This window comes from Cygnus atratus, chromosome 2 (assembly GCF_013377495.2).
Source record: "Cygnus atratus isolate AKBS03 ecotype Queensland, Australia chromosome 2, CAtr_DNAZoo_HiC_assembly, whole genome shotgun sequence".
NCBI lineage: Eukaryota > Metazoa > Chordata > Aves > Anseriformes > Anatidae > Cygnus > Cygnus atratus.
The window spans coordinates 63,501,120-63,623,015 of NC_066363.1; the positions used below are offsets into that span (position 1 = coordinate 63,501,120).

Here is a 121,896-nt window from a genome sequence, read left to right on the forward strand (position 1 = left end):
GGCTCCTTTCTAAGAGCTATGTGGAAGGTGAGAGTAGACAGTGAAGCCCAATATCAAGAAAAAGGTTATTCCATAAACATATCTTGGGCTCAAGGGTGGATGTCCCAAAAGGATGAGAATGCCAGTGGTAAAAATGTTCAGAAATGTATTTCTTCAAACAAAAGCCTTTTTGCCAGCCCTAGACAGGAGCTGCTTGCATTAGGCAAGTCGTTTCACTTCACCATAAATCAGTTTTCCACATGGAAAACCTACCTTGCTGAGTTTCACACCCCCTGGTGTGGATGGAAAGCTGCACAGAAGTCATCTGTGACCTGAGAGCAGGTAAGCAGCTGGGGCTGTCCCGAGTTGGGACTTCATGGGGAAGCAGGCTGGCTGGGCCTGCAAATGTTGCTGCAGAATAGTCTCAGGAATATTGATTTAAAGAAAAACAAAGGAGCAAGCCTTCTACAGTGAGAGCATGATTTCATCTGCTGTAGCCTCCCCAAATTTTGGTACTGCAAGTAGGTATTTATGAATGTAGGTCTTTACAAACTGCTCTAAATACTTTTTGAAGAGGTTTACAAATCTGTTTAGCTTCCAAAATGTTTTATTTTATGGTTTCTACAGTGGTCCCTTAATCTACAATGGAAGCATGTTCTAGGTAGGAGACAGATGATGACACGGGGATAAAATGACCTTTCCTTCTCATTCAAAGAGGTAACATGCACACAGCATGGATTATTATGGTTTTATTAGAGAGTTTCTCTTTCCCTTCTTGGCTTCTAATTTCATGATCATTTTTATCTGGTTTGTTTCATAGGCTGAGTACCATTTTCCCCTGCATTTTTTCCTCCCTGTTTACTTTTTATCACTCTGCACACAGAAATGCATGAATCTGAGCTGAACTTTCCAATTCATCGTATCTGAAGGGATTTGAAATTAGGTCAGACAAGTTCAGATATCCCTACAGGATAATCCTGCTGCTGTGCAACATTGCTGGACATACTGCAGATGCTACAGGTTCCTATTGGAGATGATTCACGTTTGTAGGGCTGAAAAGAGAAGTGGGGATGTACTAAATGGATAGAGTCCAAGTATGGGAAAATCAGCAGCAATCCTGCTGCTGCTGGGGGGTGTTCACTGTAGTTATTCACTTTCTGGGAAGGACACTATGCTGGACTTCCCTGCTTTTGTTGCAGGGAAAATGTTTTGTTGCAGTAAATCTGGAAACAACATTGCTGTAGCAAGGTGCTCAGCTGGGTCTCAGTGGTTGTCACCCCCCTGCATGCCAAGGTTGTTCAGAAAGTCACCAGTGACAGGTGGGGAAAAAGCAGCTCTCCCTGCTTCAAAGGCACAGGCTGCTGCCATCAGAGCCAGCTTCTCTTCTTCATGCAGGTCCTCTCTGCTTGTCACCAAGCATGAAGGAAAATCTGCGAACGAAGTCAACTCGAGCAGTTTCAGAACATGAAGAATGATGTCCTTCACCGCGGCCAAGGCAGGGCTCAGTGCGAAGAGATGAACAGCACTGACTCCATAAAGTCAAGGACGTTTGCCCCTCTTGTTCCTTTGCAAGATAAGCTATTCCCAGTTTTGATGCTGGATATTAACTCCTCCTGGAAATGCAGTGTCACAGAGCAATTGCAATATGCTAACAAGGTCCAGCACTTCCCTTGTGTAGTGTGTGCAAGGAAAAACGTGTGGCTCTGAGGAGAGCTTCATTGCATGAGAAGCAGCGCAAACACGCACAGTGCGATAAGACACTGGTGGGAACAGCCAGTGCCCTTGATGTTAGGTGCAGATGTACAGAGACAGGGCTGAGCCCATCTCAGAGGTCCTGGTAGTTTCCAAATATTCTTTTAAAAAGGCATTTCCATCCCCATTTGGATATTCCTCTGGTCCAGCCAGCCCAAGCCAAACCAAAGGCTTGTTCCTCTTCCTCTCTTGGTTACTCTGCCTCTTTCACCCCAGACCTCGTGGTGGGGCTGGTAACACCGCTTGCAAGGACATGGGCTACCAGCTTATAACAGCAATGTGAGTTAAAAATAGCCCCCAGAAAAGCCTCAGGAGAGAGGGAGGCTAACAGAAGATTTGGCACTGAAATGGATTACTGCAAATGAGTACTCGGTCACTCTTGGGTGCTCAAGAGACCTCCCGGTCTTTTTTTTCCATCACTTTGCTCCTTTCCTCCTCCTCTTCTTCCCCCACCTCTTGGGATTTGGAGTGTTTATGGGAGTTAAAGCAAGTTGCCACTTGGCAATCCAGAAAGCCTCAACCAGCAACCCAAATGTCTCTTATTCTGCTCCAGGACATGCTGGTGAGGTCAGAGAAAGTTTCCTCCTCTTGCGCCGTTCCCAAAACATCCCAGCTTCTCTGAGAAAGGCCATGCTGATGACCGAGATAAATGCATGGAAGTTTTGAGAAACTCGAGCAGAGTTCACAGCTCCTTGAGTGCAGTTAGTCATGGTGAAGCCAGAGCTGTTTTCCCCACCGGTCCTGCCTCTCTGCCTCTTCCTATTGCCACTTCACCAGTGGCTGCCCTTTGCAGGTTCAGCCTCAGCACTCTGCAGGTGTGGTGGCATCAGACATGCATGGAGAAGGTCACTGAAGCTAGAGGTAATTTAAGTGACATGGACTTGAGCATGGAGACTTCGGTGCAGACGAAGGGATGTGGCTGCTGTTTGGTTGAAAAAGTGGGGAAATAATTTAAAAAAAAAAAAAAAAGGAAATACGTATGGAAAATTGTCAGTTTCTGTCCTTGCTGCAGAAGAAGCGCAACTCCATGCTGTTCCTCTGCTGAGGTGTAAGTGGGAGTAGAGGTGTCAGCAGGAGGAATATACAGCTCTCTCCCAAGTAAGGAGAACTCCTTGAGCTCTGAAATGAAGATCTGGGTCCAACAGCAGGAGGATTCATCATTTTAGCTTTAAAATTAAGTGAAGCTACAATTTGAAAAGTGTTCAGTCCAAAGTATCCTGGCTGAGGAAATTGTGTCACCAAGCTGACACTGAAACTTGTTTTTTTAAACAGTAGGAGCTATACTAAAATCCCCCCTTCCTTCATGACTGGGTTTTTTACCTGAGTCTAGTAGCAGAATCAAGTTGTTGTTTTTTTTTTTCCCAACCCAAATCAGGATAGTTTGAGGAGACAGCCTCAGTATTTGAGTGCTGGGTGCCCAGCAGAGGTGCAGCACACCCTACTGTGCTCTGCTCACTTCCAGCTCACCACGGAGCATCTCATGGAGGTCTCTCCCTCAAGCTGCTGCCTACTGGGGCTGCCTTCACCACCTGCAGGGCCTTGTGGTATGCACTAAGGGGAAGGCTGGGACACTGTGGAGAATCCAAAGTGGAGAGGAGATCCCTGGATGTGCTGCTCTGGTTGTACCCCTGGTCACAGCAAAGTCACGAAGACAGCGGGTTGCTTTCAGACACTGTGCATCTGCTGGGCAGCCCTGGTTATCTGCTTGGCTTGCCCAGTGAGTCCACTCAAGCCCCAAGCAGCAGGAAGCTGGTCTTTTTCAGAAACTCCAAACTTATGTGAATATTTCGGGCCATTTCTACCTCTGATGGGAATGCTCTTACACCTGGGATGTACATTTCTGTCTCCTACTTCCACTGCTATAGTAAAGAGCATCAAAAGCTGGTGTGTAGTTCAAAGCATTTGCTTTGATACAGTCTTGAGTATTCAGAGATGTGGGTATTAAAGCATCCTAGTTTTCAATAACAGGTCACACCATGTTTGCAGATTTTATTAACTTGAATAAAAAAGACAAATTTCATTTAGCTTTCACCAAGTACCCACCATGAAAAATGTCAGCTGATCTGGGTTTCAAAAAAAAAACAACTGTGAAAAAGAAAGGAAGATAAGTATTTTTAACTCTGATTCAATGCACAGCAGTAAGCCCCCCAAGATGTGTATATTAACAAGGAGGGGGAGTGATGCAGAGGCAGGGATGAATACCCTTGGAGAAAGAAGAAAAAAAAAAAAAAAAAAAAAAAGAGGAACTTCATAAGCTATTATTGCTGTTGCTGTCTTCTTATCTTGAACTGAGTACAAGAAACAATTGAATTACAGTGAAATAATTACTGGGCTAATGAGGGCAGACAGGCAATTGCAATATTCCCAGAGTTTTCTTCCTTCCCTTTCCTGAAAATACTTAAAATAATTGGTAAACAAAGTGGGTTATTTATAAACACAGGCAGACTACACAGCCCCAAACAGTACAGCTAAGCACTGAGAATGGAAACAATTATTTGCCTGGGATTTGGAGTTATTTAAAGGAGAAGCTTCCCTTCAGCAAAAGGTGCTGTGTGCCATGGGAGCTCGCTTTGCAGCTTGCCGTTCAACACCCCAGCTGCTTTAAGGATCTACCTGGCGACGCTGAGCATACAGTTTTCACCCCTAATGAGGTGTTTAGTGGCTGTCAGACAGGAGCACCTCAGAAATTTGTTTTCCTTCCAGGGGCTAACTATCACATCAGAAGGGAAAGGGCAGCTACCAGCCTTGACATTTCACTGGTCCCCATTAGGGCTGGGAGAATTATCATCGCCGTGTTTACTGCAGGGCCAGGAGCTCTCCTGGTGCCAGCAACACAAAGCGATTTTTTTTTTTCTCATTTGCGTTGTAGCAGCCCCTATTATTCCTAGTCAGGGCTAAACACAGCAGGATGGATGACAGAGGAGTCATCTCTGCTCAGAAAAACTCTCAAGGCAATCTCAGCCAGATGAGGAGCTCCCCCTGAAAGCCAGCTCATAGGTGCTATGGGAAAGCATCTAACGGGATGCTAGCTCCTCGCTGGCTTTTTTTTTTAGGCATCAGGTTTTCTAACTCAGCACAGGCCATCCCTAATCAGTGTGGTTTTTAAGCCTCAGCTGTCAGCTGCTTGTGAGCAGTTTCTGAGAGCAAAGCAACGAACAGTTTGCAAAGGCTTTTTCAGCACAGACTGGGAGGAGGTAAATAGCCCATTTTGTTTTGGTTGTCTCGTGTCCATGTAGGTGCTGCTTTGCTGAGACACAGACCGGTGTGCCAAGTAGCAGAGTGTGTAGCCCTCTGTGGCCACAGAGCTCTAGTTTAACCTCCCTGCCAGAGCTGCCTGTTGGGTGAAATGAGGTTGCATGTCATTGATTTCCATGACGAGGGCAATGCAAGAAGTCAATCTGTCTCGAGGACGGGAAGCCCTATAAAAAAACAACTATTAGAGCACGCTGATAATGCTGAAATACAGAGAACTTCTTGTTCTTTCGGGGTATTGGTTGGCTCAGTAAAGATAAGCTGTGTGGTGTATTGTATATGTTCTCCTCTTATAGATGACTGTATCCCATCATGCTGATATCTGATAATCCATGTGCTCTGAAAGTGTGTGGCTGTGTATGGTCAGGTGTGCAGGTGGGACTGTAAAAGGGAATATGGAAAAGACAGCTGTGTAGGGCAGGAGCTTATCCAAAAAGTGAATATTTAGACCAGAAATCTCTTCCTCCCCCGCTCCCCTCCCCGTCTCCACATTGCCCATGCCTTCTGTTTAGAACTGGGTTCTGGGAAACTGCCAGCATGGAGCACCACTACAGTCCTTGGCTCTGACTCTGCACCAGCCTTACAGTGAGGCAGCTTTAGTGGGATTGGTATTGGCTTAACAGGAAGAAAAACATGGTGTCCTGGTTTCCCCAGGTTAGGTGGGCTTTCTCCATGCCGTGTTGCTTGGCAGAAGCCTGTCTTTCATCCTCTCCTACACCAAAGTCTCTAGCTCTGCAAAGATAACATCACAATAAAGGCTTGTCATACCTATTGTCCAATTATGTCAGTCTGTAAAAACAGCTCCGAGTGAACAAAAATAGCTTTGACAGAATGAATTATAGTGTTCTGTTTTATGACTAATTTCAGTGCCTTGGTGAGATAACATAGATACTGTCACAGTTAAGACTATATGACACCTTAGTTAACTGAGATTAAGCTAGGAGTCAGGGTTATCTTAGTGCTTTGTCTGTATGTGCTTTTGAAATGGACTTTGCCAAGTGCCTTTCCTGCCCTACAGTTTCAGCTAGGAAGAGATTTAACATTTTCACATTTTCCCTGCCCTGTCACAGCCAATTATCTATTTATTTTAATCCGTCCCCTCATAGCTACAGCACAGACTACCTCTGCCAGAAGACGGTGCCCATAACTGCTGCATGCTTGTCATAATGCACATAGGTGCAAGAAGATGACTTCTAGCAAAAAAAAATGCCAACACCTAAGCGTGCATGTATGATCACTAAGTCAGCAAAACCAATGAGACTAAACTCACAGCAAAATAAGCAGCTGCTTGAAAGAACTGTTGCATGGAGAGTGATGTCCTACCTCATGAAAGGTCTTCCTGTTTATTTGGCTGCACTACGTGATCTCGAGTGCCTTCGTGGATGGTGGTAGGGAAGGGGAGGCTGCTGTACGGAGGGCCCCTCTGTGTTGTGGCAAAAATAACGGCTCCCACTGAAGCAGACCAAAGTTCTCCTCATTTGGACTATTCCCCCTCACACTCTGCAGTATGGCTATATATGAACAGCATGCTGCATGGACGTAGCTGAAGCTGTTGGTATTCACTTGGTTGCTTGGGTCCCCTTAGTTATGGGGTTATAGGGTGAAGACTTCCAGGGGGGGTATTCCTATTTTAATTGCCTCTGCATTACTCAGTTGTACTCTGTCATTTATCACACAGCAGGAGACAGTTATCCAGAGCCTGTGCTTCGTTCTGTTGCAAGTCACCTCATCTAAAATTAAACTCCAAAATAAAATAAATATTATCCTATTTGTTAAGGATCAAATACATAATAGGGGTTTTAGCTGAAGAGTTAGATGCTACAATTCACTCTGACATAGTCAAGGATAAAAATGGATAAGAAGAAGCCATTTCATAGCTAAGCTTTTTATCTGAGAAGCCTTATGGTATATAGCTTTATCTTATTAATATTTTAATCTAAGTGTCAGGTGCCCTAGATTTCACAGTCCAGAAGTAAAAATGTTACAAGCAATGATTCAAATGTGATACATGCTCATGCCAAAAGACGTTGCAGTACAGTAATATTTTGTTTTCATGTCCGTACAGAAATTCCAGAAATTTATGGATATTGCTTTAGGAAACCGGGGAGCTGGCAGGAGTCGTTGGTGAAGGAGGAAAATATTTTCTTTGATGCATGCAGAATAATGCAGTGTCTGGATGATGTATCTCAAAACAAATGCTTCTCAACATTTTCTTTCGTCTGGCTTGACTTTATAGGATTGTCTGCATGTAGCATATGCAGTGGAGTAGTTCCAGGGGTAAGGGGAAAGCCTGAGACACGTCAAGCTCTGATTTCAGGCATTTAACTTTTCAGTTGTAAAAAAGAAGTTAATGGCACCTCCAGCTGCAACAAAGATGCCACGAAGACTTCTGTAATGTTCCTGAGGTGCCTGGATTAGAAAGAATGCGTGGTGGTGGTGGGAACCCCAGCAATCCCTCATTGTTAGTTTTTTTGCTTCTCAGCCCAGCTCCTTTGAAAAGCGTAACAGAGCAAGTACCTCTGAGCATTTGGTTTGGTAACCTAGGATCATCAGAAGTTTTTAGAGAAAGACCTTCACTGGTATTTTCCCAAAGGATTTGCTCCCTGCATGTCCTATTCTGGAAGTGCATGAGGCATATGTAGTAGGCGTGAACCTTGCTGTTAAGAGAAAGAAGAGGAGATGAAATACTTTCTGTGAAGCTATAGTAACCTGCCTCATTTGCCTTGGTCCTCTGGACACTGCCCTGCTCATCCCAGTCTGCGAGAGGTCCTTTCTGGGGCTTTCTGTTCAGTGAAAATACTCATCAAACCCACACAGTCCTTAGCCCCACTCAGAAAAACACTTATTCTCAGATCTTCCAGGCACTTTAGTTTCCTTAATATCCATTACTGTCAAATAATTTCTTAAGTGAAGAGACCAAAACGTTGAAATCTCTCCAGCACAGAAATGCTGAGACACCTCTGCACCATTCCAGTTCTTCCTACACCTAGAGTCTTACTACAGAGGCAATAGGCTGGGCACAGAAGTGAAGAGACAAAGCTCTCAGTGTTTAGTGTCTTCATTAAAAATGAATATTGTTATGAATTTGCGAATATTCTCTTCTATGTGCAAGTTCATTTTGCTATGAAGTGCCAAGTTCTCAGCAATGTGATACTGCTGGAGTAGCATTTCCCAAGGAACACAAAAACACATGCTTTTACTGGATCTTCTAGGACTGCATTGATTTCTGGTGTCTTGTAGGCTGTACCTGGTACAGCTTATACTTTGTAGATATTCCCACTCAGATTTGAGAGGATAATAATAATTAGGAAAAAATCCTCAAGAGAATCCTTGCAGAAGACTCCATCTGGCCTTTTTAAACCACAGTTTTTCTCTACAGTTGCTGGTTAGAGTAATTTCATGATTAAAAAAGCTACAGCATAAGACTTCTTCCATTAGCAGGGACTGTAAATGTATACAGCTCCTTTATTCTCTCAGCTGGAAGTGCAGGCTGTTACGTCTGGTCTCTTCTCAGCCTGATGGATCACCGGTCTCCTGAAGGTACAAGTTTCTGAGCCATGTAGTTCAAAGAACACAGTCACTGAGCATGCTCAGCTTCTCTCAAGTCACTCCAAGTCGTGCAGGCATGGCGATGGTTGCTACAGCAGCTCGAGTGCATCTCCTCCCCACAGGCGGATGCTAAGGGCAAGCAGAGCATGTCTGACAGCCCTGAGCCCTCAGAAGAGCGTGGTCTGTTTTACTTCCATTGCAATTCACATTATCAAATAACATTCTGGGAAACAAAATTAATTGGAAAGAGTAGTTAAATTTGATTAGCTTCAAATTGTTTAGAAAGCTGATGGTGGGGGCATTTAAGATGGAACACGCTAATTTTTTGTTTACAGCATGGCAAGAAAAGTGGAGATGGTTCTTCATCAGGAATCCAAATCAGGCGTTTAAACTTGCGTGCTTCAGATCTGTCTCTCTTCCGAGTTCTTTTTTTTCCCCCCCCAGCCTTTTCCTGACATTTTAAAGCGTTAAATGTTAATGCAATTAAATGCTAATTCAACTTCAGCCTCTAACAAATACAGCGTGCATTTTTCATATTCAGAAAGCCTCACAGAAGTGTGGGAGTTTACTTCCTTTCCTTCGGTTTCCTCAAGTTTTGGAACCTCTATGTCCAAAAGTGATGCCAGGAACCAGTACATATGTCCCCAGCCTGTGATGTGACCATGAAAATGCAGAAAAGCATAGCTATGGAAAAAACTGTAGGCATTTTAAACCTGAAAACCTGGCCAGAATGATGTATTGTATTGCGGGGCTATCTTATTAACACAATTAGTCATAATCCTATTATTTAATATAGATGTTACCAACTATAATAGCTACAAGCTAGGAAGAACTGACAGTTTCATCCAGTATGGAGCAGAATCTTAATATGACCAGTATTTGATGTTTCTTCTTCTGAGGGATGGCAGATCCTTTTTACTGTGGGAGATGGAGATCTATTTGTATTAAGTCTTCTGTACTGGGCTGTGCTTTCAAATGGAGAAAGGGTCTGCCTCCTGAAGGCAAGGCAATTGTCACTTTCTGTGTTGATGCAGTATGTCATCCAATGACTATGAACCCATCATGGTATCTGTATTTTGCCCTTAAAACAAATAAGCGAAGGTAAAATCTTCCTGTTGTCAATGATATTTCTTATGAAATAGTTGACTGAACTAAAATCCTACTATAATTGTTTGGATTCCTAAGCACACACATCCCTTCCCATAGTAATTGTAACAATAAGTACAAAGCAAAACAAAAACACACCCAAACAAACAAAAAACACCTCAAACTTTTTGCTAAGGAAACATTGTTTCAACTTTCTGTAATTAAAGCCTGCTCTTTGCATTAGGAAATCAAATTCCATTTACAAGACAAATAATTGAGTTCTCTTTACTTCCATTGTTCTGATGTGATCAAACTTCTCCCTATTTGGCAAAATAAAAAAAGCCATTTGTTTTTTCTCTCTTAAAATTAACCCGATGTATCTTGCGGAGTGACAGCAGAATATAAACTCTGTGATTGTTGCTGTCAGAAGGATGAGGTTCTTTTCTCAGGAAAAACAAAACAAAACAAACTCTCCTTGACTGGGGAGTCTCTCTGCTGGACCATCTCCAACAAGCTTTGACAGAAGACTTTCAGATTTATTTGTACAGTGTTAACAGACCGTTATCTCAATTTCTGAAGAACGAGAAAAAAACAAAAACAAAAAAACAACACTGATTATGTGAGAGCAAATGGATGAGGATTGTTTGTTTGCTTTTGTTTATTTGTTTTATCCATATCTTCTTTAACTATCAAAAATATCATTCAGCTAGTATAGATGAAGCTAGTTCATCAGCTTAAATTGGGATGGTTATCCCCAAGGATCTGCCAAGAATGGAAATGAGAGTACCAGTTCCACACCACCCAACCCTCTATTCACCTCTTCTCCTTTCCATAGCGGTGCTGTCTACATCTCACCAAGCTCTACCACAGCTTCTGTCTACCAAGACAACAAGTCCCAGACCACTGTCTTCTACAAAACTCCCTTTATGTTAGAAGGGAGATCACACAGTGTAATACCCTAGTTACAGTAAAGGTGTAGTTCAATTACATGAGGTGGCTCATGACCATCTACGGTTGGGCTTTAAAGATCTCCACAGGTAGATTTCTGAGCTTCTCCGGACTCCTACCCCAAGGCTGCACCACTCTCATGGGGATATCTGTGTGTGTGGGGGGTGAAGATTGCTCAGAATTTTCTGCTGAAATGGAATGCATTTAAAGAGGTTATTAATAACTCTTATTAATAATAATAAGTAGGCCACAGGAGTAGCACAGTGAGGAAGGACAGAACCACACCAGTGATCTGGCAGAGACTTATGAGCAGAGCGGAGAAGAGGAGATAAAACTGACCCAACTGCAAGGGGACTGGGGTGCTGAGAGAAGCCCTTGTGACATCTGATGCTTTCTCTCCCTCACCCGTTTCAGCCCGTTCTGTTGATTTGCTGCCACTGATAGCTCCAAGATATAAGGAGCTGTAAAGAGCACAGTCATAAAGAGTAGGAGTGTATACCAAGTGGAAGGCAAGTAGGTGGCACAGAAGGTGGGAAGCAAAGAAAACTGCTGGGTAACTTGGTCCTGGATCTTAATTGCTTCTCAGTGGGCCTGGTTAGGAGCCACTTGTGACACCATCATACACATAAGAGAGTTGTTAAGTGAAGACACGGGCAGCTTAGAAGACAGCACGGAGAGAGATGGATATCTTCTCTGTAGGCAGCCCTTGAGCTTTATCCAATGATATGTGAATATTAAATATCTGGCCCTACAAAGTGACACAGTAAAGTGAGGTGAACCCCTTTTCAGCTGGTTCTTCATCTGTTCCTTTTAACAGCTTATATTAGTCAAATACTAGAGATTTCCAAGACTTTTTGTGGAAAAAAAATCCTTAAAAGATGCCTTAGGGTTTTCTGAACAGTGAGTTTGGAACAATTGTTTGACAGTTGTCACAAATGTCTGACACTTTTAGCTAGAAGGTCTTTTCTAATACAGTAAATTTTGTTCAGATATTCCCCTAAGTTTCTTTTAAAAGTTTAATTCAACATTTTAAATCAAGATTACAGTTGACTTCTTATTAAATGTTCCAGTTCTAGAAAGTGAAACTACTTGACATGATCTTGCTGAACATTTTAATTAAAAACGTGCTTTATAGGATGTAACAGGAACTTCCTAGAGAATGGCAGACACCCCTATTTTGGTCTTTATATAAATTGCTGTTGTTGTTTTGTTGTTGTTTAGTTCTTTACTTTTGTTTGTTTGTTGTTCTTTCACTTGATTTAAGGTAGGATCAATTCTTGGCCTGATTTTTTGCTTCCATGCACAAAGCCTGGTCTCCTGAGAATCTCTAACTCTTCCTGAAGTCCAAAGGGAAAAATGCACCTGGCACTGCTGAGGTGCTTGCAGACACCTTGGGGAACTTGTCTGTGAGCGGCCACCTAGGTCTTAATATCCTTTAGTAGCTGGTGCAATGTTTCTACTGGGCAGTGCGCCCCAAATTACTCCTGTCAGGGCCTACTCGTGGGAAAACCAGATGAAATTCAAAGCTTAAGAAAGGGGAAACTACAGCGCCTTCACTGATCTGAGGGATCTTTTCTAACACTGTTTCTTTCATCATTTGTTCTTGTGATACAGAGTCATCATTGTGCCTTAAACAATCACCAGCTTAAATCCAAACTGAATTGGAAAATTTGTGTGACCTTATCTAAAAGTGGTGAGGACAAAAGCATACAGATGGGGCAAAATTCCTTCCCTATTTCTTTTCAATCTACCGCAAAGCCAGCAAGAACCATTGAGTGTTTGTCTTTGGCAGAATTAGCCCTTTGAAAGCCAGATGGTATCAGGATCAATTGATGTGAATGCCATTTACTGTTCCTGCCAACTGCTAGCGTACATGGCTGCCTATCTCAAACACACCCTGTGAAGGCCATGTGCTGATACCCTTCCTCAGGTTGGGCAATCCTCTGCTCTCCAGCTAGGCATACTGATGCTAGAGAAAGCTGGATTCAGTGAGGGCAGTGCAGATGGCAGATCTTCATACACAGCATGCAATAACAGGCCTGGGTCCAAAGACCTCCCAGAGCTGGGCCAGAAGCCATTAGAAATATGCAGACCTCTATTGACAGATAATCTCCAAAACAGTTAGAGACTATACTGGGTTGTCTTTTCACCTGGCTATCTAAAATCATACTGTCCTATGCTATTAGGAGTAATGCCGGCAAACAGTGATGTGCAATGGAAAAAGCTGAAGGAAAAAAAAAATCAGTCACCCCATTCCTGTGCAGCACAAAGGCTGTACTGCACCTAACAATAACTGTTTGCTTAGTTTGAGTAGCTCATATCTGACAGTTTGAGAGGTAAAACTCATCCAGCTACAGTGGACAGCTTGATGACTGCCTGGTAGTGCTGGATGTCATGCAGGCCAAGGGAATCGGTGTATCCAGAAGAGGCTCCTGAAGCCCCAGGCATGAAGGTCACTATGCACTCAGCCTTATATCAGCATGTAGAGTGAATTCACATCCAGTTTGGGATGGCAATATAGTATATAGGTATATATACTGAAGGAGCAGTATTTGTCTTCCCAGATGTGTTTGGTTGCCAAAGCATCATGTGCCTGTACATGTACACAAGAAACACAGTCAGAGTCAGCAACTGGCACCCTTGGGACGGAGCCTTAGTCAGCATAAGCACAGTCATTCGCCCAACCATTCCTCTGAGCTTATTATCCTCACTGAGTGTCCCATCTTCTTTCTGTCATGCTGGTGACATGTCAGCATCCCCTGAGGTTACTTGGAAGGTGACAGGGTAGGGACACATGGCACCTTGCAGCACCAGGAGACATGAAAGTCTCCTGAATCATGGGAGGAGCACCCCGTGTCCCATAATTGCCTGCCACTGCTAGGTTAAAGGCAGACATGCTCCATGACTAATAGGGGAGGAATGTGGCTCACCTACCAGGTGGCAAGGGTGTGTGACATGGCTCTGTGCAGGGTGAAATCTGAATTAATCAACTGCCTGCTTTGGGACATTTGGGGGAAACATTTAAAGCTGATTTCTTATTATTAGAGAGATTCTCTTTAAAGCAGGAGGTTCTGGGAGCTGTTCTGAACCACAGCAAAGTCTGAAAAATCCATCAAAGGAAAAACCTACATCCTACAATGTTCAGAGCAATGTTTGTGTAGAAAGTACATCTATCTAATGTCTGCTGTGTTGTTTTTATGTTGTCATGCAAAAAAATATACCAGGTGAAAAGGAATGAATATGCTGCAGAGCATGGGGAGCTCATGTTGCTGACATAATACAAAAGCTTGTGTAAATGGCAACAGCTATTTTTTTTCTCATGACTCTTCAAACTTTGGAAAAGCCTGTCTCAAACAGGTAATACTTGGCTAGAAAAAGGATTGGAGCTCTGGGTGTGACCTCACTGATAAAGTCATGCACTGCAAAAAGAACACTGTAACACCCTATGTAATTTAAGCCCATATTTAGTCAGCAAACTCCTCACCTCAGGCTATGTTCATCAAGTTTTACTCGTGTTCAACAGTACTTCACAGTCCCTGTGATTTCAATTAGGCTGTTTACCAGAGTATATATTACTCGGCATCAGCAATGACCAGCAACTAGGCTTAAAATAGTAAAATCTTCAGGGCTGTGGGATTTGTTTTGGACGAGCCATTTGTTTTTTGTGAGTTGTACAATATCTGGCAGTTAGTAATTCATCAATTCTTTGGTATGATGGCTCTAAGCATCATGTTTTTGACTGTAATTATGTCATCACATAGCTATCTTCCTAATCATGTCATCAGGATTAATGAGATCAGCTAGAAACAGCCTTTGTTCTCTACCCAGTAGGATACACTGATGATTCCTGTTTATACTGTGAGCCTTTCCTGACCCATCTGTGACTCAGTTATTCCTCAGTTTGCATGGATGCTGTGGTTTTTTCTTCCCTAGGTCTCTGCCAAAGCTCATCTTATCAGTTCTGGAACATCCCTCTGATCTGTGAAGACTACTTGGAAACTTGACCCCACCTGCCAAAATCCTTGCAGGCCCTCCAGCTCGGTGCCACCTACAAACTTTGTAAGTATACTTTCATCCCCTATCATCAATCTGCTGCTTCTCTCCAGTCCCTCAAGCCAGTTGCCCTGACAAAGAAAAAAGTGAGCTTGGTAAAGCCATGCTGATTTTATTTTTTTGATCACCTAACATACTTACAATGATTATTTGTGCCAGGATCTTTCCAGGGGTCAAAGTTAGGTTTAATAGGGACTTCATTTTCTGTTTTAAATAGATCAGTGCTGTTCAGCTCCAGGTGCTTAAGGACTTGCCTGTCCTTCAGTGGTTCAGTACTGCTCAAACTAGCTCCACAGGTGCTCTGCTGTCAATTCCACCAGCTGACGATGATCTGAGTACACCTGTCTCATCTAAGTAGCCATCCTATACGGCCTGATTCTAGAGGAAGACCTCTTTATGGTTTTGCTTTCCTACCTCCTCTATGTTTTCGTTTGAACAAGCCTGACTTTCAGATGGACAACTATGCCAGTTAATTCTACCAAGAGCACAGGGCCACCTGCTCAGCTAAATCAGCAGGCATTGTTTTGAATCATTCTGGGCATCCTTCCTCTGCCTTTGTCCTATGGGAATTAGATTAAACCTTCCCAGAAGATGTAATGATTATGCAGCTAGGTGTCACTTGTCTGGGAGGTTCCCCAGAGAAGTTCAAAGTCTACTGGGAGTGGCTGAGGTCATGAAACCATTTTAATTGTTGGTGCAGAACTTGAAATGTGCGAGACTTTCTTAAGAGAGATTTTCTCAAGAGAGCAGTGCAGAGAACAAAAAAGATTTTAATGTAAGCAAGATGCTATGTTTATGTGAAAAGTCCTAAACAAAATATTTCATATTAATTTCATAAATGAATGAACTGATCCTGAACAGAGCTATGGATTTATACTGGAGCTCTATTCTCTATAGATCTCATCTGAGACTCGGGCTGAAGGAAAAAATGATTCTAGTTTGTTTTTTTTTTTTTTTTTTTTTTTTTTTCTTAACAAACAGAAATTTACACATGAAGAGACAGAGACAGGAAACAAATGAGTCTTAGCACAAGCAAACAACACGCAGACCTTACTGCTCCTTACATATAAGGAAAATTACGGGTCCAAGTTTTGTTTCTGTGAATAATTTCAGGATCTAAAGAACAACTAGTCATGTGAAAGAGAAGTAGAGACTGAGTGGTTTTTATACCAAAAAACAAACAAACAAACAACAACAACAAACCATACAAAAATAAATAACCCAAATAGCAGAAGTTACATGTAATATAAAAGGCTGAGCAGACTTGTATTGGCTAATTTAATAGCTGCAGAACTGCTTTCTGCTAAAAAGCTGCTTGTATGAAATAACTAACTAGTGTTCATGAATCTCTTTGAAAAGTCAAAAGTAAGCATGAAATGTATTTTGTTAACCATTTTTTATTTTTTTTAACAAGAAAACTGATGATGATGTTTTAATTCTTCATTTAGTAGAAGGTAATAAAGTACCTACAAGTAAGGTATAAATGATACAATGCAAAATAATAATTTCTTCAGTGAAATAACAAAATGGTTAGGAGGTAGGCTTCAATATTTATCTTTATTTCTGGTATTAAAGATGCTTAACTCTTGAGATGCCTAAAATCTTGTTGCCCACTTTTTTTTTTTTCATGAAAATCCGCTGGACACTTGCTTCTGGGTGGAACCACTGAAGTCTTGCCCAGGTGACTACTGAGACGCCTTGATCACAAGTCACAAATCCTGTCTCTGTCCCCTTCCAGAATCACAAAATGGTGATTTATGGGAATTTTTACAAGAGATCTGCCATACTGGGCCTCAGAGAAAACATTAGCTGTGACACGGGTCCACTGTAAGCCATGTCTCTAGTCTGGGAAGTTCAGGAGGTGCCACCACCACTGGAGGCCTGCTTCTGTAGACATGGCCTTGGTGTCTGCCTGGGGTGAAGGAAGGCCTGTATTTTCAAATTCCTTTCTGGCTCTGTGACCCCAGGGATACCTGAGTAATTAACAGTGCCACCTCAGATGTGGGGGATGAAAATGAAATTCCCCCGCTGTCTAAGGAAAATGAAAATCGTATCCCAAGCCCTGTAGGAGAACGTCCTCTCTGATGTGGCTTGCTCTCACTTCCCTCCAGGGTGAGCTGTTCCACCATGCACTAATGAAAGAGCATAGTGCGCCAGTGGTTAGGATCTCCTGTGGGAGGGAGAGATGGGGGTTTCAGACCCAACAGCAACCAAACGGAAGGCCTAACTGAGGCATGAAGATGAGTCACTTCTGCTCGCCCTTCTGAGGTAGCATTTCTCTGTAGGATGTGACACCCGTAACTTGGCAACCCAGCGCCCATGACATCACTTAATCTTTTTGCAACCAGTTTGGCAGCCATATAAAATGTCTTACAGGAAAACGAGCTCACACCACAGACATTGGATTGCTAAGAAAATAACATTCATGTGATTGTGTTCCCTGATAGTCTGCGTGTCACTCCCTCCCCAAGGATTTTATTAGCATGTGGGCTAATTTCAGGCAAATTTGACAGAGAGGCTAAATGTCTCAAAAATGCCAAGTTCCTACAAATGCCACAAAATGAATGGCCAAATAGTACAGAGACATCCGAATCAATGACACTGCTGAGAGACTGATGTATATTCAATGTTATTACTATACCTCAGAAAATCAACAGAGGAAAGAGCCATCAGAAATCAGACTTCACAAGTTCCACTGCTCATGAAATTGCTAACTTGTACTTGTTATCACTTGTCTTAATAAAAAATCCGTCTGTTTTCTGCCTCGGGCCTCTGTTACAAGTGTTACTGAAGATGCACTCTCAGAAGAAAACAATTATTTTAATAAGTCCTTTTAATAAAAATACAAATATTGCAATTATTCAGTTTCCTGTTCAAGTCCTTGCCCGTTAAGAGCCCAGTGCAGAAGGTCTAAGAACATGCTCTCTGGGTGACTTCCTGAGAGCACGTTACAATTCCTCCTCCCCTGCAGGCAAAAGGACTCTTTTCATGGGTTTGGATGGAGCCCAGGCCCTGTGATCTCCACCCACTGAGTGGGGCTGTGGCATTTTAAAGAATTCCAGTAGAGGAGTCTGCAGCAGGAACGATCCCATTGCAAGTGCTCTTCCTCCTGGGCACCTTTTCTTCGCAAGAGAAGGAAACCTGTTAAAAAGGGTGACACATGCAAGCAACTTATACCTGGAACAGCCCGGTAACAGCCATCCTCATGTTATTCTCCTTTGGGGTCTGTGATGCATGACCGCTCCGCTGTGCCAAGCCCCTGACTCCCAAAGGCTGTGTGAGCAAGAGCTGGAAAAGACATTGCTATCACATGGCGGGCTGGTAGGAGTCGCAGCTGCGGCCTGAAGACTGAAGTCAAACTTTGTGGTATTCTCTTGAGCAACACCTCCTGGCTCCTTCTGTCCTTCATGAAACAGCTTATTGGTTCAGAGTCTCTGCAACATAGATGATGCATCTTGGAAAATATGAAGATAGATTTTAAGGCCATCTTAAAATCTTGAGAAGTTAAGCCTCAAAAATGTAGTGCCCTCCAGGCTGACTCTTTGCATGACTTCAGTCAAAAGACATTGCTCAGCAGCACCTGCATCAGCAATATCTTCATCCACTCCATCGTTCTGGGTTTAGGCAATTCCATATCCTTCTTAAACATTTAATTTGAAGGTGTTGGAGAAATTCCTTCTCATCGATAAGTTTAGTTCGTTTTCTTCTTTCCTCTTTGAACAACTCCTACTGGGGAATAACTCCAGAGCCAGCAAGCAGATGACACTGCCCTACCCCTGGGTTTCCCACGTGGCTGGCTGCCTGTCCCTATGCCACTCCGCTGCCCAGGAACCTTCCACCCCTGGGCTAGCTGCTTGGGGGGACAGGGTGTGAGCAGTTCTGCCTCAGAAGCAGCTAGGAGGGCTCTAGGCAGTGGCAGAGTGAGCCCAAGCTCAACAAATGGCTGTTGGGCAGTGATAAAATAGTTACTTCCTCACTGCCCACTTTGCTGTGCTTTATACTGATATACGAAAGTGCTACGTGGGATGGGCGATGGCTGCTAGTGAGGGCCTTCTGAGGGGGTCCTTCCCTGTCCTCTCACTGTGGAAGCCCACCTGGCCCTTCAAGGTGCTCCTCAGCTTCACATCCTCACCATGGCAAAACTTCATTTTGCCTGCGCTGAGAAGTTTTTAAGCCAGCCTTGGTGGGCAGCCAGCTGCTTGGTCGGCAACAAGCTGCAGATCCTGAGGAATAAGCCACCCACAGCATCTTGGAGCCCTATAACCTGTTTGGGCTGACAGAGGTCCAGGAAACCCAGAGTTGTGGCCTCTTGCCACATGAGGTGGTGAGCAGCCCAGGGTAGGGTCCCTGCCAGCCGCTGTGTACCTGCAGACCGTGATCAATCATTGAGCTTGTGATTGGGTTGAAGATAAACCGTAATATCTACTCTCGTTTCACAAGAGCTATTTTCTGTTGCCTGCACGGGCTGTCAGTAATTTTTGCCATTGTTTTTTCAATCATTTACTGGCCACACCTTGTTGTTAGCTCTCTCATGGTAATGGATTGCCTAACACTGATATCAAGACAGTAAATTCTTTTTTTTAAAAAAAAAACCTTTTAAAATAGAGACCAAAGCTGTACATTTTCACATCTTTTGGCACTTTTCTGAGAATACCACGATGTGTCATAAGTTGACTCAGAGCTCAGTAAACTCCCTGCAACTCTCCTTTTCATAGTCTTGCCAAAAAGAACCAGGGTAAAGGGCTAATGGAGTGATATCCTCCCTACTCACTGTTGCATCCCCGTCAGTATAGGTTAGGTGATGGGACACCCACTGCATAACCCTGAGCTCTGCATCCTCATCCACACTGCAGCTGTGTCCAGCCTTGCATATTATCTTCATGCTGCAGACTCAAAAAGTGTTGAGTAGTTGCTGACAATAGAAAATGCTGGACAGGAGTGACGCCTGTCATCTTCTTTCTGGAGATGCTCCTGCCTTCTGTCTGAAATGCAGAAAAGCTGGCGCTGCCTGCAGTCATAGGGGCACACCTCAAATGGATTTTGGTGCTTTTCAGCTTCAAAACTTATGTAATGAGCCTGAATCAATTCTAAGCAACCTATGGTAGAAAGCAGAAGAGTATGTTCTCCATTGAGATAACAGCTTCTGGAGCTATTACAGTAATAATATTGCCTCGCAAAGAATACTCAGATGAGTGGTTAATTGTTTCCAGCTCTGTGCTAGTATCATCCCAGCAGAATTAGGCCCAGCATGACTTCTGCTGCACTGGCCACTGTTACCGCAGTGCACAGAGCACTTTCCAGTAGACATGGAAGCATTTAATCACCTAAGCGAGCACTTTCACCGCTCCAGCAGTCAGCAAAGAGCCAGTGTCCTAATGCAGCAAGTACCCATTCCAGTAATGATAATTTGCTAACTCTATTGCTTGGGCAGAGAGAAGAGAAACGTGCGATCTGCAGCAGAATATCTAGTGCAAATGTCACAGCAGCAGTGCCCATGTGCAAGCTAAAAGCCTAGTGCAGCCTGCACTCCCTAATTCTCATCACATTCCCCTTCCCTTTAATCAAGAAGCTACACAAATTCAGCTTTTTATTTCAGGTGAACCCAAATAATTTCCATTAACTTACCATGGAAAATGCATATATAAGCCACTATTGCAAGCTGATTTTTTTTTGTGAGAGGGCTAGTCCAGATCCTTGATGTTGAAAATGCTCACGCACCATGTTCTGGCTGGATAAATGAAACGTATGTGAACTGTCAGCACTGGGGTGTGTAGCTGGCATCTGCAAGCATATGTTGCTCCTTCTTTCAATTTTCCTCCCCCTTCCTTGCAATTACACCCACCGATTATATTTAGGATTCATTGACATTGCAGTCACTTCTGTGTGGGCATGGTCGAGCTGGTTTGGAGTGAGCTCATTTGGCTCCAGATAGTACTGCAGCCAGCCCAGCATGGGACTCAGTGCAACAGAAGCCAGGTAAACACCTCAGTGGCTTTACCTACACGACACCGACTGCAGTGGGCTGCTGCAGCTTTTGGGACACAAATGAGATTCTTTAAAACCAGCTGAGGCGCACAGACGATAAGCAGCAAGGATTTCAGGGCAGGACAGCGGTGCTCTGTGCCAGGGGAGGGCTAGGTGCACGGCAGACCAGGGCTGAGGCAGATATGCTAACTTATTGAGGAGCAGTCTGCAGGGCGTTTCAGCCTGGGGATCACTGTCCCGATGGCTCGAGCTGTGCCCCCAGTCTGAACCACCACCACTAAGATGCGCAGACTTCACCCAAGTGCGTGAAAGCGCAGTGAAGCAAACCAAAACCTGTGGAGGTAACTAACTAACTCCTGCCCCTCCAGCTGCGGAGGGGAGAGCCCCAGGAGCTCCGGGACTGGGCCTGAGACCTCATGGGGTGCCCCTGGAGGTGGCGAGGTGCACGGACCGGACTCGGAGACGTCCCAGGGTGACCAGGCCCGCTCAGGATCCGCCTGTCTCACCTCCTCCGCCCGGGAAGGCGGTGATGGAGGTGGTGACGGTGCCAGGCCCCGCCTCGGCCGGCCGAGGGGCGGGCGCTGTCGCCGAGCTCCTAGTACCGCCGGCGGGGCCGGGGAGCGGCAGGAGCCGCCGGGGGCTGCGGAGGAGCCGCGGGGCTGGGGCGGGCGCGGAGGCGGGGGCAGCTCGGCCGCCTCTCCCCGCTGTCCGGTGGACAGAGAGCGGGCGGCTGGTGGACCCCGAGGAGGAGGAGGAGGAAGGGTGTGGGAGCCCTCTGTGTTTGCTGACCAAGTGTTTTGGGGTCTGTCCCCCACCATCCAGGCACCCGTGGGGTCCATGAGGACCGGGCTCGCAGCCCCCCTCGGCTTCGGCAGCTCGGCGGTGTGGTGGTGGCGGTGAGATGGGGGGCAACCTGGGCTGCCACCGCTCCATCCCCCGTGACCCCGGCGACCTGTGCCACAGCCGCAAGTTCAGCGCGGCATGCAACTTCAGCAACATCCTCGTCAACCAGGAGAGGCTCAACATCAACACGGCCACAGAGGAGGAGCTGATGACCCTGCCGGGGGTCACCCGGGTGGTGGCCCAGAACATCGTGGAGTACCGGGAGTACATCGGCGGCTTCAAGAAGGTGGAGGACTTGGCGCTGGTCAGCGGGGTCGGGGCGGCCAAGCTGGAGCAGGTGAAGTTTGAGATCTGCGTGAGCAGCAAGGGCAGCTCGGCGCAGCACTCACCCAGCTCCCTGCGGAAGGACCCAGCCTCGGAGCACCACCTGTCCGCCACCAAGATCAACATCAACACCGCCACGCCGGCGCAGCTCATGAGCATCCGTGGCATCACGGAGAAGATTGCCAACAGCATCGTGGACTACCGGAAGGAACACGGGCCCTTCAAAAGTATTGAGGACCTGGTGAGGATGAACTGTATCAATTCCTCCTTCCTAGACAAAATCAGGCATCAGATTTTTGCAGAGAGGTCCCGGCCCCCTTCGACAAACACCAATGGTGGCCTCAACTTCACGGCCAAGCCTCATCCCAGCCCCACTTCTTTGAGCCTCCAGAGTGAGGATTTGGATTTTCCCCCTGGGGGCCCAACTCAGATCATCTCCACTCGCCCATCGGTGGAGATGTTCGGGGGGCTGAGGGATGGCAGACCCGTGCTGAGGGTGGCCACCTGGAACCTGCAGAGCTGCTCCGTTGAGAAGGCCAACAACCCGGGCGTGCGGGAGGTTGTGTGCATGACGCTGCTGGAGAACAGGTAAGAGGCAGTGCTTATCCAGTAGTCCCAGCTTCCCGTGGGATTGTAGGTCAATGCCTTTGGGTTTTTAAGCAGTGCAATGTCCCATTGTGATCCTAGTACCTTGCATGCCTTGTTTCTTCCTGGGATTATTAAATGTTTCCTGCTTCTTGTGGTGGATTTCTGATTGAGTCCTAATGCTGGGGCTGTAGTCACTGTCCCATGGTAGAGCAACCATAGTCCTTGGAAGGTGATAGACCACCTGAGGATGTGCATGGGTATTTATGCTCATCAGTATGGGAAAGACTGAGCTGTTATGGTTGGTCACAGTGGGCCTGTTAAGACTTGTTACTGTGGTTGAGGATGGGTTCTTCATCAAGGCGCGAGCCTTTTGAACAAGTTACAGGCTTGTCTTCCCTACCGGAAGCCAGGAGGGAATACCAGGAGAAGGGCTGCTCTGTGTATACCCCGTTTCTCAGAGTGTTTTCCTGAGCATCTTAGTGCCACTTTGGGAGGCTGGATACAGAGCTGCTTTTGCCTTTCTCAGAGACTTGCAGCAGTTATGTTCTCATTGCCAAGCTGAGACCTTCCAGCGTTTCTTCTCTAGAAAGTTTTGTTTGGGTGGTGACCTCCTTAACCTCAGTGTTGGGGCTGTAGTCTGCCCTCCCTTGGACCCATTCTTCATTAGGGGGAGGAAATCAAAAGACTTTAGAGCACACTCAGGATGTTTTGGGCAGTGTAATGAGCGTGGAATGCCGCAGCTTGTCTCATGAGGATGAGACAGGTCATTAATGAGCAGTCATCAGGTGTTTGCTAATCTGGGGGCACTGCTCATCCACAAGGTGTGGGGCAATTGCCTGGGCTGCCCCCGTGCCAGGCTGGTGCAACCCACTGCATCTTCCCTCTGCCCTGGCGGCAGGGCATCTGCTGGGGAGAGCTGTGCTGCTGACACTTGCTCCGGGCAGCCAGCCATCCCCGATTTCACTGGGTTTATGGGCATGGAGCAAGATCTGTTTGTGGTGTGGTCAGTGGCTGGGCTGACCTTTGCTACCAAAGGGGGATAGTGCTTCGCCTGTTCATGGTTGAGAAGCCAAGAGCAATTTTTGTAAAGTAGGTACATAGCAGAGCTGAGGGTATCTCTCTGCCAAAATACTTCATTGCTATACTCTCTGCTTTCTACAGAATTGTAAGAATGCAATGAGGGTTTTGCAGTAACTTTTGCCCTCTCCTTTCCATGTGTTAAATCTGTCCCAGTGTGTCTGGTGTTTAGTTTATGGCACTGGGAAACTTTGCTCTCTGTCTTCTGTTCAAACTCCTAGCTGGAAATTAGTACAGACTGGTGACTCTCAGACTACTAAAGAAGGGATATGGTGGGGAAAGGAAATGCTGACAAACTGTTATCCTTGGGAGTGCCGAGAGCCCCGTCGTTCTCTGGTACTGTCCTGTCGTGCTGCGTAACAGCGGTTGTCAGTGTGGTGGCAGAGGTCAGGCACGCTAGAAGGACAGCAACAGTGTTTTGGCATCCTGTGTCGTGGTACAGTGTTCCCGGGCAGGGACACCTCTGCGCTGTTTTCCTCCTGCACTGCTGCATGCTGTTTGGGTGCCTGATGCTCCAACGCAGGAAGCATCTATCACCCTCCAGCCACGACTGCTCGATAGACAAAATAGAGATGATAGCCCAGCTAGGATTATTAGATCCCAGTTCTGAAAGAGAAGTGGCTTTGGGGATTTCTGTTTCTTTGTTCATCTTAGGGCCTTGTCTGGTAAAGTGTTAACTGCCTGTCACTTCTGCATCTTCAGCATTGGTGGGGCACCCAAAACAATCCACCTGTTAAAAAGGATAAGCAAAGAAAGTGACATATAAAATAAGCCTGCATGTGCATGCAGAGCATGATCATAACTGTTTTGCTTCTGCTTTTTTTTAGCCTGCATGGTACTTTTTATCCAACTTAACCCAGCAGGTATGCGGGTGTACTGGAGGGTGTGAATGGTCTCTCTGAAACTTTGAAATTTTAAAGGAGCCTGCTACAAGGAGTTTTTTCATGTTGTTCCATTTAATTGCACAAATACCATCAATCACACGGGGAGAGCATGGGGCAATTGTTCTCTGTACTTGACCACACTTGTGATAAGTTGGAAAGAAATGAGTGAGTGATGTGCATACACAGACAGGCCTGTGAAAGCTTCCTGGGAAAGTAAATGTGGGAACAGAGAAGTCGACGCAATGCAGGAATAAAAGTATATGTTGGGAAAAGTCTTACTCAGCACCTCAGGGAGCAGCAGGAAGGAATTGCCTCTTGCGCGTGCTGTGTAGCTGTAGTCCATGCAGCTTTGTAGCTGTAAAAAAAACTTTGCAGAGCTCAGAAGCTGCCTGTGTGTGTGAAGTCCATGGTCTGCCTCCCTGCCCCAGCTTCCTGGACCCTGGAAACTGATAAAAATGACTTGCAGACTAATCTTTGCCCAGGTGAATCAACTTCTGTTGATAATCAGCAGGAGAAACTAATCTTTTGCTTCTTCAGTCAAAAAAACATCGTTGCACAGGGCTTACCAGTGCTTCAGCCTACCAAAATAAGTGCGGTGCGGAAGGTGTGTGCTTAAGGAGCTCAGTGGATGGCCTATGCTTGGTCCTAGCTGGAAACTTGAGCAGCAAAGCTTTTTTTGGTGGATCTGAAGGCTATTTAGCCTGACAGCTTAGCTTGTGGGAGCATCTGCCTGGCAGCCTTGCTAATGCACTTTGTGCACCGCCGTCTGCATGTAAATAAGCGTGCTGCTGCGTGCTCGTACCGTGCGGTCCTGTGTGGTCTCAGGGACTGGAGGGTTGCTTTGTGGCAGAATGTGTGACAGCCTGCCTCCCATAGCTTTCTAAATCCAGGATAAATGTAGAGCATGTCAAGAAGACTGTTTTAAAAACATAAAGGAGCAGCAAAGAATCTTAATCTGGGCTGGAGATCTCTGTCTGGGGACTTTCACGCCAGTTGAAAAGCTGGTTTTAGTGCTTCTTTCTTATTTGTGGCTTTTTTTTCCCTCCTGTCTGGTTCACCTCAAATAGCTTTGAGACCCCTTGGGCTTGTTCTTTCAGGCATTAGCAAGGGGTGAAATTGCTGCTCATTTCCAGGTGAGGCCAGAAGATGAGGCTTTCTTCAAGCCCTGGGCAGCCTTTGCACTGGGAGAGCAGTGTTGCAGGAAGGGAAAAGGACAATGCCTTCATTTGTTTTTATTTTATTTAAGGAAAAAAAAAAGGCAAGAAAAGGTCAAACTTCACACAGAGTAATCTGCTGTAGGAGGGAAAATATACTCCACACACTCCCCAAAGTGCTAAATTTCTTAAGAATAGCAGCAAAAGGAATGTATACCAAATAAGTGCGTATGACTGCTACTGCTAAGCTATTTTGAAATCCACCACTGCGGTACGAAAATAGAGAAATACAGCAAGGTCCTCAGCCTCTTTCTTATATTACAAGGATCTATGTTTATGACTGTGTTTGGAGTGGCGGAACGAGGTATTTTCATTCAGAGGACTAGAGAGTAATTTTAGAAGCGATTAACATGGTGAACGTGGAGGCGAGCATGACCCTTAATTGGATTAAAGTATCAAACGTGGGTGAATTTGCCCAAACCCGTGGCATTTCTTGCAGACGTGGTACAGCAAACGTGGGATTTGTTTAAGGCAGGACAGAGCTGGCATTCCTTGCAGGCTGCAGGTCACCTCTTCCAGCTGCCATCTGCTCTCGAGGCTGGGGAGAAGTCATCAACAGTTTATTTGCACCTCAAAAAAAAAAAGTAGCATTAGTTTGGCATGGCAAGTTCAGATTAAATGCATCGAGCTTCTTCCTGGGGAGGATTTGCAGCCCCAGTGGAGATGTTTCCTCTGACCAGGGTCAACAGAAGAACACGAAGGTTGTCCCCTACCTGAGGGAAGGGAACACTTTCCACTCTTCATCCATACCTGCATGAAACCTGTCCCTCCTGGCCATAAACTGAGCTCATGACTGCTGTGGTACCCCGTGACTGCTCTCTCTGGCTGGGATGTGCTGCGTGACTGCAGCAAGAAGCATGACACAGGTGCATGTAGTGCCAACTGATACACAGAGCACCCTAGGGATGCATCTTCTAGTTTAATTGCTTGCTTGAAAGTTTGCTTGTAGCTGAGGGCAGCAATTAGCTGTGCATGTTCCCCAGCACATTTTGTGGGGGAGGCTTTCCAACTGGTGGAAGTTGTACTTCACAGTACCGAGCGGTAACTTTCTGAAGATATCTTTTTTTTTTTTTCCTTGTAATGACACTTTGCAATTGAGTAAATGGAAATTGACAGTCTGAAAGCCAGAACCCTCACTCTCTCAAAAAATAAATAATATTAATTTTAAAAAAGCATGTGGAGGGAAGATGATGAGGCACCAGGCACTAGGGTTGGGGCTCACATTCCATGGACCATGGCTCCGGCTCCTTCCAGATGTCAAGTGAGTCAGGTTGGTCTTTCCCTCTGCTGCTTGCTAAGCTCAGCTCGTTGGTGCAGTTAGCCCTTCCTGATACAAAACGTGTGTGTAATAAAGCCTTAACACCTGTTGCACAAACTGCTGTAGAGCAACAAACACAGGTGCTATTGTAAGGCTTGTACTTCGCTGTGATTTCTCTTTCATCTTGGCATGGTTTCTCTGTTGGTTCATGTCTGTTACCTTTTCCAACATGCCAGCCCCTTTTCCCCCAGCACTGTGACCCGTTAGCTGTCTTCAGCTGGGTCTGATGGCAGTGGAGAAGTCCCTAAGGTAAGAATTTGGTATGCTGTCCCTCACTTTCCTTTGCTCAGAGACCTGTGTCAGGGCACTTGCTGCAGGAAGGTGAAGCTCGGCCCCAATCTGCCTCCCAAGAGGCAGCGGGCAGACAGGCATTCCCATTGTAATGCTTGGATTCAACACCTCTTCCCAAACGAGCTGAGAGGATAGCCTGGGAGAGCCCACAGGGACCAAGGACGAGGAGAAAGTGGCTGCTTCTGCAATGTGAAACCTTCTTGTGGGACAGGCACAGTGCATGGCGTGGCAGGGCTGGGGAGGCAGCTTTTCTTGCCAGGAGGCAGTCCTCCAGCTCAGTGCCCAGGTGAGCAGTCACCCCAAGAGCATCCTCTCATCGTCTTCAGAGCAAAAGGAGGTGGAGAGATGCTTGTCCATCGCTCCTCTGTGTTCAGTAGGGTGAGGTTTTTGTTTTCATGTCACATCTCTGAGCCTGGACTGAGGGATGGTGCAATGATTATGGGAGGCAATTGTTTATTTCTCGTGCTGGGTGCCTTGTTTAGGAAGGATGAGGTGGTGGACCTCCAACACCTGCCTGCCGGTTCGTGGTTGTGTTTCCCAGCAGAATGATGGAAAGGGAACATATCCCCCACACAGACAGTGTCTAGTAGTAGTAGCAGTAGTTCTTGCACGCTTCGGAGGCTCGGCACCAGGCTGCATTTGTCATTTCTCTCCTGTCGCCTCCACTCTCGGCAACCCAGCAGAGCCCTGAGGTGTTTCTGCTCTGCGTCTCTTTTTGTGTCTGTTTGGTTTTTCTCCATCGGAGTAATGCTGTGCTGGGGCCCTGCCAAGAATAATTCCCCTGCAATAAAAGAGCAGGAAAGAGGCCTGGCTCAAGTAACTCGACTGTGCTAATAAGTCTTAAACTGCGAAAGAACAAATGCACCCTCCCCTCCTTATGTAATGTGTAGGAAATCCTGCCTTCTGCGACTTCAGGAAAAAACTTGAGAATAAAGGGGTTTTCTAGATGGTATCTTCTGGGGGTACTTTGCAAAGAGGTTTCTTTATGAACGCTACAAGTAGAGATGCATGTCAAGCCGTTAAATTGCATCTTACGGTACCTCTGAGGACAAAAATCGGGGTGGCAGAAGAACCATTGGGTTTGTGTGGGTTTTGTTGTTGTTGTTTTGTTTTTTTTTTTTTTGTCCTCCAACCTTGTGACCTTTGCAGGGACTTTCTCTTTTAAAGGGTGATCAGGGCATCTGGCTTACTTTCATGTGTAACTGAGTGTATTCCTTGAACATCTGAGCAACTGTCCCTAACCAGCCATTTTTACCTGTGTGCCACCTTTAAAGATGAGAATGTGTCTGGAGGAGCGGTGTAGTTAAAGGTCAGCTTATCCATGGAAAACCTATTTTCCCCTGACTTTTATTCTAATCTTACCCTGCCACTGCTGTTTGTACCACAAAGCCTGACTGAAATGGAACGGATCAGCGAGGAAAGCATTTGTTATATACGTATAAAATTTCCAGCGTGTGGACTTGATACATCTGGCAGCACTTAATGTCTGCATAGTTTCAATCCACGCCTTCAGGGCTATTCTACATGTTTGTTTCACGTCACTGGATCCAAGTTGCAGATTGCAGGTATTCTGGTAAATCGGAGCTGCCAAATTACTTCTGCAGACTCTGCAGGATTTGCTATATCCTACACAGCAAATATCGAACGGATCAGTCAACTCGTGGTAATAGGTAGGTGAAGTTAGTAACCAATATTTTATTGCCTGCTTCAGGGACCACAAGGCTATAACCTCATCCTGCTCGGCTTCTCAGAAAAGTTATGCTGCCCGAGTATAGAAAGCAGAGTAGGTATCTACGTGTAGAGCTGCATCCTGTAAGAAGAAATCTTTAACGCTCTGTGATTCTTCTGTGGTTTTGGAGCTCACAGTACAGCCCTGGGAGCAGTAGTCTTGTAGCTGCAGTTTAAGAAGAGCAACAGGAGCACTCCTGAAGGCAAAAGATGCTGGTGCTGCTGTCCTAACCAGGAAAGGATGGGGGCAAGCCAAGCCAAGGGGCTACAAACATGGGAATTGAATACCCCAAATTCCTGACATCATGCAAGTGGAAACTCAGTCAGCCCTGCTTAACTAGGGGAAAACACTGTCTCTGCAGCCAGGTGCTGGCCTGGCTTGCTGCTAATGCTGTGATCTCCAGCTGTGCTAAGCAGGGACGTTTCGTAAAGGCTGAATTTACAGATTCAGCTGCACCCTTCTTGCTGCCGGAGCTCGGCTCAGCGTGGCTGTTGCCGTTGCATTGGTAGGAGAGCCCTACTGCTCCAGCCTGTCATTAGCATTCCCTGAAGTCACTGGGAGCCCTGCCCAAATAACAATTTCCAGGCTTGGCCAGATGAGCAGAGAGAAGTTGATAGGACACAGATTATAGCGTGCATATAACTTATTTTTAAACGGCTTTGTTCTTCGTAGCAGTGCAGGTGTAAGCTGACATATGGAGGCACAGTGGCCTCACGAAATAATTACAACAGGCTGCAGTAATTTCTCAATGCTATTATATGGTGGGGCAATGGAGACAAGAACTATGGCATGTTATTAATAACGGTGGTTAAAAATAGGAACACAATTACTTCCTCATTTCCAGATCTTTTTTTCATTTTTATTTTTTTTTACAAGGGGGGGACTTTGCCAGCTAGGATTCAAAGCAAGCTCTGATTCACTGGAGAATAATGCTGCTGGCAAAGGAGTGTCTGAGCGCTCAAAAGCTTTGGCAAGGTGCAGGTGAGACCTCCCAAGCAGCTCCTCTCCCGTGCCAGAGGTGAGGATGCGCTTTCCCTCTGTCCAGGGCTTGTCTTTGCCTCCCTCCCCTCACGTGGGCAGCACGTCCACTCCATGGTCACGTCGGGTGCTGCTTTCAAGCACGACAAGTATTTTAGAGCAGCTGGGAAGATCAGCCCTGCTGACCTCATTTCCATCCTCATGTTGGGGAGGTTTTATAGGCAGGAGCCAGGCTTCAGCCCTGCACTGTTATTTTCAGTGCTGCTGGTAAAATTAATAGAGGCTGGTAATTAAGAGGTTACTGGAGAAAAATGGTTACCCTGATTGTGCCCCCTGCATGGGCAGATGTTCCAGAAGTTGAACAGCGCATAAATAATAAGAAAAAATAATTCATATGGAAAAATACATTTGAGATCATATTGTCGTAGATGCTAGTGTTGGCCAGGAATACTGTGGTTATTAAACACGCTCTGTCTGCAGCAGGATGAGTCCAGCAGGCAGTCCCCAGTGATCTATATGTTGAGTTATTATTTTCCCTCAAGTACTGCATTTCTGCATGGACCATGCTCCAGGGCTTGTTGATTCATTGCAGTGACTGTCTACATGGGACAACGCAGGGCTGTTCGGAGACACCCAGCTTTATTCTGAACAATTCAGGTGAGTTTCAGACCAGGCATTGTGCTGCATTTTTCCAGTGCTCCAGCTGAGCTAATTAACCTTGTTTCTGTCCATGGCTCTCTCCCCCAGGAGCTGGGTTGTGAGACAGCTGGGCTGTTTGCAGCATCCCAGCCAGCTCATGTGGAGCAGGTTTGGGTTCCTCTAGCTAATGCTGGCATACTCACATCTGGTTTGTGAGGGCATCTTGGTGCTCTGCGGGCTGTCTGTCTGCCCCATGTCCGTGTGGGACTGTGAGGCAGTGCAATAACGCCCCCCTACTCTTTTTGGAGTAAGTCCCACCAGACAAAGCTATTCCTGGGAGCAATTCATGCCTTAGATTTATATGGATGAGGAGGAAGAGAAGGAATTGGGAAGTTTCCTTCAGCTTACCTTTTCCCTTTCTTTTAAGTGCTTCAGGTGAAGTTGTCTAGCTGCTGTATGGATTTAGCTACAGCAGCTGTCCAAATTGCTCACATCTGAGCTAATTTTTAATGGGTTAGTGAACAGCTAATTGATCAACAAGGATTTTGCTTTGTGGTGTGGTGGCAGGCTTCCTGCCCTAAATCCCTTGTGCTTGCAATACGCTGTTAGTCACGCAAAAAATGATGTGCCCTTTTTTCGCCTAACAAGGGGAAAAGAGCATGAACCTCTCCTGGATACAACGCAAAGACGCTGTTGCTTTTGTTTTGGGAGTTCTCCTTCGGCTCCTTTTTATTTATAGCTGAGTTTTTTCCACTTCTCCCTTGCTGGTCTGTCCATTGTGCGCTTATGGTCACAACGAGCGTGTGCTGTCCCACTCCGATGGCCTTTTCTCCAGCGTTGCTCATGGCGCTTGCAGGTCAATGACCTCTCTGAGGTTTGGCTGGTGTAAATGTTAGCCAGCTTTCTGCTCAACTGGAAGTGGCCTGCTGGTGCATACACAGCAGATGCTAATTTAGGGCTCCTGTTTGGTCTCTTTGTGTGTTCTCTTTAAGCAAATAAGACCAAGTTCATCTCTAGCTTAATGCCACTTAATCACAGAACGCTGTGCCAGAAGCGGTTCTAATTTGGTGCTGAAAAATTAACTGCAAAATATTCAGGTCTGTTGCTTTTTAATGCATATGAAGGAAGTTCCATGGTCACAGTGCATAAAGTGACTGCCTTGTTCCTCCTTTCTCCTTGTAAGCAGACAGAAATGTGGAAAAGTGTGAATCCCTACAGGGGGGATATCTTTAGCTGGGAACAACCCCTACCATCTGATTCAGAACCGCTTGCCTCATAAACAAGGTAGTGATTTTTCCGGTGGTAACGCCATCTTCAGCTGGTGTAAGCAGATGTGGCGCATCCACTGCAGGAAGGGATGGGGTCCACCAGCACAAGGGCCACCTTAGTGATGCCTCTGAGTTATTCTCCTCTTGTGGTGTGCATGAGTGGCGTTGGTAAGGCGCACGCCAGCACCACGCCACGTGGAAGAGGAAGTCTGCTGCACTGGCCCAAGATCCCCACCGCTTATAAAACGTCACAGCTGCTGTTGAATTAAGAGTGAAAATAAATGTCATTGGAGAACAGGAAAATGCTGCCGCAGCACCTGACTGGGCTTTGCAACCTTTATACGGGCAAGCTGGAGTTTAGCTATGATTTTGGCAGCAACAGTAGTGCAGTTTGGGGCTTTCTGTCTATCCATATCTTCCTGCTGTTCCTTTGTACTACTCTTTCCCTTATCTCTCCCTGTGTTTACATTCCTGGTTCATAATCGATGCAGACCGAACTACGAGCACTGCCAACTGTCCTCTGCACTGGCCTCCCTAAGGAAAACATGGTGTTGAGCAATGAGCAGGATGGCATCACACCTTTGTTTTCTGCTGCAGAACGGGATGAGGGAGGTTTGAACCCAAAAACTGGGGGCTGGGGTTGTACCTGAGGCAAGAATCCAGCTAGTGGAAATTTGGGGGTTGCTTCCAACATATCACACAGGGATCTGTTGAAAAAGATTGTCCTTTGGTTACCAAAAAAATAATTAAAAAAATCTAAATTTCTTGCTCTTAATCACTTCCAATTTCTGTGTTGGAAATATTAACACAGAAAAGGAAATCGTGGCTTAAGGGACGATACAGAAGTTCTGAGGCTGAACAGTCCTCAGTCAACAGCTCATGGATTTAATAGATATTTGTGCAACTTCTATACAGAGCTGTTGGCCATAAACATGCTGGAAAAACTACCTATAGATAAAGGTTGTACTGCACAAGCAAAAGCCCTATCAAAGCATGTGATATTTCCCATTTCTTTTTTAAACCAAGAGCACTTGGACTTTGCTGTGGTTTGTGTCACTTCATCTTCTGCTGCAAGGAGCTTCCAGTCCCATTTTGACTTTTTTTTTTTTTTCTGCTTGGAGTAAAGCTGATTTTGTGAGCTCTGAAGTGCACATCTGTGCACCAGTTTAGGCAAAATGCAAGTGAAAGTCAGAAGATATACAGTAATCTGTCCATTGATTGTCAAGTTGAAAGGAAACTGCCTCTATCTTTGATCTGACCCCTCACACTTGCTCTTCTAGCCTGGATGTGCCCCCCTCCTTCTTCATCCTCTCTCCAGTCCTACTGAACTAAAGCCTTTTTGCTGGCTTCACTTGGCTTTTAAATTGTCTTGCCACACCTTTAGTGCTTCCAGTTAGCCCAAATATGTTTTGATCAAGCCTTTGCTTTCAAGCCACTAGGCTTGAATTGTGTTATCTCCCACCTGCTTGCGAGGCCAAGAACTCAGTTTCCTTTGATCATTCTTGATATTTCCTCAAAATCATTCTAACACTGTCTTCTGTTCCAAGATGTGCTGCAGCATTTCTTTCTCCTCTTCTGAAGCCTCTTGGCAGGCAGTTTGAAAATCAGTGTCTTTTAAGATATTTCAAGTTTTAGGCAAAACCTGCTTGAAAACTGTGGCCTTTATTTTGGAGGGTGTTGCAAAATTCTGGCAAACAGAGGAGGCTCCTGTACCGTTGCTTCGAAGGAAGGAAGTAGTTATGTTTTTGATTTCCGTTCCTCAGATGGGATTAAACTTCCTCAGATGGGACTTTTAACTTCCAGACATGTTGGACATGGAATTATTTTTAACTTGCAAGAGTGATTGTCTAAAAGGAATTTGTATGTACGTTCGGAGCTGAGCAGCACAACCACCCAGAACTATTTTGCTGCCTTCAGTTGAGCCTTTCTGGTTTTGCTAAGCTGCAGTGCCACTTCACAATTGGTGTTTCATATGCATCTTGTCTTACTAAAGATAGTGCCTGGAGACATCAACTCTGGGAGGAAAGACTGATGAATTTGTATCAGAAAGATCTTTTTGTCTAAAAGTTCTTCAAAACAGAGTGCTATTAAGCATGTCTCTTAAACATAGAAAGTACTGAAGGAATATCAGCTCTGTCATGGTGGTGTCATTCATCTTCAGTGTGTATATGTGGCTTGATTTGGCTAAATCCTGGTATTTGTAGGAATATGTCTGAAGTTGTCCATACAAAACTCCTTATGGCCTGGCTTTAAAAATACTTAATGGTGCATTTTAGGGTATTGTTTGGAGTCTATAGCCAGAGCAGCACTAAGTGCAAGTACTGTCCTAGTTGGTATATAAGTGTGTTTTCCATTGGGAACATAAGTATGATCTGAAAACTTTTCTGCAGGAGACTTGACAAGTGTCTACATTGTTATTCCGTTGTTGGTTTTTTGTTTTCCCCAGGGATTTTTTTCCCTAATTTTCAGATCTTCCCAGGGTCATTGTATCCTAAAGACTTGATCAAATGTTGTCCATAAACTTTGCACACTATATTTACTGCAAGGCAATTTCACAGTGCCTGGGAACAAAGGTCTTGCAATAGCTTGAATCCATTGTCCCAAGAAAGCACAGAGGTTGTTGCTACCATTTTCATTACCGCTGGTGCTTGGTTCAAGTTGTACCTCCCAGGTGGTAACTTGGGACTGGTAGAAATCACTGAGACTGGTAGACTTGGGACTCCTTGTTCAGCAAACCCAGTTGCTTCCCTCCTCCTGTGGCAGGCTGCTCTGCCTTGTTATGGCGTGGGGACGGAGGGCGATGCTTGGCCATGCACCAGCACAGGCAGCTTGGGAAGCACGGGCATGTAGAGTTCTCCCACTGCAAAAATAATTGATGCTAAAGGAGAATTGTTGAACCTTTCCTCCATTTAGTGCCACCTGAACTCCAGCAGGGAAACAAATTGAACTTGGAAAATGCTGCTTAATGACACGTCTGCATACAGTTTCCTTATTCCCTGTTTCCACCCTCCTGTCTGCTGGAGCCCATCAAACACTTGCGCGTTTCCCTGACACCCTATTTTAACATACCCTTTTCAATACTGTCTCTTTGTCTTATGAGTGTGCTGAATGGCAGTCTCAATATTTTAGTACTGTGTTATTGCCTATAGGTGTTAAATCATGAGTTTGGTTGTTTTTATAGGTTGATTTTATTGCATAACTTTAGGAGGCAGTCACGTTAACAAAACCAGTATAAATCACACCTCTTCAAATAACCTGAAATGCTTTCTGTGGAGCAATGATTAGTTTATCCTCAGAATAATCAAGAAATGGGAATGAGAATAGTGTTGTAAAAGGGCTGTAATTTCCACTTCATGTACTTTGTAGACCAGCAGGTGCATAAGTACCATTGAGGAAAAAACACCAGAGCCCTGTTTGTATTACTTTAAGCCCAATATCGATCCAGGAAAACAGTCACCAGGGCTCAGAGTGCGATGTTCTCACTTATGCTCACTAGGGGTGCCTTATGTTACCTCCTTTGCCACTTCCTCACCGTTTTTTGGGGGTTATCACCTGTTCAGGCTGGAGAAGAAAGCGTACTGCAGCACACCGGGGTGGAGGAAGGCATGAAGTCGCAGCAGCTGGCAGAACATCGGGGTGAAACCATAGGGAACATATTGGTAGCTATCCACACGACTCCGATTCACGTCATGCATGTAGCATGCTAAGAGCTACTTTATTGGCCTTGGAGCTCTCTCCATAACATGGGAAGCCTGTGTAAAGCTGCATGAGGTGTAATTTTGCACTGCTGGGCTGAGCCCAACCCAGTTCATGAAGCACTATATCTTCCCATCATCGCTTTCTGAAGTATGATTGTACTTCAGTTTTAATATCTGGGGAGCTCCTCTTCTGGCCAAGCAGGCTTTCTCATTCCCACAGAAGATTTGTGTTTCTAAGTCTATTTTGTATTGAAGCCTCTGACCTAAATAAGGTTAAGAAGCTGGACAACACAATTAACTCTGAATGCCAGAGAGAACAAAAGGAGAGGAAGAAAAAAAAAAAAACACGCTGAGCTTGAGCCACTGTTCTCTGCATTCAAAGGCACTGTCTGTGTGCAGTGCTCTTGTGTCCTTATGCTTTAAAGGCCATTCTTATGTCCAGACATCCCCAAGCCTGGCACGCAGGGGTACTCTTTGACTGGGAAGCTTTCAGAACTTCTTCCTGTGTGTCATTGTGCAGTTTGAAGCTGGGACTGCTTCCAGCTTGCTGAAGACACTCCGCCATTGTTTCCCCCTAATCCCCTCCTCCTTGCAGAATATGGTATTTATGGAGGATAGCATGTTCTCTTGTTTGCTTTCTGTGCAGAAACACAAGCAGCAGTTCATGGGAATAACGTAACCCTGAATTACCGATGAGCCAAGGCAGAGGGCAGTTGTATGGCGTGATGGTGGTACGAGTGGTTGGCTCCATGGATTTCTCCAAGTGATGCTTAGCTACCAGGGCTGCCTCTGGGCAGGGCTCAGTGTCTCTGCTCGCTGGCCGACCATCAAGAAGCACAAACTTTTGGCACTGTGGGCCTTATGGTTTTCAGCACGAAGAAACAGTGCTTCTCTCTTGACCCTGCTTGCAGTCATTTGGGGGATTTGCTGCTGGTTTGCTATTTCTTTGTGTGCAGGTAGCCAGGGGAAATAAAAGCAGGTTAATAGAACAGGGAGGGGAGGACTTTCCACTGAACCAGCCTTTTTTCTTCCCAAACCCGAGTACAATGAGAAAACAAAATGCTGGGCAAAAAATATATTTCTATATGTGCGTGTCTTTACAAGGGCATCTTTTAGCACAGAAATTTAGCCTTGGAAGCTTGGATTACATTATTTATAATCCCGTGATGTTGTGATAGTTGTATTATTGATCTCAAGTGGCATTGAGATTAACCTGACTGGTATCAGGAGTGAAAGTTGCTGCTCCAGAAGATTTTGTACAGTTCTTGAAGCATTTGAGAGCCTAAGGAGACAAAGCAGATAAAGGATGAAAAGCAAATCTATCCCAGTTAGGTTATTTCCCCTTTTCCTGCCTTCAGAGTCAGAGCTTCTTCCAGTACACCAGGCTGTACTTCTGTTCCCTTTCATTCACCTTCTGATATTATTTATTATGTGTGGGCATGTGCAGTGCCCACACTTGACTTGATGTGAGGAGAGACGAAGCTGGAGTGGGATGTAGTCTGAGGTGCATGGAGGTGTGATGGAGGAGCTCACACACACAGTTCAGCAGTTTGTCCATTCTTCAGGGTGTCTCCTCCGAATTACTGGAACCTGTGAACAGTTTTAATCATGAATACCGGCCAGCTCCACCCTAAGTTGATGGCATATAGATATAGAAGTCACCTCTACAGGACTGGGCCCTAACCTTCAGTCATTGCCAGTTCTGAAAGTTCAAAAACAATGAAGATAGCCCATAAAAATAAAAATAATAACAGGATTAATTGGAGCTACATCTACCAACTGTGCGGCCAGTTGTGATCCAGAGACTGAAACCTCTTGCAGCTACGCCTGGTGGAAGGGAAAGAGCTGCTGTCTGCTCAGAGAAGGCTGAAAGGGGGCAGGATGTTTCACAGCCAGGTCCGACGTCCAGTGAAGCTGACACAGGAGCCGTCTGCCCTGAGCTGTGTGGCGTGTGTGCTGACTTGGCTGCAAGGCCCTGGCAGACAGAGGTGTGCTGCTGCACCCCCTCCGGTTAACCCACATCCCTTTTGCCTTTCACATCCTGTAGACAAGATGGGTGTTCCCCTTCTTGAAACTGCCTTTTGAACACTGCTGTGTTTTGGGATGGGGGTGGGGAGAGAGGGAAGCCAAAGCCAGACACCCCTGCAGGTGGGTTGCATGCCACGTGAGAGGTTTCCTCAGGGCTGAGCTGGCATTGAGGTTGATGGCAGCAGTGTTGACCAACTCTTCACTGCAGTGTATTCCTGACAGGGGGCTGATCCCAGTCGAGCGTTGGCTCACCCCATGAGGTTACCAAACTCCTCTTCACACTGCCTCTGTGCCTGTCATCCCTGCTTACTCATCGCAGGAGGCTGACACCCCAGCTCTGCCTCCCTCGCTGTGTGGTGAGGCAACGCAGGTTTATCTGACTGCTTTGGGTGCAAGGAAGAAGTCCGCCGGTGCTGTGTACACACCTGGAGAGCAGCCCTTGCCTTTCATAAACCTGCAGCTGAACCCAAATAGCCCAGGTTTCTTTGCTAGGCAGGAGGCAAGCAGTTGCTGGTGGCTGTTTGCCTGCTCGGCCCACGGGCTCTGCCCTTCTTCAGCCATTGGGTAGGCAGGATGTAGCCATAGGCAGTGATAGGATGAGGAGTCCTATCTAAAGGGGGTTTTAAGCTGAAAGAGGGTAGATTTAGATCAGACATTAGGAAGAAATCCTTTGCTGTGAGGGTGGTGTGGCACTGGGACAGATTGCCCAGAGAAGCTGTGGATACCCCATCCCTGGAGGCGTTCAAGGCCAGGCTGGATGGGACCTTGGCCAACCTGATCTAGTGGGTGGCATCCCTGCCTATGGCGGGGGGTTGGAGTTAGATGATCTTTAAGGTCCCTTCCAACCCGAGCTGTTCTGTGATTCTTCCACTGCTCTTTGGGGCTGTGGGAAAGAGGAATGTGTCCCCAGCCCTCTGTAGAGGAAAGGGAAGCACCCGTGTTGAGGATGTGCTCCTGTGATAACCCATCCTAGTTTTCCATGCACTGCTTTATGTGTCCATCTCAGCTGTTAAACCGTGCTTCAGAGCTAAGAGTAAAGTTTGTGCCTGACACATTTTTGCTCTTCTCCGAACAGCAAAAGGAAAGTTTGAAATGCTCCTTTTGGCTCCCTTCTTACACTTTGCTTTTCTGGGAAAGCTGTTCTTAACATTTTTCTGTGTGATTGCATCTTGAGCTGTTACGTGCATTGTCATCTCCTCTTGTCTATCTGAAAGAGGAAGGGATGATGACTGTCTTTTCTCTTTGTAGCCTTCTTTCACATAGCCTTCTTCTTCCTGTGTCACTACATGCTCATTTTCTTGAGCTCCTTTCCCAGAGGATGGTGTCAATTCAAGATGACCTTATTCAGAGTGAGATGCCGAATTGCAATCTTGTCCTCAGCTTTTTCCTTCAGTGAACTACTCCTGAATGATGAAATTTTTGCATTTTTTCCTTTTTTTTTTTTTTTTTTTTTCTTCTTCTTCTTCCCCTTCAGGCTCGGCGACTTGGCTGGTCTTTCCCCGAGTACTGGGGTTCAAGGCACAGGGGAAGGGACGATATTTTTTTTTTATTTCACGTACATAGACCATAGCAGAGTTAACATTTGAATAATTTTTTTTTGTTTAAACTATTGAAAGACAGCAAACATCCAAGGGGCCACAGCCAGGTCTGTTGTATGACAGAGTTGTTGCCATATTCTCTAAGGACCATCCCCTTGGGCCTGCCATCTCCTTCCTCCTCCTCCTCCTCCTCTCACAACATGAGCCGTTGCACTTGGTCCATGTCAGGATATTGCAGCCACCACCAAGTCCCAGGCCCTGCTGGCACTATGCTCGAAGAGCAGCCAGCCTGGCATGGAGACAGCACCCCCACAAAATGCTACTCCATGGACTCTCTAACAGCAGAATAAGGCATGGAGGTTTTCCTTCTCTTTGGATGTTCTGGCCACCAAGACTGTAAAACAAAAGACATCCCGTTGGAGAAATTAACGTGTTGCTGTGTCTTGAAGCTTCAGTACCTTTATATATGCTACACAGCTGCATAAAAATTCTTTGTTTTGTCAAAGTAAATGGTGAAGGGAATTGGTAATTGGCTCATGAATGAAAATGAGTTTGGAGGTAGAAAGCCTTGAATTTAGTCATGGAAGAATAAATAGGAAAACAAATGAAATTACCTTTTTGATGCAGACGGGCTGTGCAGAAATGCAATAATTATCCCTATTAGAAGTCCAATAAACTCTATTAACCTTTCTTACACTGCTAAGACTTGTGTAATGCCAGGCACTTTATTTTCCTCTCGTACTTCCACTAATACAGAGGTTGTGTGATGACAGCTGCTTTTCTCTTTTCTCTTTAAAGCTGAAAAGACATGGTTTTTGTTGGTGGGGTTCTTTTTTCTGCCTAACCAAGGGAGATAAGAGAACTTCCTCTTATTAGATCCTGTGGCAATGCAATCCCAACCACATAATATCCGACTGAACGCTGAGACGTGCCTTTGGCAATTTTTATTTTTATTAGAGAGACAGCATTTCTCTTCTTTGAACATGAATCCTAGTAACCCCAAAGATGTCTGGCTGGATCCTTGCCGGCAGGGGGTTACTTCAGTTCAGTGAGTTCACTCTGCTCAGGGTTCACAGCAGCCTGGATCCAAAGCACCTGAAGCATTTGTGATATGCAGCGTGAGCGAGGCACAGAAGATGGCAAGAATCATGTGTGCAGCAAAGTCTTCTTTTTGTGGCCTTCTGAGAGGCTTTAATTTTATTTTATTTTTAAAAACAAACAAACAGAAAAACAACACCTCACAGCCTTTCAAAATTAGGAGGATTTGGGGTTTTGCTTTGAAGTTCACTTGTGTCTGCTCTAGAAGAAAACCTTTAGTGACAGAGCTGCCAGCACAGTCACAGCTATTGTCCCTTGTTACACACCTGGTGAAGCAGATATGACAAGTGCTGCTTGCTTTAGAGCTTAAACCGTCCACAAACCGGCCGGTGAGAGCAAATTCCCCCATAGGCACAGTCCTCTGTAATTCATGCAGTGGTCATTTTTACAGATTTTTGTAGTAGCTGTTTATGTGGCTATGCCCTGCTTATGTACGGAGAAAGCATGCTGTATGAATTTGAGCCCCAATGGCAGTTCGTAGGTGTCCGTGTTTCACCATAGGTGCCTAATGAAATGAATGTTGATTGCAGTCCTCCCAGCCTGTGTGATTCCTTAGGTGCTCTGCTTTGGGTTTTGTTTTATGCTGTTTTTAATTTTTTTTTTTTTATTTTTAAATAGCGCGTGACCTTTTAAGACTAAGCTGTAGCTGTTCGGTGTTTGGGGATTCATTTGACACACTTTAAGAAAGAGGCAGCCTAAAACTGCTGCTGCCTGCCTGAGCCTTTCTGAGAGGGAGACCATGGTTTTTGCTAGTGCTTTCCCATGCTTCTAACCTAGCACTGGTCAACCATGTGCTGAATGTCAGCCAAACCTGTCCAATGAAATGAAACTGGTTCTGCTAGACTTATTCTGAAAAGTAACTACCAGCAATGGCTAGGTCTTCAAAGGAAACTTAAGTTTAGCTCTATGTCTCATGTAGTTTTAAGTTTTGAGTTTCACGTGCCCCATTTTTGAGTAGTGCCAAAGATGCATTAGGTTTCTGTTCGTTTGACATCCCCTGATTCCTCCACCTTAAAAACTCCTTACAAACCAGCATTTGCCCGAAATCATAGCCAGAGTTATAGCTAGGAAATATTTGTCCAAACTAAAAAAAAAAAACAAAAAAGGGGGGGGGGGGTAGGGGAGCACAGAGGCTATTAAAAAATCAAACCAATGACCCAAGTAGCAAAGAGTAAATGCTGAAGTAATGGATATTGCATTAAAGCTTTCCTTAAATCTGAAGTAGGAGTCATTTGCACTGTATAATTAGCGCTTACATAATGTATATACTTTCATATGCTGTGAAATGTCTAAACAAAACATTAAAAATTGAAGTGGTCTAAAAGGAGAAGGGGATGGCTTGGGTTTGTAGCCTCTCTGGATCTGTCCCATCTCCGTCTCTTCTCTGATGTGATGTTGGACAAGTGTCTTCACTTCTCTGCAGCTTCAGGCATATTCTCAGCATTGCTTAAGAAACACGTGTTTCTGAGATCCTCCCTATAGCTGTTTGTTCCTCTTTATCAGTGCCCAGTGCTGATCCAGGTTAATCTGGGAGCTGCCTGTCTGTGAAGTAAATTGGCTTCACTTAAACAGCTGCTGAACGTGGCTTACTGATTGGGAGTGGTGACTGCTTAACCCATTTTATCTGCAGTTGTAAGAGAAAGTCAGACTGTGCTCTGGCCACCCAGCCATACTTGCTGGGGGCCGTGCTGCTTGCCACCTTGGTGAAGCACGTGGAGATGCACAGGTCGCAGCGTGTAAAGGCTCCAACTTGAAAACACCCCATCAGGAAAGCTGCTCGGTGGAAGGGAAGGGACCTGGGGACAGGTCTGCCACATTATGTTCTCTGGTGCCTGGTCCAGCACATGCAAATGCCCCTTTTGGGGGGTCAGGGCTGTGCCACGCGGCTCTTCCAGGAGGGCAGACGTGACCATAGAGTGGGGAATGGGATGCCTGGCGGTGCTGAGAGGTTGTGTTGTGTTGCTAAGTGGCTCTGCTGTACTCCGTCAAGGCCTGGCCACACCACCCATTTCCTTGCACGGTGCGATAGCTTATCAGATTGGATCGCTTGGAGACTGACACTGCGGTGTGTTAAGCTTTTTTTATTGCTGTGACAAATACAGCAATTGTATTTGTCTTAAAAAAAGTGGGGAGGTCATGATTGATGCCCTTGAACTAGCGTAAATTGTACTAAAAACTACATGTGGTCCTGGTTTCATAGCTGTTCTATCCTCACGGGGTCCCCAGATTGATGACAGTCCGTCTGAGGTATGGTGGAGAACCACCACTGTGATGACCCAGAAGAAACCGTGAGCTGCCTTGCTCCCGTGCACAGTCCTCAACTCCAGGAAAGCAGTTACTACGTGTCCCATTGTACACGCCTTTTATGCAGTCGTTGACTGAAGGATGGTTAATCTGCTTTTGTGACAGCACCCATTATTGCTAGCAACATAAGCTGGTTAGGTACCCATATGACACTCCTAATTTGAAACTTGTTATTCCACATATAAATATTCCACAACTTAACACTTTCAATGATACCCTCCATGAGATCAACTTCAGATTTTACTTTCAGGTCATTTTTTTTTTCAGGTCATTTTAGTGAGACTCTTCCACTGATGAGGTTCATGCTGGTCTCAAAGTCATGAGATACTAGAACAAAAAAGATTACCGTGATAAGTGAATGTAAAATTACTCAACTGTACTATTTTCTACGTGCATATTAGAATAAGGGAAAAACTTTCAGCTGTGCTTGCTTCAAGGGAATTCTTAATATGGCACATTAATAAGCCCATGCCAGAAAATGCCTTACTGCTCAGGAGCTCAGGAGAAGCTGAAATAAATGCTTAGGCAACCCCCTTGTTCCTCGGGTGTGACGTGACTGTGGTTTCCTGGTGGGTGACACATCCCCTCGGTAGCATTTGCTAGTGAAAAGTTTCACATGGGAAATCTTCCATGGAGAGCAACTTCAGTCTGAACAGCAGCTCACTGACCAGGAAGCTTGGGAGCCACCAGATGGGAAGGGTATATGGACAATGGTGACATCCCCTTATGTGAGATGGGGATGGAGCAGGGGGAAGTGGAAAAGCTGCTTGGCTTCTTTACTGTGTGTCTCAATGTCCTTTGAAGAGACTGGCACAGGTCATTGTCAGGGGGAAAAAGTATATTACTTGACTCATCTGTCTAGTCAGATAAAGCTATTCCTATGTCACTAAAGACTGTTATTGTACTATGTATTTACTATGCAGGGTAATTGTCCTTTATAATGAGTAATACATTTTTATGCTGTATAACAGTGTGTAGTTCAGGGGAGTGGCTACAGTGGCAGATGGTAACCCTTCAATCCAGAAGATCCTGGAGAAACATGACTGGGACAACAGAAGCCTTATGAAGCTCAACAAGAAACCCATATCCCAGCACTGTGGGTGAAATAGTCCCTTGCTTTATTACAAGCGAGCAGTTGGCTTCCTCACTCAGAAACTGGTGAAACACTGGAAGAGGTTATCTCAAGGCCGTAGTGTCTCACATTTTTGGAGGTTCTCAAGACTCAACTGGGTGAGGCCACAGCTGACCTCAGGACAGTTCCTCGTGATAGTCGTGACTTTGAGGGGCTTGCTGCCTCAGATGGCCCCTTCTGACCAATGTTTCTGTGTTTGTGGTACTATTGGAGACAGAAATTCAGGATTTGGTTGATGGAAGATTCTTCTCTGCACTACACACAGTTTCCAGGAATTTTCTAGGGTGCAGTAGGGAAAAGTGAATGGTAGTACTCTGTGAAATAGGCCGTAACATGCTCTGCTATACATTTGTTGCGTGCTTTCTTTTTGAGTGTTGAGTGGTTTGTCCCTTCTGCTTAGTATAGCTCTGCTGGAAAATCCTGCTAGCAAACCGAGCAGATGCTTCGTGGAAGAAAGCAGTTGTCTGGGAGAGTACCGAGTCAGCCATTTGCCTGACTTTGAGAGCTGAGGAAGGATTACATTCTCGCCAGGGTTAGAGTTACAGATATGTGATGCATCCCCTGGGGGGTTAAAACCTTTCTGTGTTACTCTGATACTCAGAGCAAAGGCTATGTGAGGCTGTGGCTTTTGGCTAACCTGAGGCTTGAGCCCCTGTCGCTCTTCAGAGCCATCGTTACAGGGAAAATAACCGGACTGATAGAAAGCCCGACTGGATTGCCATTTGGGTAAACATTATAAATGGCACTCCCAATGCCCCATAGGCTCCTTTCTCCACTTCGTTGCAGTATCATGCCATGTTGTAGATGAAGCTGGTAGGATACTTTTGTAATTAATTCTTGGCTTTTAGCTTCTCACCTTTTTGTGGCAGTTGGTTTTCTTATCTCATTTGTGCTTTCTATGGGCTCTTGCAGATGTAACCTCAGCATCATCTGATGGTTATTTTCTGACTACAACAGCCTTAGCTTTTCTGGTGACCGTAGTGTGTAGCTTCTGTGGAAGCAAAACTCAGGATGATTTGATACCAACTCCAGTTGTGAGTTGTCTAATTTAGTTGTCTTCAATGGCATGTCTGGATGTCAAAGGCTTGGCTGCCTGCAAAACAGAGGAGTGCTGTCTTTGCTGGTATGGGAAACTCTTTTTTTTTTTTTTTTGTTGCCTTTGCTCCCTCTGCCTGCTTCTTTTGACAGTTTCTAATTTCTTTACTTCACATTTCGGAATGTGCAGTTGACCTCAGTTTTAGGAGGATGCATGCCTGTTCGTATGCCTTCAAAACTTGGGTACAAATTGTTCTTTTTTTTTTTTTTTTAAGGAAAGTGGGCTAGCCAAACGACAGTTTTGAGGAAGTCTTGTCTATCGCGTCCCTTTTTCCACCATATGGTATAGATGCTATAAGAAGAACAACCCAGTTGTCAGCAGTCGATCCTGCCACCATCCGTGTTTGTTGTGCCAGAGATAGATGTGCTGACTGACACGCTGAGCTCCATTGAAGTGGAAACTTTATATTGTTAGGCTAGGCCTGCACCAGAGCCTTTCACCAGGGCAAGAATGCAGGAGTGTTATTCTGTCAGGAGACATGGTACATTCGCAGTTATTTGTCTTAATCATACCCGATACAGGCTGTGGATGAGACCTTACTGGTCAGGCCTGTGGGTGGTGACTGTGCTGGAAACAGAAGGAATGGAGTTATCTGAGACTGAGAAATACTTCCATTTGTATTTGTGCTTCTTTCTTGCTTTAAATGTCTGTTTTTGATGCTGGTGTTAGTAAACTGCCACGATGATCTTCAGGCATGTACATGCCTGCATATGTGTATGTATATTTTTAGAGTACCTCCTGACCGCTTAAGCAAACACTTTATGATTGCTAATTCCCGTGCTTTACTGTTCATTTCCTTAATATCACTGAAGAAGTCAAAATGGCTTCTGGTGCAGTATGCAGGTTTTTGGAAGGATGGTGAAAAAAATACAGGGGTTGAGGAAAGTCTGTGGGTGCTGGAGGCCTGCCTCATGCTCTTGCAGGGCACTGTAGCATCAAAGTCATGTTGTGAGCTCCCCAAGCTCCACACTATAAAGTCCTTTGGGCTTTTAGCCATACAGTGGGAAATCCTTAAGACATACAGTCTGTCTGCTAATGCATTTTCTGCTTTATTCTCTACCTGCTGTAATGACACACTTTATTTTATCCCTTCTCTGGAAATGTCTTTGAATTTGTAAGACAACAGAAACTGCTCATGAAAAAGCTGTAGAGAAAAATACACTTGACTGAAGCGTTGCTCTTGATTTCTCTAGTGCTTCTTTCCCCTCATCACAGTGCCTCTCCTCAGCAACTTCATAGCATTTCTCTGAGCACCTCCTGTGTATGTGCTCCTGTTTTAATCCCCAGTGTTCAGCCTTTCCACCGCTTAACCAATTCTAGTTTGGTGTAAAGTATTCTGAATAAAATGCTCATATGAAATGCACAATTGTTGTGGAGCTCTGCCAGCCTCTTAAAAGTAGGAGCCAACTTTTAAGGGTCAATGTCTTTGTTAAGAGCATATTACAAAAGACTTTGAAGTTCTATATTCAGATTCAGCCAGGAAGCTTCAATACTCTTCGTGTAAGGCCACGCTGAACTTTACAGGCACTCGGATACCACCAGCTGATTCTGGGTCACATACCACCAACCGCACGTTGTTCTGGGGCCCCCATTTAACAAGATGATCTGGCTTCCAGTGGGTGCCTTTGTAAGGTCTTTAAATGGGCATACATATACACGTATGAGAAGGTAATATTGCCTTAAGTTTCAGAGAGTGAATAAGGAGGCAATAGAGACTTTAACATAAGAGGTTGATAGCGTATGTTTCACATACCTTCTGGAGTAAGGAAGGCAAATTCTTTCAAAACACATTTTATTGCTTCCCAGGTTTAACTCCCTTTTGCAGAGACACAAAGGTAAATTCTTCAAATAGAGTCCCTGTTAATTGTTTTGCATCCCAAGCCCCCCACATTTATTGGTAGCTTTATTCTTCGTGGCAGAACGGTAGCATATTGTTACGCCCTCTCCCAAAGATGCCAGTTTGGTTTAATTAAGGACTAGTCAGTTTTTCCACTGCTGCAGGAAGGTGGGATTAGATTGGAAAAGGTGCCGTTTCTGGAATGAAGAGGCCCTACCCAAGCAGGGAATGATTCAGAAGATCCAGAAAAAGAGCCAAATGCCAGACACCACTTACACTATAATATAATGCCTATATTTGGAAGCTCTAAGTCACCTCTGATTTTATGAGTTTCTAATTTTTGTTTTAAATCTTGGTCTCCTCCCTTGTTGGACAGATTTGAATAATTCAGTGCAAGTTAAATAACTTGCCCATGTCCAATTTTAATGACTCAGAAGAAATCAATGTTGCCACAAACACAACATTCTTTGTAAGCCTGTCTTCCTGCAGAGTTACAAGGAAACAGACTTGCTTTGAAATGTTTTTTAAAAATAGTAATAATCCTAAAACTGTGAACATCGTACAAAGCATTTTCTGTAGTATCAAAACGACTGGATATAAGGCAAACCACTTTGAAGGGAGACATTATTATTCTTAGCTAAATATAGTGAGAAATGCAATATGGAAGAGGAAGAACACATTTTACCACAATACAAATGAAACTAAAAGCCACCCTCTCCCTTTTCTTAATATGGAAAACTTTTTTTGGTTTACTGTTCACCAGAAGCAAGTTGAAACAGAGGGGTTGAAATAACGTGTGTATTTTTCATGAGTAAATATGACTGTCATCAGATTGTTTTTCTGACTTGCAGTAGTATTCCCTTGTGCTGCCTGAATTACCATGTAGTCAAGTCCTTGGCACAGGAGTAATGCGTGAAGGAGTAGGTGGAAGTGGTGACAGAGAAGCCTCCTGGATTGCCCACCCTGAGTTTTGAATGATTTTGGAAGTTAATCTGCATTGCCAGTGTCTGCACCTGGTCCCTGCTAGAAGATACATGGTGACAAGATTGCTGTGTTCAGTATAATTTAATATATGTATTTGATTTGCTTGCTCTTTATTCACTAGGCTACTACTCTATAATCACTGAATTACTGGCAGTCTGAGGCCTTCCATGGTTTGATCTCATGTGTTTGGGAGTTTGGGGGTTGTTTTCAACTGCCTGATCTATTTTAAACTCTCTTTTAGAATTAAAAAAAAATCAACAAGTAATGAGTTAGAACAGATTGATCCTTTTGAGCCATTTGTCTAATTAACCTTTGCGTCTCAGGAATCAGGTTTGGTTCTGTTCAATGAAGTGCAATGTATCTCAGCCCTTAATAACCAACATCTCTTCCAAGGACTTTGGAAACCTTCCATAACGCTTACTTTTATTACTGCTACCACTATCCTGGCATTGCATCAGCTTGCGGAGAAAGAGTTGGGGAAGAATAGGAAAAAATAAGACGACAGCAGAAGAAAAGTCTGTAGGATGGCCTCTAACTTAGCAAACAAAGAGTTTCTGGAAAGTGCAGTTAGCTCTGGGCTCATGTCTTCAGTACTCCACACCCTGAGTTGAGGTAGGATAGCAAATGTGTGAACATAATGAAAGTAGAGTACTTCTGTCCATATGTCTGCTGCATGCACCCAAAAGGATGCTCCTTCTGTAACTTCCGCAGGTTTAAAAGTTTAAGGGAATCTTCAGAAAGAGAGATTTTACGCAAGTGGAAATGAATTGATGATGTCCAGTCTCATTCCCTCTTTTCCGGAAAAGGAAAGAATAATGTCTGAGATGTAATCCTTTATCTGGAGGAGAAGGTAAACAGGATCTTCCCTGCTGCTCTTAATCCCCTCTACAACAGAGAAGCCTATGATTTTCGTTGAGCATCAGTGTCTCACAATTCAGAAGATACCTTTTCTGGATAGAAGGACAAGAAAAAAATGATATTACTATGGACATTATTATCTTTAAAGTCACAGAGAACTCAGGATTTTTGATCAGCTCCCCTCTTAATTTTGTGGTGAATCTCACCTTTATTGTAACAGCACACTATACTACAAGGCGTAGTAATGGATTTTCTGCCAACAATTTGTTATCACTGGAAATAGAGACAGACCTCTGGGTGCACAAGCTCTTCTTCTGTAGCTTGGATCATGATCCAGCCATTCTGCCTTGGTGCTAATGGATCTGGAGCCTCTTACCCTCCCTGTAAGGCAGGACCTGCTCTCTTACTGACATAAGAAATGCCTGTGGCAGCACAGATTTTGTCCCTTCAGAGAGAGCTTGGAATGGGCATTCCCTAGAGGAGGTAAAGAAGACTTGCAAGTCTCATTTTCCATCTTAAACTTCCGGAAGCTTCTGTGTAAACATCAGGAAGCACTTCTTTAATGTGCAGGTGACAGAGCACTGGCACAGGCTGCCCAGAGAGGTTGTGGAGTCTCCTCTTTGGACATCTTCGAAAGCCACCTAGACATGATCATGGGCAACATGCAAGGAGAGAGCTGCATGCAAGAGAGGATTGAGGGCACCATGGGACCCAGGGAATCGCTGGGAAAAAAAAAAAAGGAAAAAAAAAGCACTAAACTACTTACTTTTTCTCCAGTCTGTTGCTGCTTCTCAAATGCCACTGTTTCACCCTTTAATGCTCAGTACTAAGCATCCATAATTCATGTTTTCCCCCTTTTAGTTCCATTACAGTTTCCTTTCTCTCTGTAACAAATACTCCAGCCACTCACGCAACGTAACAGGATTCGCGAATGCAAACATCGGGGGAGCAGCATTTGTCCAGCAGGCATTAGGCTGGCAATTTGCCTGATGGATTTCAACTTCTCTGCTCCTTCCATTTACTCCTGGTTGTATTCCCAGCTGCGGAGCCTTGATGTGCTTTTTGATTTTAAACCTTTGTGCAGGCAAATCAATGGTGACCAGGCATCGAAGAACAGCTGCTTTCATCCAAAATAAGAAACTGCGAGAGAGTACCCCTGAATAGATGGATGTGTATGTGTATGTATATATAGGGGTGTGTGTACACATGTATATCTATAAAAGAAAATGTGGCTCGCAGGTTTTATCCTAATTTCTCCTTACTGTAGAAATACTTCTTCCTGAGACTCTTCCAAGTCGTTTTGTTGTGCCATTACCTGGTGGCTAGTCTCCAAGCAATATGGCATGGTACTCCCATCCAGGGCTGTCGGTGTATTTCACGAGCTCTCTGGTGGCTTCCAGTAGCCATTAGACATGGCAGCAGGCACAAATTTTCCCTCCATTTAAGGAGTGATTGAGAAGACACAGATAATTTTAGTGGAAAAGGAGAAACTGATTTTATTTCCCTGTCAGACTTCATATGGGTAGATGGAGGAAGTTTATGAGGATCAAAGTCGTTAAGCGTGCTTTTTTTCTTTCTTCTGCCTGCTGCCTGCCTGTTGGTGCTGTTGTGTTTTTTTGTTTGTTTGTTTGTGTGTCACTTTTTGGCTGTTATCTCTCCCCACCGTTACCAAAGAAGCATGCAGTCATTGCCTCTGCTTCTGTCTGTATTTAAAACAATTAAAACCCATCACGGTCTCTAGCATTGCACTGTCAGCAGCTGGCTGCAGCGGGGTTGTGCTTCCCTCTCATGACCGTCGCAGTAAACTCATAATTGCAGCAGCCCCTTCCACAGCCCATAAGCACCACCACCCTCCTCATTATTCACCCTGTCATCTGGCGAGCACCAAAGGAAGTGCTGGGGCTGCAGGCTGGCCTGGATGGAGATGAGTCAGAGCATGCTGTTTTGGCAGGGACCTGGGGACTCAAGTCAAGCCCTGGGACCACAGCTGTGAGTGGGTGGCTGATGGGGAGCGCTTCAGTAGTCAGCTCCCTCCAGGTACCAAGGGCTGTTAGCACAGCTGAGCTGTGTTTTTTTCATTCTATTTTTTATTTTTTGACTCTCATGTGCGTCTCTTACCCCAGGACTGATTTATGAGTAAGGTCAGTTTGTGTACATATGCAAAAGCAATTTTAGCATACAGATTTGGTGATGGGGGCCGGGAGGGGTGTCTTGGACAATTCATTTGCATTAACCCCAATGTGAGTCTGTCATCAAGCACTTCATTACAAGCATTTATTCTGGGTGCTTAAAAAGAATTGATTCTAGGATATGTAAATCACCCATAAAACTTCTCCATGGACCATGGTTGTGGGATCTAATCTTAGGAACAAACAGGAAAATTTTATGGGAGGGAGGAGGGAATGATTTAATAATGCTTAAAATAATTGTTTGTGCTCGAGTGGTTTTTGCATAGGCTATTTATAATACTGTCTGTGATTCTAGATGAAGTGGGATTTGGTACAGCTGTATGCTGAAGAAGGAGCCAGAGAACTAAGAGAAGTCATATAGCGTTTCTTGATGATGTTAGCTTTATTCAGGCTTATGGTCTGATATGGAGCATGAGGTTTTTGGAAAACCTCGGGCCCCAAGCAAAGGTTTATAAGCTTGCAAAGCAAATTGAGATCAGTTCTCAGTTCATGTTGCTGCCAAATGAGAAACCCGGCTCGGTGAGTGGGCTGGTGCTGAAAGCAGAAATGACTGCAGAGGATCATTACTCGTCCTGAGCTGTGTGCTCTAATGGACCCACAAGCGGGAGGGAGGCAACCAGTGCTGGCTGGCCAGGGAGCTCTGCTGCTCCGAGCTGGTTATGGAGGCTGGCTGCTGAAACAGAAAAGCAAAGCAGTAACAGATCTGGCTGTGCTGGCATGCCTGGAGACTCACTGTGCACTTACTGTTTGCAGGATAATGCGGCATGGGGAGCTCAGGTGCAGGCTCCGGCAGTGCCACCCTTCTGGTGGTGACTTGCTGCTTTACCTTCACAGTACCTAGTTGTTTCTGCAGGATGCTGTGATGTGTTAAACACTTCAAGGACTCTGCGATCACACAACTTGCTCTTCCTCACTCCCTCCTCTTTCCCTTTCTCCTGAAATCACCAGGCTCTGCACTGAATGGGGACCTCACCTCCAGAGTGTGGTCGGCTCAGCAGGTGCATGTCACTGTGCTCATGCCAAGAGCAAGTGGGACTTGGGGGCAGTGGGAGGTGAAGAGCTCAAACTGGGAGGTGAAGGGCTGTGCAAATATGTGATGATGGCTCATGGTGAACAGCAATGCCCCAACCAGCAAGGAACCTGTCAGCAAGTTTGCAGTAGTGCTAAGGATTGCTAAGAAGGCTTTAATTATTCCTGCAGTGAGGTACGTGGGATTAGAGAGAGAAACCCAGTGCTACTTGTTTTGAAGTTGAATACTTTTAGGGAAGGATTGCAACTCTGCCCTGAGGAGTAGAAATGCTCTGTAGCTATAGGCATTCACTCAGCACTATGACTAATCTTCTGGAAGCCTGAAGGAATTCCCTTAGAGAGAAAATGCTGTGTGTCACCCGCGGCCAAATAGAAAAAAGAAGTCACGTGTTTCCTTGACAGCACATCATGTTTGCATATTTTTACTGCTGTAGGAGAGTTCTTCATCCTGATTGCTGCATGCTTTCAAGTATCTTGAGTGTGCCGGGGTGCAAGGATATTAATTTCAGTAGCTTTTTAAAATAGATTGTGGAAAGTAATTGAGTCAGTAAGTACTTTTAATACAGATTCGTATACAACCAGGGACTCTTTCATCATGTCGGTATGGTTACTTGCAGTACAGCTTTGTTAACAGTGTACTTGAAAGCTGGTGGGTTAGAGCGGGTATCCAAAAGGTTTCTTCAGGAAATACATTTTTCTACAACTTCATTTATGAGTTAGTGTTCACATACCGCAGGTGAGGCTGAAAGAAATGACAACAGGGTATGTAAACAGAGCACATAAACGTAGCATTGTACAGACAGCTCTGGCTTCAGCATCATCCTTCAGTACCTGTCTTCGCATTTCTGTGTTATCATTTGTCCCCCAGGTGCTAAGTAGCTGTTTTCCCTTGTACTCTGAAATCTTCTGCAAACGCATAAGCCACAAACAGTGCATGTGGGTGTGTGCTGCTTTCACTATGTGTAGGATAAAAATAATAGCTGAAATAAGCAGCCTGATTTTTTTTTTCCAAAGCGTGAAACCCCCAAAGCAGCAGCTTTAAAAGAAGCTGCATTTCTCAGCCAACATTGCATGAAGTAGCACATACAATTGCTTGGAGTCACTGGAAGAGAGAGCAGTAAATAAGTGGCTGTCAAGAGCAATTTTCCAGGCAGTGAACTGTAACCCAGGGGCAGAGGCAGCATCGGTGCCGGTGCTTCAAGGAAACAAGTGTCTTGTGGCTGGCTGTATGAAGGTGACACCTGAGTGGAAAACAGTGAGGACCCTTAGGAAAATATGGGGAAAACATTGATCTCTGTAAGTTTAGAACAGTAGAGGAAAGTCTTTTTCTCAGCAGGAGTCAAGCGCACAGGCCACGAAAACCGTTCTTGCAAATCGTGTAACAGTGTTTAATTCAGATTTGATTCTGGCCCTGTATATCCAGTATCTCTGCAGGATATAAATGTTTTGTGGGGGTCTCTTCACCTCTGAGCAGGAGGACAGCATCCCTGTAAATACAATGAGGTAAAGTGAAAAGGATTCATGCTCCCTTCTTTATCACTTGTTTTTCTGTAACTCAGTATACTTTGTTTTAAATAAAAGCATGCCAGCTGAAGGAATTCTTGTGGGGTTTTATTGCTGTAAATGGCAATGAGGATAGGTGTGTACAATAAGATGATGATCTCAAATGAAAACAGTGTTTGTATTTTGGCAGTCTGCTTCATCTTTCTTCTGCAGCTATTGAGTGTCGGATAATTAATGTTGGTAAAATAGATTGGTAAATTGGTAGAAGCATCAGCAATCTCAATGGATATTTTCTACCTTTTGATGATGAAGTGTTCAAAGTCTCATGCAACTGCTGGCTTCAAAAGGAAAACACAAAAGTAATTTGCATAATTAAAAAGACACTGTTGTACAGCTTGTGAAAGGGAATGGCAAAATGTTAGCTTTCACTACGCGTGTAGGGGCTTGAAGCAGTCTTTGCAGCAGACTTCGCCTTGTGTCGGCTTTGTGCTTTCCCTGAGCCCCTTTCCGTCCTGCTGGCATGTGTATGTGCAGCATAGGGTGTTCTCCATGCCGTGACAGATCGTGTGCACCTTGCTACTGTGGCAGTTCTACTTCAGTGGAGTACCTTTTCTTCCTGATTGTCCCTTTGTTTTCTGAACCATCTCTAACACTCCTTGTCTTAGCAATAATAGGCTCTACAGACTGGGAATGCACAGCCAGGGGCTATTCATAATTCATTGGATGTAGGCTTTTTATGATGCTTTTGAAGACATCTGAAAACTGGAAGTACATTAAAGTGAAAGCACATGCGTGTTTACAGTTTTAGGCTGTGAATACTTGTAATGGAAAGCATTGTAATACAGTAGAAGGACACGACCAAAGCTATGTTTTGCTGACTGCCGTTACAGGATGGACATACATAATTAATTTACCAGAATATTGGTGGATGTTCGAGAATTATTCAACATTGCTCTGAGGTTTGGAACGGCTGATAAAACTTCTTGTAGTACATGGCAAAGTAAATCCTTTGACAGACTGCTACATCAGCTACGCACACAGTATTGAATAGGAGCTTTTTACTGTCCTGTGTCTGTCTAGAGTCGTGAGAGTAATTTAAACAATATTTGTATGCATCATTTGACTCTTCCACTGCAACACAAATGTTTGTGTATCTCTGAGTAAAGGAAGTTATCCTCAGGACTATAAGTATAATATGCTAAGCGACAGGTTTTAAGACAGAGTAACGGAGGTCATTACCTAAGTCATGCATCTGTTGGTGGGAAAAAAAATGTTGTTTTGTAATGGAAAAGACTGAAGTGGCAAGTTCAGCATGGAATGGATTTAAAAGTCTACAGTGACTGAAAAAGAATGGGTAATGTCCAATAGGCCCTCCTCCTGCTGTGCTCTTATGTTTTAGTTAAATGTAATTGGTAGTAGCCTGAACATCTCTAGAGTTTCATCTGCTTTCAGGCTCCTACCCATCCTGGGAGTCTTTCAGCTTGGTGGGGATGCAATAAAATCTCTTCCTGAAATTCCTTAGCCTGGAAAGGATTGGGCTTTTGCAGTAACTGGGGACACGTGCAATAACTGAAGTTGAAGAAGAGTGGGTAATTTATGATTACTCATTAAACCGATCATGAAAGTGTAGAAGTGGAACAAGGTTCTTCTACATAACCTTGATTTAGAAGTGATTTTGCCTGAGTTAACTGTCTTACAGGGCAAAATCCTACTTGGGTAACTCTGAGTCTTGTTGAAAGGAATGCAATTCAGTGAGCAGAGTTTAGCCTATAGAGAAATGATTCAGTAGATGAAGAAATTTGGGTTTGCTTAGCAAGTGGCTTTACAAGGACAATGATTATTGATTACTGTCTATTCACCCTACTTTCAGTTACGCATGTTTCCCTCCTATCTCCATCAAATTTCTTTAGCTGGGATGCCTTAGGTACAGTACCTCATCTATAATACAGTAAATTCCCTGGAATGACTATTGTGAGACTCATGGAAACCTGTTGATACTGAAGAACAGAGCTGACTAAAAATGATAGAAATGTTTAGATTCTTTCCCTGTGCTCATCATTCAGAAGATCCTTCAGTATTAATTTGGGGTATTAAAAATGTAATGATTAATGCAGGCTCTCTGTAAAGTGAATTCAGATATGCTCGTAAAGCGGAAAGCAGAAAATCTTTTTGGAACAGCTAAATCAAAGCAAAGTAATACTGTTTCTCTCTTTCTTTAGTTTATTATATCCTGAGGTTTTTTTTTATCTATACTTCTATAAACTTCTTTGAGGTGAGAAAATAAGAAGAGAACTTCAGTTCTGCTCTTACTTGTGTTTCTGTAATGCTTGCAATGGTGTGATTCATTCTTTTTTTCTCTTGTGTGTTTTTTTCTTGCAGTATCAAGCTTTTGGCTGTGCAGGAGCTGGTCGATAGAGAAGCACTGGAAAAGGTATTTAAAAATATATGTAATACAGCAGTAATAATTCACTGGAGCTCATGAAGTCATCTGTGTTAGCAGGGCTTCTTAACTTCGTGGAATTTCATGGGGTACCTCTTTCTAGCTGCATAGGACATGAAGTCAGCGGGGCAACATTTTGTCGAAGTTGACTGCATGCTTTTGGTGTTTTCTGATTTTAAAATGGACTTGGAATAAGCAATGCCTCTAGTCTGCCCATATAGGATTTCCCGAAATTAATCCTTGCTAACAGCTTGGAGAGGTAGGTGATTTGAACTGACAAGAATGAATGTCTGAAGAAGGAAGAGCGTCTCAGGAGCCACGTTTGAACACAGAGAATGGAAGAAGGTGCCTTGGAAAAGAAATGTGGTTTAACTTAGTGATAAAGGATCAGAGCAGCTGGCTGCTCAATGTGCTCAGTGTCAGCCCTAATGACACCAGCTGAGTGCATGATGTGTCAGTCTGAGCTTTCCTCATGTCTGCACCAGGGAGCTGCTTTATGCTTGGGTATTTAAGGAGGTGAGGGACCTGCCATCCATCAGCCCTCTTAGGGATAACAGAAATTGCAAACAGCAAGCGCTCAGTGCATCGAGGAGGAGCCATATTGAGCTTTTCATTGGCTTTGGGCAACTTTGATTTTGGTAGAAGGAGCTGGATTTTGTTAAAAGGTAGTGACAGAGGGCTAGGAAGGTGATACTGTGGCTTTTTACATGTGAAGAAGACAAGGTTCATAAACACTCCTTTTGCAAAATAGGTTAATTATAGTTGTTTGCAGTAGTCAGCTTCTCTGATATCTCATACCCTATAAATTTCTCACCTTTTGTCAGGCGTGAACCTCCCTTTGGCCCAAGGCCTCCTAAAACAAGGCTTGGCCAGAGAGTGACGTCAGCCTGGTGGGAATTGCTGTTTTTGCCATTGTTTGTAGCTTTGCAGGAAGCTCTTCAGAAAAGCTCTGCATCAGAAAAATGATCATTCTAAATTGAGCTCTCTGAATATTTGATACCTACTTTCATACAATGCCAAGCTTAAAGAAATTAAAAAGCCTGTTTAGCCCTCTGGAAAACAACAGTGTGGAATTATGTAAGTTCAAAGAAATTGGCTGTCTTTATTTGTTAAATAAAGGAGGAAAAAAAGTAGGCTAGAAGAAAATTCCTTGTCCTGCCTGCTTCCAAAATCAGGCTTGAAAATACGTGCTGAATTTTGTATTCATAAATCATTAATCTGTATTGTATTGCAGGAATACAGAATATTATTAAATAATATTGTAATATTCATTACAAGATTGATCTTCTGTATTTTCAAGGGAAAAAATCTTTAAGCTATCTATGGACGTAATAACCTAAATCTGTTTTTCCTGTACAACACTTTCTAGACTAACATATTTCCTTGACTACAGTTATATATGATGGTTTCAAAATTTTGTAACTTGTTTATTTCTAAAATTCAGTACTCAGCTTTGAAAGTGATTTTACATATTTTTGATACTCGCATGAAAACTCAAAATGAGTAAAAACACATTGATGAATAACAGTGTCTCCTGAAAAGACTTATGGGCTCACGTAAGTGTTTGTACTGCAGAGTAGCTCCATTAAATCAAATCACAGTGAAGTGCATGTGTAGCAAGTGTCCTCAGGGTCTTGAGACAGCATAAGAAAATGATCTGGCACTGCAAAACACAGTTTGTTGTTATCTGTTTGCAATGTTATTATGGGCTGGGAGGGGAGGCACGTGAAGCAGCAGGCTGTTGAAGCTCCGGCAGCTTGCAAGCAGTCTGGGAGCTGCTACTGAACTGCTGGGGTCTGAAGAAGGTGGCAGCCCCACCCCCCCCAGGTATTTTGCAGGAGGCTTTGTGCTCTTAGTGGGGTGCTGCAGTCGAGTTCAAAAGTGGTATATCTGTTATTTATGGAAAAAAAATCAATTATGTTATACATAGTCTTATATAGTTCATTATCTTCATATGTTTTTCCCACATTGGCCACTGAAAATTATCTCACCGTGAGAAGTTTTGTGTTATGGAAATACTGTTTGTTTAATTTTCAAAGTCCTGATGTATGTCAGGGCAAATTTGGCCAAGTGGTCCCTTAAGCCAAAGATCTACCATGATTTGTTGCATTTACATCCAGAGTTGACAAGACAGAAGGGATGATTGACAGGGTTTAATTATAGATCCTGGCTCTCAACAAAGTTGTCTGAGCCTTGGTGCCGCTCATTGGGTGTTTGTTTCTCTGGGGTGCTGCTGGCACCTGTATGCACCCCAGCATCCCATTAATGCAAACAGGAAAATAATCAATGGACTCAGTGAAATGGAACCAGGTCACACAACAAGAACAAGTCATCTTTACTTGGAGAAAATTCTGGGTCGAAGACAGGCTTGTTTGTGTTTATTTTGGCCGTATTCTGTCAGACCATTCCAGCAGGTACCTTGCATGGCATGGGCGAGGATGTTTGCTTCCTAACCCAGCTCACCCTGGCTGTCACAGGACAGTGTTGCTGATGTGCTGGCATTCCTCTGCTTCAGAAGTGCCGCTGCTGCCAGGGGCAGCTACAAACGCAGGCGGTGAGATGCCAAGTGATGGCTCACCTCTGTGACAGCCTCATTCCCAGTAGGGTTCAAGGCCACCCAGGCTTCAGAGAAAAATGTTTTGAGTACACAGGTGTGCTGGCAATTGTAGAAGCATGTAGAAGATCCCGTAAGAAGCATCATTTCCTCTTCTAGGAGCACAGCTCTGGGAGAGACCTCCAGGGTCACTATTGCTCCAAGGTGTTTTTGAATGCTTTACCCAGTCTAATTTTGTGAAGTCCTTAATTGCAGATGAAGAACTCCAGAGTACTTGGCAAGTGTTAATTGCATTTATTTGGCAAAGGGGAAAAATAAATTTCCTGAGAAACATGCTGTTTTTATAGTTAAAAAATAAATCTGTTTAGGTAATTAACAAGTTGATCTGCTTAGCCAGGTGACATTTCACATCGGTTTCTGTTCTAGTGTTTAAATCTGTCATGCCTTTCCCTATGCAACAAGTATGCCAAAACAATGCTGTCACTGGTGCTTGATACCAGCAGAATGTGTAGGGAGAGTTGTCCTCAGAATACTTCTGTCTTTGTTTTGCTGCAGATGTGGTATGTTCTCTTAACAATAAGAGCAAACACACCACTGACAAAAATGTGGGGCCACGTTCTCAGCTGTAGTAAATTAGTTCACTTTTGCTAAATTTCAGCGGAGATACTTCAGTTTGTGTTAGGTGTTCCTCCAACCTGTATGTTTAAAAGGAAGTGGTGAAGGTGTTCTCTCTCTACACTTGAGGTGGAGTGCTCTGTACTTCTGCATATTTTGTGTGTCCACTGCAGGGAACGTTTACTTCATTCTTTAGTTTGTGATAAACCATCCCAGCACACCATGTATATATATGGTCTGCACAGGAGACTTGAAGGTGAACAGAAACCTCCACAGTATTTATTTCAGTAAAAGCAAAACTTAAAGCAGATGCAGAGTTGGAGACCAAACTGAAACTGGTAGCGATGCTTCCATTTAACTGCAGTCAGCCTTGGATCTGTACTGCCAAGTCCAGGTAGATGACATTGGTCGGTCTCCCCTTGTTGACTGATGCAGTCACTCCATCACAGAAGGCCACTAGCTTGGTCAGGCATGATTTGCCCTTAGTGAAGCTGTGCTGGCTGTCTTGGATCACCTCCTTGTTGTGCATGTGCCTTGACATTGTTTCCAGGAGGATCTGTTTCATGATCTTCCCAGGCACAGAGGTGAGGCTCACTGGTCTGTAGTTCCCCAGGTCTTCCTTTCTACCCTTTTTAAAACTGTGAGTGATGTTTCCCTTTTTCTAGTCATTGGGGACTTTGCCTGACTGCCATGATTTTTCAAATATGATGGAGAGTGGCTTGGCAACTACATCAGCCAGTTCCCTCAGGACCCTGGGATGCATGGCATCAGGACCCATAGACTTGTAGCTGTTCAGTTTCATCAGGTGGTCTTGAACCTGCTCTTCACTTACAGTGGGTGGGACTTTGCACCCCAGCCCCCATCTACAGGTTCAGGGAAATGAGAGGTGTGGGAAGCCTGGCTAGCAGTGAAGACCGAGGCAAAGAAGTTGTCGAGTACCTCAGCCTTCTCCATGTCTGTCACTACCAGTTCTGCCTTCTCATCCATCAGAGGATCTTCCATCAGAGGATCATCCATCAGAAGATCATCCATCAGAGGATCTTCCATCAGAGGATCACCCATCAGAGGATCACTCTCCTTGCTCTTTCTTTTCTGAGCAATGTATCTACAGAATCCCTTCTTGTTATTCTTTGCACCCCTTGCCAAGCTCAGTTCCATCCATGCCTTGGCTTTCCTGATCCCATCTCTGCACATCTTCCCAGGCCACATGTCCCTGCTTCCACTGCCTGTGCATTTCCTTCTTGTGCGTCAGTTTGCTCAGCAGGTCCTTGTACAGCCATCCCGGTTTCCTGCCTTCCCTTCTTGATTTCTTACACATGAGGATTGAGAGCTCTTGCACTCTAAGTACCCTTAAAGAGTTGCCAGTTCTGACCAGTTCCTCTGTCCCTAAGGACAGTGTCCCAGGAATTATTTAAATGACTGGAATTTCACTCTTCTAAAGTTCATAGTCCTGACTTCACTCTTTGCTGGGCCCATATTTCTTAAGATCACAAACTCAGCCATGGTGTGGTCACTGCAGCCCAGGCTGCCTCCAGTCTCAGCCTCGTTAACGAGTTGGTCTGTGTTGGGGAGCACCAGGCCCAGCAATGCTTCTCCTCTGGTTGGTTTGCCACAAACCTGGGCCTTGAGGTTACCCTTAGTGTACCACAGGAGTCTCCTGGGTTGCTTGTGGCCTGCTGTGCTGCTCTCCCAGCAGATGTCCAGGGGTCAAGGTCCCCATCAGGATGAGAGCCTGCGAGCGTGACGCTTCTTGTAGCTGAAGCAGGAAGGCCTCAGCAACAGGCTCCTCTCGGCCAGGCAGCCTGTAGCAGACCCAATCCTCTGGTGGTCTGGCCTTAACTTTTACCCACAAGCTCTCATCCTGTCCGTGGCTGTTTCTCAGAGGCAGCTCTTCGCAATCTATCCGTGTCTTAACACAGAGGGCAACACCCCCGCCCTTTCTTCCCTGCCTATCTCTTCTGTAAAGCTTGTGGCCCCCGATTCAAGTGTTCCAGCTGTGTGATTTGTCCCACCACATTTCCATGATAGCATTTAGATCATAGTTTTCTAATTGCACTGTGGCTTCCAACTCCTTCTGCTTGTTTTCCTGCGTGCATTGGTGTATAAGTGCTGTGTGCACTTCAGCTGGGCTATCGGTCGCATCACCAAAATGCCTTTGAGTGGTGAACACAGTGAGTACTGTTGTCCACTTTTACGGGATAAGACCCAAGAGATCAGGGCAAAAAGGAGAATTTGTTTCTTTCCAGTTGCATCACTCTAACAGCGGCATTTCAGCTACTGTGAAAAATGAGTTTATAAAACACTACAGCATTCCCTGATGTTGCATTTGCCTTTCTACGCAGCACATTGAGAATTTTAACTAGAAATTTAGAAATTTGCTTTTGTTTTCTTGATCCAGTGTACTGTTTCCTCCAGATATTATCTGAACATAAAAAGTATGACGTCAGTTGAGGTTCCAGAATTTCCAGTATGAAATGCATCTGCTGGAGGTTTTTATTTATCTTTTGTCTGCTTTTGAGTAGATTGAGCCAGATCAGTGTTTAATCGTGATTAAACCCATTGTAATCTCTGTTCTTTATAAAATCCCTCTCAGAGCAGGGCGGGTTGTTTATTTGTGAAAGGTTATCCCTAGGAGCTTTGTGGTGTTCAGAAGAGAGGTCCTGTTTTCCATTTGCATGGGTAAGCATAGGCACATGGCTTCTTGCTTGCATGGATATAAATATTTTTGTGTGCACTTGCTAGGGCAGTTGGAATGGCACTATAATGTGCCTTGACATGGAGCAGCTGGTCACCCAAGGACATTTATCTGGCCCATCACCGTGGTAAATGCACTGAGTGGCTGGTCGTGCAGTAAATGCTGCCCTTGCAGGCAAACGTTATGCCTTGGGTTCTGGCCTGCGCAAACCTGGGAGCTTCCACTGAAGTCTCCTATAGGAGACTTGCCACTGACTCACTCAGGACCTTTGTTCAGTCTCTTCCAGCCCTTTTGCTGCCTCATTTTTCTGTTCCCCATTCCTAGAGAGGAGAGGTGGAGCCAAGCCTCCCTGCGTACCCTTTGTCTAATTCAACTTCATGATTCATCAGCTGGGGTTGGTACTCCTGCCCTGTTCCGTTGGAGCCACTGAGGAAGCAGTGATTGACTGCTCCCAGTAAGAGGAGATTATTCCAACAGAGAGCCAAATTGTCTGGCTGAGTTTATTTTAATTCTTTTCTCGCATTATTCTCTATTACTTACCCTCTTTTCTCCAACATCCTTCCTATGGTTCCCTCTATCTCTGTCTTTCCTTTCTCTTGCTTCTTTATCTGAGTGCAGGTAGTACCCAAGGGCGCAGTCTTTTACTTACCCCTCATCCCCTGTGTCCAGAAATCTCAGGGTAAAGGGAAGTAACCTGTTATTGTACCTATGCCATTGAACCATTTTCAGCTGGTTAGAGCCAGAAGCCATGGATTTTGTTGGAATGATTCTTGGGGAGGTCGTAAGCCCCACCCAGACTTCATATGGGTATAAATGAAATGTGTTCTGCAGCATAGGAAGCACAGGCTCAAACCTACTTATATCGCTGGTTTATTTGATCTTGGTTGGATTTTTTTCTCTAGTTGCATTTCCCATCTTTTTTCTCATGAAACAATGCTGTACACATCACTGGGAGCCATGGAGAGCACGGGTTGCTCTTAAAATGTCATTTAGGAGTGGCACTGTTACTGTCCCCCAAAGCGTGGCTGTGTGTCTCTAGGAACTAGTGGTATGGAGATTGCTCATTATATTAATTGGCTTTTGTTATTATTGTTGTTGTTTTTTTGTTTGTTTGCGGTATCTAATTCTGTCCCTGGACAGAAGCTAAACTTATCCATTAGTAAAATCATTCTCTGTACTTCCAGACCAAGGAGAAACAAAAAATGTGTACTTACAAACGCTAGCATGTGTTTAACTTCAGTTTGTGGGTGGTAGAAGTAATGTGAAGAGTCCTTAATCTGTTGATTTTTCCTGTCTTTCTTCTATAAGATGGTAGAAGACAAAGCCAGTTCATAGAACAGGACCAGTTTTGAGCAGTCAGCAGTTTTGAGGAAAGTTCTTTTTGTCTGCGTTTTTTTTTCCCTACTTTTTAATACATTGACATGGCACCAAAAGTTTTGTAATATCAGCCTAAATCATTTTTTGTTTATTTATGTGGATTAAGTAATTCATTTGCTCCCTACAGGGAGCCAGAGTGCATTGCATCTGTTTGAGCATAGCTTTGGTCAGGGTTTGAGGGCAGTCTCCTGGACTCAGTTGAAGAGGTGCTACTGGTAGAAGACAGAAGACCATCTATTACTCACGCAAACCTTTAAATAAAGAATGCGCTGTTTCAGAGTGGAGTGAATGTCAAATCAGACTCTTCAAATTAAGGAGTAGAGGTGTGAAAAATAATTTAGAAAAAATGTATGAGATTAAAAAAAAGGTGAGATTACATGTCCTAATGCCTGTAAGTGATCCTTCTAATAATAAGCATCCAAGAAAGAAGTAATGGAATAGGATACAAGACAGATATAAATAGCTTTACAGAAGGTGGCACAGTGTCCTGTAATGTAGTGTAATCGATGCCTGAAGGAATTATATTTGAGACTGGCAATGGTTGTGAGTCATATTACATTTCGCTTCCTTGTTTTTGTATTCTTATCATGGGAAAGAATGCTTCCTCTAAACAGAGATGTAAATCAGCTGGGGAAAACAGTATTCTAACAGTAGGAAAAAAATGGATGGAAGTAAAATGCCCTGTGAATTACAGTTTTTGATGAAAGTCTCTGTAGAGGAGGTGTCCAAATTGTGGTCTTGTAATAATGAGGGCCGTTCGATTTTCCTTTTTGTCAGTGAAGTTCTCATAACACGCTGCTTTTATTCCTTCCCTTTCTACACATCAGCACAGTCCAGTTCATCCTTACCTCCACGTATATCCCAAAAGTTTAAAAAAAAAAAAAAAAAAGACAAAAACCTCAACACTTTACTTGCATTTCTGGAAATGAGTAGACTTCACTACCAGTGTGGTAGAGTGAGACTTAGTTACCTTATGTGTTTAAGCAGCTTTCCTTGATTAATAACCCTCAAAACTGTATGATTTCCCCATTCCCCTTTGGTTTTGTTCTTCCTTTGTATTAGCACATTTTTTCCCATACTCCTTTCCTTTGGCTCAAGGCAGTGTGCAGGTAAGGAGACTCAGATCGTGGCAAATAGCTCTCTGGCTTGGTTTGTTTATTTTTAATTGGTGAACAAGAAACCAGTTCTTATCACTCCTGGGTCTCATGTTTCATAGGCTGATTTTTTATTTGCCTTCTGTGTTAAGGGCTGGGTTCTGATGAATTGATTTTCACCTTATGTAGTCCCAATGAGTGCAGGATGAGTAAGGTCCTTGTCACATATTATGGTCTTGCACCACACCACAGAAATCGATAGGAGCTTCCCAGTTGCATGACAAAAGCGTTGGCTCACTAAATGGGGGACCATTTTTATTTTTAGCCAAGGAACTAAAAATAAAAGAAGGGTTCCCAGAAAGCTACTGACTTGTGGTTACCTGGTGCCTTATATCTAATCCAAATGAGCATGCAGTTTAGCTTTCCAAACATTTGCTGGGCAAGCTGTGGCCCTGCAGAGTGGTGGCTGTGATGGTACAAAATGAAGTACACGTGCTCTGGCTGAGCATACAATACCTTACCTTGTGGAAGACTTGGAGCTCTATATTGGGCACTTCTTGAGGCACTGTCTGTAGTAGTACACGTATAGTATCTCCCAAAAAAGACAAAAATCTGAGCCGTCATTGCTTTAATAATGTCAGTAATACTTGCTTTAATAATGTCAGTAATACTTTCCTAAGCATACATCTATGTTCCCTGAGAGGTGCATCTGCTTTTTTCTGATGGCTGAAGTGGCAGCAAGATGAAACTTGTCTTCTTCATTTGGAAATAATGAGATTGGGAAAAAATGTGAAAAAGCAACTGCACGTTTACAGCAGACAATGTAGTAACAAGTAAATAATTCAACTGTGTTGTGGCTATGATTTTAGCACTGCCAACTGCTTGAGCAGACAGCTTTATAACAATATAGGAAAATTGCTTGAACTCATCCACTCATCTCTTGTAAAAGCAGCTCGACGAAAAAGGTACTCTTGTAATCATGAGGGTTTCTTTTTTTATTCTTCTTTATACCATATTAGCTCCCTTAGCATGCTATTATTGCTGTTAATGATTATACTGCCTACTTACACAGACTAAAACACTCATTTGAATGAATTGCAAGGCTTTATGGACCATCCTTGACAAGCTCTTGAGCCTCAATTCCGGTATTATGTTTTAAAAAAAGCGCTCAAGGGTAGGAAAAGAAGTCTTCAGGAAATGTCTTCTGCAAAATGAGTCTGTCCCATGAAGTACAAGGAAAAAGCTCAGCTTATAATGGAAATGTGAGAAATTGAAAACCCGTAAAACTGCTCCTACGCACAGGTTGGCCAATATGGGTGTTCTCTTTCATAACTAAAAGGCAGCCTATATTTCTACCAAATACGTGAAGACTGTTTTGCATGAAATGGCAGCCTGGCTGAAAGATGTTTTATAGCCCATTTTAACAATAGGTAGTCGAACATCCTGTGATTTTTTAATAGAGTCCCTGGCACTTAAAGTGTGTTATGATAGTTACCTTCTTTCAGTTGTTGTTTCACTGTTCTGCACCAAAGGTTTCCGTGTCTTCCTTTTCAAGCCCTATAAAAAGACATTGTTTATATAAATAATAACTTTTGTTTGGAATGAAGCTAGACGAAGGTGCCAGTGAATGATCTAAATTGTTGTCCCAGGAACACCATGATTAAAAGACGAGAATAGAACTGTTTTTATGGGCTACAATCCTTTTTTTTAAATCATATAGTCAAAGATAAAGAATGTAATTTCCTGTCAGGTATTACAAAAAAATAAGCAGTTGGGTGACTGTGGTGAGCTCATCTGGGAGGACAGTGTAGAAACTCATGGTTGATTTTTTCCAAAATAAGTGCTCAGAAAGGAAAACAAATCACTTGGGAGTGCAAACTTATGCTCCTACCACTCCTCAACTGATCTTGTAAAACCTGACAGAAAAAAAATTTGCTTTGGTTCAAACAGGTTCGTGTATGGAAACAAATCATTACACACTTTTGATAATTGAGATAATGTTAAGTTTATCAGCATAATTATTTCCCGCACATTCATAAATTACAATGGGTGAGTAACACAGCAGCTGCAGAAGGGAGCCTCGTGTTCCCGTTTGGTTCAAATCCATGGGCTGGCTCAAAATGTGGCCAGATTCCTTAAGGGACTCAGATACCTGTTGCGAGGGTGATGTGTTCTGTTTTAAAAACTGAGAGTCCTTTAATGCTTTGCTCTAGTGTTCCTCTGGTAACGAGAGTTATGCCCAGAATGACCCCAATCTCAGCACTTCAGTTTCTAGCCTGTGCCTGCACATAGCTTGGCTTGAAAAACGTGCCTTCCTCATCCTGTCTCCTCTGAGGAGTTCAGTCCAGGAGGTTTCCTTTCTTGTGTGTTAAGCTTAGAAATGGTCTTTGCAGCAAAGCCTGGAGTTCAGGACAAGAATCACCTCGCTGGGCAGCGAGGCTGCAGGCTGGTAGATATTTGCTCTCCAGTCCTTGACATGGTGCTTGAAGCACTCATTTGGAAGCGAAGAATCTGATCCTCAGAAGAAGGAAATCCTTCCTTCATTGGTGTCTGTCAGAAATACTGGGTTGATGTCTAAGAAGCAGCACATTTTCCAGGCACCACTGAGCTATGCTCAAACTGATGGAAAAGCTGAAGGTGCCTCCCTTATGACAGGCAATGACTTGGGATCCCAAGCAGAAAAAGTCATCTGCTTGCCACCATGTGCTCTGTGTTCAGGAGACTGGAAAAGGACAGGTATAACCTGCATTTCTGAACTCATTGTCTTCTCTTGGCTTGCCCCCAGCATCCCCTTTGCAAGAGGAAGCCCTGGGTACCTAACTGGGAGAGTGGGAATGGATTGCACAGCTGGTGCCAGGTGATGCAAACTGGCTGATGCAAAACTCCCATTACATCTGGTCTGGAGGGAGCTCTCGTATTTACCAACATGTCCATGTTTGTATGTGCATGTTGTCACAACAAATGAGCTTTCTGTGCCCATAGTCTGCACAAACACAAAGAGGTGATGGTTGTGCCTGCAGGTGCAGCTTTATGTGTGAAGTCAGGTGCTGGTTAGGGGGTTTGGCTGAACGGTTGGTGCTGAAGGGCTCTGCCGCAGTTTTGCTGCTCGTGATGGGTTTATGGAGCCATTTGAAGGATTCATTAGATATAATGTTTGTGAAAAGTGTGGAGAATGACAGCATTTACTCAATCATCAATGTTTTGTTTTAGCTCCCAGAGCAACAAACCAGTAAGTAAAGAATGTAAAGGTGTTGCCCCAGGTCTCAATGACACAGTGCAAACAGGGCACGCTAACATGGCAGGACAGGTCGATAACCTTGCCAAGAGTAGTTCTGTCTCTGTGACATTTTCAGTAGATTTGTTCCTTATCTTTACTTCCGTCACAGAATTTTTCTCCTAAACTTTATAACTTGGCTTCTATAAACCACACTTTTTCTTTCTTCACTGACATCGTCATTGTAGAATTATTCTCAAGAGGGAGAAAGAGAAATCTTTTCCAAAAGGAAACTTATTGATATGTCTGAGATCTCTGTTGCCTGTGAAGTTTTATTCTCCTTTGGGAACACTAATAATTATCGGTCTAGCTGTCTTCCACCTGCCAAGTTTTATTTGCCTTTATGTAATATCAATACTCGAAGAACACAATCAATAAATATTATGAAATGTTTCATGAGGTCTTCCTGGAAGGGACTAATTGAATGGGCATGTATAAAACATTATAGCTTAACACAGGACCACCTCTACTTCCTCTGCACTATTTATGTGGTTCATCTGCAAGTGCATCCCCCACACCAGTGTTTGTGTTCATCTACTTGTTTTTGTCCAGAATTTTTGGCTACCTCTGCAAACAGGATATGGATACACTTCAGGGTAAGGCAAACAAGCAAGGAAGGCCTGAGACTATGCTGTTGTCAGTAGGAAATAGGATCCAGTGTTGATTCTGTTTTAGGCTATAGCCATAATAACACTTCCTTCCCTGCAGTTATGTTTGATTATTCAAGAACCCAGACACAACCGCAAGGCCTGATGCTCCTCTGTGTCCCTTTGCTTAGCTGCTCTTGCCTGCGGGGATGTGGATGCCAAGTGCTTTTCTTCTGCAGCCCTGACCTGTTTTCTTACCCCAGCCTCAGCAGTGAGTCCAGGAAAATACAACCACCACAAAGATCTCCCCCCACTTACTCTGCTTCTTCCTCATCTTGAACATGATCTAACAAAATGCTCTTTTCTTTAGGAGCATCAGTGTCAAATCAGGGTGCTTTATGTGAAAACTGAAGGTGTTGATTTCAAAAATGTTCTCAACGTTTCTGCTCTCAGCTTTCTGGGTCAGGCTCGATTAGGGAGCACCAGCTGTAACTGTGTCCTGTAGATGGTTGATTGGATAAGGTTTGCAGGTTCTCAAGTCTGCTTTTTCAGTTGGAAATAGAAATACGGTCCACTCTTGGATTTATAAAGAGAAGAAAGGATAGTGTGCATTTAATTCTAGGAACATTTTTAGGTTATATAGAGTACCCAGTGATGGAGAAGAGGAAGTATATATTGAAGGATGGATTAATAGTGCCAGCACCAGATGGTCTCATGAAGCCATTGTCAGTTTTGTTGCATCTTCTATCTGGAATATTTTAGATCATGTTTCAGGATGGGAGTTTTATTGCCAGAGGAATCAGGTTTGGAGAGGGTAGGTGGGCTTTGAAAAAGGTGGTGAATTTTGACCTAATTGTATAGTTATACAATTTTGTTGTTGTTTTCACTGGTGAAAGTCTCCTTTTCAGCTATTGCCAGCTCCTGTGCTCTTCAGAACTCATACTCCAAGTCACTTTCACCACAGAGATGTCAAATCTTTACTAATGTGCCATCTCTTAACATATGTGAAATGCTAAGGAACTGATAGAAGTTTCATATGCATCTCCTGTACTCATTAAAGTTGCTCCCCCTAGTGCCTGTAAAAAATAAAGGAACTGTGCATATTTAACATTCAGAAATAGAATGTTTATTCCCTAAGCTCTCTTCTCTCTTCTTTCTTACATGGAACTAAAATCATCTTTGCTTTGAAGAAGTAAGTTGTTATTTACATTTAATGCAGTGCCCTTTTGGTCTGAAAGCATTTGTGGTAATTAAACCAAATAAATATTTAATTGCCTTGAGTGCCTTTCTAAAGTTCAGGCGATGATTACTGCACTGAGACAAGGTGTACTGTGCCATAATAACGTGCTAACACTGGAAGCTCTTCCTTACAGTTCCTCCTTTCCTCACTCTCTTTACAGCCTGTGCTCTGAATCCAGGTTTGAAATTAAAATATCTACAGACGAGGAGTCACTGGCTGATAAGAAACGCACAATTACATCTAGCTTTATTAAGCCCTAAGGCATTGTTTTCCTGGGTCACCTTTGACTTCCTAAGTGTGTAAAGGAGTAGTGCATCCTCTTTTCAGGCAAAGGATGCTCACCTCAAAGGAGGTCCCCATCTCGGTGTGGTCCCCAGCACTTGTACTGTAGGAGTTACACCTGATGGGGCAAGCTGTGTGCATGGAGTGGTGTTGTGCCTGTCAGGCCTACTCTGCCTGATTTTGGAGTGGCTGCACAAACAACACCTCAAAAGAAAGCAAAGATTACCCAGGTCACCCTGAACAACAGGGTGTGAGATCTGCCTGTGGGTTACTGCCGGCTGCTTGCTGGCAGTTCTCATAGCGTGCAGAGTTACTGCACTGGAAGAGAGTTAACCTTAATTAATGCACAAATAGTTACTGCTGCTGGCAGTGCTTAGAGCGTCCTGGGGAGGGTCATGAGGTGATAGGGAGTCTGTAATTCCTTACAATCCCCAGCATGTGCCAGCCCAGCATGCGTTCTTCTCTTTACTTCCAAATTAGTCCAAGACACTGTGCCTTCCCTCTCCTGTCCCTACTCTAATGTGTGTTTCCTCAGTTTCTTCCAACTGCCCTGTGTAAGCTCGTTCCTGTACCTGTCTGCTTCTGGAGTGGCCAGGAGCAGTCGGCGCGGGCTCCTTATCAGGGGAAACAGAGAGCAGTTACGTCTTTGGATCCTCCCTTCTTGGGTAAATGATGGGTCGAAGACGAGCAAAGGCCATGGGGCTTGCCCCAGTTCTGGGAGTGGTGGCTCTCATTGACTCCTTGCACTTCGCATGCTGGCAGCAGGCAGGTGGCTGTTGCAGGGGGGTCACCTTTCAGGGGCAGACAGCTTTTTACCTAGAGAGTGACTGGAGCCTGTATGCTGCCGCATTCCCACACCCTGGAGGCACTGCTTATCCAAAAACACTTAGCACTGAGCTGCAAGAGAGACCACAAAGGCATAGCTATGATACAGGGGGAGTCTGTGTAAAAGAGCCCTTGTGTTGTTGATATTGCAGTATCTGTTTGAGTTTTGACTCGGTTATGTACAGGATTTAATAAAGAAAGATGATTTCATTTCAGGAAACTTGCAATCTGAAAGGCTCTTGAGGGGAAAAAAAAAAAAAAAAAAAAAGCTAGAACTTTATTCCTTATGAGGATTTTTGGGGAAAATGTTCTGATTGAGATTTTGATTTTGATTTTGATTTTTCTTTACCACATGAGAAAAAGCTCCCCAAAAGGATTGATACAGATCTAACTTTGCAAAAGAAGAAAGGATGTTTTTTCATGCCCAATGTAGGCCATGAGCTTGTCTGTAGATTTTTACTGTACAAGGGAAGCTGTAATCGTGTTTGCTCTTGGGCTTTGTGGGCAGAACAATGTGATATAAGAAATGCCCTTCTCACTTCAGCAGAGCATGTGACCTAAGCAAGTACTCCACAAGAGCTTCAAAATCTGTGTGCCTGTAAGCCCTGAAAAATGGGCACAAATTAAAGTCAGCTGCTGTAGGGGATGCTGTCAATCGCTAAAACAACCAGAGCAGAGCACCAGACCAAACACCCAGAGCAGGCTGATGCCTTTTTCTGAACAAACCATATAATCTTATTTGTCATCTTTTTCTTTGAGCAAAGTTAAATCAGGGCCTTAAGAAAATCAATTTGAAGGAAAGAAAATATTCAAACTAGTTGATTGCAGATGTTCTTTTTAATAAAGCAATGGTTTCTGTAGTATTTATTCAGCCCTGCTATATCTTTTGTGCTGTCCGCTAGGCAGCTGCAACCCAGTGATAAGTTAACTCTTTTGTTGGTTTACAGTAGAACTTCTAACTTCATTTTTTTCCCCATGGTTGATGATTTAAGTTATTTAAATGTTAGAAAACTCATTCAGCAAATGTGTGCAGTTTAAAGTCAGCAGAACAACATCAGGAATGATAATTATTACTGCCGTGACTTACTGTGTGTGTGTTAACGATTTCACCTAGCCTTCAGTCCAGAGCAGAGCTCGGTTCTCAGGCTGTGCTAGTGCCCTGTGTGCCTCGTTGTTTAATAAACCGGCACAGCCTTAGCACTGCTTGAAGCTATATAATGAGCAGTGATGCAGTACGCAGCATCTTGAATAAGAAGCTCCAGCAAATCTCTACCTTTCAGAAAAGTTTCTTAAAGGATGTGCCAGACATTTTCTCTTTTGAGTGTGAAATGCCTCTTGGCTTTTCAAGACAAGAAAGATTGCTTTTTGGGTTGTATGTGTTTTAGAGGTAAATGCTTACAGCTTCAGCATCCAGGATACTGAATTTACAGACAAGGCAGTTAGTAAAAGAGCAGGGTTCGATTTTTCTTTTTGAAACAAAAGGTGAAATAGACATGTGAATAAGAACAATTGGTAAGTTGGAAAGGGGGTAGCCATTCCCTGTTCCAGTATGGAGAACAGCTGTCCCATCCTTTGCTGATACCCACATCAGAAACGTTTATATCCATGCAGATTAGCACTACAGTTCTTCAAACTGTTTGGCCAGAAGCATGACCCACCACAGAGAACCATCACTGTGTACAGGAGGTTATCGTTTGCCTTGAAATCCTTGTTAAATCGCTGCTTCTGTTGGGCTGACATTCTGGTTACAAGCTTTTGTCTGAAGATGTTCTTTCACTGTGAAAACCTCTGTTTCAGTGCAGCTCTTCCAGAGTCAGATAAATTAAAAAAAAAAGAAAAAAGAAAAGAAAAAAAAGAAAAGAAAAGAAAATGCACATCGGAAGTCTCTTACTGTTTCACAGTGATTACTTTTTAATAGCTTCTTTCCCTGAAGCCACAGCTACTGTGTGCACGCACTTCTGCACAGCCAGGGTGTGCTGATGCCTGGTATCCCTGCCAGCATCCAGCTGGGGTCTGTCTTGACCTGACAGTAGCTTTGCAGAGGGCTCTAGCTCCTCCTATTAAGCTTTATTCTGAACCCTCTGGCAAAAAGTATTTCATAGCATCTGCATAAAGGGGCTCCAGGTTTTCCAAGGCATAGTCTTTTTTTTTTTTTAATTAATTTAATTTCATTGGCAAGACTTTAGCCAAGTGGATGTGGGGTCTTTTCCATGGTGTCCACAGTCCCAGTACCCTTGGTCTGTTGGGTGTTATTGCACAGTCTTTATAGCTCTGACCATATGCTTGGCAATGTAAATGTGTCCAAGTTCTGTGGCTGTACAGCAGTGTCCAGGACAACCAACACCTCTGGGGAGCACCAAAAAGATCTGTTATGTGTGAAAATGTGCAGCCGATCCCTTTCTGCACAGGAAGTCTCAAGCATCCATAAAGCATCTGTCATACCACAATACAGCAGCATATGGTGCATATGGTGGTATTACAGCATGTATGTTGTACATGCACAGCTGCAAAATGCCATGTGAAGCGGCAGCATTTCTATTGCCAGCATCTCCAGAAAGGCTGGAAATGTTGCACAGAGCTCCTGCAGCAGTTTACAGGGTTTGTGTCTGGTATGTGTTTTATGCTGGTAGTTTATTACTTGCCCATTGAAATGATGATGTTGAAATGCGCCCAGTAGCACTGAGGTTCTCCTTCCTCTGATTTATCATCCCTTACAGTACCCGCAGTGTGCCCTCGAATACATTAGCTTGTTTGAGGTTTCTTAGCCTGAGCTCTCAGCTTCCTTGCCTTCACCAAACTGACTCATTGCTTTTTTACAAACTGCTTTCGAGCCATTGAAGCGTTTGCCATAACCCCCCAAAATCATTTTGTCAGCTGAGTGCTGGCTGTCGGGTCTGTCCTCTGCCCTTGCTTCGGCTTCATCCCCGTGGCTGAGGGTGATGTGGGCACTGGAGAGCAGCCAGCCCTGCTACATGGGGGTTTCCTGCCCCCGGCAGCCCCCCTGCTGCTCTCCCAACAGCACTTCGGGGGGGAAAGAGCCCAAGGAAGAAACTTAGGCACTTTTAGAATATGTTCTGCTTGCCATGTTTGCACTGTTTTAACCCAGTCTCCAAATAATGACGAGTCCCTGGGATCGGTCCCAGACCACCTCCGGCGCAAACCTCGGAGGGCAGAGGTTTTGCGTTCCTCATGTCTGCTCAGTGTGCTTTTGTTCTTTCTGGGTTAGCCAGCTTCCCCTTCCAGGGCTGGCCTAGGCTATTGTGCTGCTCAAAAATTAGAGCTTAAATTTTGTAGCTAGCATACACTGGTGCAGCTTCCTTGACCTCAGATTTGTAGCTGGGCTTTCATTTAACATTTCAGTAGAGACTATAGCCTGTATTCCACAGCGTATCTTATCAATGCCTCTTTGCGTGCTTTTTTGCAGGGTTTTTCAAAGCCCTAGGAAGCTTATCTTTTTTTTTTTTTTCCTCTCTCTCTCTCTAGTTTTGTATGGAGCTGAACCAGCCGACGCTGCCAAACATCCGCAAGTGGAAGGGCCCTAGAGGATGTTGGAAGGGTGTTGTTTCCGAAAAACCCTCGGGCCAGCTACATAAGGTACATTGATCCCTACGTTTGAACTTTTGCTTCAATTTTTTTCCCTTTAACCAAGGACATATTCTTAATCTTTTTGGCAAGGTTTGCAACTTCTTTTTTTTTTTTTTAAAGCTGATTCTTCATATGGCATTCAGTTTGACTGTGCTATTGATTATTTGGAAGAGTTGTTTTCCCCTGTCCATGGGATACTTCTAAGGAGGAAGGTGTCCATGTGTTTGGGGGAAGTATAACAGGTAAAAACAGTACAGAAATACAGAAAAAAGGCTACACCTTAGGACAAGGAAAGAGCCCATTGTTTTGCCCCTGACATGCTGCAGTACTTCTGATTTTTTTCTGCTGGTCAGCTGAGCTTGCTCTGTTATACAGCACTGGCTGGAATTTGGAAGAGCTTCCAGTTTTCCTAGTTTACAAATGAAGGCCCTACAGAGGAGCTGCTCAGCATGTTGTCCTCCTCTGGCAGAGGAGCTTATCTTGCACATTCCCTAAAGCGCCATACAAGTATCTTTGAAATATGCCTTGGACTCTATTGAAAATCAGCAACTTGCTGCACTAGGCTTTTCCCTGCAGCATCTTCTGTCATGGGAATATATATATGTACTGCAACAAGGTACTAATTTACAAGGTGGTGAGGGTTGTGCCTTCTACCCTTGATAATATTCAAGGTATAGCTATATGGGGCTGAATTCTACTAATGGTACCCAAAGGTGGTCTCTCCCAAGGGAGATCTCTCCTTTTCCCTTCAGGGGTGCTAAGGATATAAAACAACAACAACAACAACAACAACAACAAAAACCACCTGAGCACCACAAGAATTGTCCTGTACCTACCAATAGAAAGACTAAGGGTCTGAATGGGTCCAAAGCTTTACACAATTCAGAACAACACTTCTACTTCCAATGCAGACAGCAAATCCCCTTCAGAGCATTTTGTTCCTGGCTGGAAGCTTTACTTTGGAACCTCTTCTTACACCAGATCATTAGAGCACGGAATTTAAACCGATATATGAAATTGTGCAAAGTTGTTCCCTTTGCTTTGTCTTTTTTTCCAACAATGATTAGTAATTGTCTCAGAGTTTCTGTGTTGAATCCGGAGTCCTTAGTTGATTCATTCTTGAATCTTGTGTTTCCAAAGATAGCAATGAAAGTTTTGACTGTGGAATGAGTAACTAAAAATCATCATGTACTTTGCTTTACTGGTAGGGATGTAAGGATGAAGGATTCCCCAGATTATGGGCGAAATCTGTGGCCAAACTACGAATAGAAATGTTACTTACTGACTCTTCCTTTTAGGTGCTTTTACAGAAGGGAAATCTGGCTATGCTACAGCACCCTACACTAAGCCAAAAAGCCTTTTCTACTCCGTAGGTTAGTTGATGAGTTCATTAGGTTTGAACGTTGTGTACACAAACACAATGCAATGAAATAATGCAGTGGTACTCTGAATATATCGCATCTTTGGCACAAAGTGATCTCGAGACTCTCTGCAGGGCTAAATAAGGCAAAATAGTGGTTGGTGCATAGGTTTGTGCTCCCACTCATCCCAGTCATTTGGTCTTCTACCAAACATTGATATTGGCCACTGGGTTGATGGAAAATCTGGAGCTAGGGAATAGAGGGGGGCTGCTGACATCTGTTTTATTCTTCTACATCTTTTCTTGTAGCCTACTCAGTTTTCAGACATCAAAATACTGACAAAATTATTCCACCAGTTTCAAGTCTAAAACTCGCCAAATGGGCTACCAAAAGATTTTAGCCAACCTTAATACTTTCTTCCAAGGCTCAGTGGAAGACAGCAGAGCATATAATACTTGTTTTTTTGCAGCTGAAATGGAAAACTTTTCCTTGAGATGGATTTAACTATGATTCACTAAGAGAAACAGGTTTGAATGATACCAAGGCAAATCCTGTCTGTGTGATGAGAGGAGAGGCTTGACAGGTTTTGAATTAGATACTGCTGCTGGTGTAAAGAGGGCAGACAGCTTTCTGGGAATGCCACGGACCCAAGTAGTCCAAAAAAGCATGAAGGATGATAGATGCTGGGATGAAAGGAGCGGAGAACTGAACATGAAGCACTTGAGCTGCAAAAGAGAGAGAGAAGATTGACAGGGCTGAGAGGTCTAGATCAGATGTCGTGCCAAGAGGCTGAACGAGCCTGGATATTTTTAGCTTGTGCACGACAGAAGTCTGTAAGATCACGTATGGTGTGTAGAGAAGGAACGGGAAAAGATGGCTTGCAGCAGTGTGCTGGTGCTGGGAAGAGTCTGTCAGGGCAAACATCAGCCTCTACACGCCCCAGCTTCCCTTATGCTCTTCTTGTAAATGTCTGCCACTGACAGAGATGTGATGCTGGGGACATAGGCTCCTGCTCAGGGCAAGGCAAAAAAAAATCCTTATTTTCTTATGGGCAACAAGCTACCTTATTATTGACCACACCGGGAAGAATTGGATTCCTTGCCTGGAACAGCAGGAAATGAGGGACGTGTATCAGTCCACAGATGCACACGGGAGGCTGCACCTTTATCTCTCACTGCTGCAGCAGTCCTGAATGTGCTCTACCTGTATAAGATAAAGCAGCTTATTAAATTGTTGGCTGGAGCACGCAGTGCTCAGGTTACCTGGGTGTCTGATAGCCAGCACACAAGTGCGAGTGGCCGTGAGTAGCAAAGCAATGTGCATTTCAACTCGGTGTGCTCGGCTTTCAGTGAAGCCGTTGGGACTGCCTGTCCCTCCCACATCTTGTGGGGGTTTTGGCCAGGGCGAAATAAAGGAGCTTTTCCGCCTGTTCTTGTTACCTCCTATGGATAATCTAGGGTGCTGTTTCTCCCTTACACCTGTGCACAGCAAGGTAGACTTCCTACCCTCAGCAGGTGCCAGGCCCGGATAGAAACTTTTTCCCACCTCTGCATATTTTGGGAGTGATGTACGCCACTCCAATACCAGCAGTGATACTGAGACTGAGACATTTGGGTGAAAGTTTCATCTAGGAGACTGCATTTGGGCAGAATTTGTTTTTACCATCCTTTTTTTTTTTTTCCTTTTCTCTTGTTTTAATTGCAGAGAGTTGAATACTCTGGGTTCCTCTGGGATACAACAGCTGGCATTGAGCTGAAAGATGCCTGTTCTCAGGAGAATGTACAGACTAATGGCAATGGGAAGCACTCGTATCCTCACCCATATCTTGCACGTTTCAAGGTAACTTATTTGTGCCAATGGACCCTTGCAGAGATCAGCTTTTGTTTAAAAATTTTGGACAAAAAGCTGGAAAGAGGCACAGTCTACTAACAGATAAAAACTTGCATGAGACTAATCCATTTCATCAAATCAACACTCTTTCATGGCTTGATTAAAATGAGGTGCTTAGTGGGCCTTGGAGGTAAGGTGGATCACCAGGATCATTCCTTTCCCCTGCTCCTGTGGGAGGGAGCCATGCTGCAAGGGAGCATTTGGGTATGTTGGGGGGATCTTCGGTAGTGTCTGCAGTCTGATAGAGTGACAGAAGTCACCAGTCACTTTCTCTGGCTTTTGGAGAGGTGAGTATCCAGCAGTGTGCAACCACAGCTCTGTGGTTCTGGTCAGTGCCATACATCAGGGGTGGAGATGGGGTGAGTGTAGGCAGAATGGATGTTTACAGAAAGTTTTGTGCTCCTGAGAGGCTCGGGCTGATCTCTTACATCACTGGCATAGTGTAGAGTTTCCATTTTAAAGCTTTTTCACTAGGCTGTACTTGTGTACAAGAAAGCCATGCATTTTGGAAACTGACTCTTTCCATGCTGTTCTGCATATGCTTGAGTGAACATACAGCCCCCTTCTCCACACAGGCTGTGATGGAGAGTTCAAGTTTGGGGAATTTGACATCTCTGGTAATGCTTTGAGAGAAGTTTCTAATAAATATAGACAAGTTAAATTAGGAGTAAGTATTATTTGTGCCACACAATCAAATGAGTCCCAGAAGGTGAGAAGAAGATTGCAGGAAGCCAACCGCCCATTTCAAGATGCATTATGTTTCATGGCTAATCTCTGTGACAGGCCAAGGCCAATCATAGGAGAGTAGTAATTAGTCCATGTAACGATGACGACATTATTCATAGTTTATTAACAACTGGTTTTGCAGTCAGCTTCTCACTGCAACTGCTGTGAAAAGAAGCTGCATGCTTACAAAAACCATTTTCCCCAGAACTGTAAGGATATTAGGCTGTTGCAAGAAGAGGTGCAAAATGTGTTCCCTGTCTTCCCAAAACACCAAGACAAAACAAAATACACTGTGTGCAGAGCAAAGTGGGTCCTAGTCACCAGGATTTAGTACTGAAAGTATGTGGAATAGGTGTATGGCTTTGCTTTGTGACCTTCCTTGCCATGTATTGATTTCGCTCCTTGCTCCCCCAGTTTGGGATGAATGATCTGACACTGGTTAACCTTCACCTGGCCTTGGCATCTGCAGCAGGGGAGAACACAGGGAAGAACCACGACAGCCACAAACTAGCAACCTTTGCACAGACTTTGCAGGAGACTCTGAAAGGTACGATGTTGTCTTCCTTCCAGTTAGCACACGCATGCTGGTCATCTTGCCTAATCAAGAAGAATTTAAAAAATATATATAACTGTCTTAGTGCAGGTTTCAAAAATATCCTCATCAACTTTAGATTGTCTTTACCTTTATTTGAATGCTTCACAGTGTGGCAAATGTGTTTTTTCTCTGTTGATTACCTTTTAATCTATTATAATTACTGCAAATAGCAAAGGGTTTCCTACTGGCTTTGACTCCACTTTTCAAGTGAAACTCCTTGTGATTTTATGGTAGTGTTAGAGGAAGTTCAGCCAAAAAAAAAAAAAAAAAGAAAAGAAAAAGACATCTGCCTTTTTTTTTTCCAAAAGAATTTGGTTCTATTGTTGGATGTTTGGATGTATTTTGGAAAACTCAGTGCAAGTCAGAAGGTGCCTGCTAATGAGAAAAGAGACCAGAAACTAGCTTTCGTACATGGGTGTAATATGCAGAATAATCCTGTTGTTTTCAGGTAAGTTGCTCTGGTTTTACACCAAGATGAGGGACACCAGAATTTAGATCTCAACTTGAGCAATTTAATAGACAGCTGAAATTCTTTGCTTCATTTCTAAGAATTGCTTCTTATTCTGAGGCTTGCAGATTAAACTGTTTCCTGTGGAGCAGAACAGCAGGTTTCAGATACAAAGTGGTGTTTATATTGGTGATCTTTTCATAGGAATAGAAAAATCTAGCCCTTTGCTTACTGCTTAACAAAGACACAAAAGGGTTACAAGGTTATACTCATGTTTTCCACTTTGCACAGTTTGGCAAGGTTGGTCACTTGGAAGCATTAAAATCCTAATGCAAGAAGTATTTGCAGTTTTTATACATGTTCTATTGTTTTTCCTTTTAAGCTGCAAGAGTCCAGTCAGAGCTATTTTTAAGTGTTATGAATTTAAGTATTTATCCACATACCTTGAAAATGAAAAGGATGAAGGCAAACAAAAGGATCATTTGTTTAATCCCAGAAGGCTGAATCAGGACACAGATAAATGTGTAGCACTTCCGAAGTCAACAGAGTTGCATTTCCGCTGCATCTAAATTTAGACTGTTGACATTAGGGTTTCTTTTTAGTTTGTGTTTTTATTTTCATATGGTGGGCATGTTACCGGAGCGTATTTGTTCTTGACTTAATCTGTCACAGAAGAAGAGCTTCAAATTCTTCCAAACTTGTGGTGTGCAGGTCTTGTTTCATAAACAAATGGTTTTTCACACGTTATTTTCAGTATTGAATTACCCTGCCAAAATCAATGTCATGCTTAAAATTACCACCATCCTTCATTTTTTTCCCAAATCAATCCATAAAATATGGTTAATTAAGACTCATTTTCCTGTGGCTACTCCACTAAGTGTGAGTTTCTGATCCCATTTTGCTAACAGGCGCCTTATTTGCTGTCTTTCATTCCTACAAAGGGGCACGTGAGCATCCAAGGAAATTTAGTTATTATGCACAGTCTCGTGTAATGTCTCCATTCCCCAGAGCAGTGGTGTCCTCATATTTCTCCCATCAGACAAGCGGATCCTGGCATCTCTTTTCCCTCCTTCTTTCCCTTCAGCAGCACCAGAGGGACTCAGTGGCTGTTTGCTGCTAGTAGCTAACTCAGCAGCAACCCTTCTGCCTTCTCTCAAGCATTCCACCTGTCTTCACTGTGGTGACCATGGCCACAAAGATGCCATCCTGGATGTGCTGGACCCAGGGATCAGGGTGTTGGCTTAGTCATTTTCTCCCATCTGGCTTGTCCATATTGCACAGATTACCCATGCATCAGGGACTAGACTTAGAAGACCTTTGAGAGGTGGCATCTTACCAGCTGACGTGCTGTCACATCCTTCTCATGATCTGGTTTTCACTCTCTTCAGGAAGGATTTGGGGGTTTAAGGGTGTGCTGTTTGGTTCATTAGGGGACTGATTAAGGGCATGGGGAAGTCTGGGGAAAGTGTCCTACAGGGGTCTCTTTGGACTGCTGTGAAACAAAGGAGGGTTTCACAGTTCCTGCAGAACAGCAGAATTCAACACCACAGACTTTCTGCAGGTGGTTGCCTTTGTCTCTGTGCACTGGAAGTCCCTCAGCTCCTTGCAGCGGCACGCAGCTGATCAGATGTGTGGGCTGGTGCCCCTGCAGCAGTGCTCAGCCACTGCCACAACGGGGACCGGAGTTAAGGCAGGGCTTTTCTTTTCTGGGGCACACCCAGGAGGACCCAGACAGGTTTGTTTCCTTTGCTCTGGCTGCTTGGTGTCCATCAGGGGCAACGGGAGGCAGATCAGACTGAAACTGCAGGGCTGCTGCTCGCGGTATTGCTGTCATAGGAACTGGCAGAAGTAGCGAGTCAGGATGAGGGGAAATGCAGCTGGCGGTTATCTAGACAATCACTGGTGTCATCTGCTTTTTCTGCCTAGCGCAGGTGGGCTGCACAGCCTTTCTCCCAGCGATTGCAGCGATGTGGAACCCCAGAAGCTTCTGGCAGAGGGGACCAGAAGCGACCCTTTCCCTCGGTGATGTGCTGGCAAACTGGGTTTCAGCTTCTAATGGTTGCTGCACGCCATCTATTCCATCTCTGTCCGCTTTATGTTGCATTAGGATTTTATGCTTAGCTGTTCTGCATGAGAAAGTTTAAAACAGTGAAGAATACAGTGACTCATTTCCTGTGCATACTCCAGACTGACTTTGTACCTGCTTCCACAGACATGTCTAGGTGTTGGTTGTTTTATCCTCTGCTATTTTTAAATTGTTCAGAACTGAGCAGTCAGTTAAAATTTCCACTTGTGATTATGATTTTTTAATATATTTTTCATGTAAGGCTGGAGGATTTGCTAAAAGAAATGTATTTCGTGCAGGATTGAGGTGTTGTTGCTAGGATTCCTGGCTGCCTGCCATTTGTAATCTGCATTAAGGGTATGCCCTGGAGCTTTCTAGAGTGGCCTTACCACTTTATATCACCAGGCTGAGAACATGGCAGAAGCCAACTGCTGCCTTGGCCATTAAGCAAGCATTAGTCCGGAAGGACTGCAGTGGCGTGGTCACATCTGAGCACCCAGTTATGGTTGCCCTGTGATGCAATTTCCTTGCAGCCTCATGGCACCCAGGCGTAATGTCATCAGGTTCATCATCCTGGGTCTGGCAAGTGAGAGATCTTGGGTTTTTTGCAGTGAGGTGCATGCAAAACTGCCAGCTCCCAGCAAGCATACTGCTCAGCATTGTGCAGGAAGGGAAGCCCATCTGGCCAAGATGTGAGCTGTAAAGGTGTACGGTGACATTTCGGAGGCACCATTCAAGCACTTTATTCAGGTCATGAGAGAAAACCAATTCCCTCCAGGGGATTTGGTCCTTCCCCATTAGACAAGCACCGATTTTCATTTGGGTTTTGATGGAGCTTAAAATAACTTGGGTTTAGGTTTGTTTTTTATTTCTTCTAGAGGTGGGTAAGTCACTGCCACCAACACTTTGTAGAATAATATTTAAATATCATGTCATGTTCAGTATGATTTGTGGCTTGCAAAGGGCAGAAAAACCACAAGTAGTTCATTATTTTTTCATCACCCCTCTGCATCCTAGCAAGCATCGTGTTTTAAAGGTTTTTTTTGTTTGTTTGTTTTTAAGTCATAAGCCATCAATCTCTCTGCACTCCTGCCCTCTCCCAATCCCTGCTTGAAGCACTGGAAGCAGAGTGAAATAGATTTTGTTGTTTAACTTGTGCTCCCTCTCCTGGCTAGCTACTTCTACAGCAACAGCAGACAACAAATAGCTTTATCCATGAGAGATGCATATGGTAGAGCAATCACTTGGTCCACCCCTCTCCCTCCACACTTCAGCCCCAGAAAGCAAAGAAGCAAAGGGGCTTACAGAAAACTATAGTTTTCTTCTCTGAAGTCAGCTCTGTTATAATTTTTGGTGCATTTGTGCATCCTTGTTGCAGCTTTCTCCTTCCCCAGTACCAAGCTCTGCATTGCAGCAGTGTCTTCTCTCAGCTATCACAGTCCTGGAGTTCATCACACCTTTCTGGCAGGGGTTTGAGACGAGCACTGGGGCATGTCCATTCACCTCTTACCTCGTGCACAGCTGGGATATTTCTGTCTACAGCTGTGGAGCTCTGAAGAGCACATGCTGTGGATATAAAATTAAGGTCCAGTGTTTCCTTTCTCATTCAATTAGGATTGGAAATAAAATATAAGTGAGGTAATCATATTTCCACAGAAAGATAGGATTTTTGGATGAGCATTTCAAGTCATTTCCATGTTTTTTTTGGAAATTCAGCCCTAGCCAAATTTGAAGACATCACAAGTTAAATAGTATCTCTTCAGCCATCTGGGAGAATGAAAGCTTCTATAGCCAGTGAGTGTCTGTGTGGTTTGTGAACTAATCTTCTGCTATCAGGACTGCAGGCTGCTACTCAGGCTTCTTCTTTGACATTTCTTCATTGCACAGGTGTAGAAGGAGCACTGCACTTTCGGGGCTCTGATATTATACTAGCAAAAGACTGTGTGTTCCAGGAATTATCACAAAAATATCCTTGACTCTTACAGGAAAGCTATAGAAAGAAAATGTCAGGGCAGGTTGGAGCCAATATATATATCTTGCAGACGAAGAAAAAAATAAGCTTACAAAGTCACAGATTTATGAAAGCCTCTAAGACCAGAAATGCTAGTGTTTGAATTTGTCATTGTGAGCAGCAGGCAAAGGATGCCAGTATAATCAAGATAATATTTAGAAACAAACAAGAAACACATACTGGATGGTTTTTATTGTCCTGAACAGAAGGGCCATGAGTAAACAGCCAGTGAAAAAGGCTTTAAACAGCATTACTTTCAGTAGTTCAGAGTAAAGTCAGCTTTGCTACAAAGTATTTGTATAGTTCCTCCTTCCATTATCTCCCCTTTTTGAATTTAAGGAGCAGATATCCATTACTTCCATTCATTTATTTTTTTCTTGTTTTCCAGGAGAAAAAGACGTGATCATCCTGGGAGATTTTAACCAGGCTCCCGACAGCAGTGACCACGACATACTGAGGAAAGAGAAGTTCCATCACTTGGTCCCTTCAAGTACCTTCACTAATATCAGCACAAAGAACCCTCAAGGATCCAAGTCACTGGACAACATCTGGATCAGCCGCAGCTTGAAAAAGGTTTTCACAGGTAGAGTTTCTGGTTAGGTGTTATAACCTGTGTGCGGTCAGCGGTGCGTGTTGAATGTGAGGGCTATCACTTGGTGTGTAGTGACTTCCTACTGCTGCTGGTGAGGCTGCCTTCAATTATTGGGCATACTGACTAGTTCTTTTGCAAGCTTGTGGAAATGTTTAAATCCTGACATCCCTTCCACATTAATCTTTTTTCTCTGCAATTCTTTTTCACGCAGGCCACTGGGCTGTTGTGCGAGAAGGTCTCACAAACCCATGGATCCCTGATAACTGGTCCTGGGGCGGAGTGGCTTCGGACCACTGCCCCGTGTTAGCCGAGTTTTACATGGAAAAGGACTGGAACAGGAAGGAGGTGACGCGGAATGGAAATGGGGTGACCCTTGAGCGCAACGACTTGAACACTAAGCATGAACGATGATATGAACTGGGGGGGTGTCTCCTGGTCCCCGAGGAGCAGTCCATAGCTCTGTTTGCTTGAGACTCAGCTGCAGAGCAAAACTGCTCCCCCTCTCCCTCCTTCCCAACATCCTCCCCACATCCAGAAAGCATCAGCACTTGATTTTGATGGCCGTCACTCTGTGTTCCTCACGGACAGTTTTTGGGACAGTTACTGTCTCATGGCAATAGAGCAATCTGTAACTTTTTATGGGCACACAATGGACATTGCCTGGAGATTTGGATGAGAACTGTACAGAAAATAAAGTGTACTTTTAATACTGTATGGGATCTTTGCTAAAATGCAGTGAAGCAGGGCTTTGCTGCCATGGTGTGTGTGATGGTTACTTTTCTTTGCTTCCTTGTAAATTGAGGGGAGTAGCAGAGGCCACAAAAAGAAAGACACTAAATTCTTGGCAATTCCTAAGTGCAGCTCAGCACTCGCAAAAATTGCTGAAACAGGGAAGCAGGGAAGGGAAGGGGGCCAGGTCCCTACGTGAGCAAAAGGACCTGAGTAGTCCCTCCTGCCCAGAGAAGCCCCATTCCTCCTCAGCCCAGTGTGGGTGTGGACACCTCTCATCCTTCCCTTCTTCTCCCTGCTTCTGGGCAGGGTGCATTTTGTCCTAGAAGGGCTTCACAGAGCTCAGCTTTGGTTTTCAGTTTGATGTTCAGCATTCGGTGATATTTTTTCCTGCATGTTAGCTTTCAGGAGCTGGGAAAACACTGACTCATCCCTTTGTAGAACCTGGTTCACTTCTCCACCCGTCGGCACTCAAGGCAATGCCCTTTGCTTTGCTTCCTCTTGGAGATCTCACAGGAACAGCCCTGGTCCTCTGGCCACTGGCATGGCAATCGGAGCAAGCTTCTAGAGCAAGAAGGGAGGATCAAAGAGGTAGGCATGCTGCACCCACCTCTGCCCGTCAGTTCTTCATGGATGGAGCCTTGTTTTCAATTTCTGCTTCTGGAAGAATGGGCAGTTCTGCATCCCTTTCCTGAGCTCATAAGCCTGTTTCAGGCACCGTTGCAAGGAGTCTGAATATGGCATATGATCATCATACGCAGAGCAGGGATGATGTCTGCTTCCAACGTAGGGTTCTCCTATGGAGGTTTGTTTCTGTGCGTGTCCTGAGTGGGGAGAAGGACTTTGGTCAACAAGCTGCCACGGTAGTGCCTGGGAAGGAGCATTGAATTTACCAAGTACAAAAAACTTCTGAAGTAGCAATTAATAGAAAGTGACCTAGAGGGGAAACTTATAAGGACTGGAAAGAGCAATTCAGCACCTACAAAAGCAATACATTGCATGTGAAAGGCACAGAGCTGCCCACTAACCCAGCGCGTTCTGCTCCAGGGTCCAATATGACCACGCAGCCATTGTAATGCTGAGTGAAAAGGAAAGCTCTCTGACATGACTTATTGTGCTATAAAGGGAAAAATACTCCTGACAGCAGTGCCAAACCAAGGAGATGTTCTAACTGAGGGTGTTACAGCAAAACAATATAATATTCTCATAGCATCTTTGTGAGTTTAACTTTCCGAAAGACTGTCTAATTTCAAGTAGCAACAACTCACATGCAAACACATGTGGTTGAATATTTCAGGTGGTGTTTCTTACTGTATATGCAAAACTAAAACTGAAGCAGGGTGGGATAGCCTAGGTACGACTCTGCTCTGCAACTGATTTTAACTATGGGCTAATAACCCTGCATGCTGTGAGAACCCCATTTGAGTGCAAGCAAGGAGAAGGAAGCTCTTTGCCATGAGGGAGCTGGCAGCTGGATTCTTCTGAGCTTGCCTGGGGAAGAGACTTTTTTTCTCTCTTGCTTCAGTCTCAGATCACAATGAAAATCCTGCTGGATTGTTTAAGGTTAGAGAGGAGATAATTGAACAGGTCAGAGAAGCCAGCTCGGGTAAATTGGCGCTGAACAGCAAACAGGTTACTGCAGGAAACAGTGGTTTGGCGTCCTGTAGTAATCTTCTACCATTAGGTTTCAGGCAAAGCAATAAATGTGCTGTTAGGAAAGAGGCATATTGTCTGCCTCCTGAATGCTTGCCAGGGCGCAATTGCATGTCATGCAGAAGATGAAATTGTAGTTCATGTTTCCATGAACACATCCTTGTTCTTAAGGCACTGTGCACACACTCACACCGCAGCAGAGGGAGGTTTCATTGACATTTCAAGTGATTCAGTGGATGACTAAGATTTCAGAGCATCAAACAAAAATGTATCTTCACTTTCTCAGCAATCCCTGTTGAAAACGGGAGATGCAAGCATTTGTCCCAGATCATTAAACAAGGCAGCGAGAGAGCTGGGTTCCAGCTTTGGTTCTGGTTCCTTGCTGCTGCTTTGTCCTCTTCCAGCAGACACAATTTTGCTGTCTCCCTTTACTTTGATCCAAGTAACTCTCCTGGAACACTGCAAACTATAGGTTAGGATCCAATGGAGTTAGCTTGGTCAAATGAATACCACAGGAGTTGCATGGCAGTAAAATTCCCAAGATCATGCTTCCTCTCATGCATCTTGAAGCTATTATCTGTGGGCTGTGGTCAGTAACATATCTGCTGCCCACTGGGAGCGCAGGTGACCTCTGCACCCACCTGGGTGTAATTTGGCTTGAGGAAAACTTCATCCTGTGTTTGTTGCTACCTGTGAGACCCATGCTCATGTTTTCCTGCTGTTATCACACTTGAAGGCTGCAGTGGCTTCACAGCTATTGAAATAAAACCTGAAAGGCCTGGATCCCCTTTAATCTGCTGCAGGTATGAAGAAAGGCAGATGCTCTTTGGCCAGTCCCCAGTGCTCACTGTCACTGGAGGGGCCCTTGCTTTTGCAGTGTGCTGATGAGCTGCTTATTAGTGCAGGCTGTGGTAGAGGAAACAAGCTGAGCCATGAGGCTGGGCTGCAGACTGCAGGTCACTTAGTCCAGCTGGCTGGGAGGGAGAGGGGAGTTCTAGGAAGGAGATTGTGTGGTGAATAGACGTGCCCTAGAGCAAAACGGATCCTACAGGGCATGGGGAGTAGGACGGAGGAGTCTGGTACCTGCTGGTGGAGCTCTGCCTCATGTGGAGGGTCAATGCAAGGTACCCACCTGGTTAGTTCATGGTGGGAGTCAGCAGTGCCTGACTGTTTTGATAGCTTCACTTTTTTTTAAAGAGCTTGCTTTGCTTTTTGTATGCAATATTCTTGCAGGATGATAAAGTTATTATGAGACTCTTTCCCTCTTGGGTTTTGGAGGTCCCCAAAACCATTTGTTGTATCGTGGTGGCTCAAAAAATGAAGCGGTGGCTGATGTCCTCCTGCCTCTGCTGGCAACTGTGACTATGGGAGCAACCTCGAATAGCAATTTTATGTTAACACTCTTAATAGCAGAGGCAATGCTAGCCCTGATTTCTGTAGCTTTATTCCCCTTGCAGTGCTGAGGGAAGCAGCAACAATGGAGATGGCGCAGAGAGAAACAGGGAGTCTTGCAAAAGACCTGTTGTAGCTATGGCCTGAAATACAACCTGCACCTACGTGCTTTGGTCTCCTCTCCTTGGGGTTATGTTTGAGGTTGCCACATGTCTATAGACTGTTTAGGTACAGCTTTTTTTTTATAAGCATAGTCACTTCTGCAGGGCAGTCCAGCTCACTTGTGCATGATGAAGGGTGTTGGAGCCCTCCCCTGCCTGCTGGAAGTGAAATCTGGCTGCTTCTTACAACTCCTCTCTCCTCCTGACCATGTGCCAGCCCCAGATCTCCCTGGCTTCTAAAATACTCACAGCCAAATTATTCCCCTTTCTTGTTTGCCCTGACCTGCTTACTTCAGGGCAAAACCTCTGCTTTGTTCTGTGGGATTACACAATTAAGCATATTTATTCAGTAAGTGTCAGTTTGGTCATATGGCTTTGCAGCGTTAAACTAAACAGGGATGTAAATTGTTGAAAAAAAAAAGAGCTGTGATACGTGAGGGATATTTTGGGGAGCTCTACGGAGCAAACACAAATAAGTAACTGTCCTAGAAATTAATTTCCAAGAACCTGGTGGTGACAGCAGTGGGCTGAATATATGCAGGTTCACCAAAGGTGTGAGCTTGATCAAACAAGGTTAACAGCGTGGGTCTTGGCGCTAAGCCCTCACAGAAACTAGTGATAGGCATCCTTTAAAGGACAGAAAATGTTTCAGCCACCAGCCATGCAGGCTTTTGGCTTTCTGAGCTTTCAAACTTTTATATAGAGTTTCTACGCAGCTAAAACTTCTTGCTCTACCTCTTAGTATTGATACAGTTTGGAAGAAGTGAAGAAACTGGAGAAGTCTGGGCTCATTCGCGTGTTCTTGGGTCATCATTCCCCCTTCTTTAAGATGCTTTAAGAGGCAATAAGTCTTAACAGCTTATAAATTTGCAGTTAGTGAGAATCTTTGTTGCATCGGGGAATGGCAGGCATACCCTCACGAGCTGTTGTTACAGACCTCTCGTAGCTCCCAGCAAGGTGTTGGCTGCTGCCAGTTACTGCTTTGGTTGTGGGTGGTGTCAGGAGGCTCAGCTCCATGATCAGGTGCCTCTCATGGGAGGCCAAGCTTTGTAGGATAGTATATAATATAAAGACGCATGCACATTCAGGTGGACTTGCCTGGTTATAATATAAGATGAGGTTTGTTTGGTTTTAGGGTTTTAAGCTTTAAGTCCTTTTTATCTCCCGATCTGGAAGCAAAACAGCTTCCATGTGACATCAGAATAACTAAAAGGATTTACTCCAGAGTGCCCACGAGTTAAAGGTACTTTTAGGAAATATGTTGCTGGGTCATTCTTTGGCCCATCCTTCTGGCCATCTTGTAACCCTGCATGCTGAGATGTTCCCAGCTTGAGGGGTGTCCCGAGGTGTCTCCTTATCAGCTGTGTGAAAGCACAGGCCTTGTTTAATAGGAAAATAGGATGGAATGTGCACAGACCAGAACTGCGATATTGCACAAGCTTTGTGTGAGGAGACAACACAAGGTGCACCAGCTCCAAGCTCTTGAAGCATGTTCCCACCAGTTTTTAGGCAGTGGCCTTCAAGGAAATTTTTTCCTTCTCCAGATCACAGCTCCAGACCTCCATCATCTCTTTGCACACTAGCAGACAACAGGTGCTGCTATGTAGCTGGATAGTTATTTTGCATCCCTTTTCTCTTACTGCTTGAACACTTCTTGGGCGTCTTGTCTGTGGGAACTTTAACCTGATTCTTTTCACTGTAGGAATGTTACTCATTTTCCTGAATAATGAATAACTTCGAATGAACAGCTTTTGTGCAGGACGTTTCCCCAGCTTGTTACTGGCTTCCTCAAAGGGATTTCCCCTGGGACAGTCAGGGACTCAGGAAGAAGCCTAAAAGGGTTGGGGGCAGGAGGGAATGTGTGAGAAATCCCAAATGCGTGGGGATCAGGGAGCTGGTGAGGGTTCACCGAATTGCCGTTTGTCTAGGACACAGCTACAATGCAGAGGGCCCTGAGAAGGGTGGAGAGATGTCTGAGCAAGGATGCTGGGAGGTTTGGAGTGTGGGGCTGTGAGAGGGGCTGGGAAAGGAGGAAGGATGGAGAGCAGGTGGAGAGGTAAACCACAGCTGGGTGCTTCTCCTCATGGTGCTGTGCAGCTGGTGACATATCTTGCCAGAACCTGGAAAAGCTGCTTTTCTGGAAGCTGCAGAGCTTCTAGAGACAAAATAAAAGGGGCCTCAGTTTTCAAACATTCGGTAGGAAGCAGAAGAGGTTGAGTCATAGAACAAGTATGGATTTCTCTGGTGGGTGGAAGTTACTTGTCTTGTTTTCTAGGCTCGGGGATGGATGATGTGTTAGCGAATGTATTTGTGAGATAAAAAGGAAGGTGAAGGACTGGGATATTAAATTAAGGCAGCCTGAAGAATGACTACTAGAGACCAAGACGAAATCCTTGGGGAGGAAATAACCAAGTAAGGTGGAGGGGAAAGCCTGGTCTGTCTTGTTTGGGTTATGGCATGAGGTAGAAGTAGGGTCTATCTATGAGAACCTTCAAGCACAACTTTCAGGACTGCTGGGCTAGGACCTCTGCTACTCAAATAGCTGTACAAGGGAGGCTGGTGCTCATGCATGCCCTTTGGTTCTCCTCCAAAGCCCCGCAGCATTGCACAAGCCATCCGAGACGCGTCCCCTCCACAGGGCCTCCTTCCACCCTGTCCCTGTGCTGCCACATGTGAGGAGCAGCATGGCCTGGGGATATACCTGCACCTCCAGTCCTGCTTCTCCCACCACCAAGTCTTCTCATAGCCTCTCTGGCCCCTGTTGTGCTACCAGAAGCAGGGTTCCCAGGTGAGGTGGGCAGACAGAAAGCCGTGCCTGGCCTAGGGACCACGTGCAGCTGCGGTGTGGCCTGTGTGAGTGCCTTCACCAGAGGGAACCTGGTGCTGCCTCCTGAACCTGGGAGGTTCAGGAGCATGGGCTCCAGCCTCATGCTTCACGTTACTGGCACTAAATTACTGACGCCATTATTAAATACTCATTAAGGGTTGTGGGGTATCCTTAAATATCATCCTTATTTATACGTGAGGGAGCTGAACCACAAGGAGACGACAGGACTCCCTGGAGATAAACAAGTGTGAGAGGGCGCAAGGAGCCCAGAAACAAAGCAGCAGGGAGAAGCAGGGAGGGCATTAAAATGTTGAAGCAGAACATTCACAGTTGCTGTTTCCCTCATGGTGCTAAGAAATGCATTGCTGCCATGTGGCTCCAACGAGGCCTCAGACTGTGCCCTAGAAAAAGGGAAGGTGTGTAATTTCTGACAGAGCAGAGGGAGCCATACCTGATGTACGCCTTCAACAAGGCCCCGTGGCAGCCCCTTTGTGACTCCAACCCCAAGTGATGTTTCTCAGAATTGTGCCAGAAAGCCTTCATGTGCAGCTTGGGATGTCCAGCTAGCTGTAAAGCCAATGCTGCCCGAAGAGAGCAACACTACAGAACACTTCAGTACTCTAATCTCTGTCATTCTTTCAGTTAGTTTTATTTGTAAAACTTGTATAAAAATCCCTCAAAACGGGTCTGGTGAAGCACGGTGGCTTTCCCAATGTTGGCCACCTTTCTGTATAGGAACAACACAGAAGTAGTGAGACATCCATACAGCAAAGCAACTGGACCAGACAGCTACAAAAGGCACTGTCACATCACTGACATCACGAAACTTGGTAGTGACATAAGCTCACATGCACTGCTGTCCAAAAACTTTATTACAGAACTTCAGTACCATAATTTAGTAACCAGGCTATTCACAGTGTGTAGGGCGGGAAATTCAGGAAAACTTACAAAAGCTACACTTCAAAATTTGAAATACTTACAAAGGAGCAAGGACAAATCTGACACTGAAAACAGAAGCTGGCAGGTTTTTCGTCTACAGCTACAGTAATATCTTTATAGTGACCACTTCCAGACAAACCTTGCACTAGGCAAATCTATTTCTAGAATAAGGGAGAATAGAAGTAGTTCAACGACTTTGGGGAAAAGGAGACCGGTTTTGAAGTAAAGCAAAAAGGCCTGCAGTAGCATTTAGGGCTACAGGGCAGTGGAAGAGCGAAGTGGCTGCTGGAGGAAGGGCGGTGGGCATGGTATCCTGCGGCAAAGCAGGGTGGCTAGCACGGCCTCCTGGTTCCAGGGACCTGGGACAGTAAATATCCATAGTTCATAACACACAAGTACTGGGGTAAGGGACAAAGCACTTGGTGTAGAAGTAAACAAAGGCAAGAAATTCTCTATAGTAAGAAAATACCAATTCAAAACTGTCTTTTTCGTGAAGGCCTGGCCCTCTTATGTACCCCTGTATCTGCAAAGTGAGCGCAATGAGCTCAAATGATCTCTATGTGATTTACTCCAAAGATGGCTTTTGACTGTGAACTTTGACTTGACCTCAGCCACATCTGGCTTTCTTTCTACTTCCGGCAAAGAGTCCAAATCTGAATCCAGATAGCATGGGTGCAGGACTGCAAGATGACCCCATCAGGCTGTCTGCTCGGTTCAGTTCTAAAACAAGGCTGTGCAGGCAAAGCTACAAGTGACTAAACTAGACGGTCTGAGGGGGAGAAAAAGGGATTTTATTTCAGCATACAGAGGCTGAAAGGATTTCAGATCGTGAACAACACTGACAATACAAAATTAAGGCTGCTGTGAGGAGTTCTTGGTCCTTGCCTTGAAAATAACCAAATTTAGTAAATTTATGTTTGTTGAGTGCATCTTAGTTTTTGAAGCAGTCAGCCAGCTGCTGCAAGCACACTGCAATACTAGCTAAAAGGCATCTGGTTTCATGGCATTACTCAAAAACCTTCAGACCTCTTAGCCAACTGAGAACTTTTCCTCCTGGATTTCACTATTTTCCTATCATGAAACGTTCTCAGGATTTTGCTGTCATGGCTGTTAATGTCCTGGGTGTAAAATAAGGCTGGGGAAGGTGGGAGGGTTATTCCATCCTTTTTATTGAAGGATAAATGGGGAAGATAGGGATGCCAGGGCTCAAACCCATGCAATGTGGCATGGAGGAAACAGTGGTTCCATCTACCTGCCTCCTCCAATGCTGGGCCTGTTATCTGTGGGACAATGAAGTAGGGGAAGAAACAACAGAGGCTCCTCCAAGGCCCTCCCCTGTTCTTGCCCAGCCTCTTGTACCATAGCAGCTTCCTAAGAGTTCAGATTTACCCTGGTAAAATACTATCTACTAAAATTAAACTCTTTGTCAAAGTACTTACAGATGCAAAACTCAGTTTGCCTTGACAATGCCATAATACTCTGGATTCAGAAAATGTAGTCTATGTAGTAAGTCTTCCTGCGTCACATAAGCTATTTATCATTTGACTATCCATGCTTTACAGTAACATACTTTCTGTACATGTGTCTGGATGTAGCACCAGCAATTAAAACAGAGGTAAGTTTGCTTGAAGTGGTGTAGCACTTCTATTGGAACACAGGAACAGGGCACTTGTGAGTTGTTTTTTTCTCCCCATCCATGTCTCATTTCTGCACTGAGCTCTGCAAGCTCAAGCTTTCTGCAGCTTGGAGGCCTGATGCTGCTCAAAAAGTGACTTGATCCTCTGTAGGCTCAGGTGACCTGCAGAAGAAGTGGGTGTTGTCTGCTGTGCTGACTTATGTTCCTGTATTCCCAAATTTATTTATAACAAAGGTCACAAAATCCCAGTTCTGCCCAAGCCTCTTCCCAAAATGCTACCATACTGAACTCACTAGCCATGCTATACTTATCCTCAAAGCAGGATGACCCTTTCCAGAATTCAACTTATTGAAACACATACTGTACAGATAAAGACGTAGAACAGTGTTACAAACCGGTGGGATAAAGATGATAACTTTGCTACCTGTTTACAGTCATCAAAGCAGTGATACTTTTTTTCTTTTAATGCTAAATCTCCTAGTGAAAAAATCAAACTTTTTATAGCTTTTGATCAGAGCTTTAATCCTATTGCACAAAGACCTGCTTCTGTGCACTGTGATTACTTCTTTACTTTTTGTTGCTGTTGTTGCAGTGATGACCAAATAGGAAAGAGTTGTGCAGTGATGTAGCATAATATACAACAGTGCAATCATCATGAGCTGTGAAAGCTGACTAAAGACAGAGCATATATGAATAGACAAAAGGGGAATCTCCCCTTTCTCTTTTCTTCCACCTCTAAATCTGGATGGGAAAAGGTAGTATGTTACAAAAGAAAGTGTCAAGCACTATGTCTAGCCTACAAAATAGAGTAGATAACTGGACAGATCACTGCAAAGGAATTCCGAAGCCAAACTTAAAAAAAAAAATACACAAACTTAGAAAATGAAAAAAAAAAAAAACACAAAACAAAACACAACAGTATATAACCACAATGCAAAAGGAACATAAAGGGACATTTTCTGAATTCCATGTATTCTAGGCACCCTTCCCTCCTGCCCCACCCCTTGTAAGTCCATTCTTGTAAACTCTGAGAAGTCCTCTTCTACATCCTCAGTTTCACAGAGTGAATGGTTGAATAATACTGTTAATTTATGAGATCCTGGAGCTCCTCATCAGTCAGCTCATTGACTTCCATAATCTTTTCCAAGTGTTCCATATAGCGGGCATGATCTTGCAGAAAGTGTGGTACCCTCATGTTCTCAATCACAGCCAATCCTTTCAGGCGGTCCACATCCTCATATGAAATCTGCAAAGAAGGACATGGGTTAATTCTGCACTGTAGTCCTGCTACTTATTTGCTGTGGCTCTAAATTACCTTTTGTAGATGAGAAAAGATTTCAGAGCAGGGGGATTTAAAAGCTTGTGAGATTCCTTTAAAAGCAACCCTAGAGCATGGGTGCCTCAATGGAAGATGTGAAAAAAGTGTAATTTCAGCAAATGCCTACATACTTCCCGATTCTGCTTCTGATTATATCAGTGAACAGATGCACATAAACCTGAACAAGACTGACCTACAACAGCTGCAGGAATACAGAGGGAAAGGATGGAACATGTGAGTCCTGGGGTCTCTTCTCAAAAAGGTGGAAATATCGATATAAGAATGGAGAATACGCTGGGCCTGCCACTGAGGAACAGGAAAGGGAGTGCAGACAGGCATGGAACAGGAAGCAGGCAGGCGTAGGCTTTGGGAAAGGCAGGGTGCCAGGTGACCTGAACTCTTGTTTTTGTTTTCACTAGCAAATGTGCTTATGCAAAGCTAAATTAAAATGCATCTCTAGTAACAAACTAACCACAGCTTGGGCAACCTTAAGCATCCCCCCATTTTTTTTTCCCTTATTTAATAGGGTAGAAATTAGTTTTGCCTCTTGGCATCAAAGCCTTCTAGGTATAGGTGTGACATTTTAAAAGTTTTTTCCAGCTGCTACAAGGCCTACTACTTATTTTCTGTAATGGAAGCTGAGATTTTTTTGCCATAGTCTTATGATTCTACAAGCTAGGACCTCAAATCTTTGAGCTCACAATAGCTCAAGGTGCTGCAAGTGATAGTCCAGAAAAGTACAAATGCTTTGGCTGTGCAGTAGCTACACAGGCTGTCCTGCAAACACAGAACTGGTCTCCTTGGGCAAACATCCAGTGTGATGAAATTCATGTGGTTGTCGCTTGTCTACAAGCTGCGTGTGCTGAGGCACCCTACAGACAGAAGCATATGTGCTGGCAAAAACACAAGCCTGGCCCTGCTTACTAACTGGCACATCCTATTTCCTCACAGCAGGTTTGTGCCAGGTGGCTTGAGACTGGAGCCTGCACCTTTGAACCTTTTTAACCCATGTTTTTTCTACGGAACTGAGCACTGCTCTGTCAGAGCTCCCTGGAAAAAGCCTGCCCTCTTAGCAGGTGGTGGTTCCTATTTTGAAAAGGTTAAAGCAAGCACAAATCTTCCACCAGTGTGTAAGAGACATCAAAGGGCTTTCTGGAAGGATAGATAGGTCTAATCCAGATTGCTAAACCCACTCCATAGAGGCGGTCAGATGTGGGGTGCATGTCTCACTGGTGATAACGGGAACAAAGTCTGCAAAGAGAATGAACTTGCCTCTGAGCAGACTTGTAGGCTTTTCTAGTTGCAATGACGAGATGCATCCTGACTTAAGAAAAAAAACAAAACCAACAACAAAAAACTGTACGTATGTCCAGGCTTACTCAAGTCACTCAGATTCTGCTGTTTGAAGACAGAGGGGCATTACACCTCCATTACTGTATTTAGAAGTAGATACAGGGGGGCTATACAAGATCATGCCATCTCCTCTCAGAGGCGCAGAACCAAATTAGATTAAATATGAACCTTCTCTCCTGTCCCACTTTTAAATTCTACCTCTTTCCCTCAAAAGAAAAAAAGAAGACCCTTTTTACCTCATACTTATATTCAAGGGTTTCTGCTACTGCTGCAACCAAGAAACAGGTATCTGTGATTCAAGGTATGGTTTGATTGGGATTGCTGTAATTGCTAAAACCCACAAAAGATGATGTTCTGAGGAGATTAAAAACATAGTCTCATCCTACTGTGGCAATGGGTTGTCTTCCTAACCACATATAATTAAAAATATTGTATTAGGCTAAAAAACAAAACAAAACACAACAACAAAAAAAGAGGCTAAAACAGGCTTACTTAGGCTCTTTGTAAATTGTCCGCATTCCTGGAAAACACAACTTGATTTTCCTGGAGTATATGGAGATACTGGAGTGAGATGACTGAGAGAACTGAACATCTGCCATATGAGGAAAGGCTGAGAGAGCTGGGACTGTTCTGCCTGGGGAAGAAAAGGCTCAGGGGCATCTTACCAATGTTTATAAGTACCTGATGGGAAGGAATGAAGAGAGAACCAGACTCTTCTCAGCAGTGCTCACTGCTCACAGGGCAAGAGGGCACAGATTAAAAGGCACAAAATTTCAACTGAACACGAAACACTTTTTTTTTTTTTTTTTTTTTTTTTTTTTTACTGTGAGGGTGGTAAAACACTGACAAAGGTAAACTGTGGAATCTCCATCACTGGAGATATTCAAAGCCCTTCTAGACAGCTGACCCCAGTTGGACTAGATGATCTTGAGAGGTCTCTGCTGACTTCAACCACTCTGTGATTCTGAGAGCAGGCAGTGTTCTTACAGATGGATTTCCAGTTTTATTGCAGAAGCGTGCAGTAAAAACAATCAGAGTAGCCTTTAAGTTCCCTTGGTCTTAGAAGTTGTAAAGTCAAGCATTTGTAAATCATCATACTGCTAGAATTAAATTGCTTGTAGACCCCTAATATAAGTGCCTTCTGTGTGGATTACAATTGAATCTTCAATTATATCAGCAATGACGATACATTTTTGAAGAGGGTTGACAATACTGCAGTCCCTCTGAAGAGAGCAAGGGATAAAGCAGTGCAGGAAGGGTATGTGTTCAGTACAAATTAGCAGGTAGAAACTGCTTGGAGTTAAGCAGCCTTTAAGGCAAAATGAAGTTTTAGAGAATAAAGCTGCAGAGACTTATCTGACAGCGCAATTTCTTTTAGAGGTTTCTAACTTGGTTCAGTGACTTAAGTAGTCCTGCTCACCAATAGGGATGTTTCTGGCACTACGGGCAATGCTTCTTAAATGTGGACCAAAAGCCTCTATTATAATATGCTATGCCCCTTTCTCAGCCAGTGAATGCCAAGCAGGCAAAAATGGTATACCAGCTCTAAATGCAAGCGTAACAATATTAACTTGAATCCTGTTTTGTATGACTATGAACCCTGTTTTAGGAACTGTGGAAACTTAGCAATCCAAGGAATTGGTTCAGGAACTCTGACAAAGTTTATACAGTTAGTATGGTTTTGTTTATCATTTTGAGAACAAACAAGCAATGACAAAGGACAGAAAATATGATCTGTGAATTTAGAAATAACGTATTGTGGAAAAGACAGATTTCTGGAGAAAAAAAAAAACAAAACAGTGAGAGGAATTTGAGATTAAAATCACAGTATTGCCTCTCCCTTTGTGATGGAACAGGATGCCTTAACATCAATCTGTGAATTTAGCTTCTTACTAGGACCACCACCTTATCTAGTACCTGTCCTGCTTGCTCAAGGCAGTCCATTGTACTGCAGGTCAGGTAGTACCCTATAAAAGGAGGAAAGGAAAGTCTGAAGTATGACCATAAAATCTTAATCTGATAACCGAGGAATGAGGAAAAGCTGGTAGGAATTCTTAGGACCTCAAAATATTTTTAACTTGCACTGCGTGTTCCAGGTGCTGTATGAAACAGAGATTTCTATCAAAGTAAAACAGAGCACAATGACTCATAACTCTTTGCAAGCAGGCTTACTCAAATGATAAAATCATATCCTTTAGGTAAGGATGAGTCCACTCACCTTTCCGAGGGCTGTCAGAAGGTGGAAATCAATGGACTCCCTATATCTCAGGATTCGGAGGATGCCGTCTAAGTACACCTGATCTTTATTGAAACAGCCTAAAAGGAAACAATATAAATTGCAATCTGTCAGGGTTTGTTCAAGGCATATTCTCAGAAACTACTGTAAATAGAACAATTTTTATTTTTTTTTAACTATATTTTTATCCCAGAGTTTGAAAACCTTCCCAAAAACTAACTAGAAGGCTAAACCCACCAGCCAGAGGAAGATATCAAACAGAAGATAGTCTCTGAGAATATTTGGATCAATAATTTTTATAATAAACAGGAAAGGAAGTCAAACTGTACGAGCTTCTTCTGTTTTACTTTCAGCAAAAAATCCTTTACTGATTCAGTTTGAATGTCTTGCAAATGTGCATTTCCAGTCTTGTTTTCAACAGCAGAAATCCTGTTGCTTCATTTCAGGAAGTGCAGAGTCCCATTTCTCCCTTTTGTAAAAGTTTTACTGTGTTGAAGGAGCTCTATGCACATTCTGAAAGCTCCTTAAAACACAAAAATAGGTAAGAAGACAAACAGGGAACCCACCTGGCTGTGATGTGTCAGTCCACCCTCTCTTGGCTCGTACACAGTAATCCCACCTGGTATTGGGGTCCTTGACAAATTTCCCCACGTCCTGGAAAAGCTGGCTGAAGGACATTTGACTAGCCTGATAGACTGTGTAGTAGAGCAGGGCAGCCCTCCAAAGGAAAGGGTCTTTGCGGAAGAGGACGCTGTGAATGCTCGCTAGCCCTTCTTCTGTAGGGTTAATTGGTTTCAACCCATGTTTCCTTCGTCCATTCCAGTTGCACCAAGGCTGACTGTTGTTGTTAAACCCTCGAAAATAATGAGTTCCTACAAAGAAAGGGGTATGGGACTTAGAACAGTAATATCTAATGATTCAAAAAATGGCAAAATATTGAAGGAGATGCCAATTTCTTCAGGACTCTGAAATGGGCTTGGGAAAAAGTTGGCAAACTGTAGCCTAGTCTATAAGAGAGAGTTTTGTCAGAGCTAGATACACAGTGCAATTATTCACTTGCTGACTGCAAAGTGAAACTCCCCCAAAATGCCTAAGGAACACAAATGTCAGCAGGACTTGAGTTCCCAAATCCATGAAAAGAAATTTTCAAAACTGTCTTGCATGCTGGTTGCCTCTAGCAGACTAGGTTTTGTGGTGAACAGAAGGAAGGAGAATCAAAGGAGGGAAGGGTTCAGTGGGCAGAAACATTGCCTCTTGAAGCTGATTAAAGAGCCCAGCTGCAGCCTTGGAAGAGGCTGCTGTCCCCTTACATTGTGAGTAACGCTGCTTCAAGGCAAACACAGGGCTTATTCTTCAGTTGAAATTCAGACACTACCCAAATTTTCCTAGTTTTGATGCACTTAAGTAGAACAGTTTGTGGAAATTTTCTACAGGGCTGGGCCAGCCTTGTGCAATACAAAATCAATGCAATCCTGCACGGATTTAGGGGTCTCTGGTTAAATTCTTCATGCTGAAAGCACACCTACATTTGCAAGCAATGCATCATAACAGAAGTGAATTTGTAAAGTGAAATGACTGGCGCTGAGGTTGAGCAGTCACACTATTTTTGTTTCCATTTTTTAAATCCAGACTAGCTCTAGGTTGGTGTCACAAAAACGTCCCCACGCAGCAACAGCACGGCTGGTATGCCCTGGAGCACAGCCAGGTTAGCATCCTCCGAAAGGATAAACTTCTTCTAATCCAAGATTTCTTTGGGATGTGAACCTCAGTGCAGTGAGTGGGGCTAGTTGGTAGACTCACTTCAAAAGCTCTCTCCTGACCTGACCTAAAATACTAATATACATGAATCCTAGGGACCCCCAAATAGATAATCTTCCTCCTACTGTGTGGTGCAGTGATAAATAAGTTTCTCCTTCCCTTTAGTACACCTACAGCATGGGTTCTTTAGACAGGGATGTTCCTTTCTTCTGTGTATATACAGTGCCTGGCTGATTACTGCAAAATAAATAAGAATGCATGCAAGTACTCCCTTTTGTCTGAAGAACTGATGTCATGCTCATACCGATTTCATGTCTCAGCATCCCTTCCAGCCAGTGCTCTCTCGCAGTGGAGATATTGATAGTGAGAGTGGGGCGGCCATTCACCACTGTCATTGACGCTCGAGAAAGCAGGTCCTCCGTGAGATGGACCACAATCTGAAGATGAGAGAGTCCAGGTATCAGAGCTCTCCTCTCATTCCCTTTACTGCTTTATACTTTCCTTTGGCCTTTCCAATATTTTGTTTTTGTTTGGCCCAATGCCCTTCATGGCTTTTGCTGACAGCAACTAACCTATGAGAGACATATCTGACTCTGCTGAAATGTTGTAGTCACCTGTGCTTCTGATAAATCCTCAGGCTTTAGTGGGATTCAGCACGAGGGTTAACACAGGCAGATATGAGACTGCAAAATTAAATATGGTAACACTGACTAGTTTTGGGGGGCAACCATCTGCAAAGCAAACTAGAGAAATTACATTTTTTTGAACAGTGTCTACTTATCTTGGTACTATTTTGAACTAAAAAATATGAGATGAGCATGCATAAATTGACTGGGTATCTGTACACTTAACTGTCTGGAACCTTCTTAGTTGCAATTTTGAAGTCACATGGAGGAGAGGGGGGAGCACTGTGTGTTTTGTTTCCCGATACATGATGCAGACTTCAAATATAATTAAAATGCTGATACCGTTTTGTTTTATACAGGAACGTATTTATACATTTATACAGGAATGTAATTCTAATTTTCCTGTTTTCTCTTGGAAAATTAGTAATAAAAAATACCTATAGTGAAGGAAATCAGTGCATACTGATACGTTTTGGTGTTTGAGTTTTAAAAGGAATTTTTAAAGAAGTGACTGGGAGGGAGATGGGAAACTCTCTTTTCTGAAGATTAAGCATTTTTCCTTCTTCATGTATTACCCAAAGATAGTCCCCACAGTAGTCCTCAAAAGAGCACCTAAAGGAGAGATTGTTTTTTGCTATCAAAGTTAACAAAAAAGGACCCAGGGATAAAAGGCATTAACGCATCACTACCAGTGTTGACTTCCCTGTAGGCAAAACCCACCATTCAGCTCCAAGTTCAACAGCAATCAGTCCCACAAAGCTCTTATTTAAGATTCAGGAAAGATGAGTGCTTAAGCATTTAGATTTAAAGTACTGGTACCACTTAACTTTATTAATGCTTCTTCAAATGAAGAGAGTACTTCTGTAATATTTCAGGCAATACTAAGTAGACATATTTAACTGTGCTTTTTCAGAAAGTTTCATTAAGAAGGACATAGGATGTTTCATGAGGGTGCAGGATTCTGCTTCCATGAAGACAAACCAAAACAAACATGAACACTAAGGGAGATAAAAGCACAGCAAAGACCTCAATTTTACATTTTTTTCTGCTTTCTCTAAACTATAGTTTGGTAACCTCACACTTAGAAACATAGGTAAAGTCTGGTATCAGTGTCAAATTACAGTCTCCCAAAAAGGTGCAATGATTTTAGCAGTTTCTCCTAGTATTATTACGTTTAGTAATTAAACCTAGTTTTATAAACTGATTCTTGTCTATTTTGTCTATCTCCCATTCCAGTCTCCTCTCATTCACTGCCAATGATATCATCTAAGTCTTGGACTGTGTCAGCTGATGTTTTCATTTGGAATAATTCTCTTTTCCTACATTCAGTTTCGTCTGACTCTTCCAAGTAATTCAATGTAACTCAGTCAGACATTGTCTAAAATCCTCAATATAGGAAATAAGTTTGTTTGCACAGGACTCTAAAATATTAGAAGTTTGAAGTCAGGAAAAAACAGCACTTAAACCAACTTAACATCTTTTGGACATTTTTATTCACTGATGTCACTTTCATTTGTGCAAACTCCTATAAATCAGTCTCTTGGGCTGCTGATTATTTTTCTTGGCCTTTTCTTAACTCTCTTACCTTTGGTGTAATAATTTGATACAAGAGAATGGGTAGAACTGTCAAATAAATGGGAATGTGCTACTCTCCAAGTAGCTGAAAAAAATAGGGAAGGAAGGGTGTCGCTCTTGGGTACTCCCAAAAGAGGTTATTTTAATAAGCACATATGAATCAGGAAACAGGCTTAAAGAGATGGCTGAAGTATTCACAAGGACTATGCATCATCTCAATTGTTCAAAAATTGGGAGTGGGCAAAGCCATGAGAAAAATATGACACAAGGAGTATTGCAATTATGGAGGAAAGGCTTCCCAGCCAGTCTCTCAGGTCCTCCCATGTATAATTTTTAAGATCACAGAATCATAGAAACATTTAGGTTGGAAAAAAACTTCTAAGATCATCTGGTCCAACTTGTGACCTAGCCCTACCAAGTCCACCATTAAACCATGTCAGTAAGCTCTACATCTACATGTTTTCTGAAGGCCTCCAGGGATGGTGACTCAACTACTTCCTTGGGCAGCCTGTTTCAATATTTCACAACCCTTTCAGTGAAGAAATTTCTCTCAGTATTCAACCTAAACCTCCCCTGGCACAGCTTGAGGCCATTTCCCCTCTTCCTATTGCTCGGTGCTTGGGAGAACAGACCAATCCCCACCTCACTGTAGCCTCCTTTAAGGTAATTGTAGAGCATGACAAGGTCTCTCCTGAGCCTCCTCTTCTCCAGACTAAACAACCCCAGCTCCCTCAGCTGATCCTCATAGAACTTGTTTTCTAAACCCTTCACCAGCTTTGCAGCCCTTCTCTGGACATGCTCCATGGCCTCGATGTCCTTCTTGTAGTGAGGGGCCCAAAACTGAACACAGTACTCGAGGTGCGGCCTTACCAGGGCTGGGTACAAAGGTACAATCACTCCCCGGTCCCGCTGGTCACACTGTTTCTGATACAAGCCAGGATGCCGTTGGCCTTCTTGGCCACCTGAGCACACTGCTGGCTCATGTTCAGCTGCCTACTGACCAATACCCCCAGGTCCCTCTGTCGTCTTCCTATCCTCGGGCAGATCAACACTCATGCCCACGTTGGTGTCATCTGCAAACTTACTGAGGGTGCACTCAATCCCCTCGTCCACATATTAAAGATATTGGTAAAGATATTGAAGAGAACTGGTCCCAGTGCTGAGCCCTGGGGGATGCCACTAGTGACCAGCCTCCAACTGGATTTAACTCCATTCACCATGACTCGTTGGGCCTGGCCACCCAGCCAGCTTTTAACCCAAGGAAGTGTACACCTGTCCCAGCCATGAGCAGCCATTTTCATTGAAATAAAGAAAGATCTAAATAAATGCTTCTTTCCTGATCTGGCATATGACTTACCTCACCAAGACAGCCTTCTTTCACCATATATTTCCTGACGTGATTCCAGATGCGGCTTTTGGTCAGCAAGCTGCCACCAGTGGCTTGTTCAAATTTTTCATAGCTTCCATACTTCTGCAATGTCCGCTCCATAATGTTAATGGACTATAAAATACAAAAGTGTAGCAAATATGCATGCAGTAAGAACCCAGTGTCAGACTGGCACATCCACTCCTTTTTTTTTCTCTTTTTCTGTCTCTCTTTTTTATTCTCTTCCATCTAATATTTCTACCAAAAATGTCTCCTTACAACGAAATCCTTTGAACCATGGATTTTTGTGTTTCAGAAATGATGAGAAAGAACAGAAACTTTATCCACTGAACTTTCATTTGAACCGTACTACCTCTTTATAACCCTAAAAAACGAAGAAGGAAAGTTTCATTAGGCAATTAAAGTGGTATCAACTTCAGCTCTCTTATGTATTGCTGCTGGAAGAAGTCCCTTGTGGGTAGGCAGCAGAGCATGATGCCTATTATGTGATCTGAACTTTGCATGTTGAAGATGTTATTGCTGGGGTGTGAAATGCTCATCCCCAGTAATCTACTTTCCAATTTGTCATTTCACACTCTTCAAAGAAAATGCAGTCTAGAATAACTTCTTACCCAGTAGTAGCTCAGCTACAGGGAACTGATTTTTTTAATAGATATGATAGCAGAAACTCCCAGGAATATCAGTGGAAAAAAATACGACTGATATTACCTTAAAGAATGAATGTTCTTGCTAAGAAAATACTGCCAATAATGATGGTAGAGATCCTGCAGGCTGAATCTCTTTTTACCTTGTACGTTATATCCATGCACCAAGCTGATAACACGCTTGTTGTTTTCAGCTATGCAATTATGGCAGTCAGATTGGCTTATTGTCCACAAAACAGCAATTCATTTTGTATCTCTCACTATTAAGAATCCCATTCTAATATTTTTCAAGTTGAAACTAAGCAACCCTGAGTAACTTCCACTGAAAGCTGTAAATGCTTGTTATGATGTGTTCTTATGGTCCTGTATCTCTTTGATGAAAGATAAGTTACCTGAATGCCAAATACTGCACTTAATTTAATATTTCTTTGTCTGCCTCTCATACTCGATATTAAATTTGAAGGACCTCCTGGTCAGTTCTTTTTTTTGTTGTTGTTTTGAAGAATAAAGAAAGCAGAGTAATTTTACAAGAAAAGAAAAGGAAGAGGAAAAGGAAAAGCTGCTGTTTTGGGGGGTTACAGTCTGGAAGCAAAGAATCTGCCTGCAGTTCCTCACTGCTGGGATCTCCTTCTACTGCACCTGGGTTTCCCCAGACAGTTTTTACTGACAGAACCCTTCTCAGCCATGGGAGCAGAGTGCATGGGCTAGGAAGGATAAATACTGAATCTGAAAATGAGGTACAAGCAGAAACCTGCTGCAAACATCACCTGTGGTTATTCCAACAGCTATCCTGCTAGTTCTTCAGGGACAGCATAGCAGCACCGTGATGCAGCATTAACACAACTGGTCCAGAAAGCCAGAGTGTGTGGTAGCCAGAGCATGACTCCAGCAAAAAGAGGCTCACGATAAAGCCACTCGGTGTTGTTAGATGAACCCTATCTCCTCTCACTGCCTCCCATAGCTGCAACTCCCTAACCACCCTGCAAACTCCAGCAGAAGTTCGGGCTTGTTAGGAACTCACAGCAGTCACGCACTAGACCCACCCTGAGCTGATTCAGGATTGTAATGTCCTAACCCACCACCCCCAAGATGAAGTCCCACCAGGAGCAACTGCGTGCCACCACCCAGCCTTGTGGCATTGGACTTGTTCTCAGGATCCAGCCCATCTTGGCAGCTGGCTCCTGCACTTGCTGAAGTTAGACTAAGAACTGGATGTCATGAAGAAAGGCACCAATGAGGAACATGTTATCTTCGTAAAGTTTTCTTTATAAGATCAGGTGCCTGAATGTCTGACCAGAGGTACCATAAAGAGCAGAATGCCATGCCCTTGTAATGCTTGAGCCACCCCATGCGCTTTGGCTTTGCCTCTCCCTGTTACAACACAACGATGCAATGAAAACTTCAGCATCCTTCTGCAGCTCAACAACAAATGGCATTTTTCAAGAATGTATCAAAATAGAGGATGCACCCTCACCTGCATCGTTCTACCTACCCACTACTGTTGATGATTAAAATAGGCTCAGTGCCATTATTTTTACTGTTACTTCCATTAATTAATCACATGGAAATATGAGTATGGAGAACTACACATCTGTACTGAAGACTTGTGATGTAAATGGTATTTCAGTTCCCAGTAACCTCCCCATACATTAGGTCTTGTATGCATGCATAGGTGTGGCAGGGCCTAACACATAAATAAAATTTAGAGAGATTACTGTATGTCAGTAAATAATTCATTTGCTTGTGAATAGTCAAGTCATAACATCACACGTCATCTAAAAATGACCTCAGACAAATGAAGCAAGGTCAGTGTCCAACTTAAGTACTAAAAGGAGGAATATATGAATCCATGATGGAAGGCATAATATTTCTGATGACTAAGGACAATTGCTTCTAGCAAATTCTAGGATGATGGCCTAAACGCAGAGAACAAAATCAAGGAAAATCTAGTTCTTAATAGCTTGTATGTTTTCCAGATTTTTTTTTCATTTTTAAACTGAATTATTACATACCTGTTGTTAACTTCTTCTAAAAACATTATTATTATTTTTTAAAGTTTTTCAGTATCTCTGCAAATGCTGAGGTATTCTCCAACAAAACCCACGGTTAAAGAAGCAAACCAAAAATGTCTGACCCCTGTCCCAGGAAGTTTATTCTCAGCTGGCAACCTGAGTAACTCATGATTCTTCGGTTCTTCAGTTTCCTTTGTAAGGTGCCAGATCCTTAAGATATTAACTGCTAGTTTTTTTGGTGTATCTGGTTTCCCTGAACAACTAATTACCTTCATTTGCTCACTGTGAAAGTAGTTATCTCTGAATTAATCTTCTGGCACAAAATTTGTCTTCAATACTTGCTGAGATTAAATTTCATTGAAGCTAATTAGATTAAATACACTATGTACCCACTTAAAGTCTTTGATGCTCAAACCCCTTCACATGAGCACCGGTAATTTCTGTTCCTAAAGAGACTTGCTGCCCAGCAGCACTGTATTTTGTCTCCCAAACCTTTTTTCCATCTCTATTCACAGCCAACCCTCTCTCTCAGCCATAGATTCTGGTAAGGTCTTCTTCAAGTCCACTGAGATGTTGGAAGTGAAGTTTTGCATGAGAGTTACTAGGTGGTTCTATTAGCTGAAATTACCTACTGGTTGTTAAAAGACTAATACTGTTGCCAGTAAGAATTCCTCTCACACTGCTCAGCAATAGGGATGTGGACTTCAGCCTACGTGGTCGAGCTGGCTCCTACAGAGGTGTGTGAAAACCTGTCTGCTACAAGATGGCTGAGGCATCCTGTCACAGCAATGTCAGCTTCAGAGCAGTAACAGTAATATGTTGCTGTGATTAATAGCATTTTTATAAAGATGACAGCCAGATAAAGAAGCAAGATTTAATGGGGCTGCTTCAGGCTGAGTTACGGTCGAAACGTGAGCTGAACCTCTCCCCTGAGGCCAAAACCAGGGAAACGCAATTCCCCAAGCAGCTGAGACAGGTCTTTCTGCATTCAAATGTATTTTGTATGCTTGTATAGAGCAGCACTTCCCTTTAAAAGTTGTCAATAATGTGATTTAAAATGCAGTAAATCCTGTGGGTGGAAAGGTTTGGCTTTACGTTCTCTGAAAGTTGTTCAGTGCAGGAACTAATGCAGGGACGAATGCCATTTTACAAAGCGGCCAGAATTTGGTCATTTCCATTTTAAGGGATCTTAGAGCACCTTTTAGAAAATATCCAGCACGCAGGCTATGTGTGTCTCCTGGTAAAGCAAACACGGCTAAAACATTGGCTCAAGTGCTGGAATGGATCCTCTGGGCCAGAGAACAGGACCAGGATTGCTTTATTTATGACTATGTATGTAGCCTTGCAGTTTCACTGACTACTGGCTGCAGCCCACTCAAGCAGTGGGCAATGTGGAAATGGAAACATTTGAGAGTAACAGCTGAATTCTAGATGGCTTTGAACAGTGCCTAGTTATAAAATCATGGAGTGAGTCAACAAATGATTTGGAAATCATGGTTCCTGTCCTCCACTTAAATTGCATGACAGACTTCTGTCCAAACTAAAACCTAGAGATGTAAATTCCTCACATTCTTTTTTTTTTCCTAGAACAGGTCTTTTTAACATATATATATATATATATATATTATTGCAGAGAAGCAGGAACACCAGCACCATTGCTAGTGGAGGAGAAGCTTGGCTTAGATCCCACCAAATACTCCGGAGAGAAAGGCTGATCATCACACGTCCTCTCCCAGTCAGGACTGCTCTCAGTCCTTACAGAGATGCCACAGGAACAGTTAGCCTACCTCTAAGCAAACCACACATGAGGTCCAGCGCAGTTTTGTACCAAACTGTGTGAATTAAGCTTTTTCTATAATGTGATGACAAAGCCTTGGATGGAGAAGAAACAAACAGGAAAAGGGTGAATGAGATGAACAGACTGAAGGAGGCCAAAAAAGGCAGCAAAAATGAGAGCTAGATTTGAAGAACAGAAATCAAAGAACCACAGAATCATAGAATGGTTTAGGTTGGAAGAGACCTTAAAAGCTCATCTAGTTCCAACCCCCTTGCAGGGACACCTCCCACTAGACCAGGTTGCCCAAAGTCCCATCAAACCTGGCCTTGAACACTTCCAGGGATGGGGAATCCACAGCTTCCCTGGGCAACCTGTGCCAGTGCCTCACCACCCACACAGTGAAGAGATTCTTCCTTATATCTAATCTAAATCAACCCTCTTACGGTTTAAAACAGTTACCCGTTGTCCTGTCACTACACTCCCTAATAAAGAGTCACTCCCCACCATTTCTGTAGGCCCCCTTTAGGTACTGGAAGGCCGCTATAAGGTCTCCCTGAAGCCTTCTCTTCTCGAGGCTGAACAACCCCAACTCCTTCAGCCTGTCTTCATAGCAGAGGTGCTTCAGCCCTCTGAGGATCCTTGTGTCTCTCTTCTGGACCTGCTCTAACAGGTCCATGTCCTTCTTATGCTGAGGGCCTCAGAGCTGAACACAGCACTCCAGGTGGAGTCTCATGAGAGTGGAGTAGAGGAGGACAACCACCTCCCTCCATCTGCTGGCCACACTTCTGATGCAGCCCACGATACAGTTTACACGCTTCTTGGAATGAGCAGGACAAATCTGGAGTGCTGATCAGAGTAGGGGAGGGATGGATAACAGCATGTCTGAGGAAGTAGAGGACTGCCAAAACCATCTAAGAGCAAGGTGGCAGTTTCTTCTGAACATGAAAACTCATAAAAATAAGAGTGTTTGGGAAGGGCGTATAGGCTTTATTAACCAGTTCTCTGTCTTTCCACTGTTTATAAAGACAAAGCACTACAATGAGATGCAGCTTTGTGTAGGTTGGTTTGGCAGCGTTATCCCAGGGGACTCTCCTTATTTGGCATGCAGATATTTTTTAAAGCCACCTCATCACAACAGTGAGAAAACAAACAATGAACATACATTAGACCTTCTGCTGGGCCCTCTGCAACAGGAAACTCCCTGGTACTGAAACCCAGACGTACCAAGGGAGGCGGCAGGAATTTGGCAGGCAGGAGACCCACGTTCTTGCTTCTACCGCTTGCCTTCAGGCACTCTTCTAAACTCTCCCCAAGCTGTTTAAGGCTTTTTCTAAAAATCTGTGACACACGTGAATCGACAGCATAGTGTCAGTTGCAGGCTTTCAGAGACACATTCCCGTGAAGAAGCACAGACCTACTCTGTCTTCTTCCACCTCAATCACATACAGTGCTGCAGCTTCAACAGGAAGGGTGGGATGCTGAAGGTTACCTCCTCTTACCATGCAGACTAATCCATACACTGACAGTTCAGCCACCCGCAAATAGATGCTGTGAGTTTGAACCCATGCATATTGAGAAAGTCATGAAGCTTAAGCTTCCTCTTCCCTAAACATGTATTCTCTTGGTTAGAAGGTTACTAAAAGGGTGCTCACTGCTATCACCTTCTCACACAACTCTGTTTCAAGCAAAACCAGAGAAGTCCTGAAGCACTGAAACAACAGGGAGAGCTGTCACACACACACTTCTCCCAGTACACACATCTCTGGGAAGTGGTAGGTCTCCCCAGCACTGAGATGGGACCAGTCCCCAGTGATGCTGCTGATTCTGATGCTTGCCACAACCACCTCAGGTGATGGTGTTACCTGAGGGGAGAAGGGTTGGGATTTTTCAGCATCCTGAATATAACATGGAGCCCCTCTCTTGGGATTCTGCAGCTATCTGAGTTGTCAGGTGTTGCAAAAATTTGCTGGGAAAACCCAGAACAGGATTCCAGCTGTTGCCTGTTCTAGCATCCAACTGTGAGCTTCTTTTCCAGCCTCTGGGTCAGTAGAAAGCAAGGTGCTGATCTTGCCACAGTTCCTAAGGCCAAAGTAAATTCTCGAGCAGCAGGGAAAAGAACAGAACAAAAGGACTATCTGGTTGTACCAGGTCACTGCTTAGGAGCAAAAATACCTGTTCTCTTCATTATTACCTAAAATGTCTGGTTGAAACCCTCTTATCACTACCAAAGAGTGCTAAAAGAAGCAGCATTTACAAGACAAGTCCCCTTGCACAGCAAACTCTGCTTATGTATATGAAAGTAATGATACAGAAGCACTAATGAAAGCAAGGCAAGACTGTGTGTAATTATCAGGTTTAGATTTTGGTGGTGTTGGCTTTTTTAATTGTTTACAGCCAAGTAGCTCTCTGAATCCCGAGTCATCCATGTGCAGCAATACAACTTAGTTACTTGAGAGCTATTGTAGATACATGTACCGATAAGACATGCTCACGAATTGTTTGAGGCAATCAAATCAGAAAATGGGCTTGGTGGTATAGAAGCCAGCTCTCCCCAAGTTCAGAAGCAGCTCTGCTAGAAAAGGCTTGCAGTCTCAGATGAGATTTGTGAGATAGACAAGGCTTGCAGGCACCATTGCTTTCTTCTCCGCACTGTTTATTTGTGTGTAAGCAAGGGGAAAAAACCTCCCGGCTGCACACTTGGATAACAGTAAGTTGTACCAGATGGAACTTGTTAGGCGGATCAACAGCCATAAACTGGTGGCTGCACCTCCTCTTTGGGTGCAACTGGAAAGGAGGGAGAGAGGCAAGTGCAACTTTTTGAGGATAGCATATTTAGGCTGTAGTGTTTGGGGGTTTGTTCAGTGTTTGCCTTGGCTTTTCCTCTGCATGCTTGCTCTCTGCGTGATGAAGAGTATGTTTTAGTAATCTGGATCTGGCAGAAATATCCTTAATGAAAAACTTTTCAAGTACTTTGCAAGAGATTAAAAGTTAATATTCATCTGTTTTTTGTATGAGTTTGCGTTCTGAAACAAACCTATGTTCCTACTGTAGTACCACCAGAAGTGCTGTCCTAGTGGAAGAGGGAAGCACGTGTAGTTCCCTGAGAACTGTGACACTTGGATGGCCCCGTCAGCTTTGCATTGCATGTTAATATGCTTTATCTACAAATCTTAGTTTGGGAGCGGGTTTAGTTAGTAGCAGAAAATGACATGCCTTACAACTGAGTGCTCGTTACAGCCAGTGACACGTTCTTGAGACTTCAACACGCTTTGTCTGTGACATGACCTGAATGCTGCAAAGGGTTGCTGTGTTGAATGTCTTGTCACTTGGCCTTCCAGCTCCACCTAATTGTAGGCTACCTCTACTAAAAACTTACGTGTGCGTGTAATACAAACAGAATGTGGCATAATTGATTTATTTATTAATTTGAAATTGCTATTTTCTTATAAGTGCAAGGGAGAAGAATGTACAACTTTTATAGGATGGATTACTCCTTCAACAAAATGACTTATTTTCAATGTGTATATATTAACAGCTTTCCTGCCTTCATGTAAAGTTCAAGAAATACAGGTGTTCACAAGCAGATTACTTGATGTTGCATCTTCTTCGCTAATTTTAGTTTAGCAATCTCCAACTGTAAAGTCAGTTGCTCTGCAAACACTGGGGAAAATTACATCTAAATAAATATTTCTACCTATAGCATGTGTGCAAAAATCAAAAATATTTTGTGTTAATAACAACAACCAAGGACAAGAAGTTTGAGCCAGAAGAAAAGCAAATAATAATAATAATAAAAAACTACAGCACACAGCTGTTGCACTGACCTTGAAATACAGCAAAAAAAGAACCATTTCTGAAACATTAGAGGTGTCAATCAAAGTGAAAAGCTGCAAGTCTACATATTATTTTTTATTATTCTCAAGTTCTCTTCTCTAAGAGCACATATTGTGTGACTCATGAAAGAAACTTACTGTGAAGAAAACATGGTGAGTTAGGGAGAGAAACAAAGAAATAGAGCAAAGTATGGAAGTAAAGACACCAGAATTACTATTTTCAAATGTATTAATAATTCAAAAATGTTTACTGCATGACTGTGAAAAGACAATTGATAAAAGGGGTGTACTGTGCCCAAGGTTGAAAATTTTCTTTGATTTGACTAGAGGCCTGGGGAAGTTGGGGCTGCTCACAGGCTTGTGCTTTTCCTGTTACAGAACTGTCAATGGTTTGCAAATCCATGTTGTTCTTTGCCTTTTTTTTTTTTTTTAAGGCAGGGTAGGGTGTGATTCATCTTCCAGAAATGTTGCTGCAATGCTACGTTAATCGATTCCACAGATATGCACAGAAGCAGAAAGGAAGATAGGAAAACATAATCTGTTTTAGTGTCCTAGCAGGCACAGCTGTGGGTAAAAATATTTTGGAAATGATTAAAATTCCTTTAAAATTCTGATATGTCAGGTTTTGATATTATTTAACTAAAGGATCCCAGAACCCCACTATGAAATTGGAGAGTTCTGTCAGAGAAAAGCTGTTTTTACACAGGTATTAGTCATAGAAGAGCAAGCATTAAGTTTCTGTAAGCACCTTTTATAGATAGGTTAGGAATAATTTCATTTTTGTTTGCAAAAAGCAAAGCTTCCTAAAATAACTACAGCCTCCAGTGAAAGCCAAAAACATAACACAAAACAAAATGTTAAGGGAAAAGGATGACTATATGCAGTTGTGTTCTTATTGCAGACCAAAATCTGATGCTGTATTCTTTATTTTCTTTCAATTCAAGTCATCTTTTCTGAATCTAACGCTTTCTATGAGATACCTGTGTATTTCTTCAGATGAGGAAAGCATGCATGGAAAAACATTAGCAATGAGAAGAAGTGAGTGCTTGTACAATATTTGCTGATTAAAATCTTGATTCATGCTGCTTTTTCTGGATAGTAAATTTACATGAAATGAAATTCAAATGTGTATGAAGATGAAAATTTCTAAAGCTAGCTGTAAATGAAAAAGAGAGAGTGCCACCTGCTGGGCTTACAGCTGTGTTAAAATTGCTTCTTCAGTTATATGAAATGCAGGATATCGTTCAGTACTTTTTGGAGCTGAAACATTTAAGAAATGCTTTTCTTGCTAAAATTTGATAGTAAAATAAATAAAATAATGTTGGGGAATCATTCACCCTTTTTGATAATGAATATTAATAATGAGGATGTGGTGGTTTATTTATTTATTTATTTTTAAGAAGGCTAAATCAGTGACAGGCTTGCTCCATAAAATCATCCATCATGCATAAAATCATTTTAAGGCTACTTCATTTTAAAAGGGATAATTTTCATTAAATCCAGTTTGACAAATTATTGTTGATTTGCTGTTATCTATGATTAATGTCGCTAACAATATCAAGTAACTGCCCCCACTCCTAATCCCTGTGTCACCAAGAGGAGGACTTCTACACAGTCTTTTTCTCTTTTTATTAAAGCTTCTTTATGCTTTGTTGTTGTGTGTTTTCTTTTTCTGTGCTACATCTGCTTCATTGTTTTAAAATCTTTCTTGCCTTAAACTGTGTTTCATGTAAACCCCATTATGAGAAACTGTGCCTTTATCCTATAGAATCTTTTAACAATTAGGCAGACTTTCATTTTTCATTCAAAAAAGAGACTGAGTTTTACTGTTGTATTCTCATTGTTGATGCATTTTTCAAACAGTATGTGAGGAAAATAAGGATGAACAACTTTCACCTGCTACAAAGCCAAATGACATCTTTTGGATGATGGAATGACATCTTTTGGATGATGTGGAAGAAATAATAAAGAGTATAAAATGAGAAAAAGGTAACTGTACCTGCTTAAGAAATCTGTCAGATGCTTGGCTATGTTTAGCTAACACGTTTGGCAAAGCAGGGTTTGCATATTCAAATTGAGGATTGTATGTGAAATCTGACTTGAAGAATTTCATTTTCTCTTTCTCCACATTGGAAGGCTTGATTGCAGTTAGGAGACAGAGTTTTTGGCCAGAGACATCTCCTTCTTTTCCACAGCTTTTTGGTGGCTGGGATTGCTTTGGCTTTGACTGATTGAAATGCCTCTTGGCTCTGCTTTTGGGCCGAGGTGGCAGTCCTATGCTGTTCCCTGAAACCGAAATATTGTTTGCAAACTTCATGCTGTTAGACCCCGGGCTGGTGATGAAGATGGAGGGCTGCCTGTTTGTGCAGCACCATCCACCGCTGGGCAAAGGCAGAGGGACTTTGATTTTGCGGTGCTCACTGCTTCGCGAGGTGGTAGAGCACTTTGTGGCTTTTCTGTGTTTCTTGTGGTGAGTGGATGACTGCTTCTGAGTGTGGTGTTTCTTCTCTTCTTTGCTCTGAAGAAGGACATTGTAGCTGCTGGTTCCTGTTGTGAAAATGTCCTTAAGGACCCCAGGAGACAGGTGCTGGAGGCTGTTTTCATTATTAATGTTCAGCTTACGTTCTGGACTCAGGATTGATTTCTTAGAAAGCTCTTGCTTAGGCCAGTGAAGTTTTTCTGCATTAAAGAGGGGGAAAAAATCTGAGAACAAATTTGATTGTTTCATACAGTGACACTCAAAGACTCAGAACAACAACAAATGAAATGCACAACTTGTCTTAACTGTAGTCACATGTTAATCTTGACTTCTAGACAAATGGAAGAAGTCTGCAAGCACATCTGGATAGAGACTTGTAATATGCAGCTAAACAAGTGTTTTATGTTTGCACCTCCATGTACAGATGCACATCTTGCACGAGTGCAACCAGTTTGCAGCGAACAACCGACCTGTTTAAAATGAGGTTCTGTGCATGGCTTTACCAATGTGCACAGTTAAAACTTCTGGCTTTAAGCAATACCTGATCTTTATCACGCAAAGAAGGCTTTTGCATGGATAAAGAGTAACTTTAAAAATTAGAAACTGCACATGAATATGTGGGCAGTATACACGGTAATTTTCCACAGGGATCTGTGCTGTGATGTAAGTAGTCCAGTGTGGTCTCGTAGGCAGGACCTGACTCACAGAACTTACTCTCACTAAGGATGAAAACGTTAGAGTGGGCCAGCCACAGCGGACAATTTGCAGCACCATACAAACAGCAACATAAATTTAAAAGACCTCAGTGCTTCACATTTTCCTTCTTAATACAGACAGCAAGGTATATTGAAAAAGGAGGGAAAAGAGAGAGCAGTGAGTTCAAGCATACCTCTCATCCTTAAAGCAATGCTGCGATTTCATCTACTGGAATTGCTGTACAACAACAGCTGGCTTTAAGAAAATGAGAAGATACACTGTAAACCAAATGGTATGCAAGAAGCAAATATGGCTCCTTTAGTGAAGGAGCCCTCTCCTCCTGCCCTGACCCCTGGCATCAGGGTAAGAGGGAATCCCTGATGCAGAGCAGCAGCATGCAAAAGGCACTGAGAATTGAAACTGTGTTTCACACTTGTGCTGGCTTGTTAGACAGAAGTGACTTTTCTTTGCCAGTTCCAACCTTGCCCTTCTCTTGCCAGCCAGGTCTTCCTGGAGCACTGGGAGAGCAAAAGTAAGGGCACAAGCAGATCCTGCCACAGAGAAATGCTTCCTACTCCTGCACCTAAAATTTGAGGATTCACGTAACAGGAGGTATGGCCAGAGCTTCATTAAAAGTCCACAAAGGGATCTGAGCTTCAGCCCATAGTTGCAAATAGCCGAGCTGTAATTGCTTTCCATACAGTAATTATTCTCTGAATGAAACATTAGCAAGAGATCATTAAATGCCTCCAAGGAAAATAAGTCAATAGTAGTTAAACTCAAGATCTATTTTCACAGGAAAATTAGGTTTTGCTCCCAACATAAGCCCCGTGGCAAAGTATTTCATGCTTTTGGAGCTGTCAGTGCGATGTTAAGCTTGTATTGCTCACTTCTCCTGCCTGAAGGTGCTGTTCTGCAAAGCAAAAGGACAGAGGTCCTGTTCGCATGAACACGCGATGAGCGATGTGCAGCCTGGGACCTTCCTCTGCTGGAAAGCGAGAGGTATGAGTGTTAGATTCTTCTCTTCTGCTAAAGTGAGCATTTCTTACATAACTCGGGCTTGTTTCAGGGTAAGTCTGAGAATTTTATTCCAAGGCCTGGTGCAGGAGCAAGCACTTTGGTGTTCCTGTTCAGCTGTTATTGGATCATTTCCATCCCTGATGTGACAGCCTGTCTCGTCCTGCTTTTCCATGGACTGCAGTGACGAGAAACCACGGTTCCCATCACAGAGAAGGCACTGAATATGCAGTCAGGATATTGGGCATTTATTTATATACATGTGCGTGTGTGCACCTATCTGCAAGCAACTGCCATATAATGACAGGTGCTTTTTGGACAACATGACGACTGCACTTGCATACTTCTTGGCAAGTATTTAAGATCAATTTGGGGCCTGAGCTAAGTATTGCAGGATGAGAATCCTTACTTTGGAGAAGGACAAATGAAAGGTGAGGTTTTCACCATGTCTGGACACAGAAATATTAAATTTCTGAGCATGAGACTTTGCTTCTGTAGACAAAACTGAAAGTGAAATTAAAGTGCCTCTTCTTAAAACGTAGACAATAAGATAATGTAATGTTAACAGCAGTAATGCTTCCCCTTCTTTAGTAATCAATTCTCAGAAGCTGCAAATAGCAGAGTGAGCCTTAAATTGCCACTATATACGAACTAATTTGAATTAATACAAGTGTGTCTAAGAAGTGATTTTTAAAATTTTTTTTTCCTAAGAAACCACTCAAAGATGACGTTAAACAGCACCCCTTCTCTCCCATACCTCTCACCCCCAAGCTCTAGTGTCTATCTGGTATAAAAAGCTCCTGACAGCAATCTTTCAGTGCTCAGTAGTACCGTTGGGCAGTAATAAATACATTTGTCTGTATAACCTCTGATTATCACAAGGCAGGATTCTCCTGCACGTGCCACGACTGGTTGAGTGCTGAGCTCTCCCTGGCAGGCTTTGCATGCATGTGATTGATACAGAGTTGGGGGACAACATTTTTGGTATGTGCAATCTTTCACTTTATACGTGCAGTTTTATAGCAACGTGCAGGTTTGTAGCAAAGGACTTTTAAGGTGCCACACTAGGGTGGTTGTACTTAACCTTCTCCCAACCGAAGGAGGATACTGTTCAATGCGCATTTGTGCTGGAAATCTAGAATCAACACATAATACATCAGATTTGGAAGATTACTTCAAGTAACACCACAGTTCTCACAGAGGTTGTGTAGCTGCTATTTCAAATTCTTTCACTGGTCCTGTGGCCATCATTGTTTACAAGTAGAAAACAATATTTGAGACAATGTCAACACCATGTTGCCACACACCAAGCTTCTGAAGTTCAGCTTTGAATATGTCAATTTAATCAATAATAGAAATTGTTTTAGACTACCTACAGACCAGACATCGTTACCCAAACAAAAAACACGCTGTCTTCTAGGAACCTTGCTTTACTAAACTGTATTAAAGAGTTTCCAAGGTCCTAGTAGTGGTTGGTGACTGAAACAGAGGTTTTGTATTCTAGATATAAAGCCAGTGCAGCCTATGGTCTGATAATGTGTTTTAGTGTTTTCAAAAAGTGACAACAACTCCTACCGTTGTAAGGCAGCCAGTGGATCACCAGCCCATGTTAATAATGCAGACTGGATAGCAGTGATTTCCAGCTTGTACAGGATACCATGAGAGATGTCAACAGATTACCTCTAAGAAGTCTGCAAAAGGCAACCTGGATGTCATTGTAGTAAGCTATAACTGCATGCTGCATATCACACTACATATCATATAGGTTTTATCTTTCATATCTCATCCCTGTATGTTACAGCTGTTCAGAGATGTATATATAGTATTTTTTCTGACTTTTTACATTTCAATCTTGACAGCAGAGAACAACAAAAAGCATACACCAATGACTTATGCACACAGATTCTCTCCACTGATCTCATCTCCAAACGCTCAAAAGTCACAAAGCCCCAAGTCCTTCAACTATTAGAAACAAAAAACAAAACCAATATAGTCTCTCCTAAGAAGACTTTCCCAGCATGCTTACTTCCATTTATTTTTATCTTGTTCCTCTCTGCAACAACACAGTAATAATTCACCAGGATCTAGCTTTTTACTGAACCAAACAATCACCCAGGTTTGGGAGTGGAAGGCGATAATGTAGAAGAAGGAGGAAGGGGCAGAAGAGCTGCCTGTCCCCATTTTAGCATCAGTAGGGGACCAAAAGATGGAAAACCCTCCTGTTCAATGGAAAGTTGGTCTGTCCTGGGCCAGGGTACAACTCTGACCCTGTTATGAGCAGCTGCATTTGGCTTCAGCCACCCCATGAGGTGGGTTAGCAGGGCAGAGCGCTGGGCAGAGCCAGACCTACCCTGTTTGGGTATGGGGCCCCACACATGAGCAAGACCACTTCCTGTCCTAGCCCCAACCCCATCTTTTCAAGGTACCTGCTGGAGCTGGCGATACTGGGCTTGCTCCATGCCACAGATGCAAATGTCCAATGTATCACAGAACCACACAAAATGCTACAACTGTGATTTTGTTGTCACTATGGGGAATTTTACCCCTGTGCACCTTCATCCGTGTATGTGCAGCTATTCCAGTGTCACAGGGGTACCGGAGAAGGGACGTAGCCCAAATCTGCTAACACAGGGTGTGTGGGAGCCACAGATCTCGTCTTAATTCTGTGCTAATGAAATACTTTGCTTGTCTATGTTGCACACCTTTTATCCCATCACTAGCTTTGGATCTTGTGGCAACACACACTGCCTAATCTTGTCAGAGGCTGTTAGAAAAAGATGTTAAATTTTATGACAAATTCAGAAACTAGGTTGTATCATTGGTTTCCATTTGATATGTTGAACTAATACTTTATTATGTTGATAATACGTGTAATAAGAACCTCATGTAAGATTTTTACTAGATTTTGGACAGCATTTTTGAAAAAAAATCTTCTTCGCCTAGGCTACTGGATTGTTACTATCCAAATGGATTCAAAAATACTTTCTCCATAGGTGGCATGAGGTGAATAATGACGTATTTGTGGGCACAGATCTCCGTCTGCCCAGCTAGCCGCACTCTAAAAATGTAGAGAGCTCAAGTGTTTTTTTAGCACCTGTCACTCAGGTTATACATGCATAATGGACAAATCCTTTCCAAACTGCAAGTGTGCTTCTTACAGCATGTAGCAGAGATGTTCTTGGAGATCTGTGCTTATCCTTGGAATGTAATCGTCTGAGAAACTGCTTTAGTTTTTCAGTTCAGCGTTACCATTTTAGAATATGTTTGAATTTATTTTCGCCCCAAATGAGAAAACACTTCCAATAGCTCAACTTGGATTTTCAAATGCAAATAATTTGTGGTCTGTCTACAAATAATAAGAAAATAGCAAAGCCTGAACCTGAAAGATGAGAAGAAAATATAAGAATATGACAAGTAAGATTTCTCCTTTGATATATTTTGCAAATGTTAAATTAGGTTACAGATACATTTATCTTCAGTATCCAGGTAATGTGAATAGATTAAAAACCTATACTTAGTTCATTAGCTCTAGACTGCATGGTTTGGGGGTGCAGAAGGCTGCAGAAAGCATATTCTGCAACAACCAGGCTATGCAGAGGGTTATGCATGAATCTATAATGTCCCATTGACTTTCAAATACTACAGGCTTATTTGTGGAGTAAAAGAATCTGACCAAAATCTGGTGGTAGTGTCTTTTCTTACTATTATAAATGCCTTTAAGGTTTACAAAGGCTCACCAGTTTGAAGAGAAAGAGTCGAGCAACTTGTACTTGACAGCACTGGAAGCTCTGCCTATAATACCTGGAAATTATTTAGCTATAGGGCCAGTTAGTCAGCTCCTGGAAAAAAGACTGGTGCTGAGCTGTCTAATGCTTTCACACCAAGACATTTAATAAACAGAGCCTGTACGATGCTGGGAATGTTGAAGTGCTACCTGAGACCTTTTTTTTTCCCCAAAAAAATATCCACCTCTTTGCTTTCCTCCTGTAACAGAGCATCTGTCCCGAGGGTTAACTCTGAGCAGGTTAAATCTCAGCTACAGACCCAAGGTGTAATTTCAGGGACGAGCAAAGTTGCCTGTCTGATCAACGGGCTGCCAACTCCGACACAGCCAGCAGTTACAGGATGCGCTGGCGTGCCTTCGGGCTGTGCGGTTTGGTTTTCCTCCTTTAAAATAGCAATGATATTCAAGATGCACTCTTCCTACCTTAAAAAAAAAAAAACAAAAAACAAAAAAAAAACAAGTGCAAGCTCTTGGGGTGCAGGTTTTCACCCCGAAACACCACATCGCGCAGTCGGCTCCGTATGGGGCCCCTCGGATCCCACCACCACGGCCCCCCCGGGGCGGCACTCACCGGTCACACGGATGGACTCCAGCATGGTATCGGGCCGGGAGGAGCCGGACAGCCCCCGGGGGATCGACCCGGGCCCCGTCCCTGTCCCTGTCCCCGTCCCTGTCGCCGTCGCGGCCTCCCCACCGCCCCGCAGGAGCCGCCCCCGCCGAGCGCCCGCCCTCCGCTGCCGACTACAAGTCCCAGCATGCTGCGCGCCGCCCGAACCCTGCGGAGGCCGGCGCTGGAGGAGCGAGGTGCACGCTGGGAGTTGTAGAGCGGGGGGCCGCCCTGTCAGGCCGCAACACCCCCGATTTCTCGAGTCAGTATTTTCGGCAGCCTTGCAGGCACACCTTGCACTGAATTGAGCCATCGCTTTGTGCTACATTGACAATTAGCAATGATCCTCGTTGCTGTTAATTGATAGTAATTGATAATTATCAGCCTAGCAGCCATGGGGTACAGGGGACAAGCGCCCTCAGGCCTGGGACTGTCCTGGGAGAGCGCGCCCCAGCGCTGCCATTGCTTGCTGAGGAAAATGGGGCAAAAGTGTGGGGCAATGCCTTATACTGGTAATCAGGAAGGTTTTTGTAAGTTGGTGAGCAATTGCTGGAATGTAAAGCAGCAGATGGGCTTTGTATTGCATCCTGCTGTTGCTTTACTTGTGAAATCTCTCACTCCTTGAAGCGTACTCTGCACACGTTTTAAAATGCCTATTAAACATCTGATAGGAGTAAGTTACTGCAACTTGGTGATTACAGTTGTGTAACCGATTTGTGAAGGTGTGGTGGAGGACAGCTTCGCACCCTTCCCGCAAGCCTAAGGGCGTTACTACAGTCAGACTGCACTGGAATATATTTTAGTGTGTTAATGCATTTTACTTTTCTAAATGGCCAACACTTAATGGAGAAAGTAATTTAATTGAAAGGAACTTACAGGCATAACACTGCTCAACATACCTTATGTGAATGAAGTGATCTGCCAGGAGAGGAAAGCTGCGAGGCAGCACACTGCTTTGGTTGAGTTGCTCAAAATGTCTGCTGCCTTCCCTGCCTGTCAGTACATTCACACCCACAACACAGTGCAGACACACATCCCTCCATAACAGCATCCTGCAACGTATGGGACCCGTTTGTGCCACCACAAGCAGGGGTGGAGAGTCCACAGCTCTCGTTGATGCTGCTCTGAGCCCCTGTCTCTGTCCCGTCCTTTCTGTGCCTGACCTGAACAAGTTGTATTGAACTTCACAAATCCTTCTTAGAGCAACCTGTACAGAGGCAACCCTAAAACAGTGTGGCTGGACTAGCCCCACAGAGTGCTGGTCTGATAGTTATAGTATAGGGTATTAAGAAAAAACAAACAACAAAATAAAACCTTTAAAGCATGTGTTTTCATTTGATCTAGTACTGCCTCACAGACAAAGAGAGAGACTCTTAAGACCAGCTATGACAAGACTGAGGTGTCTTTTTTTCTCAGAGCCTAATGCAAGAGCTAGTACTGAAGCACAGCTATACCTAGCTGTCAGACCAGATGCCCTTTGTAACTTGAATTCTTTTAGGAACAGCGGAGATACACGCTCTGTTAACGTGTCCAAGTTTAACCTAAAAAAACCTCTTCGCTAGCTCTGTTGTATCTGGAACCCGCAGGCTTGTCTCCAAATCTCAAATTGCAGGAACTGAGTAAACAGTTTTAAATGTAGCTAGACAAAGCTATCACTATTTAGTTACAGTTTGCTTGTGATATATGAGAATTACAGGAAAAAAAAAAATTAGTGAACCTGTTCAAGCAGTGGAAATAATCAGCATAGCAGGTAAAGAAAGGGTAGATGGCTGCTACAATGTGAAGTCAATATACCACTTTACCATAATTCCCCAGTCAGTTTTGGTGTTTAGACTCTAAATTCTCATTTTAGAGATTACACTTTACTTATGCTTGGAAGCCATACCAATGAAACCAGTAGCTCCAGCTTTTGCTAAGAGTGTTATATGCTTATATTCCCTCTCCTTACTCCCTCCAGAGCTCGCCTCCTCTTCTTGTTTCCTCTCTCCTGCTCCCTTCTCCCTTGTGCCCGAGTCCTTTTCCACCGAGTGCTTTGGCATTCAGTCAACCCTGAATCTGCTGCCTGCAGCATTTTTTTTCCCCTGTTGGCTTTTTTGCTTTGCAGGTTGGCTTGAAGGTTTTGTTAGGTCATGCTACAAGGATGACAAAAG

At 43.8% G+C, this 121,896-nt stretch overlaps 2 protein-coding genes across 6 annotated transcripts; one reads left to right on the top strand and one right to left on the bottom strand.

Moving 5' to 3' along the window:
* The first annotated feature begins 21,193 nt into the window (after positions 1-21,193).
* Positions 21,194-84,017, top strand: EEPD1 (endonuclease/exonuclease/phosphatase family domain containing 1). Its single transcript, XM_035552392.2, has 7 exons — positions 21,194-22,359; positions 55,431-55,482; positions 73,518-73,628; positions 76,685-76,819; positions 78,011-78,143; positions 83,104-83,298; positions 83,519-84,017. Exons 1-7 carry the CDS (start codon positions 21,506-21,508, stop codon positions 83,716-83,718), a joined length of 1,680 nt encoding a protein of 559 aa, XP_035408285.1. The 5' UTR covers positions 21,194-21,505; the 3' UTR covers positions 83,719-84,017.
* A 6,681-nt stretch (positions 84,018-90,698) lies between these two features.
* On the bottom strand, positions 90,699-119,872 carry MATCAP2 (microtubule associated tyrosine carboxypeptidase 2). 5 transcript variants are annotated; one of them, XM_050708681.1, is made up of 10 exons: positions 119,711-119,872; positions 116,931-117,046; positions 116,440-116,490; positions 114,532-114,593; positions 113,163-113,842; positions 102,868-103,011; positions 99,614-99,746; positions 98,118-98,423; positions 97,534-97,631; positions 90,743-93,890 (listed from the first exon to the last, which is right to left on the bottom strand). In XM_050708681.1, exons 4-10 carry the CDS (start codon positions 114,536-114,538, stop codon positions 93,729-93,731), a joined length of 1,530 nt encoding a protein of 509 aa, XP_050564638.1. In that variant the 5' UTR covers positions 114,539-114,593; positions 116,440-116,490; positions 116,931-117,046; positions 119,711-119,872; the 3' UTR covers positions 90,743-93,728. The 5 variants fall into 5 exon arrangements, with proteins under 5 accessions (XP_035408281.1, XP_050564638.1, XP_035408282.1 ...); XM_035552389.2 differs by lacking the exon at positions 116,440-116,490; XM_035552391.2 differs by lacking the exons at positions 114,532-114,593; positions 116,440-116,490.
* Positions 119,873-121,896: the final 2,024 nt, after the last annotated feature.

Coding starts and splice junctions, on each gene's coding strand:
- EEPD1 (XM_035552392.2), top strand. CDS start 21,506: ATGGGGGGCAACCTGGGCTGCCACCGCTCCATCCCCCGTGACCCCGGC. Junction 22,360..55,430: donor ATGACGCTGCTGGAGAACAG/GTAAGAGGCAGT, acceptor TTTTTCTTGCAG/TATCAAGCTTTTGGCTGTGC. Junction 78,144..83,103: donor TTTGCAGGAGACTCTGAAAG/GTACGATGTTGT, acceptor CTTGTTTTCCAG/GAGAAAAAGACGTGATCATC.
- MATCAP2 (XM_035552388.2), bottom strand. CDS start 119,735: ATGCTGGAGTCCATCCGTGTGACCG. Junction 113,843..119,710: donor GGAGTCCATCCGTGTGACCG/GTGAGTGCCGCC, acceptor TCTTTAATGCAG/AAAAACTTCACTGGCCTAAG. Junction 103,012..113,162: donor CTGACAGATTTCTTAAGCAG/GTACAGTTACCT, acceptor TGTATTTTATAG/TCCATTAACATTATGGAGCG.